At 42.9% G+C, this 142,918-nt stretch overlaps 6 protein-coding genes and 16 non-coding genes across 24 annotated transcripts; 10 read left to right on the forward strand and 12 right to left on the reverse strand.

The window, feature by feature from the left end:
* TRNAP-AGG lies at positions 3,625-3,696 on the reverse strand. Its single transcript has one exon. It is a non-coding gene; the product is annotated as a tRNA-Pro (tRNA).
* Positions 4,597-4,678, forward strand: TRNAL-AAG. The gene has a single exon. It is a non-coding gene; the product is annotated as a tRNA-Leu (tRNA).
* On the reverse strand, positions 8,225-8,296 carry TRNAP-AGG. The gene has a single exon. It is a non-coding gene; the product is annotated as a tRNA-Pro (tRNA).
* On the reverse strand, positions 8,625-8,697 carry TRNAT-UGU. Its single transcript has one exon. It is a non-coding gene; the product is annotated as a tRNA-Thr (tRNA).
* On the forward strand, positions 14,942-15,023 carry TRNAL-UAG. The gene has a single exon. It is a non-coding gene; the product is annotated as a tRNA-Leu (tRNA).
* On the reverse strand, positions 18,723-18,795 carry TRNAT-UGU. The gene has a single exon. It is a non-coding gene; the product is annotated as a tRNA-Thr (tRNA).
* Positions 20,351-20,422, forward strand: TRNAP-UGG. Its single transcript has one exon. It is a non-coding gene; the product is annotated as a tRNA-Pro (tRNA).
* On the reverse strand, positions 25,743-26,738 carry LOC102175300 (olfactory receptor 6S1). Its single transcript, XM_005685558.2, has one exon. The coding sequence runs from the start codon at positions 26,736-26,738 to the stop codon at positions 25,743-25,745; it is 996 nt and encodes a 331-aa protein (XP_005685615.2).
* TRNAY-GUA lies at positions 37,516-37,605 on the reverse strand. Its single transcript is given in 2 exon segments — positions 37,516-37,551; positions 37,569-37,605. It is a non-coding gene; the product is annotated as a tRNA-Tyr (tRNA).
* TRNAY-GUA lies at positions 39,331-39,421 on the reverse strand. The gene is given in 2 exon segments: positions 39,331-39,366; positions 39,385-39,421. It is a non-coding gene; the product is annotated as a tRNA-Tyr (tRNA).
* TRNAY-GUA lies at positions 42,103-42,192 on the reverse strand. The gene is given in 2 exon segments: positions 42,103-42,138; positions 42,156-42,192. It is a non-coding gene; the product is annotated as a tRNA-Tyr (tRNA).
* TRNAY-GUA lies at positions 42,770-42,859 on the reverse strand. Its single transcript is given in 2 exon segments — positions 42,770-42,805; positions 42,823-42,859. It is a non-coding gene; the product is annotated as a tRNA-Tyr (tRNA).
* On the reverse strand, positions 46,043-46,124 carry TRNAL-AAG. Its single transcript has one exon. It is a non-coding gene; the product is annotated as a tRNA-Leu (tRNA).
* TRNAL-UAG lies at positions 47,669-47,750 on the reverse strand. Its single transcript has one exon. It is a non-coding gene; the product is annotated as a tRNA-Leu (tRNA).
* TRNAT-UGU lies at positions 68,368-68,440 on the forward strand. The gene has a single exon. It is a non-coding gene; the product is annotated as a tRNA-Thr (tRNA).
* On the forward strand, positions 69,547-69,636 carry TRNAY-GUA. The gene is given in 2 exon segments: positions 69,547-69,583; positions 69,601-69,636. It is a non-coding gene; the product is annotated as a tRNA-Tyr (tRNA).
* TRNAP-UGG lies at positions 70,752-70,823 on the forward strand. Its single transcript has one exon. It is a non-coding gene; the product is annotated as a tRNA-Pro (tRNA).
* On the forward strand, positions 71,012-85,033 carry LOC106502530 (angiogenin-1-like). Its single transcript, XM_018054516.1, has 2 exons — positions 71,012-71,378; positions 84,423-85,033. Exon 2 carries the CDS (start codon positions 84,441-84,443, stop codon positions 84,885-84,887), a length of 447 nt encoding a protein of 148 aa, XP_017910005.1. The 5' UTR covers positions 71,012-71,378; positions 84,423-84,440; the 3' UTR covers positions 84,888-85,033.
* On the forward strand, positions 71,012-89,911 carry LOC102176126 (ribonuclease 4). The gene is made up of 2 exons (XM_005685399.3): positions 71,012-71,378; positions 88,678-89,911. The coding sequence occupies exon 2, from the start codon at positions 88,695-88,697 to the stop codon at positions 89,136-89,138; it is 444 nt and encodes a 147-aa protein (XP_005685456.1). The 5' UTR covers positions 71,012-71,378; positions 88,678-88,694; the 3' UTR covers positions 89,139-89,911.
* RNASE6 (ribonuclease A family member k6) lies at positions 71,350-109,218 on the forward strand. 3 transcript variants are annotated; one of them, XM_013966940.2, is made up of 3 exons: positions 94,310-94,332; positions 107,730-107,845; positions 108,432-109,218. In XM_013966940.2, the coding sequence occupies exon 3, from the start codon at positions 108,437-108,439 to the stop codon at positions 108,899-108,901; it is 465 nt and encodes a 154-aa protein (XP_013822394.1). In that variant the 5' UTR covers positions 94,310-94,332; positions 107,730-107,845; positions 108,432-108,436; the 3' UTR covers positions 108,902-109,218. The 3 variants fall into 3 exon arrangements, with proteins under 3 accessions (XP_017910004.1, XP_013822394.1, XP_005685452.1); XM_018054515.1 differs by lacking the exons at positions 94,310-94,332; positions 107,730-107,845 and adding an exon at positions 71,350-71,378; XM_005685395.3 differs by lacking the exon at positions 94,310-94,332 and having other exon boundaries at positions 107,564-107,845.
* On the forward strand, positions 96,174-96,616 carry EDDM3B (epididymal protein 3B). Its single transcript, XM_018054517.1, has one exon. It carries the CDS (start codon positions 96,174-96,176, stop codon positions 96,612-96,614), a length of 441 nt encoding a protein of 146 aa, XP_017910006.1. The 3' UTR covers positions 96,615-96,616.
* On the reverse strand, positions 117,932-119,565 carry LOC102174664 (ribonuclease pancreatic-like). Its single transcript, XM_005685393.3, has 2 exons — positions 119,473-119,565; positions 117,932-118,739 (listed from the first exon to the last, which is right to left on the reverse strand). The coding sequence occupies exon 2, from the start codon at positions 118,712-118,714 to the stop codon at positions 118,274-118,276; it is 441 nt and encodes a 146-aa protein (XP_005685450.1). The 5' UTR covers positions 118,715-118,739; positions 119,473-119,565; the 3' UTR covers positions 117,932-118,273.

Here is a 142,918-nt window from a genome sequence, read left to right on the forward strand (position 1 = left end):
AGGTGATAAAGTCTTATTGGATTATACAGCTCCTTTTCTTTCTTTCTCCTCTTCCTCTGCAGTCTCCCTTTTATGGACTTTTGTTCCTCATCTTATTAAGTCCATTATTTTACAGGCTCTAACAGAATAGGCCTGCTAAATGCAACCCTACAGTGTGACCTCAAAACACCACATGGTTCAGAATTTGCCCAAGCAACTCTGTACTTCAGCAGCTCTGCCTGGGGAGAGCTTGCTACAGAAGTCAGTGGCACTGAGGCACAATTTACAACTGCGAGAGCCCACCTTGTGCCTTCCTTTATGTCCAGTTGGGAGAACCTTTCAATGCTTCTGTAAAGCATTTGCAGGTCCATACTGTGACCGAGGAGAGCTGCCAAAGAATATATTGCACACATGGCCCCGCTCTCAGGTTTTCTTAGAAGATGGCACACCCATAGGATACCTGACCCTGCAAGAGCCCTCTGTTCAAACTCCAATACCTCCATGCTCCTTATTCCCTTCAGCATCCAGAATCAGGGATTCCTTTTTCTTTTTTAAATTATTTTTAAATGTGGACCATTTTTAAAGTTTTTATTGAATTTGTTATATTATCGCTTCTGTTTTATGTTTTGGGTTCTTTTTTTTTGGCCCCGAGGCATGTGGGATCTTTGCTACCTGACCACGGATTGGACCACCATCCCTTGCATTGGGGCAGCAAGGTCTTAACCAGGGACTGCCAGGGAAATCCCCAGGGATTCCTTTTTGATTTAAAATAATTAACACAGGGAATTCCCTGGTGATCTGGCAGTTAGGACCTTGCTCTGTGGTTAAAAATAAATAAAACAATCCACACAGTTTATTAAACAAATATTTCTTGAGTATCTATTAGGTGCTAAGAACTGTTCCAGCCTCTGAAATAGACTTTGGCAGTGAAAACAACAATTACAATGCCCTGTCCTCACGGAGCTTCCGTTCTAGTGGCTGAGGAGGGAGAATTAAACAACAGCAGGAGCGCCAGCAAAAGTTAGGTGCTGGTCCATGCAAAGAATGTAATTAAAGTAGAGACAGAGGAGCAGAGAGCAAAGGGGGTGGGTGCTATTTCATACAGAGCTCACTCTGATAACATCTGAGCAGGGATCTTAAAAGCAGGATTGGCTCAATAAGATTGTCTCAGATATGATTCAAAGCAGAGAGAAGAGCATGTGCAAAGGCACTGAGGTGGGCATTTCTGAGAACGACCATAGGCTAATGTAGTTGGAACACAGCTGACAATGGGAGAGACATAAGAGATGAGGTCAAAAAAGTGAGAGGAGTCTAAGAAATGGCAGAGTCATGCAGAGATTTTTGAAGTCATGGCAAGAAGTTTGATAAAATGTGAAATGAAACAGAGATGTATCAAAGGATTTTAAGCAGAGCAATGATTTGCTCTCTCCTAGGGTTTAATCCCCTCCATGGATCACAGCCATCTCATGGTGAAGGGGCTTGCATAACTTGCTAAAGCTAGGAACCATGCCGTGCAGGACCACCCAAGATGGACGGGTCATAGTGAAGAGTTTCAACAAATCATGGTCCACTGGGGGAGGAAATGGCAACCCACTCCAGTATGCTTGCCTGGAGATCTACATGAACAGTTTGAAAAGGCAAAAAGATATGACAGCAGAAGATGAGCCCCCCAGGTTGGAAGGTGTCCAATATGCTACTGGGATGAAATGGTTAAATAGCATCACCAACTCAATGGATATGAATTGGAGCAAACTCCAGGGGATAGTGGAGGACAGAGGAGCCTGGCTTGCTGCAGTCCAGGGGGTCACAAAGAGTCAGACATAACATAGCAACTGAACAACAACAAAGGTTTTAATAAGATCGTTCTCTCTGTTAACAAAAGTTTGTGTGCCTGACTCACCATGAGGTGAAACAAACTGAAATGTTGGAGTTTGGAGCAAGTAAAAAGTTTATTGGAGGGCCATGGAAGGAGACAAGGTGGCTCATACTCTAAATTGTCTAAGCTCCCGAAGGGTTTCAGGAAAGCATTTTTGTTTTTGTCCGCATAGTGCAGTATATGGGATCTTAGTTCCCTGACCAGGGACTGAACCGTGTCCCCTGAGTGGAAGCATGCAATGTTAACTACTGGACCATGAGGGAAGTTCCTAAACAAAGCATTTTAAAAAGCCAGGTGAGGGAAAGGGTCACAGGGTATGCGATCAGCTCATGCACACTTCTCTGACTGGCTGATGGTGAGGGAACAGGCACTGTCACAGGGGTTAACAGTATCAGTCCTTAGGCTCTGGAGGCTGGGGACTATGTGCTCATGGTCATCAAGTAGTTAACATCTTCCATTTGGTGGGGGGTTTTAATATCTCTAAAACAACTCTGAAAATACTATGCATCAAATACTGTTATCTAGGTACTTCAGCGGAGAAGGCAATGGCACCCTACTCCAGTACTCTTGCCTGGAAAATCCCATGGGCAGAGGAGCCTGGTGGGCTGTAGTCCATGGGGTTGAGAAGAGTCGGATGTGACTGAGCGACTGAACTGAACTGATTGAACTGAAAAATTACTTGTGGTTTCTAGGCCTTGTTCATCAGGTGGGTCAGAGTGCATCTGACTGAAATAAGGGGGTGTGAACACTGCCTATCCAGCAGGTAGGGAGCAAGTAGGGTGAAGGTCACGAACTGAGAGTCTAGCCCTTGTGTAGAGGATGAGAGTTACCACTCCTCCCACCCCATATCCCAGAGAAAAGATTGTACTCAGAACTAAACTTAAGGAGTGAAGAGGAAGTACCAGCTGGAAGAGGGTGATTCTGAGGCAGGTGGAATGGGATGCAGGATGTCTAGTTGCTGGGATGCTGGGCGTGGTCTCCAGCTGCGGCCTGTAGAGCAACTAGGTAGCATCTGTAACTCCCAGGCCAACCTGAATTACATTTGAAGATCTGTTATGAAATGACCATCCTCAAAGACTTTGGTTTAATGGGTTTGGGGTTGGACCCCCAGGGAATGGTTAAACAGATTTACAGGTTGAGGCTAATTTGCAGGCATGTATGAGCACCCCTGTTAAGAAGTTCTTTCCCAGGGTGCTACTCTACAAGAAACTCCCGCACCCCTACTAACACACCCAAGGGCCCTGGAATGTTAGGTTTGAATGAGGGAGGGAGTCCAGGCTTTCTGTGACAAGACATGTGGTCACACTTGTTGACTTGTGGAGGTCCCAGTAACCCAGTGTGGGCCACAGGCTTACTGCAGAGGAAAATTTCCACCTCCCTAAGTTCTGAAGGAACACTTCCTGATTAATAACAAGAAACTACAAAAGAGAAATAATACTTGACTTTAGAAATAATGATTTTGTAGAAGAAATTTTATATGAAATATGCTTAATAACATCTGGCATTTATCCTCGTGATTTAAGAATACAACAAGGAGTATTTGTCTAAAGATATGTTTAAATCTGTAATAGTGGAGTATAAAATGGTGCTCCTTACTGTACTATTAGCTACATAGGGTGCTTATTTAACGTGATGGTGTTTAACATCAACAAATCAGAGGTTTTATGGGAGGCAGGCAAGGGAAAGACAGCTGACTAAGAAACATCAACAAGTCACAGGCTTTATGGAAGGCAAGGGAAAGACAGCTGACTAGAAAAGGAAAAGAAATAGGGCTCGTCCGGGATTTGAACCCGGGACCTCTCGCACCCTAAGCGAGAATCATACCCCTAGACCAACGAGCCACACAAGTCACTCTTTATTTTCAAACTTTAGTAAAGAAACTTTCAGCCACGTCTACAGTTGGTTGTAAAATTTTTTGCTATGTATGTGGGTGACACCTAGTGGAAGAATAAATCACTGCACTCTCGTCCACATTACGGATTGCTATTCCACCGATCTTTTTTAAGAAAAAAATTCAGGATCAACAAAAAATAATTGCGCCGCATGTTTTCGCTTCTAAATGAGCCAAAGACGCTGCGGGAACGAAGGCAGGCAGTTGCATTAGGGACAGTCACACGCCGAGGGGTGATCCTGTGATACTGGGGAGGGGAGTGGACCCGTGTTGCTGACAGAGCATCTGTTTTCGGTCCGCTGCGGGCTGGACACTGGGGCCCAAGTGGGAGGCTTCTTCAGGCTTCGGCACATTACTGACTGGTTCCTGGGCTCGGTCAGGCTGGAACTTTTCTGGCTCTCCCTTGAAAGCTAAAGAACTCATCGCCTGGCGAGGTTCTGCGTCTCCTTTAGGAAGATCCAGGCGCTTTCTCGCCGCAGGACTCCAGACTCAGCTTCTCAAGAACCAAAGGCTCTTGCCATGTGGCGCCTTCCATGGAAAGCAACCCCAAGACCCGGGAGGGCCGATTCTCCCGGGCAACCAGACTGCGCCGGGCCCAGGCAGGCGCTCGGTGCCCGTTAGAGCTAACAAAGATTGTCCAGCCTCTCGAGACGCTCTTGTGCACTAAGACTGTTCCCATAAATCTCAAGCACTGTCGCTTCAAAGAAGAAAGAGAGCAAATCATATCAGGAAGAAGGAGGGGTTAGATACGAAGAGCCTCCCCCAAGCGATAAATATATAAACTACCGGGTGTGGAGGGACTGAGAGGAGAGAGGATCATATACAGTATGTTTCCGACCTGCCTTCAATGGGTAGCGTGGCCGAGCGGTCTAAGGCGCTGGATTAAGGCTCCAGTCTCTTCGGGGGCGTGGGTTCGAATCCCACCGCTGCCAGGTGGTTTTTGAAACTATGCGGATCAAACATCGTTGACTCCGCTGATCCTGCCACTTTAATACAGTTTCTTGACTTTGCTCTCGCGATAGACAATCTGGACTTGCCCAGTTTTGCGACTTCCGCTGTTTCTGTTCCTTGGAAAAGACCCTGCTGCTGGGATTGAAGGAAGAATGAGATGGTTAAATGGCATCATGCAAGCTCCGAGAGAGTGTGAAGGACAGGGAAACCCGGCGTGCCACTGTCCACGGGGTCGCAGAGTCGGACACGGCTGAGCGCCTGACAACAATCATTCTAATTCCTCCGCTAGAGATGACCTTACTCTACATGAGTGTTTTGTTTTTTTTTAATTTTGGTTTTTGTTTGTTTGCTTGCTTGTTTTTTAACAGGCAGTGTGGAGTAGGAGAAAGAGAAAAAAATAAAGACACCACAGTATATGATACTGCATAAAAACTCTTTTAAAGGATAATATATCACACACGCTTAAAATGGTGATTATGTTAGTACATTTCAGACCCGCGTTCCTTCAAGGGCGGGAAAAGCAGTTTGTATTTAGCTCTATTTGAAGGTTCCAGGCAGTTTTGTTACAGCCAAACGCTCTGGGAAGCAAACTCACTCAGAAGAACAGCCTGGATAGTGGAGTGCAGTTTATTACACAGCCGGTCCCAAGGCAGAGTTTCCTCCTTAGTCCAGGACCCCTATCGACTTGGTGACAACCTTTTCTACAAAGTGTACATGCCCAAGCCCACACCTCCAAATTCTCTAAAGTCCACTCTGGACAATGTTAGTAACAGAGACAATCAGGTTACAGCCATAAATTTACATTCTAAAGCTATCTGGACATAGAGTTTCAGTTCAGTTCAGTTCAGTCGCTCAGTCCTGTCAGACTCTTTGTGACCCCGTGAATCGCAGCACGCCAGGCCTCCCTGTCCATCACCAACTCCCAGAGTTCACTCAGACTCATGTCCATCGAGGCAGTGATGCCATCCCTTTAGTCCACATCAATAAGTATTATTAAGATTACATAGTGGACATTGCATTCCTTCTGGCTCCAGGAGGTAGAGGTACCGGGTTTGCCTGGTCTGGTTTTTACTCTCCAGGGAGGCCTGCTTGGCTGTTGGTATTTTATCTCTATGGCTTCCCAGGTATGCAGTCCAAAGTTCACTGAGAGTGTAACATGGAGTTCCTCTTCTTTTAAAAAATGGAGTCACTCATTTGGTATGTTAAAAGTACAGGGGAAAGAAGTCAAAGTGTTAGTCGCTCAGTCGTGCCTGACTTTTTGCAACCCCATGGATTCTAGTTCCCCAGGTTCCTCTATCCATGGAATTCTCCAGTCAAGAATATTGATGTTGAAGCTTGGGTTTCCTGCTTGGCAGCAGATTCTTTGCCATCTGAACCAGCAGGGAAGTCAAAGTCTTTCATGTAGATGCTCACAGTGTTCCAAATTCTACGGGACGATGGTATAACTCTGTTATTCAGGCCTGAATCCAAGCAGTAGAAGTCTATCCAGATTCCAGTGACTTAAAAGGTTTGACTCTGTGGGCACACCAGAAATGTGGCTATCTGAGAGAAAAAGCAACATACAGACTATTCTTCAACTAAGCCTGTAATGAGGATTGTCATTCACACCTCAACCTTTAAGGATAGGCTACAATTAAAAGACAAATATGAAGGAAGCTATTGGGGAATCTTCAGGCTGGAGAAACATGAGCCAGACACAAACTCAGGATAACTTCTCCTGCCCTGCCAACAAGGTCTGTCCTTTCTTAACTTTGACTGTCTATGGACAAAATTTACCTGTTTTCTAGATTATAAAGCACTGCTAAAGATACAGCTCAAGCCTTGAATACAAGAATTATGTGCCAATTTCATGTGCTACTTTAATAACTGTACCCACTTACTGATAGACTGTGCCAAAGCTACTTAAGGACTGCTACGGGGACCAACTTCTCACATTTGAGGAATCATGCTTATTGGAGTACTCCACCAACTATTGTGAATGGACTATCTTCCCTAAATCCTTTAATATGTTTTTTGAAATAGACCCTCAGTTTATATGTATTGTAACCAATGATGTAGAAACTACTTCTATGTATCAGTTAGGAACCCCTTTTTCCAGAAGCCTAACACATGTTGATCATTTATATTGGAAAAGGACCACCTATTATTTTCCTCCTATGAGAACTTTTTATTAAGGACTCAGATGTTATTTCCTACTTTGTCTATTCCTAATATTATATTTTCCTTAGAACCTTTATGTAAAATTTTGCAAGGAACCAAAGAGTTACAAAATTTCACAGATAACTGCAATTGTGCCTTGATAGAACATTCTATCATTACCACTATTGCTGCCAATAAGATAATGGAAGTAAGAGCTGATGTATGAAAGCATACTTCTCATTTATGTTGAAACTTCTTTACTAAATCCTCTACTGCTCAAAAATTGTTCTCTGCAGTGTTTAACCCATTACTTGTGTCTTTGGTCACTTTATTTCTGTTGACTATCTGCAATTGTTAGTTGACTTATAGAATTAAGAAGACTTGTATTCTTTTGCCTTATTTCTATGCTCTCCAACCTAAATAATCCTGAGGTCAACTTTTAGGGAAATTAAAATGGAAGAAGTCTTGTTCAGGCTTCAGAAGCAGGAGAACAAGCCTCCGACCTTGTTTCTGACCTGCCTGGACACTGCCCAGATTCTGTACCTTCCCTCAAGCACAGGAAGTAGGCAGTACTTTAGATAAGAAAGAGAGTAGATCTTGGAATCCTTGAGCCCCTGAGAGTACGGCCAAACCTCTGAGGTCTAACGAATTCCTGTGACTCACAAGGTGAAACAAACAGCATTGCAAAAAGGTGAAAGTCAAACCAGAGCTGCATTTGGGGACACAAACCGATGATGATATCACTTTGCGGCCTGGGATTATAAGTAGGAACCCCCAAAATAACAATTTGAAGTCTCACCTGTGGCATGGACACGCTGCCTGAGACCTTTTCCCATTTGGGACTCCCGATTGCAGTTACTCAGGACTTCCCAGCACACTGTTTAAGTCTAGGTGTTGGCTGGCCCAGTTTGTTGATGTATATGTATTGTTCCTATTTCTCTTTTCTTTTAATGATTGCATATTGAAATTAAGTTAAAGAATCCTCTAATAAATATTGAAATGGTTGTGTGTAGAAAAAAAAAAAAAGGAGTCAGTCCAGTCAGGGCAAACCTGTTCCTTTCTTTCTTCAGTTTCCCATACACTGTTTTATTTTACTGAACGGGATCCCTGGCGCTAGGCAGGGAAAGGGAACGGGCAACCATTTCCATTTCACAGCAGATGCACTGAGAGGTCTAGAGACAAGCGCTCGGAGCTGCCACGTCAGCCTGCCAGCCAGGAGAGTGAGGAATGGATCATCAGACAGAATTCAAAACTAACTCGTAGTTCTCCGTAACTTTACCGTTTATCATCCCTAGGGGTCCTCTGCCGCAACTTTCCAAAGCAGAGTGGAGAGAACAAAACGCGACAGCACATGTGTTTTAAATAAATTACCGGAAGCAAAGAAAGAAGGGCTCGTCCGGGATTTGAACCCGGGACCTCTCGCACCCTAAGCGAGAATCATACCCCTAGACCAACGAGCCACAGTAAAACAGCCTTTTATTTCCGCCTCAAGGCTCACGCACGTCACTAGGCCACGTCACCAGGCGTTTCTCAAAGAAATACGAGTTTGAGTGCCTTCTACCGGCAGAAATGCGTGTGTTTCCCCAGCGAGCGCGTGCCTGACGCAGCGGAGGATTTATCAGCTGTGATCCAGACCAGGACAGCAGCAGGGGAACTACGTCCACTTGGCCTGAAAGTCTTATCACGCTCTGCCAAAGACAAGGGAGATCTGCCGGAACAGCCGCCTGGGTACCCTAGTCCTGCAGCCACTGCTTTAATGCTTAGGAAGGGGGAAAAAAAGCGAGTGCTAGGCCCCAGCGAGATTTGAACTCGCGACCCCTGGTTTACAAGACCAGTGCTCTAACCCCTGAGCTATGGAGCCCTCGTGTGTATGCTGGTTCTCTATCTTCCCTGTTATAGGTGTTTTCAGTAAGTTTACTGTGTTAAATGGGATTTTGACCCAAGCAAAAATCCAAGGTATGCTGCAAAATTGAAAACTTTCTGCGTCGTGTCAACCACTCGAAAAGACTCTGCTTTGAGCAGAGTCGCTACTAGACTGTCTTCTAGTCCCTTACCTTGATAGTCGGCTGAGACATTGCCTTCTGTTCCTCTGCTGCCCAGAAAGGATGCATATGACAGAACTCCAGATACCTGGGCACTCGAGAGACCCACCTGAGAATTAAAAGGCGCATATAGAGGGTATCCGACAGGCAGGGAGGTTATGGTTCCTTATGTGGCGGTGAAATCCACAGAGGTGAGAAGATGTTTACGCGGTGTTTTGTCTTTTCTGAAGCAAGAGCCCCTAACTCTTGCTTGTATGTTGGAATTATTGACTCTCAAAGGTCCAGGGTTAGGAGCAAGCAGGGAAAAGAGGTGCTAGAGAGGAAAATTTTAATATTTCCTTAAAGACATACGGATTTGCATGTATCCTTGGTATGAATAATACAATTTTTTAAAAAGGATTTTGTTTTCACTTTTTAGATATCCTGTTTTTCTAAGCTAGTAAACAGGAACTAAAATTGTATTTAACTACAAAAAATCTTGTACTTATTTCTTACTGCAAATATAGCCATAGACTAGAACTTTGGGGAGGAAAAGGACTGATTCATGCAAGCCCAAGAAGTGAACCACTTTTATTTAGTAAGGTTTAGATTCTCTCACTATAGGCCTGCTCGTGTACTCACTAATTTTTAATGTCATTTGCCCAAGATCATTAAATCTGCAAGAAATCTGAAAGTTACTGTAACCTTTAAATTCCATACCTAAATACTTCAGACATCTCCTAAAAATAAGAACTAAGAATAAAAGCATAACTTCAGTACCATGTTAGACCTAACAACATTTAGAATAACTCTGTAATTTAATAGTCCATATTTTCAAATTTCCCCAACTGGCTCCCTCCAATGTTTTTTTTAAACTAGATTCAAACAATGTTTCTCGCTGCTTTTAATTTTAATGTTTCTTTCAATTCTTTCTTTTCAATTTGAAAATTCCCCTCCTTTCAGCCTTTCTTTTTTCATAGCAGCTCTCGGAAGTCTCACATTCTGCACGCTAAGTCGTTCCAGTCGTGTCCAACTCTTTTCGATCCCATGGACTGTAGCCCACCAAGCTCCTCTGTCCATGGGATTCTCCAGGCAAGAATACAGGAGGGGATTCAGTACTCCAACTGGATTCAGCCTATATATTTTTGTCAGGAACACTACCTCACAGCTTTTTAATACCCTAAGGAACCAAATAATTTTCCAGAACATATTGTCTAGGCTGTAGACAAAAATAAATTTCTAAGTGCCCAAGTAGAAAAAATGAGCTCAAATAAGACCATTTTATCTACTTGCATGAAAATGCATTGTGTGCCATTCAAGGAGCTTTTTTTTCTCCCACAAAAGAGACTTCCTTGATATCCTTGGCTGAAGACCCTGCATTTTCACTGACCTTAAAGTACCTTAAAAGGTCAAGAATTTATATAGAAAAGTAAGCACAATTAAGAGAATCCAATCAATTATTCATCTTAGTAGCATCCAAGTACATCTATGGATAGATAAGACTTGTTTCTAAGGTACACAGATTATTCATCCAGAATACCAAGGAGCAAGGCTTTGCAAAATTTTAGCCAAAAAAAAAAAAGTTGTACTAGCCTCAACTTATGCTTTCTTAAATTTATTTTCTTTACTTTCCCTAGACTTCTGACCCTTGGGAAATTGAGGCTGCACTCACTCTGGCGTATCAGTTACTACTCATGTTACCACCTGATGGTGGTGCGTATATGGGTATTCATTCTTCTAGATTTATATTGTATGTATGACAGAAAACATCTTCTTTCACTCAACTGCAAGCTTGCTACAACAGGGATAATAACCTTATTTATTTTCTGCACCTCCTCTAACCTGACCAAATGGAGAGCACAGATTTATTTGGTGGATGTGGGGTCCGTTGTAATATACCTTGAAGAATCAAAAGAAGATTCTGTTTCTCAATTTCATAGTGCTTCTTGGTTCATGTTCCCCATTACCTAATCTTAAGTGCCTAAATCCATTATAATTACTCTTGTGTGTTCATCAAGAAGTGCCCTCTGAGTGCTTGGATGCTCTGGAACTGGAGTCAGAAGCTAGACAAGGTAGTAGAGAAATCAAAGAAGAAAATCAAATGTACATCAGATTTTATCTTCTTAAACCCAAAGCATGCTTGCCAAGTCTCTTCAGTTGTGTTCAACTCTTTGCAACCCTATGGACTGTATTCCACCCAGCTCCTCTGTCCATGGAATTCTCCAGGCAAGAATACTGGAATGGGTTGCCATGACTTCCTCCAGGGGATCTTCCCAAAACCCAAAGTAGCCAGACTATTACAATATTTTGTAGTGACTGAATTTGGGTGGGGGGGGGGGGCGGTGTGGAGGAGAAGGAGGTTATTGCTACCAGCTGGATGAATACAAACAAAAAAGAATGTCCCATAAGTTTCCTCTTTCCCTTTGGCTGAGCATGTTCAGGGTTACATTTCTTTTCACCTGAAGCTTGCAGAGGCAATCAGCCTGGTGAGATTGTTCCCTTTTGTCCCACTTCTTCCATAAACTTCAGTAAACATTATAAAGACAAATACAAATTTAAAATAAGAGGCTTAATTCTTCCTATTGAAAATAAGGGGAAAGATTTCCCTTTCCCTTCTCTCCTTTTTCTTCAAATGGTTATTTTAGAAAAGTTGTAAGTATAAATACATCACAGTATTTTGTATTACTCTGATGGTCAATGTACTAAACACACGAGACTATGAAAAAGCTACTAAATATTTAAGTAGGGACTCAATAAATGCTGAAAAGACTATCTGATACATTCATCAAAAGGAACATACTATTTACCAGTATTTAATTTTTAGTAAGATTTTTGTGGGCTTTCCTGGTGGCTCAGATGGTAAAGGATCTGCCTGCAGTGCAGGAGACCAGGGTTTGATCTCCTGGAGAAGAGAATGGCTATCCACTCCAGTATTCTTGTTTGGAGAATTCTATGGACAGAGGAGCTTGGTGGGCTACAGTCCGTGGGGTCATAAAGAACTTTTAGTGAGATTTTTATAGCGCATGCAGATGGGAGCCAAGCCAGTAATTTGATGGCTCTCTACTGGAGCTAGAGTGAGCGACTTACATTGCAATGTAGTGCAAGTCTGGTGGGAACTTTAAAATGCCCTAAATAGAGAATAGAACAGTTGAAGCATAGATTGGAAAATAGAGTACTTGTAACAATTCTCTAACTTTGGAGGAATTTATTAGGATTCCAATTCATGGGCCTGAGATTGTGCATTCCTAATAAATTACCAGGAGATGCTGATGCTGCTGGTTCTTAGACTATACCTTGAGCATCAAGGCCTTAAAGTAAATTTCCCACTTGTGTATAAATTTTCATCATTTACACTATTGACAAGGTATGGATAGCAGGAAATCCAAGGTTAAATTCTCCTGTGATGTTGCAGAATGTTAGAGCCTAAAATACTAGTACCCAACACTGAAAACGGAAAGAATAGGCATGTGCCAGACAAACATCACACTTATCTCTATCAGGCATTTTTCCAAAGGGCTTCAGATGTTGGTCAGTTAAGTATTTGGCAAGGCTGGCATTCCACTAGGAAAGCTAAGACTTCTGATTTCAGGTCTCTATCAGTCTAACAGATGATCCACTTCGGTGATGAACAGATCAAAATACTTTCTCCATTGAAGAATCCTGTGAGTTTAAGGAGACAATGAGTGCTCGAGCGATAACAGGTGATTGAATAGGGGAGGCCAGGCACACTGGTTAGTAAAGGAAATTCAGAATGGCAGGTGAGACTGTGGTACTTTGTCCTGATAAGAAAATGCTTTGAAGCTTGTCAATTTGTGGAGCCTGAACATGCAGTCCCTTAGAATCAAAGGGACCTCTGCTGTAATGATCAAGTGTTTTCTTGTCAGCTGGTTCCTTTCACTGCCCTGACCTAGAACTAAAAAAAAAAATAAACAATCAAGGGTTCAGGTCACTTCCATCTTACCAGAATCTCTGTACTTTTTTTTGGAATCCATATTTGTAAAAAAAAAAAAAAGTCAAAACATTTACAGAAGCTGCAGTTTATTTAAATGTGTATGTTTACCAAATTAGCACTGAGACCTAAATATGATCTCACTTAATCTTCTAATCAGAAGCCTCCATGTGAGATTTCCCAGGATCAATCCATAGACCCTGAGTTTCTCACCTGGTTCACTACTAGACAAAATAATTTGATAAATATGTTCAACACTTGTTCTCTCTCCTCGCATCCATCCCTACATCCTTTTGGTAGTAAAGAACCCCAGGCCTTTTCTGTCTTTCAATCTGATGCTTCCTAGTCTTATGCACAAAGTTTATTGCACACGATCTCTAGGTTCTCTCCAATTTGAGATTAGCATCAGTCTTCCCACTGCTTATGACCTGTTGCAAAGAAGCGTGTACTGCTCAAGGCAATAAGCTCACACACACTTTTTTTCTCAGGGTCCTCAAAAAGCGTGGAAACACAAACTGAAGTTTCTTGTAAGTTGTCCACTTCCGCCAAAGGGGCTGAAGACAGGTACTTGAGCTCCTCCATCTCCAGTGATGTGGGGCATAGAAGCCATACCTTCCGCTAGATTCGCTGGCCTTTGCTGCTGACCATCTCCGAGAGACGGCCACGCTCGTGACTCCGGTACCTTCTGGAGAGAAAGAACTAGGTGGGAGCCCACAGGTTGACACCCAGTTCCACCCTGGGAGCTCAGAGTGCCTGTCAACTGGGAGCAGAGGGAGGGAACGAGAGAGCGAAAAAGAACGATCAGGAAGCATCTAACCCAGTGTGGGAGAGGGGTGAGACGAGGTGGGGGGTGGAGGGGACTTGACCCAGAGGGCACCGGGATTGGCGGCAGTAGGGAGCTGATGGGGAGTGCGAGGAGAGCCCGCCTCTGGCCTTGAACTCTTCCTAAATGGCCCCAGCTTTTCCCATTTCCTGCTTCCCCGTCTTGGTTCTACGTTCATCCGGTGCTTCCTGAGCCCTATTTCCAATCAGCTTTTTTAGAAGTTCTTTCGTGTTCCTCGCTCCGCACCCCACCCCGCTTCCTGGCATCGAAGATGGGAACCAGCAAGACCTTCGTCCCAAGAAAATACAGAGAAGCAAGCTTGACCCTGACCGCGAACCCTCAGGCCGCCGAGAAAGGACCTCCGAGGCTCTGGGGCAAGGGCAGGCAAGAGCAGGGTGTGGTTTTTTGGAGTGATGGAGGCGGGGAGTAAGAGGAAGTTAGGAAACTTTAATGAGACTCCTAGGAGTTTCTGCATCCAGAGACCCAGAAATGGCCAATCAGAAAGAGCAATGAATAAGGTGGCTTGTAATCCAGGGTTCACCGCGGAGCACAGATCGACAGGTATGCGATTCCACTTGGGTGCTGAAGATGCCTGGCTGGGAGCACTCCTGAAACTTTTCCTTTCCCTCTACTCCATTCGAAAGAAAAGATCTGAAGCTTCGCGGCTCGGTAACCCATGGAAACTCGGACACACCCCTCCCCGGTGTGGGAAAGTTCTTGGATGTAACCACCCTCTGGGAGTCAGTCACACTGGTCCCTCTGTAAGGGAAATTGTTCAGAGGCTACAGCAGTGCGCGTGTGCGTGGGTCTATCCCAGAGTGCTACTTTCAGGAAAAGTAGACCAATCTCTCTCTCTGACCGAGCCCGCAGGGAATGCGACCAAGGATTTTCCTGTCTATCGGCGACAGGCTTGCCAGATCTGTCAACCGAAGCGAACCTGTTGCTTGATCTGATCTCCGACCTGATTCTCTCTGTGAGTTTCACAGCCATAGACCAACGACCCAACAGAGGGGAGTTTCTTAGTCTTCTGAAACCACTTGCAATAAGTCTCCAGTGAGATTTTTCCCCCTCCTTTCTGCGTGGAATTGCCTCGGTTAAAGAAAAGGTCTTTCAAGGAAATTTGCGCTAATAATCATTGACAACTTTCTCAGGCCTGTGAGAATACGATGGGTTCTCCTCTCTCCGAGTTTGCTCAGGTCCTTAGGGATAAATGAAAACACTGAGGGAAATTCCACCTACTCAAGAAAATTCAAAATTATGAGCACGGGTACTGTAGTAAACAGCTCAGGGATGAGGTATCTGCGCCATCCGTGGTAGTGTGGCCGAGCGGTCTAAGGCGCTGGATTTAGGCTCCAGTCTCTTCGGAGGCGTGGGTTCGAATCCCACCACTGCCAACGGTGTGTTTTAGTATAGCTGTAAATCAGAAGTAGTATAATTCAAGCTGAATCCATGAAAACCTCTCTCTCTCGCAAGAATTTCCAGGAAACCTTTCAATCCTGCTCTGAAATACTTACTTCAAACCAGGTTAGCTCGGTTTCTTCTCAATAACTTGTGCTCAAACTAGTTGTTCGCACCTCACTTTGCTTGTATCTAAACTTTTGCATTCTCACAAGGGGGAATTCTTTCTGTCCTCCTCTAATAAAATCCACACTCACACTGAATCATTCTCATGACCTGGCTTAGGCACCATCCAGTAGGAAAGACTTCCTAGATAGTGCCCCATAGCCCCCATCAGCCCTGGTTTGGGAGCCAACACTGGTTTAGGAGCTGCAGCTCTGTGCTCTGGAAATAACCTGCACAGACTTGATTTGGTTTTAATCACATTACTCTTGTAACTGAAGATGATGAATGAATGAATGCATCCATGCAGAAAGCCATTTCCTTCCAGGCTTCCAGCTCTCACTCAGGCATTATTGCCTTAAGGGTTGGGGCAGGGCAGGTAAATGGTTCTTTTGAATTTGACTTTGCAGGTGGGTTTGTGATTCCAAAACCCTTAAAAGCTGATTTTTGGCTGACTCCAGATGTCAAGCCCAGTGGAGTGTTCTGTGAATGTTGGCTTAGCCACTGCTTTGCCCCTTCTAAGTGAATTCACTTACCTTGGAGACTGTCTCGGTCTCTGAATCACCCAGTTGCAATGCCTGTTGAGAACCTAACTCAGTGTGGGAAAGAGGAAGGGATACACTCAGGGTCTATTTAGTAGTGCCCTATCAGAATGGTTGTCCCATTGCCCTTCTCAGCCGTTTCAGCCCCTGTTATCCCACAGGCTGTACAGCTCTCTCAAAGAGGTAGAATATTTCCCTGCAGCGCCTTGAAGAAAGAAAAGTACAGAGCAGACAACGAGGATTCTGCATAGGAACCAAAGTGTTGGGATTTTTGGTGACACATTGATTCTGCCTTCCTTTTTATGTCATTCCCTCTCCTCAATCAAAATTATCTTCTGTGTCCTCACAGGTCATCTCCTGTTTCACTTTGATGACTCCTCCAGATCAGTGCCTTTCCTTTCTATCCACCTCTCACTAAGAAAAATCTTGAGACACCGATGTTCTTCACACACACATACACACAATGATCATATTTTTGTGCTTTGTGAAGAGGGGGAAAATCCTCTAAAATCTTTAGTCTACACTACAGTTTACTCTTAGTGCGGCACATTCTATGGGTTTTGACAAAATGTACAATGATATATATCTACCATCATTAAAGTATCATACAGAATAATTTCACTGCCCTAAAAATACTCAGGGCTTCCCCAATGCATTCCTCCCTCCCCTATAACCTCTGACAACCACTGACCCTTTTATCATCTCCATAGTTTTGCATTTTCCAGAATGTTGAGTATTTGTGGTTGTTGTTTAGTCGCTAAGTCATGTCGGACTGTTTGTGACCCCGATGGACTGTAGCCTGCCAGGCTCCTCCGTTAATGGGCTTCTCCGGGCATGAATATTGGAGTGGGTTGCCATTTCCTCCTCCAGCTGAATATTTGGAATCATACAGTATGTAGCCTTTTCAGATTGGCTTCTTTCACTTATACACGTTTAAAGTTCTTCCATACCATTTTATGGCTTGCTATCTCATTTCTTCCCGGTGCTGAATAGTATTCCATTGTATGGATGTACCACAGTTTTGTTTATTTACTTATTGAAGGACATCTTTACCATTTCCCAGTTTTGAAGATAATACACATATAAGCTGGTTCATGGGCAGGTTTTTGTGTGGATATCAGTTTTCAACTCATTTGAGTAAGTACCTAGGAATGTGATTGCTGGATTGTATGGAAAGAATATATTTAGTTTCGTATTCTTCCACTGTGGCATGGTGTATTTTTAAACATCATTTGTAAGGTTAAAGCTCTGGTTTTTTAAAAAAATGTCCTTTGCATTATGTAGCATATTTTTAAAAAATACTTAAATTATACAGAACACAATTTACCCACAGATAAATATCTTTTGCTGTATTTCCTTTTTTCCAAAAATGAATGATACATTTCTAGGAGTAGGAAAAGAACACTTGATGAAACATGATGTCCACTTTTTTTTTCTAAAACACAATGTCTTTTTAAGATTCCTGATTTATATCACCCAATTGTACCACTCCAGAAAGTAGCGACAATTTTACGAGAAAGTCTTTGTCACTGTATCCTGGCCAGTATTAAACAGTAAACACTGTGTAATTTGGTGGTGAAACAAAAGCCTCTAGTTTGAATTAGTATTTATGTCTTATTATTGAAAGAACATTCCCACATGAATATTTTGCTTTTTTACATTGCTTATTCTCTGCATTGTTTGTTCACACTCTTTTGAAGGACAGATATTTCTACAGTATTTCTCTTTAAACTCTGAATTGCTTAGTATAAATTATTCATGGTAAGGGAATATTGTAGGGCTGGGGGAAGGGGTTGAGGGATATTGCCCACTATTCAGTTAAGACTAGCTGGTCTTCAAGATTAGGAGATACCATTCAAATCTTAAAAGGGTACTGTTATTCCATGCTGCTGCTGCTGCTAAATCGCTTCAGTCGTGCCCAACTCTGTGCGACCCCATAGACGGCAGCCCACCAGGCTCCTCCATCCCTGGGATTCTTCAGGCAAGAATACTGGAGTGGGTTGCCATTTCATTCTCCAATGCATGCATGCATGCTAAGTCTCTTCAGTCGTGTCCGACTCTGTGCGACCCCATGGACAGCAGCCCACCAGGCTCCTCTGTCCACGGAATTCTCTAGGCAAGAATACTGGGGTGGGTTGCCATTTCCTTCTCCAACCGTTATTTCATATCTTCTCAGTAAACCGAATCATCTATAATGCATGATCACAGAGAGGACATATAACATTAAGTTTTATGGTCGGCAAAAAGTTGTTCTTTTGTTGCCTGAAAATCAAATTAAACATTCCACAGTACTGATTTAGGAGATAAAACCTAGTTGAATAGGAGGAAAAATTAAACACTTCCTCTTGGCGGAACCGAACCGGTGATCTAAGGATAACAGAAGCTTTATCACCAATACAGTCCTCCCCTCTGCCAGCTGAGCTACCAAAGGGTACGTCTAGTACGATAAAGTGTCGACTACTGAGCATTATAGTAACAGCCAGTGAGTGGCCTAGCTTCTTTGTATTTGAAGTTCGGGCTTAAACTGGAGGTCAAGAAATCTCCAGAGTTGAATCTAGGGTAGACTGAATCCTGGAGTAGCCTGGGGCAGGACACAGAGGCTGAGTCTGAGGAAGTAAAAGAGCAGAAACCGTCCGGATTCGGGTGTATCTGCATAGCTTCTGGGCTGAGCTGTTCCAGAGTAATCGGCAAATCAGTTCTCGCTCCAGAAACAAAGGAAAAACTGGGAAGTCAGGCAGGTTGCAAGTGGGAAAATGCGCAGGACTCCACGCTCCGGTGGCAGCCGGAGGATCAACCTGTTGGCCGAGGTTGATTTATTCTTGACCTCAAACGCAGTTATGTGGACTCCGCCAATCCTATTATCTTTCCTCTCAAATCTTCAGAAGATAATTTTCCCTGAAACTTCACACACTGCTTCCTTTACTTTCAAGAGTCAGTGTAAGAAAGAAAAGCGCAGGAAGCACCACCCTCGTTAGGAAGGGTACTCTCTCTAGGCCCCAGCGAGATTTGAACTCGCGACCCCTGGTTTACAAGACCAGTGCTCTAACCCCTGAGCTATGGAGCCAACGCGCAATGCGTCTTTTACCATCGACTTCCCTAAGTTTTGAAACCTGCAACTAGATGACATTTAAATAAAATGTAATAGATATTTTAAAATTAAAAGGAATTTCTTTGGAAGGAAGCGCTTCTTTATATACGAAGAATAAATATGTTCTTGACTAGGCCCAAATGGGAATGTAAGTCACTGGAAGAGCACTGGTAGCGCCCACACTGCGTGCTCCTCAGGCTCAGGCCTGACAAGCCCCTGAACTTGGGCAACACCAGGGCCACCAGCGCAGCCCTGGGATAAAGTGGGGTAGGTGAGGGTGCGAGACACGGCATCACGTCATTGTCTCCTATCTGCTTGGATTCTTGTAAAAGTAACTGCTACAGCTCTCGTAGACTAAGACTAGGCTTTGTTCTTGTTTAAAGAAAGGCGGACTTCTCAAAGCCCAGAGCGTGCTCGAGGTGAAGACATTCAGGGGTCTAGGCCGTCCTCACCACGATCTATCAGTGGAACCAGGTTCAGTCTTAGTCAACCTGGGTCTGAGATGCCTCCAGGATCCCTGAAGCAGAAATAGACTAGAAGAGGAGTAACCTTTCCCTCGGTCCCTTAACACTCTTTGCCAACAGCTCGGAGTCTGAGCGGCAGCTGCTTCTCTCTCGGTCTCAGAGCTCTTCTAAATAACCAACCTGAATTCCAGAATCAACAGAAAGTGGCGATGCAGAGAATGGTTGGGAAGGGGGCGGTCCCCTTCTTTTCTCTCACATCTTAGCCCGCCCAGCAATCTGGCGCGGATATTGAGCCCTGCGTTCGTTGTTTATCAAGTTTGTGCCCTGAGCCAGGAATATGCCCGGTGCGCGGTGCACCGTGTGACCAAGGCAGACAAGCTAGAGCCCAGCAGCTTCGTTCCCCAAGTAGAAGAGACTGCGGAGTAAGGACAACGCTCTCCCTTCCCATTACACCCACCACCTTCTGGGTGCTGGAGAAGCGGGCGAGGGCAGGCTTCTAAAGAAGACGCTATTGGAAATGGTCGACTCTTCCCGACGTTTGCCGCCTTCCGCGCTCCCTTGAAGCGTGCCTTAAATCTAGATTTATAGTACAAAGTTCATTAAATTAAGCTGAAAGAAAACAGCAAGAGCATGATACAGGGTGTTGACACAGTGGGCAGGCTGAGGCAGTGGTTCCAGTATTTGACCTCCGCAGAGGCGTGGTATCGAGTTCCTCAGCTCTAGACCCTGGGCGGGAGGGCTTTCGATGAAATCAATGTGGTTTTTTGTCTTTACCTGTTCTCTAACTCCAGGCCACCTGCAGGGAAGTTTGTCCTAACTCTGTAAGAACTCAGACCCTCGCAAGAGGGTCCACAGGTGGACTAGTAGCTCAACCTGAGTCCCTTACTGAACAGTTCTGCCTCTGGAACGCTGTGGCTCAGGTTTCGCTGAATCCGCACGCTGATGCTCCTGAAGTCTAGAGAAAATTGCTGGGCTTAGGAGAGGAATCAAAAATGGTCTTCATACAACGTGATGCAGCGAACAGAATAAATGAATATTCTTAAAAAGGAAGACACACCGGAGAGCTTGGCTCGTTGGTCTAGTGGTATGATTCTCGCTTTGGGTGCGAGAGGTCCCGGGTTCAAATCCCGGACGAGCCCCAGTGCTTTTTTTTTTTTTTTTTTTTTTTCTTTTCCCCCTCTTTAAAGCTAAATGAAGCCAACACCACTAAGCCTAGATCCACTTAGGCGAAGTCCCTTTCAACCTTGACCTGACTCAAGGACTTCGTTGTAGACAGAGGCCCCTCTAGATATTTTGTCACGAATGTCTTGCTCAGGCAGATGTTACGTCGGCACTTCGAGCGGGAAAGAAAACTAGTGCGCTTCTCATTCGGCATTCACACGGAGTAGAGTGGTACCTGGAGGTGTGCTGGGGCTGCAACGCCTGACAGAACTCTCTTCCTGAGGCCCTAGTCTGTCTTCCCAAGAGTTGCAAGTGCTGTACGCGGTCTTCCCAATGCTAAATAAGGGCTCCGGGAACCCTTGGGCTCAAGGGGTTCAGGCATCCACGCCGTCCAAAGGGAGTACAATTGAATCATTTTAAGGCATTATTTTCCAAAACACAGTATAACATAGTGACAATTGTCTTGCCATTTCTGGCAAGAATCCACCAGACTCCACCAGACTCTTCACTTTGATTGCTCACTTGGAAAACCAGTGTCTACTTGTGACCTTAGGGTATGGTTAATCCCGATTTGTGGAAGTCGCTCAGACTTAGAAACCACTGGTATGATAGGCCTTCAGACTTGCCTGTCTTCCTAAACTGCGTATACAAGGGGGATCTTTGACAAGATTTCTGTCTGACTTGATCGTATTTGTCCTTCGCAAGTTTCTTCTCTTAGAAAGGTTTTGTGACCAGGCAAGAATAAAGAGTTTTGTGATTGGTGATTGGAGGGAGGGGAGAAAGTAGAATCTGCCAGGACGTCCTGACAGATTGACCCTCCATGGAGAAAGGTGACTGTCTAGCCTGGGCTTTAATGTGTTTGCTGAATGACTACCGGTGGAGATGCACAGTGAGAATTTGGATATAAAGTCCTTAGATTCAAGAGAAAGATCCGGAAAGGAATTTTACAAATAAAAAACATAGAGCAGTTAACAGTGATGTGGGTAAGAACCAACAGGGAAGAGCAATTATATAGAGAAGGAGAATTTAAGGACAGGCCCTGGTGATCATTAATGCTTAAAAATTTGAAAACAAAATACCCATGAGTGAAGCAACTAGAGAAGGAAGGCTCATGACAGTCACTTGCTCCGATGGCTTCTTCATTTGCTTAGGGCCCACTGACAGTCTTTACCAGCATTTAAAGCAAAAAGTTTAGGGAAGATGACTGTGCTGCGTGGAATGAAGAATGAGGGGAAGGTGTGGACAGAGAAGTAAATCTTTCTTCTCAGTATCTTGAGTGAGAAGGGGAGGACCTAGACAGTTCACACATTTAGCTTGGAGGTCTTGGGATAGCTTCACAATTATTTAATTGTCCACTCAAGGACAATCAGTGGATCTTTTGCTGCCCTGACCTGAAACCTGGGCAAAGGTATCTTGGGGTTGCCAAAAGTGCACTCCTTGACCTTGGTATGTTCTGACTCTTAAGGGTTTTTATCAGTAGCACAGATGAAAGTGGCATCTGTGCCACTTTCCTTCCATTGTCCTCCTTCCATCCTCCTTCCATTATCATGGTAAGAAGCAGAAGTACTGGCTACAATCAAGACAAGGAACTCTTTAGCACTTGAAAAAAAGGCTCGAAGGAGCAAATTAAAGAATACCCAGGCAGCTTGAGGGGGGAGATAAAGGAAAATTAGTTCTGAAAAGCAGAAATAGTTTAAGATGATCTTATGTGGGAGAGATGTGGGGATTTCTTATCTCAAATAAGATCTTTTGATCTTTGAAAAAGTAATGTCCATTGGGAATCAGAAACAGAGCACCTGGCTAAAGATTCAGTAGGTACTTTTTTCTATAGTGGTGGAAATTGGGACCTTATCTTCTGGCTTCTACTTGAGAGGAGCAGCACCAGCTTCTACAGCTAAGAGTCTGAGTTCAGAGTTTATTTTACTGATGACACTTCCAACAAGTAATTTTGTTGCTTGTTGGTGTTGAGACCCACTATGTCATCCTCACTGCTTGGGGAATGTTAGGAGTCACAGAGAACATCTAGAAAACTTGTCAAAGTCTTTACTGCTAAAATCTTTTCTGTGTTGGCAGATCTTGAAATACTTCCTATAGCTGCAATGCTTTTTTTTTTTTTTAAGATGGGGAATCCAGGGGAAATATCCATATGCAAAACTTCACAAAATCATGATTTTCCTGGAATGAGGATCTTTAAGAAAGGTCTTGACTATGTATGTATAGCTACTGAACTCATCTGCTCCAAGGCCCACTCAGGAGCTCAGCCATAGACTCAGGGCCTGTACAATCTTAGAGCTGCTAAACTGTCTTCCTCACCTCCTATGGTGCCTATAACTATGTTACTCCTATGCCAGTATGGGCCTTTAATAAGCTATTGTCAACATGATCCCCTTTGAATTATACAAAAGTGTCCCCAGCAAATCACTATTGAGCATACTTATTTGACACTTTTTCATTCCTTATGTAATTTTTCCCTACAAGAAACAAAAAAGTAATGAGACTTTGCTATGTTCCAAATTAACCAGGTACTCTTCTGGATGGCATGGAAACAAATTCAGATATGATCCAGTCTCTGTCTTTAAGAAGTTTGAAAAATAATGGGAAACAGGAGAAATGCTTCAGCTTATTGCAAAAAAAATTGTATCATTTAGGATTCAATCAAAGTGGAAGCACTGTAAGTAGTGATGAATAAGAGATTTATTATAATTCTGGGAACTGATGAAAAAGTTTATGTCAAGCTCTTGCTTCTGTGACTAGTGTTGGGCCTGAATCTGTAACCCTGGGGGTGAACAGGTAAGGACAAATGGCCATTGAAGTGAGGGGAGAATGATTCAAATTTACACCATGAAATCCATAAAGACAAAATGAAATAAAAAGGGAAAACTGGGACCTACATCTGTCTCTCACTGTCTCCAACCTTGTTGATATGGGAGATCTGCAGGAGAAGCTGGCTCCCTTCATCATAGAACTACGCATGCACTTGGCCCAAGAGATGGAGGAGGAGATCCATTTGTGCTAGAGGAGTTGTGGGCCCAACAGAAATCCATACCAAGGAGTAAAAAGCAGACTAGCAGAATAGCATCTCTGTTGCATCGATAAGTGCAAGCTGCAACAAAGCCTGGCATTCTATGCCAAACTTTAGAACACAGAGGTTGTTGTGTGACATTTTCACCTTCTAAATCTCACTACAAATTTCACCACATCCATATAGAAATTTAGATCCATATAGAAAGGAAAATTCCAGATAATGTAGTTCCTGCTTAGACAGACACAGTACAAAGTCAACTTTCTTGGGCCCCTCCTAGGTACCAGGCTGTGTTCTGTGTGTTTGGAACACATTCTTATTTTTAGCTTCCTCTTATTTTGTGATCTCTGGGATTGACTTCCCGTTTTCATGCTCCATGAAATTAGGTAGCTTTTAAGGCAATATCTCTTCTGCTCTCTGGGCAACATTTCTAGATCATTCCAGCAGAATTCTTTTTCCCTCTCAAATTAGTGCTTATTCTTATTCCTTCCACTCGTCTAGTTCTCAATCAGGAATCTTTCAGGATCGAAATATTTAGTGTGTGTGTTTGTGTATTACTAATAGAACCAGATAAAAGCATCACTATTTCTAGTGGCCATTGAAACTCTATGGCTATTTCTTTGCATATTAATGCTCAGTTTGCCAATTTTGCAACATTATTTTGAGGTTGATGTCCTGTCCATATTTTGATACTTATTTTTTCTAAGCATTATGTCTATGTATACAAATGCACTCCAACATGGAGTTAATTCCCACGTAGTGAACGATAGCTTCCGAAAGCTTCTGTAACAAGAAAATACTTAACAGGATAAATCAATTTTCATATGACCTCCAATGTTATTTTGTAAACCTCCTTATCATCCCCTTTGAATTATTATTTGTCTCTTAGTCTTCCCCTTTAAGATCAAAGTCGCTTGAGGTTAGGAACCATTGCTTATTCTTCTTATTATATATAATAAAGACATTATATATAATAACATGTATTACTGTATCACAGTATCCAACAAAGATGCTTAAAAAACCTTTGTTGAATGATTGAATGCATACATACATATATACATACATAAACATTTGTCCAAGATTTCAAGGTCACCACAAATAAGAACCTCCATTTCCTTTCAAATATACAATGAAGTAGATAAAATGTAACACAAAATCTGATTCTTGGTAGGTACAACAGTAGTTGATATTCTTAATTTTTTTATATTGAAAGTCCTCATTCCATCCGCATTTTACTAAAAATAAAAGATGAATGAGGACAACAGATATTCAAATGTAATAAAAAGATGGACAAATGAAAGCAACATAATCTACTGATACAGGAGATCTTTCCAACCCAGGGATCAAACCCAGGTCTCCTGCATTGTAGGCAGACGCTTTACCATCTGAGCCACCAGGGAAGTCCACAGCTGATATTTCTTAATAGTTTTATATTGAAAGTCCTCATTCCATCCCCATTTTACTAAAAATAAAAGATGAATGAGGACAACAGATATTCAAATGTAATAAAAAGATGGACAAATGAAAGCAACATAATCCACTGATAAAATGAATGAATATATCTTTAATTCACCTTTATAATACAGTGTAAATTAGAAAACCACATTAAATGCTACTATGCATAAGCTTCCTTTTTGATCTGCTTTTCCAAAGGCATCTGAAATTGCCATGAAGAAAATAAGTCCCTTATTAAATTTGTTTTACCTCTTTTCCACCTAACAGTGAATGCAATTTTTTTCAGAAAGTATGTACAAAAATATACAGTTAATCTATTTATTTCTATGATTATAGGGCATTTTTCTTAAGAGTCTTGATTTTCATAAATAATTTAAAGACTCTAATGAGAATTAGTTTTTAACTTTTGGTGACAATCCTACACGAACTCTTTAGGAATTGAATTAAAGCTATATATCCTCTTCCCAGACAAGCGCATATAGGCTCAGATATATACGTTTACATAATAATAGTGCTTATACACTTTCTGAAGCTCATTCTTAGATTCTCTGGTGACTATGGACCCATAGGTTAAGATTGCACAGGTTGGAGGTTCTTATAATGGTATTGAGTACGATACGTCAATAATAATGTGAATTTATATGAGATAGAATCAAGGAATTTTGCCTGAAAGAAAAGAAGGATGGATTTGATGCCTTTGTAGTTCTTTGGTGGTTCCAAAATTTGGTCGTGTGGTGATATCCATGATGAGGAGACAATGAGGAGATAACAAAGAAGGCTTGGACTTAGGACATCCCTTAAGTGATGACGTCCCTTCACTTTCACCTCACTGTTTTCTTGTTGAAACTCCTAGCAAGTGAAAGATGCCACCAAAATCCTGCTATTACCTTCTTAAACACGGCCTTCAAAGCTTGTCTCACTCGCTCGTTCCGTAAGGCATAGATGAACGGGTTCAGCAGCGGTGTCACCAAGGCTGTTACCGCTGTCACTGCCCAGTTGGTATCCACAGAGCCACTCTGTGACGGCCGCACGTGCAGGAAAATGGCACTTCCATAGAAGAGGGTCACCACCATCAAGTGGGAGGTACAGGTAGAGAAAGCCTTCTGCCGGCCTGAAACTGAGGGGATGCGCAGGACAGCCAGGACTCTGTGACCATAGGACACGGCAGTAATCATCAGTGAGGCTATGATGACAAGAGAAGCTAAGACAAAGTCCGTTTCCTCCAGCTCCTTGGTGTTGGTGCATGCCAGGCGAAGCAGAGGGCCACTGTCACAGAAGAAGTGCTGCACCACAGCATCCTGTTCACAGAAAGGAAGCAAGGCCACAGCCACTGCGGGGCCAAGCACTGCAAGGAGCCCCCCGACCCAGCAGGCCAAGGCCACTCGTAAGCACACAGCCCCGTTCATGAGCAAGGGGTAGTGCAGAGGATGACAGACGGCCAGGTAGCGATCCACTGACATGACAGCCAACAGTAGGAACTCAGAGGCCCCAGGAAAGAAGTAGAGATAGAACTGGGTAATACATGCAGCAAAGGAAATAGTGTTTTGCCCTGAGAGGAAATTGCTCAGCATCTTGGGAATAATGACAGAAGTGAGCAGAATCTCTAGGCAGGACAAGTTACCTAGAAAGAAGTACATGGGAGTCTGCAGGCGAGTATCAGCTCCTATCACCCCGACGATCAACACATTACCTGTTAGAGTCAGCAGATAAACAAGAAGGAAGACGGAAAACAGTTCTGCTTTCGTGCTATTGAGATTTGGGAAACCTGCCAGGATGAACTCGGTTATACCACTGCTCTGGTTTCCACCAGGAGCCATTATCTTTCCCATCTGTGCAATAGCATGAACACAGTCCTGGTGAGGATTCTCCAAACAATCCTAAAATTTATTTTATCATGATATGGCACACGAAGCTCCACTTTCTCTAGTCACAGATCCTGTTAATACTTGAAGAACCTAAATGTCCATCAACAGACAAATGGATAAAGAAGATGTGACTCATATATGCAATGCAATATTACTCAGTCACAAAGAAGAATGAAATGATGCCATTTGCAGCGACGCGGGTGGACCTAGAGAGCGTCATACTGGTGAAGCAAACCAGAGAAAGAGAAGCGTTGTATGCTATGACTTAAATGTGCATTCTAAAAAAAAATGGGTATGATGAATGAATTTATCTATAAAACAGAACTAGAGTTACAGATGTAAAACAAAAAACCTTATGGTTATGAAGGAGTCGGGGGAGGGATAAATTGGGAGATTGGGATTGACATATACACACTGCTGTTCATAAAATAGATAACTAATAAGGACCTACTATATAGCACAGGGAACTCTACTCAATACTCTGTAATGGCCTAAATGGGAAAAGAATCTAAAAGGAGTGGATATATGTACATGTATAACTGATTCAGTTTGCTGTACAGCTGAAACTAACACAGCATTGTAAATCAACTATACTCCAATAAAAAAATTTTTAAATGATTTGAAGGACCTGAGGTCCTCATCTAATTGATTTTTAGAGCTGAGGAAGATTTCCTATAAATGGTAGCTAAAACTAAGGTGTGAAGATGACAGGAGGTTCCATCTTCACATCTACTATTCTAAGATCCCAAATGGTGATCTCTCATTATTATAACAACAATATCCAATGAGCTGGACAAAAATTAAGAAAAATGATTTTGTGAAGAATGTGATTCCCATTCAACCAGAACTTGAGCCAGACTGCCTGGCTTTGAATCCCAGCATCTACACTTACTAGCAGAGTAGCCTTGGAAAAGTTACTTAACATTTCTGCGCAACTCAATTGTAAAATGCTGTAAGGAGCAAATGAATTCATAATGCAAAGAGTTGCCAGCACTTAGCTGACAAATGATGTGATAGAGAAAGCTCTGGACTCTAAATTAGGGCACCAGAGTCTACGTTTGTCTTGCCACTTCCCTTGGAAGACACTCAATTAATCCAGCCTTGTTTGTCTTTCATCTGCTCAGCTGTAGAATGAGTCATAGGAATCTAGGCCATTAGTACATTTATTATACAATATTACCTTTTCATGGAGACTTTCTCCTGCAACCCAACGGTCTAACAGAACTCAGTTTGTCACGAAGTGCTTGCCTATTTAAAGCAAGTTATATTTAAAAGGGAAAATAGGGATAAAACACACTGATTCAATCAGTCAGTTATCCGCATATTTTAATTTAGTGCCAACTTCAAGCCAAATATTCTGGGGAATGTTAAGATGATTTTCTCAAGCTTTTACAGTCCATAATACCAAGCTAAGTCTCTTCAAACTTGGGCCCTATTAGATGACTTGCCAGAGACAAAATTAGGAATTCCTGAATTTCTACTAAATTCAGAAATTAAGTCCTTACCAATTGATTCTCGTAATTCCAATTCTGAAGACTAACACCAATTATAAGAACAAATCAATGATATTCTGAAATTTGTTTTTAAAGCCTCAGTTACTAGGAGAAAACTGATCACCATTAGCCATGCAAAGCATGAGAAATGACCTTAAGTCCTTGGTTCTCTGTCAGCCCTACAGTCCTCTAGCACACCCAGCAGTCTTCATTTGCAATAAAGTTTGTGTGTTAAGTTGCTTCAGTCGAGTATGAGTCTTTGTGACCCCATGGACTAAAGCCCACCAGGCTCCTCTGTCCACGAGCTGGAGTAGATTGCCATTTCCTTCTCCAGGGTATCTTTCCGACCCAGGGATCAAACTCATATTTCTTACGTCTCCTGCATTTGCAGGCAGGTTCTTTACCACTAGTGCCACCTCTCTACTTACAATCTCTCACCTGTGGCTCCCACCCAAGTAGGAAAACTTTTGTACGTTTTGTTTAGGGTAAAGCAATTCTGTGGTCTTTTCCCCTAGAGACTTCATTCGACATCTCATCTCCCTGTAGCCTCTATAGAGATTACCTTATTAGCAGCAAAACCATTCAGCTTTTGTTCTAGGTTGATTATGTCTCAGGTGCTAGGTTCGTTGATCCGAAGGTAAGGCAGTATTGTCACTACCCTCATGCAGCTCACTGCCTGATGAGAATGACAGAAAAGGTAAAATGTGTCACACGTGAAGTGTCCCAGGCAAGCCCAGGGGACTTGAGGGGGCACATGGGAAGGAATCCGAGCTGAAACTTAGACAGCAACTATTCTGGAGAAAGGTGATACCTCAAATAAAAACTAAAAATAAGTATAGATTTGATAGGAGAGACAGGAGGTTTTTAATGGAAAATGTGAGCATAGTACGTGGCAGTTGAAGCACAGAAAATAAGTAACGGAGTGAAATGCAATAGGACTGGTCCCCTCATAGAGGATTCTTTGTGTCTGTCTGAAATACTGAAACTGATTATCCCTTAAGTGAGAAGAAGATGAGCCCCAAACCAAAATATAGAAAGGATTCTTCCTACCTGCCCCTAAAAGTCTTGATATCTCCATGAAGGTGAGGATCACCCTGAAAGAATTTTCTTTCCCTTTTTACGACTGAAATGTCCTGCTCCATCCTGGAGTCCTTCCCATGACTTCTACTGTGAGGCTGACAATAGCCTGGCACACTTGGAGTTCCTGAGGATGGGCAAAGCACTTGGGAAAAGAGGCTGCAGGTGGATAATCTGCTTCTTCTTTTGTGCGTTCCTCTTGGGTATAATTCTTCCAAGCTTTTCTTCTGCCTTGTAAATAAAGGGACTTTCTGATCCTAAGGAGGCCGCATCACATTGTCCCTTCTTGTGGCCGTGGCCAGGTCAACCATTAGGGTCCACCCTCTCCTCCCTGTATAAGGAGTTTCTTCCACAATCTGATCACTGCCTTAGGTTTGAACAGGTACACTTCAAGTGAAATACAATGATCTCATAGTGCTCCAAGGTATGTCACTAAAAAAATAGCATGAGGCTTGAAGGCAAGGAGTGGATATGGAGGGTTTAAACCACTCATCTATCTATGAAAAGACTTCATGCGCTTACCTATAGCTCCTTTTGTCTCTAATGGTTGAAAAATGTTCCATTTAAATCCAGATATTCACCTTTTTTGCTGGTGAGTTTTATGTACAAACTATCAGTTTTTCTGTTTGAGACCCTGTCCTCCCTGGCTCCTGGCATGAGCCTGAGTGCAGGGAAGGAGAAGACTGAAGAAGCGGTTGATTTCTAACCAGTCCATCTATTGACAAGTAGGATCCTTCATGCAAAACTTGAGTTTTAGCGCGGGAAGGAGAAAGTGAAAGAAAAGTGAAATTGCTCAGTTGTGGCCGACTGTTTGCCACCCCATGGACTATAACCTACCAGAGGAACCTGGTATGGGATTTTCCAGGCAGGAGTACTGGAGTGGATTGCCGTTTCCTTCTCCAGCAGGAAGGAGAGGTTAGGACAAATGCAGAAAGTAGCAATGACACCTATACATGATCATGTGTAAAATAGATAATTGGCGGGAAGCTGTTGTATAACACATGGAGCCCAGCATGGAACTCTGACAACCTAGAAGGGTGGAATGGGTAACAGAGGGAGGGGATATATGTAATATATGTATAATATATTATATATACTGTATATAATTATGACTAATTCACATACAGCGGAGACCACCATAACACTATAAAGCAGTTATCCTCCAATTGAAAAAACTTGAGTTTCCAGTGGTGATGCCCCAAAATGAGGATTTACTGAACCAAACATTAGGAGCCCAACTAGCAGCAGTGCCTGCTAAAGAAAAGAGATCCAATTGGTGAGGAAATAAAGCCATAAGAAAGAGAGAAAATAATTCCTTGAAGACACAAGAGAGATTTGCAATTCAACAGAAGTTTCTCAGACTTCATGCTTGATGAAAAGGAGGCTGACCCTTAACAAAGGTTGAGTGGGAATGCTTCTGCTTTCGTCTGTCACTCATCCCAAACCAGCAGCTGCGAAAGTACTGGGCAATACAGTATAGTAATGAGAGAAGGAATGGAGTTTGACCAGCTGTGGAGGACCATAGCCAACATCCGTCTTTCTCTTGCACAGCACTCATGGGAAATATTTATATCCCAATAACAGAAGCATTGTGTTTTCTCCCTGAGGATTTACACTGGTATTGAGAATCCCTCCCCTGGCCTTTGGGTTGGGAAGCAATAGTAGCCCCAGGGGTGGGATAAGAGAAACTTTCCTGCATCATCCCTAGCTTTTACTGCTTCTCCCAGCCTTGGACCTTATCTTCTAATAAATAACACACATACCTAAAACACTATTCAGAATTCTGAACCACTCTTCACATTTTTCTATGTGTCCACTTTATGTCCTTGAATAAAGACTCGACTAATTCCTGTTCATGTTCTAGAACTCAGTTTACTCTGACACACATCAGCTTCTTTTCTGAGAAGCTTAATCCCACCTCCTGCCCACTCTCCAACCTGATCCATGGCTGGTTCTGCTAAACTAAGTCTCAATACCTAATTGGAACTCTACTTTCTCATTTGTGTCTCATGCCAGATTCTGAACTTGTAGGACAGGAATTATATTTTAGTATAATAACAACCACCAAACATAGTGCCTGGAACACATTAGGTGCTCAATAAATAAGTGAATTAAACTACTCTGACCCCTAGACTTGAGGAGCAGCTGGTATTGTGAGATGAAAACCAGTTAAGTCAAGCTGAGAGGAAGAAGAGTAGAGTTGTCTCCTATTATCTCCATCAGATCGGTTCCAGAACCCCCTGGGGATATAAAAAAAACTATGAGTGTTCAAGCCCCTTGATTAGAATGGAATAGTATTTGAATATAACCTGCACATATCTTCCATATAAAGTTGACTCTTGAAAAATGCAGTGGGAGGGAGGTTTAGGAATGCCAATTCCTGTGTAGTTGAAAACCCACATACTGATATTTCTGCCTCAAAAACAGAGGAATTCATAAATGACTTACCCAAGAGCAGAAACCTGAAACAGTTTGGTCAGAATTAGTACTCAAATCCTTTTGATTTATTTTGATTCCACATATTGTGATCTTTAAGAGAAAAGAAACTTACTCTCATAGCTAGTTAATTTAAGGATATGTAAAATGAAAAAGTAGGTACTATATTTATTGGAAAAATCCACAAGTGGACTCATTCAGTTCAGACCCATATTGTTCAAGGGTAAGCTATACTTTAAATCATTTCTAGATTACTTATAATACCTAATGCAATGCAATGCAGTAGGAAATGGCAACCCTCTCCAGTATTCTTGCCTGGAGAAATGCCATGGATGGAGGAGCCTGACGGGCTATAGTCCATAGGATTGCAAGAAGTTAGACACGACTGAGTGGCTAACACACACACACACACACACACACACACACACACACATCACAATGTAAATGCTATGTAAATAGTTGTTGGTATAGCAAATTTGCTTTGCATTTTGAAACTTTCTGGATATTTTTTTCCTGATTATTTTAAATCCACGGTTGGTTGAGTTCCCAGATGCAGAACCCATGAGTATGGAGGATTGGTTGTACAGAGGTCCCCCTGAGACTCAGTTTGACTGAATTCCATTCTTCTGGACATATTCTTTTTTAGAGAAAAGAAAATACCTAACTGGAAACATGAATGAGGCATGGGAAGTTTCCTCGCTTTAGATTCTGAGGAAATAGTGAGATCACAAACAGGTAGACCTGGTTGAGGTAAGTTGAACAAAACTAAACGAGAAACTGAGGCTCTTGTTTGTTGAGCTGCAAGGAAGACAGGTCGAAGTGAAGAGAGACGCATGAAATCTGAGTGCTAGTAAAGCACACTTAAGCCATATATGTTTTTAACATTTAATTAAACTATAAAACTTAAGGCTCTAACTATAAATTCAGGCAATTTTTAAAAAAACGACATAGCTATCTGTCCAATTAACAATGATCTTGGTATTGTTATAATACTTTCAAACTGACTTGATCATAGGAATATCCTAGTTTTTGCTTGAGATAGTACATTCTAGAAGAAAAGATCATATTTATTTTAAAAATATAAAACATACTCAAATGACTTAAAAATACAACAATGTATAGATTTTTAAAGTTCTAATTCTCCTCCTCCCTCCATCCACCCTATATCCCTTCCCTAATTAACCATTTTCATTATTTTATTGCACAACTTTCTAGTGTTGTTTTGTGTATATGTAAGCAAATGTCAAAATGCTTAATTCTTTACCTGTGACTTTCTTACTCTGTTCTGTACCTTATTACTCACTTTTAAGATACCCTGGAAAACTTTCCCTGTCATTATATGGAGAACAGAAGGAAAATATTTAAACTAAGGAGACTACTAACTTGACAACTCTGTTGAATGATGGAATTTCAATATTCTCGAATTATACTTCTATTTTAATCATCTTTTAATATCGCTTTGACTTTAGTTTTCCTCATCAGTAAAATTCCTGTTGTGGTAACTGTATAGAAAATAATTTATAGCAAAATGATATGATACTTGGGATTTGCTTCCCAAAAAATGAGTGGAGGTATAGATGAAATTAGCATGGCCATGATTCGGTAATTCATGGAACTATGAGTTTGTTACACCATTATTCATTATACCATTTTCTCTATTTTTAGAATGTTTGAAATTTTTCATAATGAAAAAGTGTCAGAAATATGTAGCAACAATCAGGTATATATTTCGAGAAAACTCAAAGTTTTTAGATTAAATACAAAATGTCTGCAGTTAAAAATTAATGAATGTCAGAAATATTTCCCTAAAGATGGCAACTCAATTTCCACAAAATTAGCCAACCAACCACTGGGGAATGTCAGATACCATGTGGCCTACTCTGAGCCAGGAAATGTAAAACTCTAATGAACTATCAACTCCAGGAGGAATTCAAGCTTCCCAGAAACAACTTGCTTTCTGACCCAAAAGTAGTGGAGGCAATATAGAAACACAGCTATTCACATGGAATCACAGTTCAGAATGGGGAGATAGGATTTAAAGAAAATATTGAATACAGAAGATTGTCTTTTTCATTATGATAAAATTTCTTAAAATAAAGATTGCTTTTCTCTCCCTTCTTCTTTCCCCTTTTCATATTTTAAAAGGTAAGTAAATAACATAGGAAAACAAGATTGAGTTCCATTATCAAATTTTACATAAGAGGAACTTACAGGAGAAAAAATAGCACATAGAATTGAATAAAAAGGACAAGAAATACGATACAAGTCTAAAATATGAATGGGAGATTATTCCGTAGTCCTTAATTCATATATGTTAACTCATACCTATGTATAATCTGGCCTTGAGTATAATAACCACAGTGTGAAAAGAAGGATAAAACAGGACAAGCAACCTTAGAGAAAACAGGTACTTCAGGATTGGCTGAAGCCTATCTTAAAGAACATAGAACTAAGAGACAAAATATATGAGAGAAATGTTAAGTGACATAAAGGCAGACAAATATCTGTGAAACAGAATGGTGCAGAAATAGACCCACATATTTATGGCCACTTGATTTTCAATGAGAAAAGGAAATTCAGCGGAAAAAGTATAGTCTTTTCAACAAATATCGAAAGAACAGTTGGATATTCATATGATAAAATGGACTTTAATCTACATCTTAGACTTATAAAAACTAAGTAAAAAAAGATTCATAGACTTAAATGTAAAACTAAAATAATTTTAATTTCTAAAAGTACAAAATAAGATATAACCTCTGTGACTTTGATTTAGGCAGATTTAATAGAAACAAAATCAAAAGCACAGTCCATAAAAGAAAAATTGATAAATTGAACTTCATCAAAATTACAAGTTTTCTTTCTCAAAAAAAAAAAAAAAGCTATTAAGACAACACATAAACAAATTATAAGTTGGGAAAATTATATATATTAAAGTCACATATCTAACAAAGGTAAAATAGTATCCAGCTATATTAAGAACTTGCAAAACTTGTTAATAAGAAAACCTACCTCTAATTTTTTAAATGAAAAAAAGATTTGAACAGCCCTACAATGATAGTTGGAGACTTCAACACCCCAGTGTAAATAATGGAGACTAGACAAAAGATAAATAAGGAAATAGAAGACTTCAACACGGTAAGCTAACCTAACAGTGCAGATCTCAGAGACCACACATAGAACATTCCACCCAATGACAACAGAATACATCTCCCTCAGAAATACAGATGGAACATTCTCCAAGACAGACTTTGGGCCACGAAACTAGTCACAATAAAATTAAACTGTTGAAATTACACAAGTGCCTTTTCTGATCTCCATATAATGAAACTACAAATCAATAGCAGAAATAACTTAAACCACACAGTTTTGAGCAACAAATGTGTCAAATTAGCTAACACAAGAGAAATTAGAAAATACTAAGAGATTAGTGAAAACAAAGTCACAACATACCAAAACTTAAAGGATGCAGCAAAAGCAATGTTCAGAAGGAAATTTAGCGCCATGCTGCTGCTGCTGCTGCTAAGTCGCTTCAGTCGTGTCCGACTCTGTGCGACCCCATAGACGGCAGCCCACCAGGCTCCCCCATCCCTGGGATTCTCCATTGCCATTTCCTTCTCCAATGCATGAAAGTGAAAAGTGAAAGTGAAGTCACTGAGTCGTGTCTAACTCTCAGCGACCCCAAGGACTGCAGCTTACCAAGCTCCTCCGTCCATGGGATTTTCCAGGCAAGAGTACTGGAGTGGGGTGCCATTGCCTTCTCCATAAATGCACATTAAAAAAAAATCTCAAATCAATAACGTAACCTTCAATCTGAAGGTTGAAAAAAATGTTTAAGAAGAAAAGTTTTAAGAAAAAAGAAGAGCAAACTAAACACAAACAAAGCAAGCAGATGGAAGGAATAATAAAGATTAGAGGAGCGATAATGAAAAATAATTTTAAAAAACAAAATCAACAAAACCAAAAGTTGATTTTTGAAAACGTGAAAAAAAACTGACAAATCTTTAGCTTGACTGACAAAGGAAAAAAACAAAAGATAACAAAAAAACCATCAGATTACTGAAATCAGGAATTAAAGTGGAGATGTTACTACTGACCTTATAGAAATAAAAAATACTGTAAGAGAATACTATTAACACCTATATGCCAACAAATTAGATAACCGAGATGAAATGGAAGAATTTCTAGAAACATGCAAACTATCAAAACTCACTCAAAAGTTTCTTTGAAGAATGGAAAATCTGAACAGATCTATAGCGAATAAAGAAATTAAATAAATAATTAAAAACCTATCGAAGAAAAATTCAGGATCAGATGGCTTTATTAGTGAATTTTACCAAACATTTAAAGAAAAATTAACTCCAATCCTTCTCAAACTCTTCCAAAAGGCAGAGGAGGGAATGCTTCCAAACTTGTTCTCTGAGGCCAGTACTAGCCTCACATGAAATTTAGAAGAAAAATAATAATAAGAAAAGAAAATGATACACCATTGTACCACATGAATGCAAATACAAAAATCCTCAACCAAATACCAGCAAACCTAATCTAGTAAAAAGATTATACACTAAAACCAATTGGGATATACCCCAAGAATGTAAGAGTGGTTCAACATATGAAAATGAATATAATACGCCATGTTAACAAAATAGAGGGGGAAAACACATGATCATTCCAATTGATAAAGAAAAAGCATTAGACAAACTTGATATCCTTTCCTGATGAGAATACTCAGCAAACTAGGAATACAAGGGAACGTCTTCAATACGATAAAGGACACCTATGAAAAATCTGCAGCTAATATCAGTCTTAGTGGTGAAACATTGAAAAAGTTCTCCCTAAATTCAGGAACAAGAGTGGACAACCACTATTCAACATTGTACAGGAAGTTCTAGCTAAGGAATTCAGGCAAATAGAATGGAATGGAATAAAACAAAATGAAACATAACAAAATGATATATAGTATATACCATACTATACAATATAATCAGAGAAGGCCATGGCACCCCACTCCAGTACTCTTGCCTGGAAAATCCCATGGACGGAGGAGCCTGGTAGGCTGCAGTCCTTGGGGTCGCTGAGGGTCGGACACGACTGAGCGACTTCACTTTCACTTTTCACTTTCATGCATTGGAGAAGGAAATGGCAACCCACTCCAGTGTTCTTGCCTGGAGAATCCCAGGGATGGTGGAGCCTGGTGGGCTGCTGTCTATGGGGTCGCACAGAGTCGGACACGACTGAAGCGACTTAGCAGCAGTAGCAGCAGCATACAATATAATGCATCCAAATTGGAAAGGAAGAAATAAAACTATCTCTGCTAGGAGATTTTATGATTTTTATATGTAGAAAATCCTAAAGAATCCATCCGCCCTAAAAAACTATTGTAGCAAACGAATCCAGAAATGTGGGTATCAAAGACAGCGCTGTGCTAGGCAGAAGATGCAAAAGCAAAAGGGCTCGAGGGTTGGGGTACTGTCCCCTTAAGTGGGAGCGGTGGTTGGGGGACCAGGAGCTGTTGTTTTGCGCTGAAAGCCGTGGACTTGAGAAGAAGCAAATGTATTCCTTGGTGCCAGTTCACAGGACGCCGTGAGGGTGGCTCCAGAAGGGCTTTCCTGCCCCTATTCTGTGAGAGTTCAGATGTTAACCTGCTTTGCAAGGGTAAATTTGCGCAGCTGGGCTCCCGGGGGTGGCGGCGGCCTTCACGACGGAGCAAAATCACCAACTGCACTTCCTTCGAGCCGGAATCGAACCAGCGACCTAAGGATGTCTACATGCTTTGTATCTACAGTCCTCCGCTCTACCAGCTGAGCTATCGAAGGGCGCACACGCGTTCGTGCTGGGTCCTTCCTTTTTGGAGAAATGGCAAAAGCCAAAAGGCTTTAAGAGGCTCCGGGTACAACATACTCTGGGGTGGCTGGAAGTCCGTTGGCAAAGAGCCGTGCACACGCCGGGGATCCGTGGTGGCCAGGCATCCCAGAGAAGCGATTTTCAGAATCTGAGCCCAGCCCGCCACTTGTTGACTCATTTTCTCTCCCTTGGGCTCTCTCTTCAGAGAGAACAGGACAGCAGCCCTCTGTGGCCAGAAAACTGGAAAGAGGGTGAGGAGAAAGGGGCGTTACTGAAACCCAAATGGATGCGTAGGTGAGGTGGGAGCCGGCTCGCGGAGGAAAGCAGAGGATCCTACCACCCAGGTAGGAACCGCTGAGGGGCCCTCGAGGAGTGTCTGAGCGTCTCCCCCAGCCCTTACCCAAACCCAGACCTGCCCTCTGGTGCTGACCTGACCCTGTTGCCACCACGAGCTGGGCTCACTTTTCCTCACGGTGAGGCTTCCTGGGAAGTGATGGGGAAGGATGTCGGGCTAGACGGGGAGACCACACCGTTAGGCACCCAGAAGCCTGGTTATGCTGCTGCCAGTCTGGGGACTTGGCTCCCCTTCTCTGCCCACAGACCCAGATCTCTTTGGCAAGAGCCGGCGGCTCCCTTATGTAGCTCCAGATTCTGAGGGCTTCCTGGACAGGCACAGGAGATGAAGGGAGGACCAGAGCACCCCGCTGTCAGGCTTGGACCTCTTGCCTTTGCTCCGCGTCTTGGACAAATGTTTAAGATCCCATCTGGTGTGAGCCTGCCACCCCGACAGTGCTTGGTCACCCACCCAGCTCATGTCGCACAGAAGTATGGCAAGCCACACCCAAGTGCGGCCTCCAGGGCCAGTGTGGCCTCTCCTGATCCAGATGCCCGCAGGTTTTCACCTGCAAGGACGAGGTCCATGTTCTCGAAGGTCTGCTACTGCTCGTTGTAAGTTCCCAGACAGGAGGATGGGGTCATGGCGGGGCTCACTCCGGAGTATCCAAGTCACCAGAGTCCACCTCCCAACCATGGTCACACTCTCATTCTGTTATATCCCCAAATATCAAAGCTAGTTCCCCCAAACCTGGTAACCTTCTCTCCCTCTCTGGAGAGTGAGGAAGAGAGACAGCTAGAGAGAGAAAGAGAAAGTTGGAAAGAGAGAGATGGACAGAGAAACAGAGACAGTCGTTGGGCTAGACAGAAGAGAAAAGCTATGGACCATTCTAGGACTAGGCCAAGTAGGAAAGGGAAATTGAATGGGAGGATTTTCAAGAAGAACGCCTTGGTTGTCCCTGACCCATGTGATGGCAGGGGTGCTTGTCCAGCTCCAGGGCTTGCGGTGGGTAGCTCCTCTGTGGCCACTTATCTGTCACGGACCTGTCCATGTTGAGTAAGTGGTAGCGGCAGAGCAAGTGCAGCTTTCCCTGGGGAGAGATATATGAATAAAGTTTAAAGGGTTTGGGAGGTTGAGAGGGTGGCTAACTCGCCTGCTAAGGCAGGAGCAAAGGGGTGTTGTTAGACTGAGGGGCATTTGTCCGTGGATTTCAGGAAGGAGAGGTAGGTAATTGGCTTCAGAAGGGCTCTGTCCTGTGAAAGTGGGGGTGATCTACTGATGAAAGGGCCAAGGCCAATATACAGGGCAGAGGTAGAGGGCGCTAGCGGTCTTCGTGATGGATAAAAAAAGAAACCCAAGCACTTCCTTCGAGCTGGAATCGAACCAGCGACCTAAGGGTGTCTATGTTCATGAAATACTACAGTCCTCCGCTCTACCAGCTGAGCTATCGAAGGGTGCACAGCCAGGTACTTCTACTGACAAGTACTGGGGCTTTCCTTTTGCAGAAATGAAGGTGGTCAAGAAAATGGAGCCTCATTGCTTCTTAAAGAGGAGCATGGGCCTCCATGGGTGTTCCTTCCCCCTTTCCATCTGTCTCATCCCCAACCCCCATTCCTGGTTCTTATCTCCTTTACCTGTTACTCACTCCAGAGAGGGGCCTCGGTGCCCACCTAGACCTAGTCTTGCTTTTCCGTGCAGTGAGGCTTCCTGGGAAGTGATGCAGAAAGATGTTGATTGGGCTAGCCCAGTCTGGGGCCTTGGTGACCCTCCTTTGCCCACAGACCCGGATTCCTTTGGCAGAGGCGACTGCTCCCTGAAGTAGCTCAAGATTCTGTGGGCTTCCTGGGCGGGAGACGAAGGGAGGAGCCAGAGCACCCTGCTGTCCGACTTGGACCTCTTGCCCTCACTTGGAGTCTTTGAAAACCTTTCAGATCCTATCTGGTGTGGGCTCGCCACCCCAGCAGTGCATGGTCACCCACGCAGCACAGGTAGAACAGAGGTGTTGCAAGCCACACCCAAGCCACCTGCCCTCCAATGCCTGTGTCACCACCCCTGATCAAAAGACCCACAGGTCTGCTCCTCTGAGGATGAGGGCCATGTCCATCGAGGTCCCCTACTGCCCACTGTAAGGCTCCAGATAGGAGGATTTGACCGTGCTAGGGCTCACCCTAGAGTATCCAAGTCATTAGAGTCCCTCTCCCAGCTATGGGTACTCCCCTGCCCCTGCCACATCCCCCAAACATCAAAGTTAGTTCCCCCAAACCTGGGAACCTCCAATTCCCATGGAGAGGGGGAGGAAGAGGAGGTAGGGGTGTCTGTGGGCATATCCAACGAGAGCCTTAGCATCTCTTTTTGGTCCCTGCCCTCTGGACTCTGCAGAAGGTCACATTCGAGGCTGGGGACTCTTTGTGGCCACAGAGCAATAAAACCTTTCTCCTGAAGGTCTTTCACTGCTGAAGGTGGGACAGCAGTGGCACCACCCCCATGGAGACACCACAGCCCTGGGCTCAGCCCCTTTTAATCAGCAGTGGGACATGGGAAGACCTGGGGCAGCTCTTCTGGAGAGGAAAATGTGTGGGGAAACGCAGTCTGAATGCAGAGGCAGAACCTGAACTGAAAAGGAGTTTGTGGGCTTAGGGGTCAGGAGAGGCCAGCAGCTGGGCCCCAGGACAGCAGAGAGTCACAAGCCCATCACCGTTGTACTCTTTCCCACGACAGTTCTCTTTCCCATGCTTTCCAAACATATCTCCCACCTTCAGAAGTTTCCCTCCCACAGAGGGGTAAGAGCAAGGGCCACACCTTGGCTTTCCTCTCTGCACCCACAAGCCTTGACAACCCTCCCCCAGCCACCACCGCCTCTTCAGCCTGGCTCAGTGGGGATGGATGGAGGTTGGTGGGAAGGCCCAGCCCATGTAGCCTTAGGGCCCAGCCCTTAAGTAAGCCAGCTGGTCAGAAAGCACAGGCCACTGATCTGTGTAAGGAGAACAGTTGGTGTATCCCTCCAGATCACACATCCAGCCATCAAACCCTGGCCCCTTCTGCTCGCTGCCTTCAGCCACCACTGTCTGCCCTCCCCTCCACCCCCACTTTTCCTACTCTCGGGGCTCTCTCGACTCTAAATCTTTCCTTTTGCTCACAAACTCTGCTCCTGTCTCTTTATCTCCCCCTCCGCTTGCAGTCAATCACCCTTGGTCTCTCTCTGTCTCTGTCTTTATCTCCATCTCTATTTCTATGTCTTCCATCAGAAGCAGCAGGGGAGTCCGTGCACGTGTTTTTCCCACCACTGTACAGAGTAGGAGCAATCATTAGTCTTTCAGAAGGAACTCAAAGCTTCCTATAGCAACCAGAAAAGCTGTGAAGTTTCAAGGAATTTGAAGGTTCCCCGTGGCCTCAGCCTCGTTCTCTGACAGGAGACGTGAATCGGGCCTCTGAAGTTTTCAGTATGACTTCAAGCCTTCTCCCCCATCCTGAGAGCCCTGGTGTCTTTTGTTGCTGCCAATGCCAGTGGCTCTCAATGCAGGTGTACAGTTGGCAGTGGCTTGGTAAATCTGAGTGGCAGTCCTGTCCCACAGTATATAAAACGAATAGTGATGGAGGTTTTCAGTCTCCCTATGTCTATATATTTATGGATTATTCGAAAGAAACACAGAAAGAGAGAATAAATGTGAGAATGAGGGAGAAAGAGAGAGAGTCAGAGAGAAAGTTGGAGAAATGGACAAGGACACACAGAGATCGCCGTTGGGCTAGACAGAAGAGAGAAGCAAGGGACCACCCTAGGACTAGGCCGAGTAGGAGAGAGAAATTGAATGGGAGGATTTTCAAGAAGAATGCCTTCACTGTCCATGACCCATTTCATGGCCCAGTGCTTGTCTGGCTCCAGGGCTTTGTGGCGGGCAGGTACTGTGTGGCTGGGTCTATCCATGTTGAGTAAGTGGTACTAGCAGAGCAGGTGCCGCTGTCCCTGGGGAGAGGTGGATGAATAAAAGTTTAAAGGGCTTGGGGGGGTCAACAGGGTGCCTTGTTGGGGCAGCCTCCTAAGGCAGGAGAAAAGGGGTATTTGGGGCTTGGGGGGCATATGTCAGTGGACACATTTCACTAGTGGCCCTTATGATGGGGCAAAAGTAACCAGTGCACCTCCTTCGAGCTGGAATCGAACCAGCGACCTAAGGATGTCCACATTTATCAAGTCTACAGTCCTCCGCTCTACCAGCTGAGCTATCAAAGGGTGCATGTCTATGTTTTCCACTGACAAGCACTAGGTCCTTTGTTTTTGCAAAAATGAGAGGGGCTAATGAACAGGAACCTCACTGCTCCTCAAAGGAACACCACCTCTAAGTGCCTCCTTCCATCCCACCCACTAGGAAACTGAGTGGGAGGATTTTCAAGAAGAATGCCTTGGTTTTCCATGAACTATGAGATGACCCAAGTGCTTGTTGGGCTCCAGGGCTTTCCGTGGGCAGCTCCTGTGCGGACACGTGTTTGTCAGGAATCTGTCCCTGTTGAGCAAAGCGGTAGTGGGAGAGGGGGCACTTGTCTCCCCAGGAAGAGGTGCATGAATAAAAGCTTACAGGACTTGGGATGCTGAAGGAGTTGGGGCAGTCTACTTAGGTTGCTTTTGGATGAAGGGCATGTGTCCTTGGATTTGGGGAAGGGACAAGTGACTCTGGAAGGGCTTTATTGGCTTTGTCCAGTGAGAATGAAGATGCTCTTGTAGTGCACTGACAAGGCCAGTTTGCAGGGCAGAGGCACTAGGTGCCAGGAGGTGGTGGCACTTATGATGAGGCAAAAGCAAGTGAGGCACTTCCTTCGAGCCGGAGTCGAACCAGCGACCTAAGGATGACCACATGCAGTAGACCTACAGTCCTCCGCTCTACCAGCTGAGCTATCGAAGGGTGCGCATGGACGCATGCTGGGTCCTTCCTTTTTGCAGGAAGGACAGAGGCCAACACACTGGATGACCCTGGGTATATCAAGCCTCTGGTTAGTTGCAAGCCCTCTTGTCAAAGAAAGATATACATGCCAGCTCCGTGATTGTCAGGCACCCAGGGTGGCTATTTTCAGAATGTCTGGGCCTGGACAGTCACTCATTTTCTTTCCCCTGCTCCTTTCTACAAGGAGTGGTGGGATACCGGCCATCCTAGGTCCGAAACTCTGTAAGTGGTGAGGGTAAAGGGGGCGTCAGCCAAACGGAAGCGTGGGTTGGTTGGTGGCGGGCTTGCGGAGGAGTGGAGAGCAGAAGAAAGCATCCTGCAGGGTCGATGAAGACCTTTTGAGGAGAATCACTGCCTCTAACCGCCTCTCCCCATCCCACTCAACTGCCGCCCCAGGTTCTGTACTCACCTCGCCTCAACACTCACTCCAGACCGGGACTGCGCTGCTCTCCTAGACCTAGTCTGACTTTCTGCGCTCATGACTCTTCCTGGGAAGGGATGGAGAAAGTGACGTTCGGTTCTGCGGGGACGACCACGCCCGTCGATACTCCTGCCCTGCTCGCTGAGGCCAGTCTAGGGACTTGGATCTTCTTTTCTGCCCACAGACCCGAAATTTTTGTCAGTAGCTGTTTCTCCAGCGTCTATCTCTCACTCCCTGCACCTTTCAGTTCCCTTGCTTCAGTCCTCTTTATTTTCCCCACCACCTTCCTACTACCAGATGTATTTCTGATCCCTTTCTGATCCCTAAGTTCGTGCTTTTCTCTTAAACTTTCCCCCTTCTTGAATTGCTGTATTTGTTTCTCTTTTTCTTTCTGTCTTGCAGACTGTCTAGCCCTCTTGGTCTGATTTTTCTCTGTAACTTTTTTGTTCACTGTTTTCTTCCTTGTTTCTATGTCTCTTTCTCTTGCTTTTGGTCTCTCTCTCTCTTTTTTTTTTCTTTTTCTGTCTTTCTCTATTTCTATTTCTATATCTCTATGTCAGAACTTGCAGTATATTTGTTCCTAATTCTCCAAGTTTCAGCACTCATTGCTCTTACAGATGAAACTAACACTTTCTGGGTGCAAGGAGAGCAGCGTATAGGGTAACAGATATTTGTCTAAAATACAGGCTGAGACAAGCCAGTGGGAAAATAAAGGAAGAGTTCCGAAAGTTAAGGATAGTTATCCAGGGTGTGTTTATAATCAGGCATGCTCAGATTCTCTTGGACTTTCAATGCAAGACTCTTTTACTCTCCAGGTTTGAAGAAATCTTTAATGGCAAACAAAGAAATTTTGCTAGGATGATGCCTGGATTTAATTATTAACAAAATGGTACAATTGGTTCACCAAATGTAACAAAATGTATGATACCAATGCAATTTGTCATTAGAAGGAAAAATATTGGAAGAGGAGCAGTGAGAGCATATATATGAGAACTTTCTTTACATCGTGCTCAGTTTTCTTTTAAATAAAACTGCCTCCAAACAGAAAAAAAGTATTAATTGAAAAATTCATGAATTGATTTTTTCCATGTATATCCATTTACATGTATACAGCTACTAGAAAGAATGTTCTTGGGTAAGCAATAAAGGATGGCTTCTAGGGTGCAGTTAGAGCGGATGGTCTTAGCTAGCATCTTAGCTAGGTCATCCACAGTAACAGGAGGAGTGAAAGTCCTCAGATGCCTGTGGATGGGTACCTTGCAGTACCGTGCATGCTGACATTCTCCTGTGAATGCTTCTGTCTCCTTAGTGAAATAGAAAGCTGAGAGTGAGAATGGATGCTGAGGTATTGCTATTTTAAAGACACTATAGAAGGAAGGAAAGATTAGCCTTTAAGAATGGTACAGTTAAGCGACTGAGAAAAATAGTAAGATTATTATGCAGATGCACTTGAGATCATTGTCATGAATTTAAATCGAGACCGTTTGAACTTTACTGGGTTTCTCTTCATTCTAGTTCAGCTCGGTGAGTGCAGGGGTGCAATGTTTTATGTTAAATAAAGACTGCAATTTTGTTATGTGAGTTTTCTAAGCAAAAGAGGAATAATCATATGCAGACCCTTAGACTGAGAATTCAGCCAGGAACTGGAAACTTCTCTTGATGTTTCTTTTAAGGACATGGGCCATCTTTGTCCCTTCACCACCTCCTGAAGGTGTTCTCTCCTTTGCCTAAGGGTGCTCTCTCCTGCAAAATGGGTCTCTCCAAAGACAGTGAGAAAGGTGTAACATTTTAATTCAACCTGGATTGCAGTGGACACCAAATTCCATCCATACACTCTCCTGGACCCCTGAAATGTGGGCAAAGATTCAAAGTTCACTGTATTCACAATTCAGGAGGTGAAAATGTCTAACAGGCGTTCAGATTATGGGTTAAAACATTTTCAGACTTTTTGAAAGCAAGCTGTAGGGGCAGTGAGATAATTTTCCAAGTTAGTTGTCCAGGATCCTTGATTCAAGTCTACAAGAATTTAAACACCTCCCTCCTCCGGTGGACATTGCCTTTTTGTTGAGTCACACTCCAGACAGTCTCCCTCAGACCCTCCCTGTTCTTCTCGCTTCCTGGTAGAGAAAGATGCAGAGTCTGCATCAGGAGACCAGAAATGGGGCTTGGGCTTGGGGAGGCAGATGCGTCCCAGAGCAAACAGACCAACGGAGAGCTCAGGACCTGAGGAAATGACTCTAAAGTCACCGCTGTACTCTGACTACAGTATGGACCCAACGGCTACAACCTGCACTTTTGCCAAAAGAGTTGCCTCTTGAATTTCGGTTTTACACTGCCCGCGAAGCCTCGGTGAATTTCCCTCTGTGAAAATGTGGGAGGGCGGGGGGAGAAGGCGGAGGACACCACTTCCCCTTTCCCCTGCCCTTTTATCAGTCCCTTGTCGAATGTGATAGCTTCCTCCTCCGGAGTTGCGTTTGAATCTAAAGCTTCCGTTTTAAGGTTTTAAAACTTGTTTCTGATGACCCCTATGCCCTTGGTGAAATCAATTTTTGAAGACTAATCAAAACGTTACTAATTAGCAAAACGTTCTCTCCAGAAAACGGGTTTGACTAGTCTTAACTGGCCCTCGCTGCCACTAGTTCCGTTTCTCGCCTCTAACCTAGTAGGTGCAGTGTCTGTCTCATTTTAGATCTGAGTCTTCTGCAACTGGCAAAAACCTTCGTTGGCAGCGGTGGGATTTGAACCCACGCCCCCGAAGAGACTGGAGCCTTAATCCAGCGCCTTAGACCGCTCGGCCACGCTACCGGACACTGGACATATATTCACTACTCTTTCTGAGAATACTTTCTTTACATCTCAATTTTGCTTTATACAAAGCGTTCTTGAAGTCCTAACTTCAAACGTCAAGAGCAAGGGGTTCAGGGCACAGGGCACTTATCGCAAAAGTTTACTCGCCTCGTTGACTCTGAATTTTTCATCTTCCACCCAGGAAGGGGAAGAATTTAGTGAATAAATAAATGAGTAATGAATGAATTAAATCTGTACCACACACTAGGCTGTGGGCCTTCTGCAGTGTTACTATGTTTTATTCCTTGCGGCTTCCTCAGTCTGCCATAAATCTCTTACAAAGATAAAGGAAGGCTGTTGCTAATTAAAGCTACGAAAATCTTATCTTCAAAGGAACATGACATCCAGTGGCGTTTTTAGAGCATTTGCAAATGCTCCAGCGCCTATTTGGAATCTAACCAACAACCCAAAGATGTCAACAGAATTCTATAACTCCCCCTATTTCCACCAGCTGAGACATCAAAGAATGCACACATGTGGCTCTGCGGAATTATTTCTTTAGAAAAGAAGCTTCTTATATTTGCTTCTCTAGAAAACAGTCAGCTGATTGATTCATGTGGAAATTTCATATGGAATTGTCCAAACTATCACTTGTCTGGAGAATTCCACGGACAGAGGAGCCTGGTGGGCTCCAGTCCATGGGGTCTCAAATAGACAGGACTGAGCAACTAGCACTTTCACTTCACTTTCAGAAGCTGACTAGTGACAAGTCAGATGAGTCCAGTCAGGACCATCACCACCTACTAAAATGAACCAATGATTCCTCAAGGGCTTAAGGAAGAGAAGATGCCTGGATTCAAATCTGAGTGCAGTAGGTGCCAAACCACACCCAATGCACCCTTTGGGAACCGAAGGTGGTGCACATTCGGCAGAAAAGGCACTGCCCTCTAGGGTCAGAAAGTGAGTGTTCCTTAAAGAGCTCAAATTCTGACTTTGAACTCATCCTAGGACACTATGTGCTAAGTAGGGTCAGAGTACTCTTCCTTGGCTGACTCAAGCCTAGGAACTAAATCACTTCCCTGAGCTGATGGGGCTTCCCTGGTGGCACAGATGGTAAACTGAGGAGCAGTTGCCTCCCTCGATGATTCTCTTCCAGCTTAACCCATCTTCTTTACTGGCCTGACTTTATCACCCTTGCCTGGAAGGGAAGGAAAGAGAAAGGGTGAGTGAGGGAGGGGGTGCCGTTTAAGTGAGGAGAGCCCCAGATAAATAGAGATCATCCTGTAGGAAACAGTAGGGATCCCGGAGGCAGTCAGCAGCAGAAAGTGCGCACGGGGACATTCTGCAACTGCCCGAAGTTTGCTGGCTTAACAGCAAATGATGAGACCATCTGACTTCACTCCCTGCTCCCCTCGCTTGGGCAGCCCGCTGTGGGGCATGTGCACTTTCAAGGCTCTCCAGCTCTCTTCTCTCAACTTGAAAAAGCCCCAGCTTAAATGCTATCCCTTTGGCAAGTCCTTATCCGGGTCCTGTAGTGAGGACGTGATCAAGAAACAAAACCTTGGCAGCGGTGGGATTCGAACCCACGCCTCCAGAGAGACTGGAGCCTAAATCCAGCGCCTTAGACCGCTCGGCCACGCTACCGTACCCACACCAAGAATTTCCCTACACTTGCTAGTTATACCTTTCTGCCTTGTTTTTCAGCGTTGTCCTCTACTCTGTGATCCCAAACCTTGATTCTAGATATCACCAGAGGACACTAAGAAAGTTCTTCTCTGCTCTACTAGAACTCGAACCTGTATCCACCCAACCCAAATAGCTTTTCTCACTCGAGGAACTAAAAGGGAAATAACTTCAAAGCCAAGTATCGCTCCGGAAGCGCAGCTCTTAGGGTGTAGAATGAAACAGCTTCCCGAAGGTGGGTCACATCAGCTTCTGCTTTGCGTCCAGTAAGCGCTCAAAAACTACTTGTTGATTGGACAAAAAGTGATTAGTATCCATATCGCTTGGGGATACTGATGGTGGTGGAGTAAAAATGAGCAAAGCTGCCTTTCCCTGTCAGCTCCGCGTGACAGGGACTTCAATTTTTTGCTAAATTTTGAGTTCGATACTTTTTTATTCTGAAGCTAGGAGAGCAGTCTTGAGTCTCCAGGAGGCATGGATAGGGTGTGCGTTAAAGGATTAACATAAATAAATAAACAAAAACCAAAACGAAACAAAACTTGTATCCTAGTTCCCTTTTGCTCTTAGTGGCCTAGAGCCCAAAAAGCCGACGCCAATCAATGCCCGCTGCCTAGTTGTCAGCCCAAGCAGAATCTTCCCAACTCAGCCTGTTGCAAGAGAAGGCTGTCTTTTAGGTTGGATCGGTTCCTGCTTCCAGGGAGCCTTCAGTCCCTTTCTTTGGAACATATATTTCTGCGTCTCCCAGAGAGGTCCTGTCTCCCATGCGCAGTTGTAGCCATGCCGCGGTTATTACCACTGGCGACTGCGGAAGGAGAAGCCAGAGAAGCCCTTCTCCAGGGACTGAGGCAGGATTCTGAGCCCATGCTGGTACTCTGCGTGCTCCCGCGCCTCATCCTACCCAGAACCCCGAGCCTGCAGGCCTACGGAGAGGAGCCTGGGAACGGAGTCGGAAAGAGAGAAAGTTAGCATTACACTGTCACTCCTCGTGACACAGAGAAGAGTAGCCACACACATCAGTTTTCCAAACTCTTGAGCATCTGTTTAGAGTCCACACACTTGAGTCTCCGTGTTCCCTATGCGGAAAGGAAATCTTGCTTCTTTTCCTTACAACGAATTGGAAATTACAGAACGACCAGATGCTGCTATCTCTTTCGCTAGTGTGGCTGTAGCAGAATTATTTCACAACTACTGCCTAGACTTGTTGGAGGTGGTGGTGGGGTCGGGGAACAGGTGGCAGCAAAAGGCTGGGTGGTGGGACTGGGGGATATTTGGGCCAATTTTCTGCCTTCTAAGAAAGTAGAAATTGTGGCTCCTTGATGACATCGGATCACACTCTCCATTTAATAACATTAAAGCTATTTGGGGAGCACATTTCCACGAAGAGCTTTAAATAGGGAGATTGTATATGTTCATGGTCTGTGCACCCTTCTCTCTTGCAAATATACAGTCTATGTTAGGGAAGAAGCACCCAGACCTGGCTTACTTCCTTAAGAACAGACACTTGTCACTGTCTCTTAATTTCCCCCAAGAGAAGAGAAAATTAATCCTATGGTGGTGTTGGGGGTTCCCTGGACATATAAAGGGGATTTTCCCAGAGCCTCCTGTAAAATTCTGTGGTCTTTGTTCTAGGTGGAATTGTGTCCCTCCAAAAAGTTATATAGAAGTCCTAATCCCCAGTGCCCCAATATGTGACCTTATTTGGAAACAAGATATTTACAGAAGTAACCAAGTTAAAATGAAGTTATTAATGTGAGCAGTAATCCAAAATGGCTAGTGTCCTTATACGAAGGGGAAATTTGGGCATAGAGACAGAGATCTCTTCTTGAAATCCAGTAAGTTTTAACATAAAAGTGAAGGGAGCAGGGATTGGAGCAAGACTGCTAACTCAGATCCTCTGTGGGATCTCTGTCAATGAACCACAATGCATTTTCAAGGGTTAAAGAGGTAGGCATATTGGGGCCAGAGCTCCCTGCTGCTGTGGAGAGAGACATCACTGGAGAGGGGCATCTCTCCAGCGGTAGAGCACTGACTCTCAAATGTCAGCAGGCATCATAGTCACCTGAGAGCTTATTAAAAAGACAAATCGTTGGACTCAGCTCTTGGAATTGCTGATTTAGAAGACCAAGGGCCTAAGAATTTATATTTCTAACAGGTTTTTAGGTGATGCAAATGCTACTGATCCAGGGACCATGCTTTGAGAACCAATGACTGCAGCAGAGATCAGTTTTGTAGAATTTTTGAATTCTAGCAGAAATGAGGAAGGTGAACTAAAGAAGTTAAAGATCTGCAGATGTCTTGAAAGCAGTGTGCAGGGAAGAGATAGTGCTCACTGTGGTGGCAGTGGGGGAAAAAATGAGAAGCCTTAGATATAAAGATCTGGAGATGTCTTGAAAGCAATGTGCAGGGAAGAGATGGTGCTCAGTGTGGTGGCAGTGGGGGAAAAATGAGAAGCCTTAGATATAAAGATCTGCAGATGTCTTGAAAGCAGTTTGCAAGGAAGAGATGTGTGCTCAGTGTGGTGGCAGTGGGGGAAAAAATGAGAAGTCTTAGATATAAACGAGAGGGAAAAGCAGAAAACCTTGGCAAAATAGTAAAGACAACTGTTAGGGACAAGGAGAAGTTCTTTCCAATACTAGGAAAGACCACTTTATGACCCTTAAGACATGAATAGACTGTGAACCCAAGGATGCCCAGGACTAGAAACGCTGGTGATCTCAGATGAACTACACAAAAATGGAACCAAATTGTGCTATCTTCTGAGGTCTCTGGGCAAGTGTGTTTGTTTTGCTGGGCATGACAGGTGAGTATGCAGGCGAAACGAGGAGAAATGCTTGCACCGTTACCCTCTCTTGGGCCACATGGACAGCTCTTCACATGTTCAAATTAATCAAATGAGATCATCCTGGAAACGCAGTACCAGGGGTCTTTCTCATCTGTGGAAGAACCTCAGAGATTTGAAATCTAGAAGGTCTGAAGTCCATGAACAATGAACCTGCAAGATCTTGGTGCAAGAGCAGGGAATCTCAACTACCTTGATCTTCTAAGTCCAAATGTGCTTTTTATTATGCCAGTTTCACAGGCTTCAACAAGGTGGCGTGCACACCCTTGCCAGTGGTGTGCAAAATACCTGTGTTCTTCTTTGAATCATACAGACCTAAGAATGTCTGCCAGGACACGAAACCTACACTCCTCCATTCTGTCAGCAGAGTGATTGAAGTTTGTGTGGACTGACAAAATGTACAACTTGGGAGTTGTGAGTTAAGTTTTATCTAGGGAGACTACAGCTTAGGAGACAGTGTCTCAGAGAGCTCTGAGGAACTCTCTGCTCTGAAGACGGAGGGAAGTGTGAAGTGTGCAGTGTCGCTCAGCTGTGTCTGACTCTTTGTGATCCCATGGACTATAACCCGCCAGTCTTCTCTGCCCATGGGATTCTCCAGGCAAGAATACTGGAGTGGGTTGCCATTCCCTTCACCAGGGGATAGGGGAAGTCAGTATTCTATATGATTTGAGTGAAGGGGGATATGTTCAGCCAAGCACACATTTCGGCAGAGGCCTACTGCTAATCACAAGGAGAAAATGTTTCTGTTAATGATTTCAGTGCTTTTCCAGCTGTGAGAAGATCCAAGAATTTGAGCTCATAAAATCTTCTCCTGAAAATAACTACCTGAATACCCTGTTCTACCAGTTTTTCCTAGAGCACAGAGTGCCTCATTCCTGATCCCCACCCTGAGCTCCTTTCAGGATGTGTTGAAGGTCAGTGACTGCAGCAGCTAGTGACTTAATCCTTGTAGAGACAGAGGGCAAGTGGCAATTTTTAGTTGACATATGCATAGTAAACTTTATTTAAAATTTGTTTTTTAGGAATCTATCCAGTTACCTCTCAATACCACATATTGGTTACTGTGTTTATGAAATTTTCAATGATCTCACTGAATATTTTGTCTACTTGTTTAACACTTACTAAGAGAGATTTGTTCAAATATCCAGTCATGATTGTGTGTTTTTCTATTTCTTCTCTCAGTTCTGTCTACTTTTGTTTCTTACCTCTGACTATCTGTTATAAGACTATTGTGGGAGAGCTTAAACAGAATTCATTTTTAAGGAAGTTTTAAGTCCACAGCAAAAGTGAATAAGTGCATAGAGTTCCCCTATACCTCCTGCCCCTACACACGCACAGCCTTCTCCACCATCACCATTCTACACTAGGGTGGTGTCAAATGGTACATTTGTTACAAGCAATGAATCACACTGATACATCATTGTCACCCCCAGCCATGGTTTACATTTGGGGTCACTCTATTTTTTTAAATTTTTTATTTTGTATTGGGTATAGTAGGTTAGCAATGTTGTGATAGTTTCAGGTGAACAGTGAAGGGACTCAACCATATACATTTGCATGGAGCCTTTCTCCCCTAAACTCTACATTAGGGATCACTCTTGGTGTTATAAGTTCTATGGTTTCTGACAAATGTATGGCGTATATCCACCATATCAAATAGAACAGTTTCACTGCCCTAAAAGTCTTCTGTGCTCTAACTATTCATCCCTCTCTCCCCACAACCCTTAGCAACCAATGATCATTTTGTCGTGTCCATAGTTTTGCCTTTTTCTCAGAACATCATGTAGTTGGAATTATGTAATATGCAGCCTTTCCGATGGACTTCTTTCACTTAGTAAAATGCATTTGAGCTTTTTGTCTTAGCTCAGGCTGCCATTCAGAATACCACAGATTGGGTGACTTGAACAACAGAATTTTATTTACTCACAGTTATGGAGGCTAGAAGTCTAGAGTGCTAGGATGGTTGGATTCTGATGCAAGCTATCTTCCTGGCTTGCAGTCAAGCATTTTGTCCTCACATGGTACAGAGAGAGAAAGAGAAAGTTAGCTTTTTGGCATCTCTTCTAAGAAGGGCACTAATCCCAGCATGAGGGCTCCATCTTCATGATGTCATCTAACCCTACGTACCCCCAAAAGACCTGTCTCCAAATACCATTACATTGGAGGTTAGTGTTTCAACATATGAATTTGGGGGAAACGTAGGCATTCAGTTCATACTATTTCTGCCGTGTCTTTTCATGACTTGATAGCTCATGCCTATAGGTCTTAGTGCTAAATAATAGTCCAGTCTATGGATGTACCAAAAGGTACCAAAAGGAATATTGTGCTTTGTATAGAATTGACCCTTTAATAATAAAATATTCCTCAATATCTCATATAGTATTTCTCACTGTAAAGAATCTATTATCTTTGACTTAAAGCTCAACATTCAGAAAACAAAGATCATGGCATCTGGTCCCATCACTTCATGGGAAATAGATGGGGAAACAATGGAAAGTGTCAGACTTTATTTTTTTGGGCTCCAAAATCACTGCAGATGGTGACTACAGCCATGAAATTAAAAGATGCTTACTCCTTGGAAGAAAAGTTATGACCAACCTAGATAGCATATTCAAAAGCAGAGACATTACTTTGCCGACTAAGGTCCGTCTAGTCAAGGCTATGGTTTCTCCTGTGGTCATGTATGGATGTGAGAGTTGGACTGTGAAGAAGGCTGAGCACCGAAGAATTGATGTGTTTGAATTGTGGTATTGGAGACGACTCTTGAGAGTCCCTTGGACTGCAAGGAGATCCAACCAGTCCATTCTGAAGGAGATCAGTCCTGGGATTTCTTTGGAAGGAATGATACTAAAGCTGAAACTCCAGTACTTTGGCCACCTCATGCAAAGAGTTGACTCACTGGAAAAGACTCTGATGCTGGGAGGGATTGGGGGCAGGAGGAGAAGGGGACGACAGAGGATGAGATGGCTGGATGGCATTACTGACTCGATGGACGTAAGTCTGAGTGAACTCTGGGAGTTGGTGATGGACAGGGAGGCCTGGCGTGCTGCGATTCATGAGCTCTCAAAGAGTCAGACACGACTGAGCGACTGAACTGAACTGAACTGAACTGAGGTAGCTACATCAGCTTTTTTTGTTGTTAATTTTTATAGTATGTCTTTTCCATTTTTTACTTTTAACATATCTGTATGATGGAAAAAAATTTCATATATTGAGGTATAGACACATTATTCTAGCTTATACACAATTTGGCTTGAACTTTATGCTAACTAGAACAGTCTGTCTTGTGACCTGTCAAACATGGGTTGTACATCTGCTTTAACCATTAAAGAAAAGAATTGATTTTTAAGTCAAAATGGAGTAACTGTGGTTTAGGCATTCCAAATGGAGCTGGGTGGCCATTGTGGATATGGTTTCAGACATGTTCCTGAATCTAAGAATTAGAATTTTGTTGTTGTTGTTGTTTGCTTGTTTTAACTGTATGGGACTCAAAGACACCGCCAGCTGTTCTCAAAATAGCATCTGCTAGCAGCAATCAGCCTGTAACGGAAGAACTGCAACCATGCACTTGTAGGTGGATTGGTAAACATTTACTACACATGATACTGGGAGTGAATGTTCCCCCTTAACACAGAGACACACACACACTCATTGGTGTTAGTTACACATTTTGTCTATATTATATGAATATTTGTATACTATGTGTAATTATTTAGAAATATTTTTTGACAAAGTAATAAAATAATATGATTCTAACTCTACAATAGTCCTTCATAAGATATTAATAGCATGAATAAAATTACTTTATTAAAATAAAACTCATAGTATTTTACTTTTTTGTGAAGTATGACTTTCATAGTTCACTGATTTTAAGAAGAAATTAGTTGACAAAAAACTGACAGTTTCAGAGTTCTAAGAGTTACAGGTTTTTCGAATTACAAAAATTTCAAGTAATACTTGGTTTAAAATTACAGGGAGCAGTAAAAGGATTTGGAGGAATATGGATTTTCAATGAGTTTTTCACACTGTAACTGATTCTTTTAATTTTTCCTTAGTGAGCTAATTTCAGAATTTGGATTGGAACTAGATACTGAATTTATTTTAGCAACTTTAAAGTTTTACTTTAGAATGTATCATATATTCTATCAGAATTGTGAATTAGGAGGATTGATTAATTGGGGATTTGAGATAAGATTCCTGGAAACTGAGAAAACCCCAGAAGTGTAATCTAGATTACTATCCATCTTGCTGTCCTATACTCAAACTTAACAGTCAAGGTAAAATATTGTACATTGAGAAGTGTTGATTTTTATAGTTTTTGCTTTAATTGTCATAAAATTTATAGAATGACTGAGCTTGTCATCAGCTTCTAGCAGCTGACCTCACAAGCACAGGTGAAGAAAAAGATATACGGAGTTCACTATCCATTTTATTTTATTCTTGTTTTAGGTGGTGATACTTCTTTACATCAAAACATTGATTTACAATAAAATGACTTTCAGTGTTTTAAACTTACTTAAGTATGCTAATAGCTCTGATTAGCCATTTTGGAATCTTTTTTCAAGTGAAATATTTCTAAGGTGATTTAACCTCCTTGTGTATATTTGTGTATATTTGACTTGAGTTACACTTTTCAGCGTTTTCTCTGGTTTGTCCCCAAACCACCACCATTTAGAATGATTTGATCAAGTAGTCAAATCAGTATTATAAAAATAAGTCTTCACAAATTTTTGCTAAAATTACAAAACTTTCAAACGTGTATTCTGTCTACTGTAGTTTCATTTATCAGACTTTATGATGATTTTGAGATTTAGTTTTTAATATCATCTAGCAACTTAAGAAACAAGTACATATGGTTGTTTATGCCTTTTTTTTCAGGTTTTCAGAGTGTTTTATTTTACCCTTAATGTTAATAACAGACATAAACATTTTGCTCTGAATTATGGTTTAGTCATGATACAGAGTTTCTCAAGTTTTTTCCCTTTTTCTGCAGCTAGCTTCCGACCACACCTTCTGTACTCTTCATAATAACTTATTTAACTTTGGAACCCAGTAGTTTAACAGTCAAGTGTAGCATTCAACTTCTTATAATTAAACAATTGGTTTGTAACATTTAAAGCATAGTTTGTCAGTTTAAAGCTTTTATGATTTAATAAGTGTAATGGTAAACTTATGTGAAAACGGATTCAGAGTTTTCTTCTGGAGTATGTTGAAATATCAAGATTATGTTTATTGGCTTTAAATTGATCTCTTGAAAATTAAAGATCTTAAAGTTTAGAGACATAATACTAGTTGGAATATGTGCTTTGCATCCTTTTGAACAAAAGATCTGTTAAAACATGGTCTGAGGTTTAGAGGAGAGAGAAACATTGGAAGACTTCTATTTAATATTAAGGAACTTGTCTCGCTTTGAGAGATGGGACCAATTACTGGTAGTCATTTTGGAAGGGTCAGACCTGTGTCTGTCTGGCTCTGTTTTTAATCTCTGTAGAATGACCTTCACTTCAAAATAGGTGGTAAGTGAAAAGTGCATTTGTATAAAAACATGAAAAGCCTTTTCATGGAAAACTTGTCACAGTTTTCAATGACAAACTTGGTTATGTCATTAGGTATAATTGAATTTGTGATATAAGAAAAAAGCCAGGTGTATAGATTCTGTTTGATAAGTAGTACATACCTGAGAGGTAGGTTTGATAAATTTGTGACGTTCTGAAGTATTTCAAAGCATTTTTGAAAGCTTGAGAGTAATGTATAATGGCATTTTATGTATAATGTTGGCATTAATGTATAATGGCATCTAATGTATTATGTTACTGAGAGTAATGTATAATGGCATTTTCTTGATGTAGGTATGTATAAGTGTACTCCTAACCTTGAAAAGGGATGGTTAATAGATATTCTTATGAGTAGGAGAATCTAAGAGTGTTCATATAACTCATAGGTGCTTAAACTTGTCTTGGCAAAGAGTTTTTCCTTCTTCAGATTAAAACAGTACTTGAGTTAACGAACTGGCGTTATCTGTTGAACACAGATGGCCCTTCTTGGTCTCTTACAAAGAGGAAATAAACTCAAAGTGACTCTAAAAAGATAGAATGTAAGGGAGATAAAATTTAGATATGAGGAGCTTCCTGTTACTTTTACTTACTTTAGGTTACCAACCCAGTGAGAAGTAAAAAAATTGGTAGAACTTAAAAGTATTTAGTCTGTAGGCTGCCCCGCTCTTGTGGGTGTGCTTAGTGCTCAGTGCCGTCTGACTCTATGTGACCCCGTGGACTGCAGCCTGCCAGACTGCTCTGTCCATGGAGATTTCCAGGCAAGAATACTGGAGTGGGTTGCCATTTTCTACTTTCCAGGCAGGAGGCCCAACAAAATAGACAAAATCCTTGCCCGCAGAGATCTTATGTTCTGATAACAAACTCTTCCTTAGGTTACAGCTGTGCTCCCTTCATGGATGACTTGAATTAAGAGTGGGATTTGGCATGTGTGATGTTTTCTACACTTTGCTTAGAAGCTGTGATTAGAGCTTTACTATTTTTAACAAGAAAGAAAGAAGAGGAGGTTTTCTATGACTGGACAAAAACTGGAATATGAAAAGAGGAAATAGGACGAGGGAAATAATGTTGTATCTAAGGTTAAAATGTGAGCCAAAGATTAAAAAAAAGAGAGATTCCTACATTAGGCATGTGGGAAGCTGGGGAAAACACCATTTACTGTCTAATCTTGGATAGAGGAGCTCTTGGACAGGAGAATGGGAGAAAAGATGGAATAGTGGGAGAAGAGTAAACAGGGCTTTTAACAAGTCTGGTTTAAGTAACTTGGGATGTTCCTATAAAACATATGTTATTTATGTTTAGAAAAGATCCTTTTCCTTTTTTTTTGTGAACAAAGTTGAAAGATTTGTGGTTGGCCAGTAGTGTCTGACGGAGAAGGCAATGGCACCCTACTCCAGTACTCTTGCCTGGAAAATCCCATGGATGGAGGAGCCTGGAAGGCTGCAGTCCATGGGGTTGCTGAGGGTCAGGCACGACTGAGCGACTTCACTTTCACTTTTCACTTTCATGCATTGGAGAAGGAAATGGCAACCCACTCCAGTGTTCTTGCCTAGAGAATCCCAAGGACAGGGGAGCCTGGTGGGCTGCCGTCTATGGGGTCGCACAGAGTCGGACACGACTGAAGTGACTTAGCAGTAGCAGCAGCAATCCTTGTTTAACAAACACCGTTATTTCTTGCCAGATCTAATCCTAAACCTTGACAAACAACTTACATAACTTTGCAGTTTTTGCCAATGTAAGCTTCTCCCATTTTGTAGGCCACTGCAACACAGTTCAAGAGCTTATTGAATCTGTGTCTCCTGGGTTATAGTCTTTGGTTTGGCACAGATCAAACTCTTTTTTATTTCTGTTGTTTATTGATTATTTCTGTTAACACATGTATTTACATTTAAAATATGTTTTCTATAAACAGCATAGAGTTAGACCTAATTTTACTCAATCTAGCAATTTTTGCTTTTAACAACAGTATTTGTTTCACTTATGTTAAATGTAATTTCTGAAACAAAGGAGATTAAGTCTCCTGATAGCTATTTTCTTTCTATTATTCCCATCAATACTTTTTAAAAACAACTTTATTGAGATATGGTCTATATACCTAAATTCATCCTTGTAAGTGTACAATTCAATGACTCTTTCAGCAAATTTATCAAGTTGTACAACCATCACTATAATCAAGGTTTAAAACATTTGTATCATCCGACAATAAGATTCCTCTTTATCTTTTCTTTGTTTCTCATTCCTTATTAACCAAGAATTCCAGGAACAGAGACCTGGTTGAGACCAAAAAAAATGCTTTTTTGAGGGTTTGTTAAGACAGCAGCCCAGGAGGCACGAATTCAAAGAAGCGCTTGAATTGTGCCCACTGGATTACAAAACGAGGAAAGCTTACAGAGGCAAAAAGCGTGGGGTTACATAGGTTGTTTGTCAAGAATTAGAAGAAGTAAGGGTGCTTATTTCATAAAGATTGATTGGGGTTTGAAATGATAACACAGTTGTGAAATGGGTGGGGGACACTTTGAAACTACAAGCTTGTAGCTAGAACTTGCTATCAGATGTTGTTTTGAACTTGACTAGTGATGTCCTCGAGTTTGATACAGGTCAGAAAGTTCAAGCTCTCACCTCTTTAGTTTATTCTTAAGTATTTTGTTGTTGTTATTGCTGTTGTGCATGGGATTGTTTTCTTAATTTCCTATTTGCATAGTTATTTGTATAGCAATGCAACTGATTTTTGCATGTTGACTTTATATCCTGAAACTATACTGAGTTCACTTATTAGTTCTAACAGGTTTTTTTGGTTGTTGCTCAGTAGTTAGGATTTTTGGCATATATGACCATGTCATCTCTAAACAGAGATAATTTTACTTCTTTCCAATTTGGATGCTTTTTATTTCTTTTTCTTGTCTAATTGCTCTGACTAGGACTTCCTGTACTATGTTGAATAGAAGCGGTGAGAGTGGGCATCCTTGCCTCGTATCAGATCTCTGAGGGAAAGATTTCAGGTTTATTATGGTGTTAGCTGTGGAATTTTCATATATGACCTTTGTTGTGTCAAGATAAGTCCTTTCTATACCTATTTTAGTGAGAGTATTTTTTTTTTTTTATCATGAATGGATGTTGAGTTTTGGCAAATGCTTTTTTTGCATCTAGAGATGGTCATGGAGAAGGGAATGGCAACCCACTCCAGTATTATTGCCTAGAAAATTCCATGAACAGAGTAGCCTGGAGGGCTACAGTCTATGGTGTCCTAAAGAGTTGGACTGGAGGAGGAAATGGCACCCCACTCCAGTATTCTTGCCTGGAGAATCCCATGGACAGAGGAGCCTGGCAGGCTACAGTCTATGGGGTCGCAAGAGTCGGACATGACTGAGTGACTAAGCATAGCACAGAGGTGGTCATGTGGCTCTCTTCTTTTTCTGTTAATATAGGTTATCACATTGATTGATTTGCACATGTTGAATCATCTCTGCATCCCAGAGATAAATCCTACCCGGTCATTTTGATGATCCTTCTAATATACTGTTAAATTCAATTTGCTAGCATTTTGCATTGGTAGTGGCCTGTAATATTCCTTTCTTGTAGTGTCTTTGTCTGCTGTTGGTATCTGCATGATACTGGCTCCATAAAATGAGATTGAAAGTGTTCCTTGTTTTCCTGACATATGTATTCAACCCTGCGGCTGCTGCTGCTAAGTCACTTCAGTCGTGTCCGACTCTGTGCGACCCCATAGATGGCAGCCCACCAGGCTCCTCCATCCATGGGGTTTTCCGGAGAGTACTGGAGTGGGTTGCCATTGCCTTCTCCGGTATTCAACCCTACTAGGGCAAATTTCCTTTGAGAAATGCCTGACTTTCCTTCACAGTCCTAATGTGTGATGCCAGACCCTCAGGAAGACATACTTTCCACTGAACAAATGTGTAAGAAACAAAGGTTGCCCTGTTCGGCAAATGAGTTTTTTAGGTAGGGCTTCTCTCACTGAAAAGTGCATCTGCTTGAGGCTCTGAAATTATGAATTAGCCTGAGAAAGAAGATCAGACATTTTTCAAAGGAAATCTGCCCCAGCAGGGCTAAATGCACATGCCACGTTAAACGGATTTCACCCAGTCTTTTGTTATAAACATTATCTTATATATTCTCAGTCTCAATAGGTAGCCATGTGTTTATTTTTAGGTAACTTCTCCTCTTTCCTGTAAGGATGCTCTGTGTGTGTTGGGTGGGGGGGCATTCATCTCTGTTAGTGTTAGGTACACTGTTTAGTGACCATATAAAATGAGAACTGGCCCCTGAATTCAGACTAGTATCCTGGAATTTAAGTTAGATGAGAGCTGGAAGTCCCTTAGAGATTTTCAGTGCTTGTTTTACCAACAATTTTGGGAAGAGGAAACTAAAAGAATCTATTGGGTTCCAGATTTCTGGGGGCAATAATATCCTTTACTCTGAACATATCTGTGTAGTAGTTTGCTCTCCATTTCAAGTATTTATTAATACCACTGTGTGCTGGTCACTTTGTTAGGTATTTTGGAAACCCATACAACCTTCCCCTCAAGGAGCTGAGAATACAATGCATAAAACTGCTTGTTGTTGTTCAGTCGCCAAGTATTGTCCGACTCTTTGCGACCCCATGAACTGCAGCACACCAGGCTTCCCTGTCCTTCACTATCTCCCTGAGTTTGCACAATATCCATTGAGTTTGCACAATATCCATTGAGTTTGCACAATATCCATTGAGTTTGCACATATCCATTGAGTCAGTGTTGCCATCCAACCATTTCATCCTCTGTTGCCTCCTTCTCTTCCTGCTCTCAATCTTTCCCAGCATCAGGGTCTTTTCCAATGAGTGTTAAAATATTGGAGCTTCAGCTTCAGCACCAGCCCTTCCAATGAATATTCAGGTTTCATTTCTTTAGGATTGACTGGTTTGATTTCCTTGCAGTCCAAAGGACTCTCAAGAGTCTTCCCTAGCACCAGTTTGAAAGCATCAGTTCTTCGGCGGTCAGCCTTCTTAATGGTACAACTCTCACATCCATACATGACTACTGGAAAAACCATAGCTTTCACTGTACAGACCTTTGTTGGCAAAGTGTGTCTCTGCTTTTTAATACACTTTCTAAGTTTGTCATAGCTCTTCTTCCAAGCAAATGTCTTTTAATTTCATGGCTGCAGTCACCATCCACATTGATTTTGGAGACCAAGAAAACGAAATCTGACAGTTTCCACATTTTCCCCATCTACCTGCCTTGAAGTAATAGGATCAGATGCTATGACCTTCATTTTTTGAATGTTGAGTTTTAAGCCAGCTTTTTCACTCTCCTTTTTCACATTCATCAAGAGGCTCTTTACTTCCTCTTTGCTTTCTGCTATTAGAGTGGAGTCATCTGCATATCTGAGGTTGTTCATATTTCTCCCAGCAATCCTGATTACAGCTTGTGATTCATCCAGCCCAGCATTTTGCCTGATGTGCTCTGCATATAAGTTAAATAAACAGGATGACAATATACAACCTTGACATACTCCTTTCCCAGTTTGGAACCAGTCTGTTATTCCATGTCCAGTTCTAACAGTTGCATTTTGGCTTGCATACAGGTTTCTCAGAAGGCAGGTCTGGTATTCCCATCTCATTAAGAATATTCCACATTTTGTTGTGATCTACACAGTCAAAGGCTTTAGAGTAGTCAATGAAGCAGAAGTACATGTTTTGTGTGTTGTGTGTTTTTTTTTTTTTTTTAATTCCCTTGCTTTTTATGTGATACAGCTTATGTTAGCAATTTGATTTCTGGTTCCTCTGCCTTTTCTAAATCCAGCTTGTACATCTGAAAGTTCTTGGTTCACATACTGCTGATAGTGTACTAAAACTGCAGATGGTATATTAACACACTGAATTCTAAAAACAAGATAAAGCAGTTTATAACTAAGTGTAGTAGAATCTCCTTCCCTTTTTCTTTTCCATCTCATTCAGTTCTTTCTTTGTATCTTTTGTAGCATTTCCAAAAGGTGGACATAGACATAGACAGGAACACAGAATTTAGAAGTAATTCTGGAAGATTAAAAAAATAAAAGGGTGCATTCTTTCAACAATATATCATATAAGATGAAGAAATTTGGGAGGGAGAGAACAGTCTGATAATTCCATAACTGACTGAGTGTAGTTGAATGAGTAATGGCACTCTGGATGCTTACTTCTGGGTGCTAGGGAACACCTCTATTACATGTGTCCTGTTCAAAATCCTGAGAGAGAGAGAGTGAAGAAGAAGGAATAGCAAAGATGAAAAAGGTTCATAGGTTTCAGAGGGGAAATGAGATGAAATCTACTTGGTAAAAAAACAAAGATATTGTGAATTAGAACACTGAGATAATCTTTCCAGGATAAGTAGTGTTTGACGGGTATGGAGAAATTAAAAATCATTCTAGTTGAAGAAATAATAAACAAATGATCATAACTGGAAAAGGTGTGAGTTATATTTGGGGAATTATAAGTGGACCAAATGGACTGGAGCACAGATCTGTATATGTGGCCAACATAAAACTGCCATTTGATAAATATTGATCCAAATATTAGATGATAAAAGCTATAATGTAGAGACATGTATTAATACCTTCAGTGTTATTTAGGAGTATTTTATGTTGAAAATAATTTTTCCTAAAATAGAAGGGAAAATTGCTGTAAAAATTCAGGGAAGTCTCATAGATTCTAAGAGGGAACACAGTGAGGCCTCTGGAGTGAGTCATAACTAGGGACTTGGAAGGTACACAGGCTTCCTTTTTTACTATCACTGCTTTCTTTTTTGTGCCTTCTCTCCCTTAGGCCCTTTCTAGAGTAATGCATTCTGCTTCTCAGTCCATGTGGTAGAATATGATTGATGTTATAGCTCCTACCACTCTAATCTCCTTTCTAGTAATTGTGGGCTAATTAAATTGGACCAACCTCCTTGAGGAAAAATGATAAAAATATTGGATAAGATTTTACCAAATCTTCGTAAGGGCATCAAAGTTCTAATATGATAACAAGAAACTAATAGGCCAGAATCTAAGGAAAAAATGAAATCTGAGAGGTAAGGAAAGCATTAATCTTTGCAGCTCTTAAGACATTTGCTAATTACTGCAAAATTGGGTTATAGTTTTGGCAGCATCTTTGGGTGGGAGAAAAAGGAAGGGCAGATGCCAAGTTTCAGCACCCACCAAAAGTGGAAATTCACTAAGATACTCTTCCAAATATTAAGTTGGGACCCCAAAGAGCTATGCCCACAGGATAAGAATGAATAAGAAGTTAACCTTTCACTTACAGTAATTGTTGTGGAGCTCAACAGAAATCAGCTGAGCTTAGAAAGGGAAAATAAAAAGAAGAGCTTTCAACTTTTACTGGGAAGCTAGGACCACAGGTATGCTTTTTCTCTGATTTGCAGTTTGGCCTTACATCATCTTGGGGGCACAAGGAATGTCTGACCATGAACTTTTTTTGGAGTCCTTTCGGGCTAATAATGGTTCAGGAACATATGAGAAACAAAAGCTATGTAATTTTTTTTGTTCCAGGAAGAAACTTTCATCTTGACCTCAAAATTCACTGCTTATAATTTTGCAAAGATATTGAGCAGTTTACATTCAAAGATGAACAGTTACACAGGAAACAATTCGACATGAGTAAGAATCAACTATAAGCAACAGATAGCATAATACAGATTATCATAGATATTAAAACAATATAATTGCTATGTTTAAAGAGATTTTTAAAAAGCTGGCAGATATCTGCAAATAATATGAAGTTATAGAATTTGGCTCAGTAGTTTTGAAAAAGAAGCAAAACATCTAAAATTGAAAATTACAATTTATAATTACAGTTGACTCAGTGGGTAGATTTAACAGCTGGTTAAATACAGCAGTAGTTGATTGTGAGTATGGAGACAAAAAGACAGTAAATATGAAAGAGAGGTTAAGCGATGAAGGACATGGTGTGAAGGTCTAATATATATTTAATTCATTTCATGAATGGAGAAAGAAAAGTAGAGAGAAAAAAACTTAAAAAGATAATGGATGAGAATTTTCCAGAATGGAAGAAAGGCAACAATCTATAGATTTAAGAAATCCCAAACCCAAGAACCTGACACCTTCATCACTGGACAAATATGGGATTTCCCTGTGGAATTATTAACTCCTGGATTAGAGGAGTAAAGAAGATTATTTACACCTCTAAACTGAAATCTTCTCTGCATGCATCTGATTGGTGGAGCTAGGTCACATCCTCACTCTCAGCTGCCAGGTGGGAAAGCAAGTTTTCTAGGATAATCTTACTAATAATATTGAAATTACAAAAAAGTAAGGAAAATGTTTTTAAAATGTTGAATGGAAAAAAAAATGTTGGACACACTCATATGACAAAGACCTGCTGCTGCTGCTGCTAAGTCACTTCAGTCGTGTCCGACTCTGTGCGACCCCATAGACGGCAGCCCACCAGGCTCCGCTGTCCCTGGGATTCTCCAGGCAAGAACACTGGAGTGGGTTGCCATTTCCTTCTCCAATGTAGGAAAGTGAAAAGTGAAAGTGAAATCACTCAGTCGTGTAGAACCCTCAGCGACCCCATGGACTTCAGCCTTCCAGGTTCTTCCATCCATGGGATTTTCCAGGCAAGAGTACTGGAGTGGGGTGCCATTGCCTTCTCTGGACAAAGGCCTGCAACGGGGATATTCAGAAAGCTTATTTTCAGGTGTCTGCTGTTTTCTCTTTGTACTCTCTTCCTTCAAGAGCACATAATTCTTACAGGCTCTGACTCAATGAATGACCTCTGTAATTTGATCTAACCTTGACTTAACAATCTACAGAACTCTAGACACAAGAGTCCCCTAGCTGTCATAAATTCCTATATCCTCCATCTCCACTTCAAATCCAGCCTGCCGAAATTCTAACATTTCTTCACCCCTCTGCCCTCTCCAGATACCCATCTCTCCTTTAGATTTTCTTTTTTCAGTATCATTTTGCTTCTTCAAAGTATGATATTTGAGAATCATCCTTCTTTCCTCTTTATTGTCTCTTATTTCTTCTTCATTCATATCTAGCTTCAGCAGACTTTCCCTTGCCTGTATCTCTCTCATTTATTCCTTCCTTTCCAATCCCATAACTATTATTCTCCTACATTTTATGTTTGACAGTATGTACCATGGCCAGTCTCTGGTGTCCCCCTGACTTTGGTTTCTCTCCCCTTCAATCCAATCTTCATATTCATGCCTTGTGAATTTCCCTGTTCAATTTTTAAAGGGGTACAACTTCATTCCAGAATTTTCTAAGTCTCCTGCTAACCTACAATACCTCACTTCCACAAGGCTGGCATCTGCCCCAGCCAGTGTTCTGCCTTGGCACTTTAAATGCCAAGGTCTTTCTCTCCAACTTTGCTCATAATTTTTTTCTCTACCAAGGATTACTCAGTCCCCAAACTTGTGTAAGTCTTAACTAGCCCTCAAAGTGCAGTTCAAGTTCCATCCCCTCCTGAAGGCCTGCCTCTGTGATGGCTCACTCTGCAGGTCTGTGAACCTTAGCACTGTTACCACTCTCTCACAGTCGGCACAGCTACTTCTCATTGTTCTCTTTCATGAAAACGAACATTCTTTTATACCACAAGACTGTGCCACTGGCTTCAAAGTAAAGACCAAATCTAGATGTCTCATTCCGCCTGGCACAGAATTGGAGTTCAGTGTTTATCCAATAAAGGGATGAACGAACTAACGAATGCCTGTTCTGGCACTAAGACTTGAGCTGTGGAGAAATCGCTAATTTAATGAATTTGGGGCAAGTGGTTGGTTGGTGCATGTCCTAAGTCAAACAGAAAACCAAATGTGGATGTCGAAATTTAGTCTGAGAGATCTGTGGTCGACAATTTCCTCTATGTAGAATTTCCCTTCTTGGTTTTCACAATCTGCAGAGGGTGGAGGGTGGAAAACTTTCACTGCATTAGACTATGTTGGATTGGGCAAATTTCTGCATTCTTAAGCTAGTGGTAGTTCCTGTCACTGACCCCATAGTGTGCTGTCCCCAGCAAGAGACTACAGAGTTCCAATAGTGACCTAAATCAAATCCCTTATGATTATACAGTGGAAGTGACAAATAGATTCAAGGGATTAGATCTTATATAGACACAGCTCCTGAAGAACTATGGACAGAGGTTTGTAACATTGTACAGGGGGTGGTGATCAAAATCATCCCCAAGAAAAAGAAAAGCAAAAAGGCAAAATGGTTGTCTGAGGAGGCCTTACATATAGCTGAGAAAAGAAGAGAAGTAAAAGGCAAAGGTGAAAAGGAAAGATATATCCATCTGAATGCAAATTTCCAAATAATAGCAAGGAGAGATAAGAAAGCCTTCCTACGTGAGCAATGCAAAGAAATAGAGAGAAACAATAGAATGGGAAAGGCCAGAGATCTCTTCAAGAAAATTAGAGATACCAAGGGAACATTTCATGCAAAGATGGGCACAATAAAGGACAGAAGTGGTGTGGACCTAACAGAAGCAGAAGAGATTAAGAAGAAGTGGCAAGAATACAGATAAGAACTATACAAAAAAGATCTGCATGACCCAGATAACCATGATGGTGTGATCACTCACCTAGAGTCAGACATCCTGGAGTGGGAAGTTAAGTGGGCCTTTAGGAAGCATCACTACAAACAAAGCTAGTGGAGGGCATGGAATTTCAGCTGAGCTATTTCAAATCCTAGCATATGATGCTGTTAAAGTGCTATATTCAATATGTCAGCAAATTTGGAAAAGTCAGCAGTGGCCACAGGACAAGAAAAGGTCAGTTTACATTCCAGTACCAAAGAAGGGCAACACCAAAGAATGTTCAAACTACTGCACAATTGCACTCATTTTACATGCTAGTAAGGTAATGCTCAAAATCCTTCAAGCTAGGCTTCAACTGAGAACTTCCGGATGTACCAGCTGGATTTAGAAAAGGCAGAGGAACCAGAGATCAAATTGCCAACATTCACTGGATCATAGAAAAAACAACAGAACTCCAGAAAAATATCTATTTCTGCTTCTTTGACTACACTAAAGCCTTTGACTGTGTGGATCACAACAAACTGGGGAAATTCTTAAAGGAGATACCAGACCATCTTACCTGCCTCCTGAGAAACCTGTATGCAGGTCAAGAAGCAACAGTTAGAACCATACATAGAACAAGGGACTAGTTCCAAACTGGGAAAATGGTATGTCAAGAGTATGTATATTGTCACCCTGCTTATTTAACTTCTATGAAGAGTACATCACGTGAAATGCCGGACTGGCTGAAGCACAAGCTGGAATCAAGATTTCCAGGAAAAATATCAACAACCTCAGATATGCAGATGACACCACCCTAAAAGCAGAAAGTGAAGAGGAAGTAAAGAGCCACTTGATGAAGGTGAAAAAGGAGAGTGAAAAAGCTGGCTTAAAACTAAACATTCTGAAAAATAAGATTATGGCATCTGTTCCCATCACTTCATGGCAAATAAGTGGGGAGACAATGGAAACAGTGAGAGACTATTTTCTTAGGCTCCAAAATCACCATGGATGGTGACTGCACAGCCATGAAATTAAAAGACTCTTGAACATTGGAAGAAAAGCTCTGACAAACCTAGACAGCGTATTAAAAAGCAGAGACATCACTTTGCTGGCAAAGGAACACATAGGCAAAGGTACGGATTTTCCCACTATTCATGCAAGGATGTGAGAGTTGGACCATAAGGAGCACTGAAGAACTGATGCTTTCGAACTGTGCTGGAGAACACTCTTGAGAGTCCCTTGGACTCCAAGGAGATCAAATCAGTCAATCCTAAAGGAAATCAACCCTGAATATTCATTGGAAGGACTGATGCTGAAGTTGAAGCTCCAATACTTTGGCCACCAGATCCAAAGAGCCGATTCACTGGAAAAGACCCTGATGCTGGGAAAGATTGAGGGCAGGAGGAGAAGGGGAGAGATGGTTGGATGGCATCACCAATGGACCATTACTCAATGGACATGAGTTTGGCTGAACTCAGGGAGATGATGAAGGACAGGAAAGCCTGGCCTGCTGCATTCCATGGGGTTGCAAAGAATCGGAAACAACTGAGCGGCTGAGCAACAACAGATTGAAACGACATCTAGGTTTTTTTGCCCAGTACACACAGACACCTTAATAAAGGTCCAGCATAAAAGCCGTTTTAGAGAGCAAGGGATGGCAGTCACTCGCAGGGCCCTATAGCTCAGGGGTTAGAGCACTGGTCTTGTAAACCAGGGGTCGCGAGTTCAAATCTCGCTGGGGCCTACTGGGCAATCCTTTCACTCTTTTTAAAATCTCCTTCACCAGCTACCCACCTCTCTCGCGTAACTTGAACTCCAGCGGAAATTCCGCTGATTATAATTTCCCACCACTTTCCAGATGTCCCAAATAAACACCCGAGCAAACACTTACTTTTAGCTTCCAGTAGTAGGGGGCAAGGGCTGCTTTGCCGCCCTGATTGTGGCAGTCTGTTACAAACTGCGGCAAGTGCGGCCAGGCTCCGAGGACGCCCTGGCTTTGCGGGACCACAGCAAGAGCCGCGGGGGCGGCCGGTGCCGTGGCGGGACACAAGGGCGGTGAGGCTCGAAGCCTTACACCCGCTCTGAGCAGGTCTGGAGTCCTGCTCCAAGTCCTCTCCCCAGCGTCCACTGTCCCGATTAAGCGTTTGGGAGAATATAGGCTGTCCGACAAGGTTCCATGTTTCACTGGGTTTTCGAACACTTCAGTATCTCAGCGGGAAAATTAGGGTCGAGACTCGTGTCACTAAATTTATTATTGACTCAAAGAATCTGTGACTACCTCTTTGAAAACCTTAAAATAGTTTCTCCAAGAGTCAATTCTCATAGTAACCCTGGGCTTAGCCATGCGTTATACGTCACAGCCTCTCCCTCCGCTAGTCTGTGGACGTGTGAGCGGAAGGGAGAAGCAGCTCTCTTGTGCAAACGCTCCTGGATTATGGAGGCGAGCATGGGAAGTGAGGAAAAGGGAGGCCCAGGCCGGAGCTCTAACGCCCGCCCTTCTTGGTTCGCAGTTGCGCGATCAGAATTGTGTGTTACACCACCTCAGCCCTTAGTTTTCCAATGCCCGTATGTCAGCGCGTGAAGTGAAGACACCAGGCCAGCAGATCGCCACGGCTTGGGGTGGCCTGGAGATCCACAGGCTCTAGGTACGCCAGTGAAAAGCTCACAGATTAGGCCTGCTTGAAAGCCCCTCTCTGAAGCAGGAGAATCCAGCTCTAGAGGGGTTGTCCGTACAAGTGTGGATGAAGGGCTTTCTCCTAAGATGGTCGGCTACGTGGTATCCACACACTGGCAGCTAGTAGGCTATTGTGCCAGAACCTCTGTTTATCAATGTGCTTTTCACTCGTGCTTCCTTCGATAGCTCAGCTGGTAGAGCGGAGGACTGTAGTGCTTTCAAGTATGGACATCCTTAGGTCGCTGGTTCGACTCCGGCTCGAAGGAAAAGAGGAATATTTTGGGGGTTGCAACCATTTGGTGAGCCTTGCTCTCCCAATTTCTCACATCGTTTTAAGTGTTCTAGGGCATTTTTCTCCAGACCTTACCCCGTTACAAAGATGGTTTTGTTATCTTGAGAATGGTCCTGTTGGGTACGGTTTTCAGAAAAGGGGAAGTGAGCACTAACTCTTCCAACCATCTGAAGAACTTGTGAGTTAGATGGTCTAACTGAATTTAGGTTGCCGCCTGAGGTTCAAAAATTGAAGATCCAACACCACTCGTTGGTACTGAATATGTATTATATTCTGCGGTCCTTAGAGCTCTAATTTGCGGGACAACCCCCTAAGACCGTCATTCACTCTACACGCACATATCCACTCAGTGAGGAGAGCCTTTTAATTTATTCAGCTGTTAACAGATTTTTAGTTCCAACAACAACAACCAAAAAAATTTTTTTTGAGCTGGAGCAGGAAGGAGGACTAGGCTTAGACGTAAATTGGGATGTGACTGGGAAAGAGAATTTCAAACTGTGGAAATAACTTAAGCAAAGGTGGGGAAATGGAACATTTGATTCTCATTCAAGGAAACGTCGGGAGTCTGATCTTTAAGAGCACGCCCCAGACTGGTTCACCTCCAACAGATCAAAATGCTGGCTACCCGTATTTTGATGCCCGTCATTCCTGCCCCCAGGATTTTACACTCTTGCGAAGTAGAAGCAGCCGGACAGATACACATCCTGGGCATCTGTCCTGGTGTTTAGGACCCTACAGTCTTGCAATCGACCCCAGCTCAGGCCCTCAGGCTGCAACTCGGTTCTCTCCAGGTTCCCTCCAGTCTGGAACTCAAAGAGACTCCTCAGGGAGGGTCTTGGAGTTCAGACACGGGGACTGACGTCTTGAAAAGCTGCCTCTCCTCACCCCATCTGGCATCTGAAGGGGTCCAGGACGCGGATGGAGGAGGATAAGTGAGGTCAGAGTCAGACGTGATACTTCATAATGAACAGCAAAGCAAAATCAAAGGTAAACGTCTACACAGAAAATAGAAGTTCAGAGCAACCAGGCAGCCAATTGCTGACGGAGAAGTAAGATGCAGAGACAACCTCTGCATCTTTTTCTTACGGTGGCTCGTTGGTCTAGGGGTATGATTCTCGCTTTGGGTGCGAGAGGTCCCGGGTTCAAATCCCGGACGAGCCCAATTCCTTTTTTCCCCTCTCCACCCCACCTTTGCTAATTGCTGAAAAAAGCTCTGTTCTGTGCAAATTTTCCCGCGTTCCGAACTGTTTTACAAAAGATGTACACTGATCGAACATATGGTAGCTGGACCTGGTTATGTGTGCGGGGTCAAACTGCCTGGCTTACTGGACTCTCGCCAGCAGACGCCTCGGAGAGGCAGCCTTGCTCCCTGGAGCAGAGGCCAGGGGTCTGCAGGCCCCCTCAGCCCGTGTCCTCTTGGCCAGTGAGCGTCGGGCTCGGACCTCCAAGCTCAACCTCAGCCCAGGCAGAAAACCACCAGTTCCGCCTAGAACGGGGGTTGCTCTGACGCCTGCTTTGGAGGCGGGTCCTGGCGGGAAGCGCCTCGTGGAAGTGGGGCGCTGTCCCAACTACAAAAAGCCTCGCACCCCGACCCTTCTCCACCTGTCTGCATCTTCTCCCGACTCGACGTCGTCCTTGCAGGGAAGAAGAAGCGGGTGAGAAAAACTTCAGTTTCCACCGTCTTGCCCATTTCTGCAGACTTGTTCCGAGGCCGAGGTAGGCTCACACTCCCGCTCCTTCATCTCCTCCTCTTCTCCTCCTTTTTTGGTAGCTTTATCCGGGAATTTGGGCGAGGGAGTCCCTTTTCAGCAGGGACAGTACGGAGTTCTGTGGGGAGGCGTTTGCGGCCTGGAGGGGCTGAGGAATGGGAAGGAAGGTAAACGTTCCGTTCTTCTACAGTTAGGGGTCCCACTGTCCTGTGCTTAGCCTCTCCGTCGTGTCCGACTCTGCCACCCCACGGACTGTGACCCACCCCGCTCCTCTGACTGGGATTCTCCAGGCAAGAATACTGGAGTGGGTTGCCTTGCCCTCTTCCAGCCCACATTCCTACTCCGCTGCTTATTCTCTGCAGCTGAGTAGAGCCGCCAGCATGAAATGCCTGTTGCCTAGAACATAGGCTCTAAGCGTGACCGCAGAATTGGTGACTGGAAGGGAAATCCGAGGAGGGCTACACTTCCTCAGGAAAACTGGATGATCGCCAGATTTACGAACCATAACTTGTCAAGATTTTGCAACCATAACTGACATTTGGGAACTCGTGTTTTCCTTTCCTCCTCTGTCTTCTCCCCCTTAACCCACCTTCAGCCTGAGTTGTGAAATTCTTTGAGACACTTCGCCAGCAACCTCTTATCTAAACTTTCTTAGTGGAACCTTGGGATCCTCAGCTTTCTTACTCTGTGACAGCACACCAAATGATAACGACACAGGCTTATTTAGGAAGGACAGTAAAAGCGATTTTCAGCAGTGTTTGGGGGCCTGGGGAAATCTCAAGTGAGCTGTAGGGGAGCAGAATTTGCCACCCCAAAATGTCTCTTTGGCATATTATTTTAACTTGGTTGTTTTCTAAAAAACAGTAGACAAGGAGAAAATCCTGAAAACCTAGTAGGAGTTACCTTTTTGTAACAAGAAACATTTACATTTATAAGGGAAACCTCCATTTCTAAGAATGTCTCCCTTGCTGTACCCAGAAGATGATGACCAAATCTCTACAAACTCTTGCCAACTGGAGAAGGCAAAGACTTAAGTTGCATAACAACCCTACTTTTGTTTATCGTGCTTTTCCTGGTAACTTTCCATAACTGACCCTCCCTACCCTCAACATCCTCTTTTGAGCCAAACTAGTTTGGCCTGGGAAAATCATTCTAGAAAAAGAGGAATGGCTCTGGCTATTGTTAAAAGAGCAGATGTGAGTGTATAAGCAGTCAAAGCTAAGAGGTTTACCCAGTTACTGTTAGAAGCATTTGCCAGCATGATTCATAAACTAGATGGCTGAGAAAGTGGACCCCAGCAGGCTGGTGAAACCCCTCTTTAGTGTTTACTGAATCTGTATTTGAGCAAACAGTCTCTGTCAGCTATTCTCAGAACACATTGAAATACCTGGGAAAGAGCTGCTGCTGCTGCTAAGTCGCTTCAGTCATGTCTGACTCTGTGCAACCCCATAGATGGCAGCCCACCAGGCTCCCCCATCCCTGGGATTCTCCAGGCAAGAACACTGGAGTGGGTTGCCATTTCCTTCTCCAACTGGGAAAGAGCAAATGGGCACAACACCCAGAGTCTGTTGAAAACTGAATGTTTGACGTTTGTTTTTATTTGGAAATACAGGTAGGCCAGTAGGACTTTGTCCCCATTCTCCCTCAGTCAATAGTGTTTTCTGCTTCCTGGAGGTAGAAGAGTGATCCTTATTTCCATGTGGGCTTCATCCTCCTTTAACCATTGACTTCTGTTACTAAAGAAGTTTCACACTTCTAGACCTAAAATTTTTTGTTATGAAGGGATTGATAGATTAATCCCTTCCCTCCATCACCTGCTTTTATAATTAGCCTTGGGGACAGAACTAAACCTGTGTGCTCTGTCTGAAGGGAAAAGTACACTAGCACTAAGTCCACAGAAGGAGAACCCGTGCTTCCTGTGTCTTTGTGCAGGGGAACTATTGGTTTGAAGGAGAGAGTGAAAAGCATTTCAAAATAAGGGGATGGCTTTAAGTGCAAGCTGTCGGAACATTTTTTAAATATACGAGCATGTTTCTCAATTGGCAGTGCAATTGCTTCCCATCTGTTGAAGGTAAGGTAAGTGAAGTCACTTAGTCGTGTCCGACTCTTTGCGACCCCGTGAACTGTAGCCTACCAGGCTCCCCCATCCATGGGATTTTCCAGGCAAGAGTACTGGAGTGGATTGCCATTTCCCTCTCCAGGGGAATCTTGCCAACACGGGGATCGAACCGGGTCTCACACATTGCAGGCAGACACTTTGCGGTTTGAGCCACCATGGCGCTTCCCATTTGTTGAAGTTACTGACAAAAAGATATAGCATTCATTAATCATAGATTATGGGTAGTCCTTCGGTATTCAACAGGAATTAGTTCCAAGACTTGCCAAGGAACCTAAACCCGATGCTCAAGCCCCTTATATAAAATGACATAGTATTTGTACTAATATATAATCTGCACACATCCTCCCTATACTTTAAATGATCTCTGCTGCTGCTAAGTCACGTCAGTCGTATCCAACTCTAGGCGACCCCACAGACAGCAGCTCACCAGGCTCCCGTGTCCCTGGGATTCTCCAGGCAAGAACACTGGAGTGGGTTGCCATTTCCTTCTCCAATGCATGAAAGTGAAAAGTGAAAGTGAAGTCACTAAGTCGTGTCCGACTCTTAGCAACCCCATGGACTGCAGCCTTCCAGGCTCCTCCATCCATGGGATTTTCCAGGCAAGAGTACTGGAGTGGGGTGCCATTGCCTTCTCCTAAATGATCTCTAGATTACTTATAATACTTAATACAATGTAAATACTATGTAAACAGTTGCTGGGACACAGTGAATTTAAAATTTTGCTTTTTAGAACTCTCTAGAATTTTTTTTTTTCAAATATTTTCAGTCCATAGTTGGTTGAGTCTGAGGATGGGGAAACTGGATATGGAAGGTTAACTGTAGCTTCTCATTGTAGGTATCTTGAGTAAGCATTTCAGTTCAGTTGCTCGGTTGTGTCCGACTCTTTGAGACCCCATGGCCTGCAGCACACCAGGCTTCCCTGTCCGTCACCAATTCCTGAAGCTTACTCAAACTCATATCCATCGTGTCGGTGATGCCATCCAACCATCTCATCCTCTGTCATCCCCTTCACCTCCTGCCTTCAATCTTTCCCAGATTCGGGGTCTTTTCAAATGAGTCAGTTCTTCCCATCAAGTGGCTAAAGTACTGGAGTTTTAGCTTCAGCATCAGTCCTTCCAAAGAATATTCAAGCCTGATTTCCTTTAGGATGGACTGGTTTGATGTCCTTGCAGTCCAAGGGACCCTCAAGAATCTTCTCCAACACTACAGTTCAAAAGGATCAATTCTTTGGCACTCAACTTTTTTCACAGTCCAACTCTCACATCCATGCATGACTACTGGAAAAACCATAGCTTTGACTAGATGGACCTTTGTTGGCAAAGTAATGTCTCTGCTTTTTAATATGCTATCTAGATTGGTCATAGCTTTTCTTCCAAGGAGCAAGCGTCTTTTAATTTCGTGGCTACAGTCACCATCTGCAGTGATTTTGGAGCCCAAGAAAATAAAGTTTCTCACTGCTTCCTTTGTTTCTCCACCTATTTGCTATGAAGTGATGGGACTGGATGCCATATCTTAGTTTTCTGAATATTGAGTTTTAAGCCAGCTTTTTCACTCTCCTCTTTCACTTTCATCAGGAGACTCTTTAGTTCCTCCTCATTTTCTGCTATTAGGTGGTGTCTTCTGCATATCTGAGGTTATTGATATTTCTCCCAGCAATCTTGATTCCAGCTTGTGCTTCATCAAGCGTGGCATTTCACATGATGTACTCTGCATAGAAGTTAATTAAGCAGGGTGACAATATACAGCCTTGACATACTCTTTTCCCGATTTGGAACCAGTCTGTTGTTCCATGTCCAGTTCTAACTGTTGCTTCTTGACCTGCAAACAGATTTCTCAGGAGGCAGGTCAGGTGGTCTGGTATTCCCATCTCTTTCAGAATTTTCCACAGTTTGTTGTGATCCACACAGTCAAAGGCTTTGACATAGTCAATAAAGCAGAAGTAGATGTTTTTCTGGAACTCTCTTGCTTTTTCAATGATCCAGCGGATGTTGGCAATTTGATCTCTGGTTCCTCTGCCTTTTGCAAATCCAGCTTGAACATCTGGAAGTTCACAGTTCACCTTCTGTGAAGCCTGGCTTGGAGAATGTTGAGCATTACTTTGCTAGCCTGTGAGATGAGTGCAATTGTGCAGTAGTTTGAACATTCTTTGGCATTGCCTTTTTTGGGGATTGGAATGAAAACTGACCTTTTCCAGTCCAGTGGCCACTGCTGAGTTTTCCAAATTTGCTGGCATACTGAGCAAGCATTTAGATGCATTTTAATGAAACAGTAAAATTTTCTTTTTGTTTCAAAATCTTATTTTCTGTTTTCATCACCTCATTGTACCAAGGTGAAAAGAGAAACAATTAGAATAAAAGTTGCTACTGCTAAGTCACTTCAGTCGTGTCCGACTCTGTGTAACCCCATAGACGGCAGCCCACCAGGCTCCGCAGTCCCTGGGATTCTCCAGGCAAGAACACTAGAGTGGGTTGCCATTTCCTTCTCCAGTACATGAAAGTGAAGTCGCTCAGTCGTGTCCTACTCTTAGCAACCCCATGGACTGCAGCCTACCAGGCTACTCCATCCATGGGATTTGCCAGGCAAGTGTACTGGAGTGGGGTGCCAGAATAAAAGTAATCACTCATTATTCACCAACTCACTTTTGGCATTGTCAGTTCTATGGACGGATTGCTGCTGCTGCTAAGTTGCATCCAACTCTGTGCGACCCTATGGACTGCAGCCTGCTAGGCTCCTCTGTCCATGGGATTCTCCAGGCAAGAGTACTGGAGTGGGTTGCCATTGTCTTCTCCTGCATTGATGGTGGAGTTATTCAATTTTACAGTGGAAGATTGGACACTCACAGTCTTTTGTGGATAGGTAAAGATGAAAGGAAAGAGAAGCCCAGGAATATGATAAGGATATTTCTGAAGGTTAATAGATGGGAGGTTGAGGCCAGGTGCAGGGTGCTGACAGCTGTCACATAACCTTCTCTGGAAGTGCTTTCCCGGTTCTATAAAACCTACTTAGCACCTGTTCATGAGACCAAATTCTGTGGGTAAACAGAAAGTACAGTGGAGCAGCATCCTCCTGAGGGACCCCATCTTCTCTGCAGGCTTCTACAAGGCAGTTTTTGGAGCTGGCCCAAGAAACAACATCTTTGGGATCCAGATATTGCATGGGAACAATGAAACCTCAGTCCTGTCTTGTGCAGGAGTAAGAACCAGGGATGTCAGAAAAAGCCAACTCAGGGACAAAAGGCCACATTTGTCAAACTTTGCCTCCTAGAACAAATCTGTAATCCAAATGTGGGTTAATAGTTGACCGAATCATGCCCAGGGAAGAGCTGAGTGACTCTCACTGTTTGTTCAAACTCGGTGTCCTTGGGCTGTGTGTCACTGTCAGGGTTGGGAATTTTCAGACCTGGTCTCTCCACCCTATTCATCTGATCACTGTGTGATCAGAACCAGGAGGGACCTCCAGATTCACTTGGCTGGAACCCGTCTCAAGGAACAAATAGCTGGAACCCCTCTGAAGTTGGAGGGAAACTTCCAGATTTTTGTAAGATTCTTCCATCTGGGTCATCCATTGTTTTATTTCTTTGTCTGTTTTTTGTTTATATACTATACCCATCCACCTATTTTAATGAAACTATTTTTCCCTATTTTAAAGCCTCTGGGCCCAAGCTCAGAAGAAAATGAATTGGATTCCAAAGTTTAAAATGAAAACAGATTTCTTTGGGGGATGTCCTATATGTAGACAAAGGCAAATTAGTGCCACTGGGCGCAAGCGGAGGGCTAGGACAGATTTCTAAATTGTGATAAAATCCCCAAAGCCTGGGGAAAGCTGTTTGCTGAAGGGTATCTGGAGCCCCATCTCACCTCTACCTCCCCAATATAGGTTTTGTATGACGCTGAACAAGAAAAGAAACAGAAAGCATATTTTCAGCTCTTAGTTTTCTTTTCTTAAATATCTATTTACTTATTTGGCTGCACCAGCTGTTAGCTGTGGCACAGGGATCTTCAATCCTTGTTGCAGCATACAGGATCTTTAGCTGCGGCACTGGTACTCTTAGCTGTGGCCTGAGGGATCTAGTTCCCTGACCTGGGATCAAGCCCCAGCCCCATGCATGGGAGTGTAGAGCTTTGGCCACTGCATCACCAGGGAAGTCCAATCTCTGTTTACTTGTAAACTTCCCTGCTAACTTCTTTAAGAAAATTTTGGAGGCTTTCCCTAGCAGTCCAAGCAGGACTATGCTGTGTTTTCACTGCCAAAGGCATGGGTTCAATTCCTTGTCAGGGAACTAGGATCCCACAAGCTGTGTGGTACAGCAAAAAAGGAAGAAAGAAAGTTTTGGGTGCTCTTTGAAAGCGAAGTGGAACGCATCCCAAGATCAAAAGAAGGTGCACTGACCATAATTACTCATCATCAAAGGTTGGGGGTAATTCTCTGGTACATGAAGTTTGATGGCTCCCTTGAATACAAAATATTGCCTGTTGGAGAGGACGAGAATGTTAATTTTTATGAAGACCAAGGGATTGGTTTGAGACACAGGATAAAAATCTAAAGAACATTTGAAATAAATTCCACTGCTAATTACGTGCTTGGGTCTAGAAGGATCTATGTAAATGAGTCTGACTATCCTTGACCAAATGTGAGGCTCTGTACCATTTGCCTAGGCAGATTCACTTCTGTGCCACAAACATTCTGTCTCTTATTTGTTTTTTTCCCAATTCCATTTTACCTCTCGTTTCCAGAAGTTTAGAATTGCAAACATGTGAGAACTGAAAACAATGCGTGAAGTGGGGGAGCAGATGTTAGACAGAGGTGGCCATAGTGTGTTTGTTGGGGTTTCGTTTCTGGATGTCTCAGAGAGTCAAAATTACAATAAGTCTAAGCAAACTTCAGCTGAATTGTTACAGGATGAATTTTGCAAATTTTGTAAATCAGAAATAAAGATATTCCTTTACCTCCCCAGACTGGAACATGAAAGCCTTAACCTCCCAACAAACAAGTACCTTTTTAGGGTGCCAAGCCCTGAGGTAGGGTCAGCACCTTAACTAGAGGTGAAGAGGGCTGGGCTTATACCCTGAGCCTTAAGGGAAGACACATACCAGTGAGACTGGGCTCACATCTTCCTATCATCTCTTTCTTTCAGCTGATGGCTGTGCCACCAACTAAATCCATACAAACTTATCTTTATAATTCCATGGTCACTGGACATTTGCTATGAAACTAGAAACATTCCCTGATGCCTTAATGAGAACTGCAGAATTTCAGACTTTTACAGTGAGCAACTCTCATTTTATAGATAAGCAAATTTAGGTTTGGAGAGGAAAATGAAATCAGTCATTAAAAAAAATACATATTGCGGGTGTGCTGTGAGGCATGTAGTATGATTCAAAGTGGGTAATATGCTGTCTGCCCTGTTGTAGATTATGCGCCAGTAGGAAACACTTATTCTGGAGGAGGGCATGGCAACCTACTCCAGTATTCTTGCCGAAATAATGCTGTGGACAGAAGATCCTGTTGGGCTGCTGTCCATGCGGTCACAGAGAGTCGGTAACGACTGAGTGGTGATGCAAGAAACATTTATAAGTGAATAGGTAATTGTTTGCTTAAGATCTCATGAATAATGGTTTGGGAATGGCAGGCATGAAACCTGATGACAGCTAAATCTTTATTTGTGATATCCTGAGCTTTGTGAGTTTTGCTTTGACACTCATATCTAGTGAGGTGTCCTTGGTCTTAATATCTAAGGCATAGACTGTTTGGACAGAGACTGTGGCCAGGCCTGCCAGCTCACACCCTCTTCTGTGATCAGCAATATTCTCTGTACAATACTGATTCTGCCTACAGGGACCCACTGTTACCGCCAAGCAAGGGAGACAACATTCCTATCCATCACTGCCACCTAATGACTCTTTCAGGTACTACCAGCTCAGGTTCTACTAAATTTTTGAACTCTGGGATTCTGATCTCTGTTCACAGTGAAGGATACTTCCAACCTTGACAGCCTGCCATTCTACAACTCCTTTTGACATTAAAAGGCAATATTTGTCCATTGCAAAGCAGGAGACTTAACTGATTACAATTCAAGAAAAGTGTCTTCCAAAAAAGCAGAAAAAGAAAACACACCCAGGAGACTGAAACACCATGAAAAGGTAGAGAGCTTGGTGCGTGGGGAGCAGGCAGCCCAGCAGCTGTGGCAGAGCAGTGGCCCTGTAGGACGGCGTGTCATTCTTTTAGGCTTGACTCTCCCAGCCATCTACCACTTTCTTGTTAACCTCCTCAAACTACTTTTGCTGATTCTATTACAAATGATACTCTTATGTGCCTAATGGAAACCATTTCAGAGGCTATTTCTATCTTTCAGTATTGAGGAGTGACCAAAGAATCTTAGGGTATAATTTGGTAATTCTTTGGTAGTATACCAAATTTGTCTATAGATAAGATAAAACAGACAAAGATAGATCAATGCCCGATGCTGATCAGAAAGAGAGATCATTTCGCTCAACCTTCCTATGTAGGCTAACATGCCTTCCTATGTAACCAGCGGAACCCTGAATCCTTTGTCTTTCTAGAGTCACAGTTGTGCTCCCAGGACTGTTTAGCATCACTACAGGTTTGGTGTTATAATTGGTGGTCTCTTTAAGGGCTATGAAAATATTTAACATGAAAATATGTTTATTGATTTACACATAAGAAAAGCACAATATTAAAATAATTTAATATCCATGACTCTATACTATTTATTTTTAAATTTAGAATTCATAAAGATTATAGTACAGTTAAAAATAAATTGAAGGTCAAATCTTTGTCCCATTTAAGAATTTCTCAGCATGTGTGATAATTGCCAAGAAATCATAGCCAATTATAAAATGAATGCGTTACTCATGGAAAAACAATTTGAAAAACAAAAATTATAAAAATCAGTTTTCAATTTACAGTGGAAAGTTATTTTTGTTGTTGGATGTGAGGGCATTCGCATATATTTGGCGAGATGTGGAGCAGAACGATGGTGGTTTATAAAAAGGCCCTGTTTGTCACATTTTTTCCCAAAGAACTGAAGGTAGAGCAGAAACTAACTGCTACAAACAACAAATATCTTTCAGTTCTCACGTTTCAGAAGACATAAAGTCTTAGTGACTTGTAAGAAATTTGTGATCTATTTTATTATATTCTATCCAGTGTTCTTGCCTGGAGAATCCCAGGAACGGTGGAGCCTGGTGGGCTGCCGTCTATGGGGTCGCACAGAGTTGGACACGACTGAAGCGACTTAGCAGCAGCAGCAGCAGCATGCCTATTTAATTCTATTTTTAATTATCTGTCATTGAGTTAAAATTGTGCCCCAGAAAGAAACACAGTATTTGCTCTCTGGGTGTGTTGAGTGTCTGTGACACACCATTCCTAAAATGTTTGAGTTTTACATTTTGGGTTGACTGCTCTTGAGAGGTGATAGCAGCTTTCTTCTTTTGAAGAAGATATTAAGAAATCAATACAGGAAATTATAAAGCCTTTGATTTGATGAAGAGATCTAAGGTATTTTGTTTGCTTGTTTTACCACATGGTAATACCATTTGCCTATGGTTTATCAGCATAGGTATGTATTCAGGGAAACTAAAAAATGTCCTCTGAGAATAATCCTATTTGTTCCCAGTGCAAGAAGCTCCTAAGAATAAGCTTGAGTTCCTCTTCCTCCAGTCCTCCGTAAGAGCTAGAGGATGAAGCAAGTGTCTTTTAATTTCATGGCTGCAGTCACTGTCTGCAGTGATTTTGGAGTTCAAGAAAATTAAAATTTGTCACTTACTTCCATGTTTTCCCCTTCTATTTGGCGTAAAGTGATGAGACCAGTTGCCATGATCATAGTCTTTTTAACACTGAGTTTTAAGCTAGCTTTTTCACGTTCAATAAGAGGCTCTTTAGTTCCTCTTCACTTTCTGTCATTAGAGTGTTATGATCTCTGGTTCATCTGCTTCTTTGAAACCCAGCTTGTACATCTGGAAGTTCTAGGACCACATTCTGCTGAAGCCTAGCTTGAAAGATTTTGAGCATAACTTGCTAGAATGTGAAATGAGCACAACTGTATGGTAGTTTATATAATAATTCCACCTTTGGCCATGAACCACCTATTTCTTGGGGAATTAGGTCTGCTTCCCTTCACCTCAGTACCTCAGGGTGCAGCTGCTCTCCTCACAGTCAACTGATGGATTGATCTGAGCACCTGGGATCTGTCTTCAACAATCCTCTGATCGCCCCTGCCCTGGGATTCGAGGTTCCATAGAAGTCCCTCTCCTTCATAGCTTTCAGCATCTATCTTACTGTCTCATCTCAGTAAACTGGTGCTCCCATCCCCTCCCCATGGATGCTATATCCTGCATTAGGGAGGCACTTGGTGTGTCTTAATGGTCTTTGTCTTCCAGGACCTAGCATGGTATCTGGTATCCAGTAGGGACTTATATGGTGTTTGTTATTAAATTAGCTAATAACTGAATTAAAGAGTGTGAATGGATTTTGTAATGTTACAACTGATAGAAAGGTACATTTTCAGTGATCCTCAGGGATAGAAAAGATCAGCTGAGGCTGGAGTTGTGTTCAGAAGACTTAAAATGGAAACAGTGACAGACTTTATTTACTTGGGCTCAAAATCACTGTGTGTGATGACTGCAGCCATGAAATTAAAACACACTTGCTCCTTGGAAGAAAAGCTCTGACAAACCTAGATAGCATATTAAAAAGCAGAGATATCACATTGGTGAAAAAGGTCTGTACAGTCAAAGCTGTGGTTTTTCCAGCAGTCATGTATGGATGTGAGCTCGGGACCATAAAGAAGGCTGAGCACCAGTGAATTGATTCTTTTGAACTGTGATGTTGGAGAAGACTCTTGAGAGTCCCTTGGACTGCAAGGAGATTGAAGGCAGGAGGAGAAGGAGACGACAGAAGATGAGACAGTTGGATGGCATCACCAACTCAATGGACATGAATTTGAGCAAGCTCCAGGAGATGGTAAAGGACAGGGAAGCCTGGCATGCTGCAGTCCATGGGGCTGCAAAGAGTTAGACATGACTGAGTGACTGAACAGCGATTAAACAGACGAGGTAGATCAGTGTCAGATGCTGATTAGAAAGCTCACCCTATGACGTGCCTTCCCATGTAAGCAGCAGAATCCCGAATCCTTTTGTCTTTCTAGATCTACAGTTGTACTCCCAGGATTGTTTAGCATCACTGCAGGTTTAGTGGCCTCTTTAAGGGCTACAAAAATATTTAATGTGAAAATATGTTTATTGACTTACAACAAGAAAAGCACAGTATAAAAATTAATAATTTAATATCCATGACACTATACCACTTCTATTTAAGTTTAGGATTCATAAAGATTATAGCACATTTAAAAATAAATTGAAGATCAGATTTTTATCCCAGTCTAAGAATTTCCAGCATGTGTGATGATTGACGAGAAAACATAGCCAATTATAAATTGGATGAGTTACTCATTGGAAAACAATTTGAAAAACCAAGTTATAAAAATCAGTTTCCAATTAACATTGGAAAGTTCTTTTTATTGTTAGACATGAGGATATTCACATATCTTTGGTAAAATGTGAAGTAGGACCATGGTGGTTTTTTAAAAAGGCCCTATTCTTTCAATTTTCCTCCAAAGAACTGATGGTATAGTCAGAAACTACCTGCTATAAACAATAGGCACCTTGCAATGCTCCAGTTCTCAACTTTCAGAAGAAATAAAATCTTAGTGGCTCATAAGAAGGTTGTTTTCTATTTTGTTATAAATTATGCCTGTCTGATTCTATTTTTAATTTTCTATCATTGAGTTAAAATCATGTCCCAGCCAGAAGCACAGTATTTACTCTCTGGCTGTGCTGAGTGTCTGTGCCACACCATTCTCGGGATGTGTGAGCTTTACAGTTTTAGTTGACTGCTCCTGAGTGATGATGGCAGCTCTCCCTTCTTTTGAGGAAGATGTTAAGAAATCAGTACAGCAAATTATAAAGCCTTTTATTGAATGAAAAGGTCTGAAGTGTTTTGTTGTTTATTTGTTGAACCACATGATAATACCATTTGCCTGCTGTGTAACTGTCCACATAGGCCTTCAGGGAAAATATTCTCTGAGAATAATCCAAACTGTTCCCAGTGCAAGAAGCTCTCAAGAGTAAGCTTGAATTCCTCTTCTGCCAGTTCTCTGTAACAGCTGACCCCAGACCCACTCCCAAGTACGACACAGATTCTTCCATACTTGTCCCTGTTCTTTCTAAACAGTAATAACTCCACATTTGGCCATGAAACACTTACTTCTTGGGGAATCAGTTCTTCTACTTCTGCTTCCATTCACTATCTGGTGAAACTGCTTTCACTGCTCTCCTCATAATCGACTGATGGATTGACTTGCCCTGGGATCCATCGTCAACAATCCTCTCTGATCGCCCTTCCCTGGGCTCAAGGTTCCCTGAAAGTCCCTCATCTTCATAGCTCTCAGCGTATATCTTATTGTCTCATCTTTGTATATTGGTGCTCTGATCCCTTCCCTCTGGCTGATCTCCCCGTGGGTGCTGCACCCTGTTTTAGGGAGGCACTTGGTATGTCTTAACAGTCTTTGTGTTCCAGGACCTAGCACGGTGTCTGGTACCCAGTCAATAAATGAATTAAATGGATTTTTTTAATGTTACCACTGATAGAAATGTAAATTTTCAGTGATCTTCAGGGATAGGAAACAGTGTTTGCATTTGAAAGTTGTGTTCAGGAAACTTTTAAATTGACTTTCCAAAGAAATCGATTGACAAGACAGATGAGACCACTGAGGAAAGGAAAAGAAAAAGATATACCTAGTGACAGAGGATGCCTGATTCATGGCACCCCATCATAAAAACAAATCCCTGTCCTTTTAGCCTAGTTTGGCAATGCTCTTCCGTGCCCTACTGCATCTCCTTTTGCCCTTGGCAGGAGCCTTTGTTGGAAGAGATGGTGATGGTCCTGAGCCCTCTGTTTTTGGTCTTCATGCTGGGTCTGGGTCTGACCCCACTGGCCCTGGCTCAAGATGACTACAGATACAGAGACTTCCTGAACAAGCACTTCGATGCCAACCCAAGGGGCCGGAATGACAGATACTGTAATAGCATGATGGAAAATCAACACCTGATCAGACCTTGCAAAGATACCAACACCTTTATTCATGGCAACAGTAATAACATCAAGGCCATCTGTGACGACAGGAATGGACAACCTTACAGAGACAATCTCAGAATAAGCAAGTCTAAATTCCAGGTCACCACCTGCAAGCATATAGGAGGTTCCCCCTGGCCTCCATGCCGGTACAGAGCCACAGCAGGCTACAGAGTCATTGTTATCGGCTGTGCAAATGGCTTGCCTGTCCACTTTGATGAGTCCTTTATCGCTCCACGCCAGTAGCCCAGAGCTGGCTCTGCTCTTCCTTCCTTGCATTTTCCCCTTACACTGCAGCAACATTCATTGATAAGAATCCAGAAAATGAGCTGCTGATCTTTTCAGCTTTACAATATGCTTCATAAATAAAAAGTCTCTCAAATCAGTAAGAATCAAAGTCTTCTCACTGATTCTTGGTCTATTGATCTTTCTGCATTTCCTCTGTTCACCTGAGAGAGTTGGATGGTAGAGCAATGCCTGTTTCCTTATCAGTCAGCTCCTTTTCAGGCATTCAGGGGATGGAATTTACCTTTCTGTGAAGGGGTGTGTGTGTTAGTCATCCAGTCATATTCCATTCTTTGGGATCCTGTGAACTATAGCCCACCAGTCTCCTTTGTCCATGAAATTTTCCAGGCAAGAATACTGGAGTGGGTTGCCATTTCCTCCTCCAGGGGATCTTCCCAGTCCAGGAATTGAACCCACATCTCTTGTGTCTTCTGCATTGGCAGGCAGATTCTTTACACTGCACCACCTGGGAAGCCCTTTGGGACTAAATACCAATAGATTAATTACATTTTCTTTCCCTCTCTCTCTCTCACACACAGATGCACATATTTGAAATCCTGCATAAATAACAAAACCCATTCAGGGTAGCCACCTCTTCCCTTAAGCAGGAAGAAATTTGATACTGCTTTGAATGGAACACTCCCAGGATATTCTCATGGTTATTTCATACAAAGATCAAAAAATTGATTACTACATTATTTTCTCTTTAATCTTTTCCTTTATCAACTGATGCCTGGCAACTCTGAGGTCTTGGGGAGGTCATAGAAAAATTCCAAGCTTATCCTTTATTCTTCAATTTGATATGGTTTCAAGAAGTAAATGGCAACCCACTCTGGTACTCTTGCCTTGAAAATCCCATGGATGGAAGAGCCTGGTAGGCTACAGTCCATGGGGTCACAAAGAGTTGGACATGACTGAGCCACTTCACTTCACTTCAAGTAAATACAAGCTTAAGTTAACAGACAGTCTTTGTAAAATATGCTAATTAATCTGTGAGTTTGGTGTTACCTAATTTCATCAACAGATACCTGGATATCTTATTTAGAGTGTAGTTAATAAACTACAATTATGCATCATTATTTTTGCCATCTTATGAATGACTATCATGGTCACAGTATTCCCCATGGTGGCCTCCCCTGATGCCTGCATGTCCTGAAATGGACCAAAAGCCCTGTTTCCTCAACACCTGGGTTAGAGGCCAGTGTCCTGGTACCGCACAGAGCCCTCACAGAAAGTATTCAATTTCTGGAGGAAGGGATGGAAGAGTAGGTCATGGTTTCATCTATTTCAAAATCGAAAACATTGTCATTTCTCTCCAAAGTAGGGAGAAGAATTTTCCACAACTCTTTTGTAAAATTTGTCTTACTATTATAAAGTAAAAAAAAGCCGTTAGGAAGCAAGAAATTTCCAGTGCTTAGTAGACTGCTAGAACTCTTTCTCAGTACCATCTGTTGAGGTGAAGGGGGCTTCCAAGCAGACTCTTGCCCACTTATGGTCTTTTTTAATTTTGACTTTATTTTGCTTACAATGCTGTCCACTTATGGTCTTGATTGTTGTTGTTTAGTCGCTAAGTGGTGTTCGACTTTTCTGCAACCCCATGGACTATAGCCTTCCAGGCTCCTCTGTCCATAGGATTTCCGGGGAATCCTATGAATTCTGGAAGAATTCTGGAATGCATAGCCATTTCCTTCTCCAGGGGATCTTCCCCATCCAGGGACTGAACCAGCATCTCCTGCATTATAGGCGGATTCTTTACCACTGAGCCACCAGGGAAATCCTATGGTCTCGATGGGGAAAGTCAAAGGCTTGGACCATTACTACACTGATCACATCATAGTTGTGAAAACTCACATCTCCAGGGACTTCCCTGGTGGTCCAGTGGTTAATAGATTCACCTTGCAATGCAACAGATGGGGATTTGATCCTTGATCAGGTAACTAAGATCCCACGTGGCCCAGAGCATCTAAGCCCACAAGCTACAGCTACTAATTAGTGGGCTCTGGAACTGCACCACAACTACAGCTAAATAAATAAATAAAATTTTTTTTTAAACCTCACATCTCCGAGCATCTGCTTAGAGCATTATTATCGCGTACTCAGCCCTGGTGTTAGAACAAATGACACTTTCCAAGGAAATCATGTGGCAATGAGACAGGGCACTTCTCCACTTGCTGATGGAGGTAGCAGCTGAGTAGCCAGCCCTTCCTAGTATTTTTTGCTCTTGATCTCCTGTTCTCTCACAACCAAAAAGCTATTTAGAATGAAGTGTTAATCACAGGCAAGTCATTTTATCTTAGGTCAATCATTTGTGAAATTGAAATCCTATTCCACTATGTTTTGCTGACTTTGCAAGGATAAGAGAAAAAGAACTCAAAATTGTCCAGTCCTTTGAAAAAGGGTGACATGCAAGGAAGAAAATTCCATGCACTTTGGAGAGGAAACATTTGTGTAGGTACACAGCATAAATCCTAGTAGCTGAGATATTTCAGCTGCAAAAAAGCCTTCAAATGTCTTGGGAATATAGGTTCTCTACAGTATAAGAGGGAGGATGTCTATATATGTGCAATTCAGTATAGTTGTTATTTTAGCAGAATGAAGAGAACAAAGGAAACCAAGAAAAAATGGAAATGCTAAAAATAATCATTGCTGACCCCTACTGAACATTTAGCATAGGCTAGGCATTATAAGCACTTTACATTGATTTTATCATTCCTTCTTCACAACATTCTTAGAGGTAGGTATTACCTTTATGCTTATTTTACTTTTGAGGAAATATACTGACAGAGGTTAAGTAATTTTCCCAAGGTCATACAGTTAATGTGGCAGAACTAGGTCCTTGGGACCGCTGTATCAAAAGAGGTTCTTACTGAGATCGTCGTGTTCAGTGGAGAAAGACTTTGGGGCAAGCTGTAACCAAAAAGTGTGTGTTGGAAGGATTTGGAGATCATTTCATTTTCTGTTGTAGGTAGAACTTTGAGAAGCACCCATTGATGTCTGCATTGAACTCTGTTCATAGTATTTTTCCTTGCTTACTGTATCAGTCGGTTACCGTGACTGAGGCCATCCATGCTCTTGTTTGAAAAGTAAAATCTTCTCTGTAGCTAGTCGTGTTGTTAAACCATGTTGTTGGTCACAAAGAAGCAAAATGAGAGAAAGGAGACAGAATTGTGCACAATTCGTTTTGGGACAGACAACACAAAGTACATTGTGGTGATGAAGCTCTTACCCAAGTGCTAAGTATATCTTCAGAAGTTGTATGCAGTGGTCCTGGGGTGAGGAGTAAATCGAGCATCATTTCTTCCTTCCACCCTGCTTCCCACAACTCCTTCACTTCCCTCTCCTCCTAACTCCATATCGCGTATCTGCAGCAGCAGACACAGCAATGTGACACAGAGCTTTGGGTCTTTCTGTGCACAGGCAAAACGTGGTTGTGAACTAAGAAGGTGGCATTTAAATGAATGATAGTTATGTTTAATCCTGATCATTATTGTTAAGGGGAGGCTGTAGGTGGAATAAGATGCAAGTCCTTCATCAGCATTATAATCACACACAGTGTGATCCACCATCATGAAGCAGCATCTTTGAAAACAAAGGACAGTAGTAACCGTATGTATCAAATTAGGAACTCAGCTGGGTCTAACCCTTAGAAAAATGGCCTGTCTGTTGCTCCAAAAATTGTCCTTGCTGCTTTGGGTTTGCTCACTTCCTATTGAATCTGGGATGATTTTTCTTGCCCCTTGGTCTTCTCTAGGCATCTCCAAGGCAGTGATGGCTCTCCAGAGGACCCAGGCCTTTCTTCTGCTCTTGCTGCTGACCCTGCTGGGGCTGGGGCTGGTACAGCCCTCCTATGGCCAGGATCGCATGTACCAACGATTCCTGAGGCAACACGTGGACCCTGATACAACAGGAGGCAATGACGGCTACTGCAACTTGATGATGCAAAGACGGAAGATGACTTCACATCAGTGCAAGCGTTTCAACACTTTCATTCATGAAGATCTTTGGAACATCCGTAGTATCTGCAGCACCACCAACATTCAGTGCAAGAATGGCCAGATGAACTGCCATGAGGGTGTAGTGAAGGTCACAGACTGCAGAGAGACCGGAAGTTCCAGGGCTCCCAACTGCAGATACCGGGCCAAGGCCAGCACCAGACGTGTTGTCATTGCCTGTGAGGGTAACCCGGAAGTGCCTGTGCACTTTGACAAATAGATACCACTCAACAGGGGTTATGACCCAGCAGCTGGCCCTTAACTTACTCCTTAAATAGTAATGAGTAAGAATTTGAGCTGTCCCAGGCCAGCTCCCCTGATTCTTTTTTTCATCTTTATACACATTGCATGACAGAGAAAGATGAGACACAAACTTATAATGAATCTAGGCTCTTCTGTAATATGCTTTCTTTTATAATATTGGTCAGCTTTGCTATCTTTGATCTTATCATCTGAAATTTAGTCATTACATAGCACTTCAAAAATTTCAAGGTCCTTTCATCTAGGCTATCTCTTTCTAATACCATGGAACCCTTGGGATGCTGGTCCTAGTGTTACAGTATACAAAAGCTCAAAGTTAAGGGATTTGCTAAGACCAAAAAGTTAGTAGAAAAGCTAAGACAAAAGTCTAGTTTAACTAGCTACTCATCCCACTTGCTTTTCCCACTTCAGCACAAGGAGTTTTGAAAGTTTTAATACATGGCTTTTGTTATTCCTAAAAGTCAGCTCTTGGGAGAAGCATTAAAAAGTTGGAAATATATACTTGCAACGTGAGAGCTCTATCTGTATTATGTGGCAAACTAGCTGTATTTGAATCTAATAAGATCAAGAAATGATACAAGGCATTTTCTTTTCCCCTTCCCAAACCTGAGTCACCCTAGTAAGTCAGAGTATTAAAATGTACTAGATCATTAAGACTCCTTCACTCTTCCTGACTGAAAGATTTTTCATATGTTCCTTATAATAAAGAAAATAAGATAATTTCAATTCCAGATATTTAAGACTGTGTTCTTGTGTGTGAGATTATTTTTCCTCCTATCCTCTTTTAATTCTTCTCTAATTTACAAACATGCACATACTTTAATATCTTCATAAACTCTGGTCAAGACTAAAGCCCATCATATTAGTGACTGTGACACAGAAAGCTTTGTTTCATCCGCTTCAGAGAGAATGATTCCTCTTAAGGTAATTCTCACGCATTCTCCCTTTGAATATTTAGAAACAAATTGGGGAACAGAGATGTATAAAGACATTAGCTACTTAAGAAGGAGAGTGTGTGTGTGTGTGTGAAAGGACTGAACTGAAAGCATTTGAATTGTAGCTGACATATATTGTTTATATTTCAGATGTACACCGTGATTTGGTTTACATATATATCCTGAGATGATCACTATAATCAAGTTAACAAATTTACCACTTCACGTGGTTACCCTTTCGTGTGTGTGTGTGTGTGTGTGTGTGTGTGTGTGTGTGGTGAGAATCCATAGGATTTACTCTGTTAGCACATTTTATGTATACACTGCTATATTGCCCACCTGTTTAAAAAACTAGGGGTTCAGAAGAGTCCTTCATAAGACATGCTGCTTTGGCATGTGGGTTATTTTGAGCTTCCCTGGTGGCTCAGACTGTAAAGCGTCTGCCTGCAATGCAGGAGACCTGGGTTCAATCCCTGGGTCAGGAAGATCCCCTGGAGAAGGAAATGGCAACCCACTCCAGTACTCTTGCCTGGAAAATTCCATGGACGGAGGAGCCTGGTAGGCTACAGTCCATGAGGTCGCAAAGAGTCGGACACGACTGAGCGACTTCACTTTCATTCACTTTATTTCGAGCTAACGGTAGTGAAGCAACTGCAAACTGAAGAGAAGCTGCTGCTGGTGCTGCTAAGTCGCGTCAGTCGTGTCCGACTTGTGCGACCCCATAGACGGCAGCCCACCAGCTCCGCCGCCCCTGGGATTCTCCAGGCACGAACACTGGAGTGGGTTGCCATTTCCTTCTCCAATGCATGAAAGTGAAAAGTGAAAGTGAAGTTGCTCAGTCGCATCCGACTCTTAGCAACCCCATGGACTGCAGCCCACCAGGCTCCTCTGTCCATGGGATTTTCCAGGCAAGAGTACTGGAGTGGGTTGCCATTGCCTTCTCCGGAAGAGAAACTACTGCCCCTCATTTAACTTCTTAGAATAATTTAATTTGGGATTTTTCCCAGAAAAAGAGCTATTAGAAGACATAAAATGGGTCTTTTGTAGTTTGCAGCATCACACATGAGCCCTTGTAGTGTCTCCCTCCAGCTCCTACACTCCTTGAGCCACTGCTTGATTTAGGGCATCAGTGCTGGGAACTCTTGAAATGAATGGGAACATGATGGCCATTTTATCTTTTCTTAGAATCATCTCTCAAGTCCTCTATACCCAGGTGCCCAGAATTCTTGTCTTTTTACTCCCCCTCTTCATTCACCCAAAGAACTAGAGAGTAGTTGGATTTACAATGTTCCCTGAGACAACCCCTATCCAATCTATTGGTGCCCAATTCCCCATTATTCAGGCGAATAATGAGCTAGGGCTTAAACTGCACCAGGGTTTCTGTAAATACCAGCATGTTCCCATCTAACCCTGATGACTTATTTCCCATTTGAAGAGAAGAAACAAGGGGATTCCCTGGTAGTCCGGTGGTTGGGATTCTGAGTTTTCATTGTGGGGAGGATGGGTTAGATCCTTGGTGGAGGAATCGGGATCCTGCAAGTCAACCCTTCTTGGAAGAAAAGTTATGACAAACCTAAACAGCATATTAAAAAGCAGAGACATTACTTTGCAAACAAAGGTCCGTCTAGTCAAAGCTATGGTTTTTCTAGTAGTCATGTATGGATGTGAGAGTTGGACTATAAAGAAAGCTGAGCACTGAAGAATTGATGCTTTTGAACTGTGGTGTTGCAGAAGACTCTTGAGAGTCCCTTGGACCACAAGGTGATCCAACCAGTCCATCCTAGAGGAAATCAGTCCTGAATATTCATTGGAAGAACTGATGCTGAAGCTGAAACTCCAATACTTTGGCCACCTGATGTGAAGAACTGACTCATTTGAAAAGACCCTGATGCTGGGGAAGATTGAAGGCAGAAGGAAAAGGGGATGACAGAGGATGAGATGGTTGGGTGGCATCACCAACTCAATGGACATGAGTTTGAGTAAACTTTGGGAGTTGTTGATGGACAGGAAAGCCTCGTGTGCTACAGTCCATGGGGTCGCAAAGAATCAGACATGACTGAACAACTGAACTGAACGGAACTGAACTGAAGTCAACCCACATTGCCAAAAAGAGAGAAGAAAGAAGATGGCATTGCTGCTAACAAGTTTTGAAGGTAAGTTCTGGATATAACTAAATATTCTAACTCTAGGACAAGAAAAATCATTTTTCCTCTACCTTCTATGTTCCGTCTGTGTTCCCTCTGTAATAAAAAATAAATTAACAAGGGCAAGTGTTGCCCTAAGACAATCAGACCACCAGGCTTTTTTCCAGCAAAAAAAAAAAAAAAAAAAAAAAAAGTTTATTGGGGATCAGCAAAGAATTGCAAGTTTGGGTAAGCAACCATGGTAAGCCACATGCAAATCCTCAGCAAAAATGGAGAGGAGAACTCTTTTATAGAGGGGAAAAGGAAGTTGAGAGGGCTACAGTAAGCAAAGAGCATGTGACTTTTCTTTGGCCGAATCGCAACAGTCTCTTAAGATCTGAGCCAGAAGAGGCAATCTTTCTTCTTCCCATTGGCTCTGCTATCCTTGTAGAGTGTGAAAGCTTCCCCTTCTGGTCTCCTGACTCCATTTAAATGAGATTTCTATTTATTAATTTTTTTTAACAAAAAACAAACAGAAGCTTAACAACATGGATATTTCCCATATGCATAGGAGGTACCCAGGAAAGATGAGTAAAAATTGACAAATGGACCAAGCTGCTACCTCAAATAGCATTTTTAGCTAGAGGCAAAAGTTGGGGATAGTATTTGGGGACTACAAAGGGAAGGGAGCAATTCAGCAGAATTTGAAAGGAGCAAACATTTGGTCAATAAATATTTGTTAAGCCTTGCAGAGACCATGGGAACAGAGAAAAAAATTAACAGACTTTAACAGACCTCCCTGTCTACACATCTAGTTCATATTATACTGTAATTATCCATGGTGATAGCTCTCTTCCTGAAATAAGTCCTCTACATTGTGTTGACTGAAAAAAATTCACAATCTAAAAGTTGAGAATTATGTTTTATTCAGTGGATTTACTGAGGACTTAAGCTTGGGAGACGGCCTCTCAGCTCTGAGGGACTGTTTTGAAGAAGTAAGGGAAGAACCAGGATATATAGGAACTTTTCCTCAAAAAAGCCACAACTAGTTGGAACATCAAGAGATTACCGTTAACTAAAGAAAAACCAGGCAACTCAAGTTTAACAAATTTAGCACTTTCCCTGTACAGAAAGATGCAACAGTCTAGACTCACCAAAATCTTTCCCTGATATACACCTTAACTATCTAGGCCTGTTTATCTCCATCCTGAATTCAACTACTGCAATGACTGCTGGCTTGATGGCCTCAACATCCTTTGTTTCCTGGAATGGTAGGTGATATTCTTTGTCCATAACTCTTTTAGGTAGTTAGGAAGAAGGTCAAATGTTCTTTCAAAATCTGTTGGACCTTGATTGTTTCCAGCTCAAAATAATCCACCTGCAAAAGAGACATATTTTGGGGAGGCAAATGTTACTCCCCTCAGAGGCATACTTTGGGGGTTATATTCTGCTACACTTCGTGATACTCTGATAACAAGGTGGCCCAGTGAGAAATTCAGCCAAGGAGACTTAGCTAGAAACAGCCCTTGAAGAAAAATATTAATAGAAAACACATTTGAGGATCTCACTTTATCTGCAAAATGTGCCTTTGACTAGACACTTTTCAATTCTCAATGAAAGTCCAGAAGTTTACAATTTCAGGTGTAGTTTCCCTCACTTAAATTCCCCTGGAATATAAGCATCCAGGGAATTTCTCCTAGAATTTTGTTGGGAAACCAGTTTAGGAGCCGAATCTCTGGTTGTCTCCTGATAATCCCCCTCTGGGGTTATCCAGAGCCTTATAAGTTCTTAATGCCCACAGGTCAGTCTTTGAAGTTTGACTCATTTGCTCCAGGCTATTCTCAGAGTGAACCCAAGTGTGCTAGATGAGAAGATGCAGGAACTGGTTCTCATGGGAAGTCTGTCTTATCCCCTCCCCACAACTACTGCCAAGCAGTCGGCGTGCAGTACCTCCCACTGCTATTCCTTCCATCCTTCCTTCACTTTTGGGACTTCTTGGCTCTAAGGAAAGGGGAAAGACACACACTCTCTGCTCTTCAGATCCATAAACTGATCCCCACTTCGACCAGTGACAGGAGTGTTGGATCTAAATAGGGTGAGTTATGGTTAGAAGGGCTGGTGCTGAGGATGCTTAGAGGGAAAGGCCCGGGTATGCTGGAAGGGGAAATTAAGAAGGTGGGATTAAGAACAGACAGTGATCCGACTTGTAAGTACCAACGACCTGAATTCAATTCCGTATTAATCTCACTGATACAATTCTTAGAGCCTCTCCCCACTCTTCTACCCATCCCGCTCCTCCTCAATCTTCCTGAGCATAATATCATTGTCTCTTGATATCTATGGAGTATTGGTCCAGGACCCCCATGCCCAGGGTCCCAAAATCCAGGCATCAAGTCCCTTATATAAAATGGCATAGCATTTGCATTTAATCTATATATTTTAATCATCTCTACATTACTTATCATACCTAATACAATTTAAATTTTATGTAAATAGCTGTAAATACAATATAAATGCTATGGAATTAGCTGGCAGCACAAAGCAAATTCAAGTGTTACTTTTTAGAACTTTCAGGATTTTTTTTCTGTATATATTTTTAATTTATGGTTGTGGTTTATTGAATCCCTGGGTGCAGAACAGGTGGATACAGAGGGCTAACTATACACTGAAGCAGCTTGAATCCTGGTCTTCTCATCCTATTTAGGCCTTTTGAGCCAGGGATAGGGTATCACAAAAGAGAAGGCACCTATCCCTTATGGTGTGTTTGATGTAGCGCTTGACATTCTCACAAATGCTCTCAATGCATGTATCTCATAGACTCTCACAAGTCTGAGGGACGGATGATTAGTCCCATTTTGGGGCATCATGCTCAGAGTTGGGAACTAGGATAGACATTCCACAGGGCCAGGTATAGTCCTCATGGTAAATGAGGGCAGAGAGCTAGTTTAAGGGGGAGACTTTTTCAAGCAACTCTCTGCCCTAATTTTGAACAGAGTAGCTCTTGTGAGGGCAATTTCAATCTTGGTACCTGATTCATTAGAACAATATTTCAAAATTGGAGCTCAGTGATGACGTTCTTAACAACAGATCAAGATCATTTATAATGACAATAATTAGGGAAATGTCTTCTGAGAAGGGGTGTGTGTAGTCAGGAGTGATAGCCTGTTTCACAAGCTTTGGGGAAGTGTCATAAGGAAGACAAGATCCTGGAAGCAACATCTTTCAGAGTCAGTGTAGCTGCAGCCTAGGATTTCAGGGAACCAAAGCCTCCTGCTGAGAAAATATCTCCCAAGTCTCTATTCATCTTCTGCATACCCTTTAAAGGTGACAACCTTTTGCAATTCACAAACATAAAGCTTAAAATCCCGTTTTCTTAAGGATATACACTCCTCTATGAATTGATCTGGATGCAAAACAGTTAGGTAAAGGGAAATAAGTTCCTTAGTTCAGGTAGAAGAGAGGGCAGACAAGAGGTATTTGGAAGTGTCAAAATAAACTTCATTAATTTTTTACAACTTTGCTCTTGTCTCAGACAGGCTGTAGCATATTGTCATTTCTTGTAAACTTTATTATCTAATGAGACTTATCTTCCAGCCTGGAAACCAAATGGTAAAATTGGGTCCAGGTGCAGTCCATGGGGTCGCTGAGGGTTGGACACGACTAAGCGACTTCACTTTCACTTTTCACTTCCACACATTGGAGAAGGAAATGGCAACCCACTCCAGTGTTCTTGCCTGGACAATCCCAGGGACAGCGGAGCCTGGTGGGCTGACCTCTATGGGGTCGCACAGAGTCGGACACGACTGAAGCGACTTAGCAGCAGCCTACACTGACAGAGAAAGGAATTTTAAGGTGGAGCTCAGCTCTTAGGGCAGTGGTGAGATAACGCTTTCCTCTCTCTTCCCTGTGGATCCACAGGTGGTCCTGGTGACTGAAATGGCACCCACTCTAAAGGTCCTAGGCTCTCTGTTGGCTCTGCTGTTTCCTCTATGTGGGCTCCTTGTACACAGCCAGAACCTTTCCTGGAGGGAATTTATGAAACAGCACCACCTGAGCACAAATTGGGAATTCAGCAAGTACAAATGCAATGATCTGATGAGGGAAAGAGGCATTCCAAAAGACAAGAACTATCACATCTTCATCTATATCTTATGGCATAAAATTGAGCGTATATGCCTGAGGAACTGGAGAGACAGCTACAGAAATGTATATATATGGGCCCCATATCCCTTCGAGGTACTCAAGTGCATCCGGAAGAACAGCAAAGGCAATTACAAAGATTACAAGAGCTACAGCTACATTGAATTCCATTGCAGCATGGATGGGTTTGTTGACGGCATAGAGGACATGCGGTTATTAAAGGATATCAGCAACTAGAAAGTCCACCCACACCCACAGCTTTCAGTGTTCAGTGCTCCCAAGTGGTGGCCCCGCCTACATCAAGAGCCCTTAAATTTATGGGCCAACATTTTTCAACTACTTAGCATTTTTCACACGGTTTCTTGCTCTCATAACTGCCTGTGTTGTTTCTCTGTCTGGAATACCCTTCAGCTCTCATCTATCTAATTTTCTTCTTCTTCTTCTTTTTTTTTTTTTTTTAAGATTCTGCACATATGGAGTCTCTGTTTTTACTATCCCAGGAATTTTCCTGATATTGATTCTCCTTATACCTTTGCAAACTGAATGATCTTCCATACCTAAATAAATTATATCATTCCAATGTGTATGACATGTATTCATGTATACAGAGTATGTGTTGTGTGATTAGTACAGGTGTTCTAAGTGTGTGTTATATAGCTTATGCTTTAATGTGATTTGTACCGTTTATAGGTTTAAAGTATATGTGTGTGTCTACTGTGTGTAATAGGTTTCTGTGTGTGATGAATGTATAACTATTTATGCTCTAAGTAGGGGATAAGACATGACCTAGGCATTAATGGTGGGGACATGTTGAGTTCCACGCAGATTGGTGGGTGTAGCCGAAGCTGATTAGGTATAAAATAAGTAGCATGTTCCTGGCACATAGCAGGTGCTCAGTCAACAATGATTTTCTTCCATCCTCATCCTTTGATTGGTATTTTAACTTTGAGAAAACAAACATGACAAGTGCCCAGCAATTGTCTGCTCTCTCTGCTGCTGCTAAGTCACTTCAGTCGTGTCCGACTCTGTGCGACCCCATAGACGGTAGCCCACGAGGCTCCGCCGTCCCTGGGACTGTCCAGGCAAGAACACTGGAGTGGGTTGCCATTGTAAGGTTAGAGGACTTTAAAATGAAACTCTGTTCAAGAGTGAGACTTAAGACTTACACTCTGTTGAAGGAAAGAGGAAGTATATGGGAGAAGGAAATGTTGAAGACAGAAGTAAGTAATGTCCATGGTAGTTCTGTTTGCTAAATAGGGGACAGAGACACAGGGTAAGAGAGATGTTCATGTCATATAATTCTGCCCAGGGCAGGTATGTGAAGGAGAAATACTAAACACTATTATTCAGTCTCCAGCATCAACAAATGACTCAAACCTTGAAACAACTAGAAAAAAGACCAAGGTATAAACGTTTTATACCTTGACAAACCTAGACAGCGTATTAAAAAGCAGAGACATTACTTTGCTGGCAAAGGTCTGTCTAGTTAAAGCTATAGTTTTTCTAGTAGGCGCATATGAATGTGAGAGTTGAACCACAAAGAAGGCTGAATGCTGAAGAATTGATGCTTTTAAACTGTGGTGTTGGAGAAAACTCTTGAAAGTCCCTTGGACTACAAGAAGTTCAAACCAGTCAATTCTAAAGGAAATCAACTCTGAATATTCATTAGAAGTACTGATGCTGCAGCTGCAGCTCCAATACTTTGGCCACCTGATGTGAAGAGCCATCTCATTAGGAAAGACCCTGATGCTGAGAAAGATTGAAGGCAGGAGGAGAAGGGGATGACTGAGGATGAGATGGTTGGATGGCATCACTGACTCAACGGACATGAGTTTGAGCAAGCTCTGGGAGATGGTGAAGGACAGGGAAGCCTGGAGTGCTGCAGTCCATGGGGTCACAAAGAGCTGGACATGACTGAGTGACAGAACAACTATAATATAAAAATTTTAAATTAGCTGATATTTTAAATTAGTTTGCACACAGTAAGGAAGCAGAATTGTCCACCCTGAAATACGCCTCTTTGGCATAGGGGTCATTTTAGCCTGGTTATTTTTGAAGAATCAGCAGATATGAGAGACATTCTGAAAACCAAATAGAAGTTACTTTTATAACTCTTCTGTAGGAGACATTTGGGCTTCCTAGGTGGAGCTAGTGGTAAAAGACCCGCCTGCCAATGCAGGAAACAGAAGAGACATGGGTTCGATCCCTGGGTCAGGAAGGTCCCCTGGAGGAGGGTATGGTAACCCACTCCAGTATTCTAGCCTGGAGAATCCCATGGACAGAGGAGCCGGGTGGACTATGGTCCATAGGGTTGCAGAGAGTCAGACACAACTGAAGCAACTTAGAATGCACACAAGAGACAATTACAGGTAAAAGGGAAATCTCCATTTGTAAGAGTGTCTTCCTGCTGTACCAGGAAGGTGGGTGGGGGTGACTCATATTCTAGAAACTTACTGACGGAGAAGGCAATAATAAGCAACCTTATCCTTGTTTACTGTGTTTTTATTGATCATCTTCCATAGATTCCTCACCCTCAACATCTCCTTTTGTCTTTAGCTAAAGATGGTGTTTAAGCCATCTTGGTGAGTTACTCAGCTTTCCGGGTCTCTGCTATGTACTATACGTGTTATTAAACATTTGTTTGTTCTCCTCTTGATATCTCATATAATATAATTATTGTACCAGTTAAGTTACAAGGGAAAAAGGAAACAAATTTTCCTCTCAACAACACCTTTCTAGAACTCCGGCCTCAGTGAGTGGCCAATGAATCTAGATGGGTCATCATGTTCCAAATAGCTCCTCAGCTTTGCAGTTTTTTCAGTGTACTTGGGAATGAGCAGAACCCTGGGAGATAAAGAACTTTACCAACCAAACTCACAAGAGATTAGTATTAAACAGTAGTTCTATAAGCAGATAGGATAGGGAGTCCCCAGAGAAAGAGAACTAGGAAGGGCTTTCTTAACATAAGAGAAGCCATTTTAGCCATAGGCATTTTGTTGTCTAGACCTGGCCACAAGATCTTAAGGGAAGTAAGGGATCAAAGGGAAAGCAGTCAAGAAGTAATTGTTCAGCAATAAAACAGTGTCTCAGTTCCTCTTCAAAGGACAAACATAACAATCTGATAAAGCTGAGTTCCAGATGCAGGACAGAAAGATGCTGTGGACCCTCCTGATTTCAGTCAACTAAAGCTTGGACTCTGTCAACATTTCCCCAGTTCTACACCGAATTCTCTGCTCAAGCCGCTTCATAATATGCAAGTACCCTTAGCTTAAAACTTCCCCTTTTTTGCTGTTTGCGGAGACTGCTTTGGGAAAAATCTCTGGTGTGCTCCTAACTTGCTGTGTGCGTGCTAAGTTGCTTCAGTTGTGTCCAACTCTTTACTACCCTATGGACTGTAGCCCACCAGGCTCCTTGCTGCAAGTAATAAATCTTTCCTGCTCCTGATCTTTGCCTTTGGCTTGACATCCATGTTAGGTCATTAGAACGGGAAACAGGAGTCCAGAATGGCGGTGGCTAAAATACAAGGAAGGGAAAAGCTTGTGAAAATGGAACAAAGGAAGGTCCGAGGATGGGAGTGAGGACCTCAGGTAGAACAAACAGCAGCCTGGCTAGCCCAACTTACATATAAAACATGTAAAAAGTGGAGCCGGAGGGCCGGGGCTCTCTCTTCGTGTCTTTGGGTCGGCATGCCCTCATGCCTCGAGGATGTATTTTCCTTTTATTTTCTAAATGAAACTGTGTTCTAAATAAAACACAGAGCGGTAACACTGATCTCTCCGAGGGCTATAACACCATCTATCCTAGAGCTGAGAGCTGTACCATGGTCTGTCTGAGAGCTGTGACACGCTGAGGGCTTTAACGCCCGTCGCTACAAATTTTTGTTGTGACAAGACAGAACTGAGGAGATTACACTCACCTGACATCCGCCAAGAGGCGAATTCAGTTTTCTGGGGGTGATAGGTCTTCATCAATGATCAATTTACATGTGGGAAACATGTTGTTTTTCTTACTTGATAAATACTGCTTTAAAATGTACTGGTCTATTCTGGTTTCCTAGAGTCATACTTTAGGATGGTCTTTTCAGCTCTCCTACAATAATTTTTCACAAATACCTCACTTTTAAAATTCTTTAAGATTTGTTTTTATTACAATGGTAAATGATGATGGTTCAAAACAGTATAGGAGGAAAATGAATTTAAAAGAAATTATTAACAGTTGTAAAAAATTAATAAACAGTATAGGAGGGCTTGGCAACCCACTCCAGTATTTTGCCTGGAGAATCCCATGGACAGAGGAACCTGGCAGGCGTTGGTCCGTAGGATTGCACAGAGTTGGACCAACTGAAGCGACTTAGTGTGCACACACAGACACACACACACAGACACACAGACACAGACACAGACACACACACACACACACACACACACACACACACACAGAATCTCAATTAAATAGTACTGGAAGACCAGAAGAGGGAGCTCTCACACCCTGTGAGCATAGCAGAGTCTAGTCAGGACTTTCCTGGTAAGGATTCTGCCAATGAACAGCCATAGACTCTTCGTTTATTATAGCCCTCCAACTTCCTTTTTTTTCTCTATTAAGGCATTCTCTTTCCCTTGCTGTGCAGGAACTTATTTCTTGACTGCTTTTCCTTCATTTCTCCATTTCCCCACTTCTCTAATTAGTAACTGTCTGCATCTGCTCTTTGCAAAGGGGGAAGTTCTGCAAACAAGAAACGGAAAGACTTCTGTACCCGGAGGATTCTGCAAGGTCTTACTCAGTTTCAAGCACACAGTCTTCATAATCTGACCTGTGCCCACCTTTCTAGGCTCATCTGATACCACTCACTTCACTTGTTCTCTTAGTAGTAGTCATATGTAGCCACTTACAGTTCCAGGAATATGCCGTACACATTCCAGCCACTGAAACTTTGTTCTCACTTCCTGCCACTTGGTGACGATCTGCCCTATGTTCATGTCCCAGTTCAGTTCATGGCCACTGAGAAGCTGCTAGGCTCCAATCCGTGACGACCTCTTCCTCTTAACCTATTTACATCATACATTTGGCATTTAGCATATGCTGCTTTATATGGTTGAAATTTTTCTCATATTTTATTCATTCATTCATGTATTCATCTATTCAATAGCATTTATAGAATGCCTACTGTGTGATAAATGCTGTGCTAAGCAATTATGGTAGAAGGTGGAAAAGCCAGCTTCCATGCAGTCAAGGGAGTCAAGTTCTCTAGAACAGCTTCTTACAACCTGGGGACTTAAAGAAGTCCATGAACCATGTTCCCAAGTCCAAGGTCTATCTGCTTGCTGCACAATAGGCCAAAGAATCAGAGATGAGGTGTTGAGGCAAGGAATACGACTTTATTCAGAAGGCAAGCTGGATGAGAAGATGGCCAACTAATGTCTCAAAATAACCGTCTTGTTGGGGGGATATCTGGTTCTTTTATAGAACAGAGAGGTGTGGAGAAGGTGAGGAAGTAAAGTAAAAAGGTCATAAGTCTCACAAATGTTTCCGGGAATGGCCAGCTTCAGGGTGGGTAAGTGTTAATTTCTTTTCTGCCAGTCACAGGTGGACAGGGTCAGATTGTCTCTCTGTGAATAGTCAAGCAGAAGAGCAGACCATTAAGTATGATTATAATAACAAAAGCAGCAAAAAGCAAAGGTTAAAATGGAAGAAGCAGATCCAACATGGAGCAAAAACTGGCTCTTCCTAGTAACAAACCCACTGAAATTATATGGATTCTTCTTGGTATGTTTCCATTTGGAGACAGCAAATCAATGGCTTTCATCAAATTCTCAGAGACATTTACAGTCATTGGTCTAGCGGCTGTGATATAATTACTACACACATGCACATAACTATCAAAGATGCTATTAATCTACTCAAAACTCATTTTACAAAGTAGGGTTAGTGGTCCCAAAGTAATTTATGTTAAAGATACTCTAACTGGAAAAATTTCAGATTTTGTCTGTCACAAGGGATAGCCCATATTTTAGGAGTCAGCATTTTCTGGGACAAAGTTATTATTCAATGGTCTTGTTCAAAGACAGATATTTTCACAAGATATTACACACATCAAAATTATAATAATCCCATAAACACTCTTATAAAAATTTATTTCTGATCCAACAAAACACTCTAGTTCACATCCATACTGCTGATGGTGAGCAGGTATGAGATGGGAAAAGGGAAAGATGGCTTGCTGTGACATCTTCACCCTTTGTTCTGCATTCTGAGAAAATTTCTATCCCTTCTTGCTTTCATGAACTTTTTGCATTTTATAATCCTCAAATCCTCCCCTCAAATATTGAAGAATCCTAGCAATAAAGTATCTTAAGACACTCATCAAAAATCCCAAATTTCCATTTGAGAAATGGGAGGCAGGTATTCTTATTTCCCCCCACATAACTTTACGAGCAGCTACAAGCCCAAAGCTAGAAGTCAATTTGCTTCACAGAGAAATTCTAACTCAATTAGAAGGAATGAGGGAAAGCTATTAAGTAAATGTGTGGTTAGCAAAAGCCACCCTGCTTTGAAGACCCGGAGCAAAGAGCAGAAGAGCAAGACAGCAAATTTGATGTTTTCTAACTGAATTTACACTTCAATTATACTTTGGTATAATTATAACATAATTTAACAATGAAAATAGAATCTAATCAGTGCTAATAGAGTCTGAACAATTAGGGCTGGAAGAGTTCTGCGCCTGGAGAGAGGAAAGTTTGGAGGAGAGGATATTTGAGCACAGTCTAGAAAGATGGGTAAGCAACCAAGCAGACTAGGTTGGAAAGGATGTTCCAGGAAAAAGAAGTAACACCTGTAAAACTGTGAAGTGTGAATAATTTTTTTAAAAGTTAAAATTGTGGCTATCAAGAAAGTCTAAATAATAAATTCATGTCATTGAATAAGCTCATAAATAAACCCAATTTATTAAACTCATCAGCAATAAGGAAGTCAGTAACAATCAAAAACCAGTTCAAATGTGACTTTAGTTTACAGAAATGTATATTCTTTGCTGGATAAAATTCATTTGCGTCACCATGAACAGGAATGATGCACTGTTATCATTTTATAAGTTTATGTCTGTTCTGCAAATCAAAGGTATACACCTTCACAGTGTCTGTTCACCCACTGTGGGTCTGCTAGACAAATCCTGGTGCTAAATGAAAAGACTCCCAGTGATCTCTTTTGTCCATTTCCAAGTCTTGGACAACTTTCTCTTCTGTTATTGTTGTTATTCAGTTGCTAAGTTGTATCCAACTCTTTGAGACACCATGGACTGCAGGGTGTCAGGCTTCCCTGTCCTTCAGTATCTCCCAAGTTTGCCCAAGTTCATGTCCATTGAGTTGGTGATGCCATCCAACTGTCTCATCGTCCCCTTCTCCTCCTGCCTTCAATCTTTCCTAGCAATAAGGTCTTGTCTAATGAGTCAGCTCTTTGTATCAGGTGGCCAAAGTATTGGAGCTGCAGCTTCATCATCAGTCCTTCCAATGAATATTCAGGGCTAATTTCCTTTAGAATTGACTGGTTTGATCTTCTTGCTGTCCAAAGGACTCCCAAGAGTCTTCTCCAGCACCACAACTCAAAAGATTCCATTCTTTGGTACTCAACCTTTTTTATGGTCCAACTTTCACATCCATATTATAACTACTGGAAAAACCATAGCTTTGACTATATGGCCCTCTGTGGGCAAAGTGATATCTTTGCTTTTTAATATATCAAGTTTGTCATAGCTTTCCTTCCAAGGAGCAAACATCTTGTTTAGAAAATGTGTAGAGATCGTTATGACTGATGTGAAAAGAAAGAAGGACGTCATAAGAAATAGTCTGATACAGCAATAGGCCAAAGAAGAAACTGTATCATATGCCCAAATTGACCAATGAGCTAAGAGTTGAAGGCCATCTCGAGTGTCAGGAATTCAATTCCACAGAAACAATAAAACTAAACCTCACAAAGGAACCTGGAACTCATCACCTAGCATCAGCCTCTGACTCGTTGTTCTGGCCATCACTGGCTGGATGCCTGACACAGAAATACATCAGCAACCATGAAAGAAGGAGCGTTCTGAAGGTCTGAATATGGTTGATAATTGTTATAATAAGTAACTATTAGATTGAAGACTGATCTGTTATTTTAGGACAGGGCTTCGAGACTGTTACTTTTGCAGTCAGCAATCAAATAAAGGTCTAGAGAATAGAATATACAAAATAACAGGCCATGGACCTAATCCCTTCTCAGTGAGGCATGGGTATGGAGAAAACATAGATAACAGAGACCCTATCAGATGCCCTGAACTTGCTTTAGAATTTTAGGGCCAGCAGAAGGGCCCAGCCAATCACCGGGGTCCATTTCCTGCACAGGGAGCATCTGATGAGATTCAGGACATGTCACTACTGAATATGGCACCCTGGCATATTAAGGGCTTCCCAGGTGTGCAGTGGTAAAGAATATGCCTGCCACTGAAGGAGACGTAGGAGACGCAGATTCTGTTCCCAGGTGGGGAAGATCCCTGGAAGAGGAAAAGGCACCCACTCTAATATTCTTGCCTGGGAAATTCCATGGACAGAGGAGCCTGGTGGACTACAGTTTATAGGGTCACAAAGAGTCAGACATGACTGGGCGTGCACACAATAGCTTATGGAATATTTCAAGCTGAAGGAATTTGAGAGATGGAAGATAATGCAGGAAGGATTTTCTGACCTTCTGAAGCAGATCATGAAATCTTCATGTGAGAGGAGCCCTCCCTATGCCTAAGGGGAAAAGAGCATCTTTATCTCTGATCTAGATGGATAGGTCTTGGAAGTTTCTCCTTTCTTACTACACTTAGCTTGTACCTCTTTTCTTTCACATCTATCCATGTCTTCCCCCTTTTTGTCAAACCTACCATTAAAATGCTTAGGTTTAATCACTTCTTAGGGTCTTCATTTCCTTAGAAGTCTCCCTATGTTCCTTATACTAAATAAATTTGTATGCTTTTATCTTATTAATCTGTCTTTTGTTACAGGGACCCCAGGTGAGAATTTAGAAGCGTAGAAGGAAAAGATATTTCTCACAAATGTTAAAATTATTAACATTTTATTTTACTGTAGTGCTTATGTAACAATTGATGAATCGTATTAATACATTAATACTGGGACTTCCTTGATGACCTAGTGATTAAGAATCCACCTTGTCATGCAGTGGACCCAGGTTCAATCCCTGGTCCAGGAACTGAGATCCCACATACCACTGAGCAACCAAGCCTACACCTGAGCCTGGGCACTCCAGAGTCTGGGCGCAGCAACTACAGAACCCACACGCGACAACTAGAAAGTCTGTATGTACAACAAAACAGTTCACATGATGCAACTAAGACCAGATGCAGCAAATAAATAAATAAAATTATTTTTTAAAAAATACATTATTATTGACTGAAGTCCACAATTTACACTAGGATTTGTTCTTGCTGTACACATTTTTGGCAAGTGCATAATGTCATTGTACGGGAAGAAAGTTTTCCTTAGCACGCTTAGGTTCCTTGGCTGGGTCTGAAAATTCAGCTGACAAAGACCAATAGAAGAAAAGCATACAAATTTTATTAAATATTCACATGCTCATGGGATCATTCACAAGAAAATGAAAATCCAAATAAGTGAACACAGCAGGAAGCTTTTATACCCTTTGGACAAAGAAACAATACCTCTGTAAAGAATTGACAGGACAAAGGGGTTTGGTCTCTGGATAGTATACCAGGGACCAGAGATAGTATACCCCTTCACCATACTATCACTGGATAGTAAATGGTGAAGAAGTAACTAAAAAGATAGTTTTTGAGATTCATTTGCAGGTTCCACTGGTGTCCTCACTGGGATGATGGCAGTCTCTCTCCAGTAAAAGGAAAATTTATTTTCTGCCTTTGGACAGAAAGGGGGAAGCTTGTTTTGCACTTCATGATTCTTAATTGCCTTCAATGCAAAATAATTTTTATGTCAAAGAGCCGTATTTGGGGATGACATGTTCTGATTTCTTTCAGTATGGACATGGAATATCTCTCCATTTATTTATATCCTCTTTTGATTTATTTCATCAGAGTTTTATGAAGTGAAGTGAAGTGAAATGAAGTCGCTCAGTCATTTCCGACTCTTTGCGGCCCCATGGATTGTAGCCTATCAGGCTCCTCCGTCCATGGGATTTTCCAGGCAAGAGTGCTGGAGTGGATTGCCATTTCCTTCTCCAGGGGATCTTCCCGACCCAGGAATCGAACCTGGGTCTCCCACATTGCAGGCAGATGCTTTACCGTCTGAGCCACCAGGGAGAGTTTTATAGTTTTCTTCATATTGATCCTGTGCATATTTTACTAGATTTACACCTAAGTCTTTCATTTTTCTTTGGTGTTAATGGAAATGTTAGTGTCTTTGTTTCAAATCCCAATTGTTCATTGCTGGTATATAAAAAAGCAATCAATTTTTGTATATTAACCTTGTATCCTGTAACTTTGCTATAAACAGACTAAATTTTACCCTGAAGATTATTTGAGCCATTAAAAGTATTGGGCAAGAGTGTTTCACTGTTATATTTATGTTCAAGAAAGGTTAATCTGGAAGTAATGTGTAGAATGGATTGGAAGCAAAAGAGACTAAAGGCAAAGAGTCCATGTAGGAAACATTTATGTGAGTCCTCTATGAGACAATAGGTTCTGAATAAGGATATTGCAGCCCCAAGGAAAAGGTACGAAAAGGTTTAACAAGCAAATACCCTAAATGTGCCCTGCATCATATGTATGGGTCTCTTCTCACAGTTTCCTCTTTGGGATGCCCTTGCAATCTTCTTTATCTAACTTCTAATTAATCCTCGAAACTCAGAGCAGGTGTTGTGCCTTCCAAAATTACCTCCTTTCTACTGTCTCCAGACAGTTACCTTGATCACAGCTGTAAGTGCTACTTATATTTATTAATATATTATGTATTAGTCCATTAACCTATCTCTATCATGAGCTTATGAATCAGAGTAGCCCAGTAGCTGGCCTAAAAAGCATACACATAAATGAATAATTCATTCAAGTCTGTTGTTGAAATTCACATACCAAGTATGTGGCAGTTATTACATCAGATTTTCATGTATATTTTCTCCTAAGGAACTGAAATCATAAAAAAAAAAATGAAGTTCAAGTAAGGAAGGAAACACCATTTCATATCAGGAAGTGATCAGTTCCTCATGTTTTGAGTCTCACTGTTTTTAAAATAAGCTTACTCTCCCTATGTCTACAGTGTAATTGATACTATTTTAAACAGCAGGTTTGAAAATCTAAGTGTTTCATCCACAAGAAATTCATCTTCCAAGCTCTAGGTTTCTCTTTCTTAGGGTTCAGAATCCTTCCCCACGCAGGCAGACCTAGCATGCCTGGGAGGAGAACAACTGACAAAAGCTTCTGGTCCTGGGACTAACTACTGCTGCTGGAGCCCCATCGTGGAGACCTGGTAAGCCCCACAGCTGGGGAGAGAGTGGGCAGTGAAGATAACTGGGAGATCCAGGTCAAATAGAAGGAGCATAAATGTTTCAGGAAGCAAGAGAAAAGGTTTCTTTTCCTTTATAAAAATTATTTATGTATTTGGTTGCGTTGCGTCTTTGTTGCCGCATGCAGGATCTTTGATCTTCATTGCGGCATGCTGGATCTTTAGTTGTGGCATGTGGGATCTAGTTTCCAGACCAAGGATTGAACCTGGGCCCCCTGCACTGGGAGCTCAGAGTCTTAGCTACTGGGCCACCAGGGAAGTCCTGGGAAGAGACAAGGTTTCTGACATGGGCAGCATCAAACACACAAGGGCAGGTCAAAGAGAACAAGATCTACCAGAGTAAAAGTTGTCTTACCTCAAATTCCTCCTCACTGGGCTTTAGTTTCTTCAAAATTGTGAGACTCAAGTGAAAAAGAAGATGGTTATAAAAAAAAAAAACAAACAAGAGCTATGAAATCTTAAAAGGCAGAGTAAAAATCTGAATGGTTATGAGCAATAATTTCTCTCATTGTTTCTACTGCTACGATCTATTTTCTTTCTCCTTGCACAGAAAAGATGGGGCCACATCTTCTGGGATGTTCTTCTCTCCTCTTATTGCTGCTGGGAATGTGGTGGTCAGTGTGCCCACTTTGTGCTGTGCCAAAAGGTCTCACCAAGGCTCGCTGGTTTGAAATTCAGCACATACAGCCAAGGCTTCTCCAATGCAACACAGCAATGAGTGGTGTCAATAACTACACTCGGCATTGTAAACCTGAAAACACCTTTCTGCACAACTTCTTCCAGGATGTGACTGCTGTCTGTAATTTGCCCAACATCATCTGTAAGAATGGCCGGCACAACTGTCACCAGAGTCCAAAGCCTGTCAACCTGACTCAGTGCAATTTAATTGCGGGAAGGTATCCTGACTGCCGCTACCATGACGACGCCCAATACAAGTTCTTCGTTGTCGCCTGTGACCCTCCTCAGAAGACCGACCCCCCTTATCATTTGGTTCCTGTACACTTAGATAAGGTTGTTTAAAGATCACTTTGCTTCTCGCTCAGCACAAATTCTCTTATGATCTCCTCTGATTTTTTTGTCTCTTATTGATTTTCCTGGTTCCCATAGAAGGCAAAAGGAGAGTATTGGAAAAATTAGAGTGATGAGGATACCAGACCAGAGTTGGAACAAAAAAAAAGTCAGATTCTTTTCTGCTTTGGAGCTCTGTATTTTGAAGGAAGGTAGTAGATAAAAGGGTAAAGGAGGGTTCAGACCTCCATATTTTTAACCTTAGGAATTTGGCCAACTTTTGCTCTATTGTGTTCAGAGCAATAAAACCATTTTTGGTTGCATTATAATGAGTGTGTGTATAAGTATGTTTGAGATCCCTTTCATGTCATGCCAGCCTGGAGCTATCTAGGCCTGCATTTGCCAACATTCTAAGAACTACTTTGGCTCTAGGCAAACTTTGAGGTTATTTAGCAAACTGGGGCCTCTGCCATGTCCCTCTTCCTTGTGTTTCGGGGATTAAAGAGCAAGAAAATTCAACATGCCTTCAAACTCTGCTCATAGCTTTGCATATTTCCCCTGAAATAATTGTCTGTGTTTGTTGGAGGTGGCACTGATACAGAGTGCTAATGACATTTCATACACAGGTTCTAACACTGGTGACTGAGGCACCCTAGATCTTAACTATTTATTTCTATATTTAATCAGATAATGTTTTAAATATAAATAGTTGAAGGGGCCTTCCCTGGTGGTACAGAGGATACGGGTTCAATCCCTGGTTAGGGAATATTCCACATGCCGAAGAGCAACTCACCCCATGCACCCCAACTACCGAAGCCCCTGTGCCTAGAGCGTGTGCTACTAAACCAGAGAAGCCCCTGCAATGGAAAACCCGCTCCCCGCAACAAGGAGTAGCCCCCACTCACCACAGCTAGAAAAAGCTGGTGAGCAACAATAAAGACCCAGCTCAACCAAAAATAATAATAATAAACAAATAATAGTGATAATAATCCACAGTAACCTTAGAGTCAAGTCTTCCATTCTCTACTAGAATGAACAGAGAGAAAGTATCGATCACGGAGGAGAGGGGGTGCGAGGGGGGAAGCACTGGGAAACTGAACACGTTTTTGTTCTACCCGTTGGGGTTTTGGAACAGATTTTTTTTTTCAATCATATACATCTTTGTTTACTGTAACAAGAGGTTTAATCAGCCTAAGGGAGTTGTGACATTCATTCAGCTGTCCCTTTGTGGGGTCAGACTCATTGATACCCTTTAGACTCTGGCTCCTGACACACTGCTCACTCCAGTGGGTGCCTGATCTTTTGCCTCAGTTCCTGCTATGATATCATGTGTCATAGGGTTTCTTTCCCTTTGTACCTCGGCTTCCAGCGCCTGGTAAGAGAAAGTGAGTGTGGTTCACCCTAATGACATCTGTACCTCGTTTTCGACTTGTGTGTCTTATTTCCTAATCACCCATCACGAAGGGCGTGGCTGTCGGGGAGCAGGAGGAAGCCGTGTCTGGAGGCGTTCCTGGTGGTCGCAGTCGGTGCTGCGCTGCTCCTGGCAGCTGGGAGGCAGGGTCCAGGGAGGCTCCAACAGCCTTCAGTACAGGATGCCCCCGGCAGAGGATGCGTGGGTGCCAGAGGCAGGAGTGCTGCGAGGAGGAAGTGCTGCGAGGAGGAAGTGCTGTGACGGACAGGCCCTGGACCAGGTCCTCTGGGAGGGCCCATTCAGTCTGTCACTGGTGAGTCTGACCTGCCCACACCCTTGTTTGAGTGGAAGCTGTGTCCTGGAATAGGTATTTGATTTAGAAACTGAAGGACTGGGATTAAGAATTTAGGTCTTAGGAGTAAGGGAGAAAAAATAATTTTCCACAAACCCTTCTAGGTTCTTGGCCTAGACCCCTCTGTAATAAAAAGACAGATTAGCAGAAGAAAACAATTTTAGTTACACATGTACATATGCGAGCCCCACAAAGATATGAGGCTCAAAAGACAGGAAGCCCCGAGGGGTTTTAGAGTCCATGTCTCTAGTGGCATCCCAGGGCCAAGCCTGGTTCCAGGACCAAATTTTTTTTTCTTTTGTTAAAGATAGCAGTTGATGAAAGTTGAATATAGTCTGCAGGTTAGATAATAGTATAGTTTCAGTGCAAATTTCCTGATTTTGATAAGTATACTTATATTCAACCTTGTAAAAAGAATGTTCTTGTTTTTAGGAAATGTATAGTGTATGTAGGAAAAAGGGCAACAAGTCCATAACTTATTCTCAAACATTCAGGAAAAATTGTATATCTGTACATAAATATGTGACTAATACAGCAAATGAGGCTCCCTGGTGGCTCAGTGGTAAAGCTAAAGCGCCTGCCAATGCAGGAGACGCAAGGATCTTCCCTGGGTTGGGAAGATCCCCTGGAGAAGGAAAAGGCAGCTCACTCCAGCACTCCTGCCTGGGAAATCCCACTGACAGAGGAGGCTGGCGGGCTACAGTCTATGGGGTCTCAAAAGCGCTGGACACAACTTAGCAACTAAACAACAACAGTAAAGCAAATAGGAAAGATGTTGCTGCTTAGAGAATATAGACAAGTGGTATACAGGTATTCTTTGTATCATTTTTGCAGCCATTCTGTACATCTGAAATTATTTCAAAATAAAAATTTAAAAAACAACTTCAGCACAAACATTTACTACCTGTGCAAGTTACTTACCTGTGCAGATAATCAACGCCTCATTTACTAACATGAAATCAAATATTTCCTGCCATGTGGTGGGCAAGAAGTGCCACAGCTATCTGAGATTCTGGCCCCTAGATGTGAATTTATGAGTCATGCCAACAAGCAGCACCACTCCCTACATGAGGAACTTAAGGATGTCATAGTTATCAGTGATTATAGCTCTCCAGTGTGATCTAAGGGAATTCAAGAAGAGAACATTTCTGTAAAAATGCAGGATGTTGGCCCCAGATAACTGAGATGCATATGCAAGGAATGACTTCAATAATCTCAGAATCTTGCATACATACGTAGGTTGCTGCTGCTGCTAAGTCATGTTCGACTCTGTGCAACCCTATAGACTGCAGCCCGCTAGGCTCCTCTGTCCTTGGGATTCTGCAGGCAAGAATACTGGAGTGGGGTGCCATTTACTTCTCCAGGGATCTTCCAGACCCAGAGATCAAACCCAGGTCTCTTACATCTTAACGTCATTGGCAGGCAGGTTCTTTACCACTAGCACCACCTTGGAAGCCCTCCCACACGTAGAACACTAAACCCCTTAACTTGATATCTGCTTTTCCTTATTTAACAATCATCTTTGATGTTCCGACTGCCTGTCTGCTTTGTTGCAAACTTGCGTATAGCTTGACTCCCTCTCCTGCCTCCTCCAAGCAGTCTCGCAGGGCTACTGAGATGCTGTCTCCCAGGCTGGGGGTCCTAAACATTCTCATCAAGTAAAACACTCTCTACTTTCAGGCTGTGGCTAATTTTTAAGTCAACACTAAGATAAGATATTATGTCTACTTACTTTCATTTATAGAATCTACCAAACTCCACTCTGTCTGATACCCTGAAAATCACCAGGTACAGAAATGTGAAGAAGACCCAGTCAATAGCATCTTTAAGCCAAGTGGAAAAAACCAAGAACACTGCAATGTTTAACAGAAAGTGATTATTACTAGTTCTTGGAGTGGTTCTGAAGGAGGAAACAGAGCTGGACTCCGTCTTAGGCCAGGCTGCGAACATGAGGCCACACTCATGGTCACCCTCCCAGTGGACTCTGAACTTTGTGCCTGGTGTCTATAGAAATGGCACACCAGTGGGAAACCAGACGCCCTCCCCTACCCCCTGGATAAAAGAGCCTCAGGACTTGTACTTGGACTCTCCGTTCCCTAAAAGAATATGAGAATTATCTCTGTAACAGAACAAAGTGGTAAATTCCATTATGTTTATCGAGATACGACCACAGGCCTTTTGATAAATATCCACTGTTCATCTAGTCTTGTGACACACGAATCATGGGTTAACTTTGATTGTATCTTTCTTTTACCTTGTCCTGACTAGTTTCAAGGAATTAGGGGAGGTGGGTTTGAGCAAGTACACTTAGGGTATATAAGGTTTCCACAAAAACTGGTCAGGGTCCTTGGCTAAGAGGAGACTCTGCCTTGGGACCGCCGGTGTAATCGACTGCACTCCACTATCTGCATTGTCCTTCTGAGTGAGTGTGTTTCCCGGAACGCGTGGCTACAACAGTTTCAAGACCTGAATGACCTAATGCAGACACAAGCATCCATATAAAAGAGGTTTAATGAAATTCCTGGTATATCATAAAAGTAGTTCCATCTTCCTTTTGGATGATTACAAGCTTCAAGGAAAGTTTTTTTAGCCCTCTTTAAAAAAATCCTCAAATAGCCCCCTTTCTCACCATCTGTCAACTTCCTGTCTTGCTCTCCCCACCCCACCACAGTGACTTGCCACAGCAGTCTGGCACCCATGGTGTCTCTCTGCGTTCAAATTTCCTCTTATTATAAGGACACCAGTCACACTCGATCAGGGCCCACCTAAGGGCTCATTTTAATTTATTCACTTCTTTAAAGCGCTTCACTTCAAATGCATCTCACATTTTCAACAAGGTAGGGCTTTAAACATATAAATTCGGGGGAAACACAATTCAAGCTGTAAAAGAGATTATAAAAAGAAGTTTCCTAAGCATCCCAAGGAACTGAGCGATGGTGGAGATGGTTAGTCACCAAGTTGTATCTGTTAAGGCATCCTTATGTTTAGGTCTTTAAATGCAGTTTGACAGCTTTTCTGAAGTGAGGATACAATGCATAAAGTTAACCTGTTCCCTGCTCTTAGGACAACTGTTTTGTGGCGTCTACCAGTGGTTTGGGGGATTTCACAGACAGCAGCTTCTAAGTTCTATACTCACCACGTGGGTCTGCTCTCAGTCAGACCTTGGGTAGGTGGAAGCCTTGAAGCTGGGACAGTACAGGCGATGAAGAAGGCACAGGAGATTAGAAGAAAGACAGAGGGGATTATAATGTGGTATCAGGAAGTATAGACGAGCCTCAGAGGTAAAATAGGATGAGAAAATAAGATCAGAAATGATGGCACACTTGCGTGCCTAGTTCCCTGGGTTCTGTTGACTACCTGGAGGGTTATAACCAAATCAGGTCACTCAGGAGTAGGAGAAACATCTGTTTTGTTTTGTTTTTCTCGCAAGAAATAGAGCTCTGCTTTTCCAGAATCCCATCTTCTTTTTTGGGCTTTTGGGATTGGTGGGCAGCCTCTATGGCAAGCGTAGTATTTTACCTAAACTCAGTAGTATGGTGCCCAGTACTTACTGTTTTTACAGTCTCCATGTACTCTTGCAATTCCTTCAAAAATTAATATAACACAGGATATTTTTTTAAAAATCAGTTCTTTCCTCAACATGTTTCTTTACAAGCTGCTGCCTGTGCGCCACAACTACTGAGCCCCTGCTTTATAGCCTGTGAGCCACAACTACTGAGCCCCTGCTTAATAGCCTGTGAGCCACAACTGCTGAACCCCTGCTTTATAGCCTATGCGCCACAACTACTGAGCCCCTGCTTTATAGCCTGTGAGCCGCAACTACTGAGCCCCTGCTTTATAGCCTATGAGCCGCAACTGCTGAGCCCCTGCTTTATAGCCTATGAGCTGCAACTGCTGAGCCCCTGCTTTATAGCCTGTGAGCTGCAACTGCTGGGCCCGAGTGCTGCAGCTACTGAGGGCCGGCACCTTAGAGCCAGCGGTCTGTAACAAGAGAAGCCCCACAGCTGGGAGCCCTCACACTGCAACTAGCGAGAGAGTGGCCTCCACTCACCTGCACGCAGTCGTAAAGACCCAGCACCGCCAAAGACAAATGTTAAAAAATCATTTGACTGTATTTGTGTGGGTATGTCTCTGGTCTCTCTATGCTGTCCCATTGATTGATGTGTTTATTCTTCCACCAATTCACACAGAAATATGTACTTCGATGTTCAAAGCAGCTATCTTCATAATCACCCAGAATGGAAACAGTGCAAATGTCCAGTAGGTGAATGGATAAATAAGCTGTGGAACATCCACAGCAATAAAAAGAAATGAACCATTGATTCACACAACAACTTGAATAAATTTCAAAGGCACTGAGGAAGTGAGATGAAACTATCCTACCTACACTTGTTACAGCCACAGAGAAACCCAAAGTACGTGGGAATTTACTGAATGCTTTGCAGACGTGCTTGCGATTTGTCCCCCAGAAAGTAGCTCCTGGGACAGTTCTGAAGTGCTTGCAGGAGTGTCACGGTCTAGGCCACAGGAAGTTCACTCTCATTCTGTACCTTCTCCAGGACCTCCACCATGCATCACGAATCACGCACATGGAGGGCTGTCTCACATTCGTGATCAATTCCCCAAACCAGTACTGAAGTGCCTTTCATCACAGACAGGAAGATGAGCACCCCCTAGTGCTCCCACTTGCTCTGCGAATAGTGGGAAGGCTGAATCAGGCTAAGGAGACAAGAGTGGGGACTGGGAGCAGCCTTTCATTTTCCAATTAGAGAGAAAGCTCAAAGTGCAAAATACTGACGAGACAGCGCTTGGAAAGAAAGAACCTGACGTGCTGGTCCTGTACTCTGTTCATTGAAGGACTCAGTTAAGGTGTGGATGACTGATCTGTTTCAGGCTGGAAGACTATTGGCTGCTGGAATTGAAGGGAAATTTACCACAGAGAGAGGCAGGAGAAAATCAGCCTGTGGAAAGAGGCAGAAGACACTGTGGTTCTGTCGGTACAGGTAAGACTGCAGGAGCAAGGAGTGTGCTGGGAGGCATTTTACCTGTCCACCAAGAATGCAGAACTCCTGGAGCTTGTTTGGTTTGAAGAATCTTCAGAAAATTAACACTATCCTTCTCAGAGGTTAAAGCGTCTGCCTCTAATGCGGGAGACCTGGGTTCGATCCCTGGGTCAGGAAGATCCCCTGGAGAAGGAAATGGCAACCCACTCCAGTACTCTTGCCTGGAGAATCCCATGGACCGAGGAGCCTGGTGGGCTACAGTCCACCGGGACGCAAAAGAGTCGGACACGACTGAGTAACTTAACTAACTTAACTTTTCTTAGAAGAATCACTAAATATGGTCATTTCTGTCATGATGCAGATACCCATCCATCTTCACATGTTAACACCTCAGTTTTCAGATTAATCTGCCTGGCTTAGTCTTCTGGAAGAGGTTTGTACCCCTTTATTTATGGGGTAGCAAGACTCCCCCACAGAAGGGAAACCTTTTTCTTTGGCTGCACCACCTGGCATGCGGGATCTTAGTTCCTAGACCAGGGATAGAATCTAGGCTTCTGCAGCAGAAGCCTGGAGTCTTAACTGATGACTGCCAGGGAGGTCCCCCACAAAGAGATCTCTGATTTTTTCTCAACAACTGCTGTTTCTCCTTGACTCTGCCTGATGTCTCTAGGACAAGACTTGATCTCTTCCCTTTCGGTGTCCTGTTCAGAGCACTTCCCAACCCACCCCCACCCACACCTTCTGTTTCCCTGGCTGTGCAGGGCTGCACCCAGACCATCTGTTACCACCTATCACTTTATTCCCCAGATGGAGGCTCACATGGTCCACTGGCCCAGAACCTGCAGGGAAGCAGTAGTCAGAGCTGGTGACCGTGCTGAATAGATGCAGCAAATCTCCAAGTGAATGTTCGAACCTCCACTAAAGTCTTCTCTCAGCTCTAGGAGGAGGGAAAAAGAGGAACTGCTGTTTTGGAAACAATAGAAGAACTTAAGAAAAATTCTATCTAAAGAAAACAGATCTAGAAACAAAGTTTCCTTTTTATTTCCTCCTCCATCCTCTCTGTAAGGAGTGAGATCCCTACTGCCACTGAATCAGCTATCTGCCCTTATCCCCCAGAGACCCCAAGGTTAAGCATTCATTTTACCTAAAAACACATGATCAACTCCACCATTTATAAATGTAGTACACGTGATGACAGAACTGCTCAAACTGGTTGGCAGAAGGATCTTTCTCTAGTTCTATGACCTTGTCTAGAGCCAGATGCAAGCATAAACAGGAAGTCAGATGAAATGATTAAGCGGTGACAAAAGCCGAGTCTAATCTTTTCAATGGATATAATAAAGGGTTGTTGAGAAGGGAGCAGGCTCGCAGCCAAGTGCACTGGGAACCTGTGAGAGCCCCCAGCAGCTCAGGCAGGGAAAGCTGCAACTCCACAGCTCTCAGTGAAGGAGGGAGACTGGGGGATTTCACCTTGAGGAGACTCCAGTAGCAGAAACGGCAACGACAGGAAGGCCAGGACACCCAGGGTTTGGTCTCAATCTGACAGTAACTAGCAGCCGCCAGGAGCAGGTCACTTAACCTTCCTAAGACTCAGGTTTCCCTCTGTAAAAGGCAGGGCTTTCTTTAGGTAAGGATGGTCAGTGGGTGGCACATATACACTCACCTCCGTGGAGCCTTTGGTAGAGAACCACTGTTCCATCATATCACTGTTTAGGCATTTTTGTACACCTTCTAGGCAGGCACTTCTAATTAGAGTTGGTCCACAAGCTGAAATCTACTTATTTGAAATCCTCCCCACATTTGGTGATCCCTGAGGTCCTTTCCAGCTTCTGAATGAAGGATTCCATGTTTGCAAGTAAGAGACGACCATCTTTTTGATTTAGTAATAGCTCCCTCAAAAAAAGGAAAATGGAAATCTTAGGTCAAAATTTCATAGTCTTCCTCTGCTCCTGAGGCCAAACAGGGTCTCCCCCTGGGTCACATGCTCTTTCCTTCTGTGCCAGAGATTTTTGTATGAGAGCTTCACCCTCTTGTCAGCTCACCCAGCATGACAGTGTCCCAGACTATAGATCCTAAAATCGCCCACACGTTTATACTGGGTGTCAAGGAAACTACAAGGAGAGGAATTATCTTAGGGCAGTAAAAACCAAAAGTCAAAAGAGGTGGCATTTAAGGATTCCATTCCCCTCTCACCACAGATAACCAGATTCACACTTCTCACCCCTGGCAAGAGAGCAATCACACAAAAAATACCCAGGTGAGGACAGCATCAGGAATTCAGGTGGTTGCAAGTATGTTTTATTGAAAGAAGCAGTGATTTGGTTAACACAGGTCCCTTCTCACAACCCACTCCTCACCCCCCAAACCACCAGGGGCAAGACGCAGGCCAGGGGAGCAAGTGTGGGTTAGATAGAAGACTCAACTAGCTTGAGTTATTGCCCTCATGCCAGGGAATCCTGTATGTGTGTTTCGGGTAAGGTGCACAGAGATAAGAGCCCTAACTAACTTGAGCTATTGCCCCCAGGGCAAGGAAACACGGTGGGGTGGGGGCGGGGGGGAGAGGCAGGTGCCTTTGTGGTGAAGCGGTGCATCTTGCTGCTCTGGCCTCAGATGGAGACCTACACTGAAGCATCGAAGTGGACTGGTACGTATGGGTTCCCCTCACAAGCCACTATGATGTGTTTCTCTGCCTGGGTGGTCTTGTAGGCACAGTTGGGGTACTTGGAGCTGCCGGTCTCACGGCAGTCTGTGATGCTCATGGTGGAGTAGCTCTGGTAGCAATTGGTCTGCCCATTCTTGCAGGCAACATTTTTCTGGGAGCACACGGCCTGGACATCGGCCAGGGACTCATGCACGAAGGTGTTCACTGGCTTGCATCGATCTTGGGTCAGGTTCCGGCTCTTCATCATCTGGTTGCAATAGTTGGAGCTGCTGGCAGAGGAAGTGCTGGAATCCATGTGCTGCCGCTCAAACTTGGCGGCTGCAGATTCCTTGCCCAGGGAAGGCTGGACCTCGACCAGGACCAACAGTGACAACAGGACCAGGAACTTCAGAGCCATGATGACCGCCCTCCGCTGGAGAAAACTGCCAGGGAAAAAGGGCAGAGGAGGAAAAGCATCGCCTTAGAAAGAGAACCCCAGCTCCCACCTGCAGCCTCCCTGGCTTACACTCTCCCTGCCGGTCGACCAGAAAGATGTCCCTGTTCCTAACAGCTTTTCTAGGTAAGGAGACACTCGCGTATACTCTTCCCACAAACATTTGACTCCCACTCCCTACAGAGGTGTTGTCCTCCCCTTTGGGCGGTGACCCCTAAAATGTTCTAAAATCCTAACAGTCCTGTCTTTGACTACAGAAAGTCTTTTGATATGAAATATATTTGGAAATTAAAATACTTTTGTACCCAGCACTCATGCAGCTCATTAGGGGATCCTTTTGAATAAACCACTAAATAAATAAGTCAGATTTTGAATAAGCCAAGTTGTACCCCCAAAATAACCACCAGTATTCATCCGGACCACAGTTGACAGAGCCCTGTTGTTCTCTAGCACAAGGGAAACTCAGTCTCTGTCCTGTGTCTGACCCCACACCATGAAGGACACCATTATATTCCTACAAGAGAGTCAAGCCTCACCCAACCTGGAGGCTTCTCCTCCAACCCCGTGGGCTCTGCAGTTGCATGCTCCATTCCTGACCCCAACTCTGCTCGCTGCCCCTGTCTGCCCAGCCCAATTCTCAGGCTAGTCTCACTCACCCTGGGTCCTCCCTCTCAAACCCTCAGGCAGAAGCAGCTCCTGAGACCACTTCTTGGGCTGCTTACCTGGGTCTGTAGTTTGATGTCTGAGAGTGAGAAGGCAGTTTCTGCAATCCTCCTCTTCCAGAGGTGTGGACCTTATACCAGTGAAAGGGGGCTTGGCTTCCAAGAAGGGTGGGAGGAGCATCTTGGTCTCATGCCACAGGAGACAAGGTCATGTGAGGAAAGGTTGGGGAATTGCCCAGGGCACCTGGCCCAGTAGTAAGCAATCCGCCTGCCTATCAGCAGACTCTGGTTCTGTCCTGAGGTGGGAAGATCCTTTAGAGAAGGAAATACCAACCCACTCCAGATCTTGCCTAGGAAAGTCCATCGACAGAGAAGCCTGGTAGGCTACAGTCCAGACACAATTGAGCATGCACGCACACCCTCTTTGGGGGGCTGCTGGGGATAGTGAGCCTTTGCCGATAAGAACTTTTCTCTCTATAAAGCAGCAGAGAAAGCCACGATAGCACTGATGCTCAAGCTCCAACCAAGTCCGTGTTCCACACTAAATAGCCTATGCATGTGTCCTAAGTCACTTCAGTTGTATCTGACTCTTTGTGACCCTGATAGCTCAGTTGGTAAAGAATCCACCTGTAATGCAAGAGACCCCGGTTCAATTCCTGGGTCAGGAAGATCCTCTGGAGAAGTGATAGGCTACCCACTCCAGTATTCTTGGGCTTCCCTTGTGGCTCAGCTGGTAAAGAATCTACCTGCAATGTGGGAGACCTGGGTTGGGAAGATGCCTGGAGAAGGGAAATGCTATCCACTCCAGTATTCTGGCCTGGAGAATTCCAGGGTCACAAAGAGTCGAACATGACTGAATGACTTTCACTTCACTTTTCACTTTGCAACCCTATGGGCTATAGCCTGCCAGGCTCCTCAGTCCATGGGATTCTCCAGGCTAGAATACTAGAATGGGTTGCTATGCCCTCCTCCAGGGTATATTCCCAACCCAGGGATCAAACTCATGTCTCATACCTCCTGCACTGGCAGCTGGGTTCTTTTACTACTAGCATCACCTGGGAAGCATGAGGAGGTTAGCAAAAGTCACATAACAAGTAATCATGGGAAGGGGAAGGCATGAGATGTCTTCTCTCTCCCCGGGAATCCTGAAGCCGCTTTGGCCAGAATTTCATGACTCCCATCAGCATCTGCAGGGGAAGAGGTGGCGAGAAGGGGGTGGTGAGGAGATGAGAGGTGTCCAGCTGCCCCTAGCTGGAAGGCTCCCTAGATCTGGACAAGATGACAGTACCTGAACACAGAGGAGGAAAAGGAAGCCTCTGTGTGACCTCACCCAGTTCTGGCCTCATCTACATTTCTGGGCCATTGAAAGAGAGTGTGTGACTGTTCTTATCTACAGTGATCTCTCCTCCTGTAGGCCAGAGTGGAGGAGAGGAATTTGAGATAAGCCAAATGCAAAATCCCCTTTAGAGAAGAAACAGAGAACATCATATTTCTTAGCAGTAGAATTTCCTCCCAGAAAGAAACCTGTATTTGCTGAGAGACAATTTTGTTTTTATTTCTTTACTTTTAAAGTATGGACTTCCCTGGTGGCTCAGATGATAAACTGTCTGCCTACAATGCAGGAGACCTGGGTTCAATCCCTGGGTCAGGAAGATCCCCTGGAGAAGGAAATGGCAACCCACTCCAGTATTCTTGCCTGGAAAATCTCATGGATGGAGGAGTCTGGTAGACTATAGTCCATGGGGTCGCAAAAAGTCAGACACCACTGAGCGACTTCACTTTTTACTCGCATTAAAGTATAGTTGATTTACAATATTGTGTTAGTTTTAGGTGTACAGCAAAGCGACTCAGATATATATACACATATACAGTTATTACTTTTTTATGGAGGATAATTTTACTACCTCTGGAGCATGAATTATCAAAATATCTCTAGGTTCTAGGTTTACACTGTCTCGGTCTGTAACCAAGAAGGGTTAATTTTGACTCCATACTGGACTGGATCTGTTTCTGTAACTTTAATCCTTGTTTTTTTTTTGCTGCTTTTGTTATTATAGCATACATAAAGGCCTGCCTCAGAGAATCCTGCCCACCCCCACACCCTTAAACTAAAGTGAAGTCGCTCAGTCATTTCCGACTCTTTGTGACCCCATGGACTGTAGTCTACCAGGCTCCTCCATCCATGGGATTTTCCAGGCAAGAATACTGGAGTGGGTTGCCATTTCCTTCTCCAGGAGATCCTCCCAACCTAGGGATTGAACCTAGGTCTCTCGCATTGTAGGCAGATGCTTTACTGTCTGAGCCACCAGGGAAGTCATACCCTTTAAAGTGCCTTTGTTTAGCTCACAGGAAGATAACCTGGCCCTGACCACCTGTGAAGGACTGTGACATTCTTAAGTTCCTTGTGTAGATAATGGTGCCACTTGCCTGCTGCTTGCCTGGGGTGGCTCAGAAATTCATATTTGGGGAGAGGGGGTGGCTGGAATTGCACATACCTGTGGCATCCTTGCTTATTGATATGGCAGGAGATATTCCATTTCACACCACCTGTGAAAAGACTGTGTCTCTGTGTTAAGTCACTTCAGTCACGTCAAATTCTTTATGACCTATGGACTGTAGCCCACCAGGCTCCTCTGTCCATGGGACTCTCCAGGCAAGAATACTGGAGTGGGTTGCCATGCCTTTGTCCAGGGGATCTTCCCAACCCAAGGATTGAACCTGTGTCTCTTATGTCTCTTGCATTGGCAGGTGGGTTCTTTAACACTCTTGTCTATAAGGAAGTGAAACTCGCATATCCCCATCTGGAACTTGCCATTCTAGAAGGTATTTGCAAGAAATCAATGGTCTTTCTACTTTAGCTTCCCTGGTGGCTCAGACAGTAAAGAATCTTCCAGCAATGTGGGAGACCCAGGTTCCATCCCTGCGTAGGGAAGATCCCCTGGAGAAAGGAATAGCAACCCACTCCAGTATTCTTGCCAGGAAAATTGCACAGACAGAAGAGCCTTGTGGGCTATAGTCTATGGGGTCACAAAGAGTCAGACATGACTGAGCAACTAACACTTTCACTTTCAACTTTGTTTCCTCACCTCACCCCCCCATCTCTGATCCATAAAAGAACCTGGCATCCAGGCCCCAACAAAATGGTTATTTTGAGATGTTAGCCTGCCATCTTCTTGGTCAGCTGACTATCTGAATAAAGTTGTTAGGTAGTTAGAATAGGAAAAAGGAGTCAAAACTGATGGTGGCTAAAAGATAAAGAAAGGGAAAAGCCCATAAAAATGAAACAAAAGAAAACCTGCAGACTGGAGTGAGAACTGGTGAAACAAACACACCCCCTTCTTGGCCAGCCCAGTTTACATGGGGCAGGCTCAGCGGGGAGGAGACAAATGAATGAAAGGAGGAAGCCAAGACAGATTGAGGCCTCTCCTTTGGGGTCTGCCTGCCCTCACACCTCGAGGATGTACTGTCCTTTGCTTGCTGAATAAAACTAAGCTGTAACCGAGCTGTAACACTGGTCTGTCATTTCAGATCTTTGCTGCAGTGAGACATAACCAAGGAAATTACACACTCCCCTAACAAAGTTGTATTCTGTGTCTCAACACCTAGTCTCTCAGATTTATTGTCCTATCATATGGTGAACAGAGCAAGCTTGGACTCAGTAACAAGTCCAAATCCTGGTTTATCACCTTAAGCACTGGGAAAGTTTTCTCATCTCTAAAATGGGGTGATAATAACATATTTCTCTTAGACTTGTTTTTAAGACAAAATAAGGTAAGAAGCAGTGTTCCCTGATAGCTCAGTGGTAAAGAACCTGCCTGCCAATGCAGGAGACATAGGAGATGCATGTTCAGTCCCTGGATCAGGAAGATCCCTAGGGGAGGAAATGGCAACCCACTTCAGTATTCTTGCCTGGGAAATCCCATGGACAGAGGAGCCTGGCAGGCTACAGTCATAGAGTCACAGAGTCAGACAAGATTGCGCTACGGAGTACACAGTCCAGGTAAGATGCAGACAGTGCTTAGAAAGCCTGTTATTATTCACAGAGAGTGGGGTTAAAACCTCCCACAAGGAATCTGTTTAAATAAAACTAGGTGATCTTGAAATTGCTTTCTACAGGGGGTGGAGTCAATAACTGCCTGGCTTTTGCTTTGCTGAAATCCAGAGCTGAAAACAGCAGGAAGTTTCAAATCCATGGGGAGGGAAAGGTAGGAGGAAGAGAGGAGAGGAAACTTGATGGAAAGGACAGAATTTTTTTTTTTAAGAGATTTTAAAGAAAATAAATAAATAAATAAACAGTTTTTTACTACCCTGGGTCTTCATCGCTGTGTGAGGGCTTTCTCTAGTTGCAGTGAGTGGGGCTACTCTTCATTGCAGTGCATGGGTTCCTCATTTCAGTGGCTTCTCTTGTGATGGAGCACAGACTCTGTGCAAGGTCTTCAGCAGTAGTGGCTTAGGGGCCTAGTTGCTCACAGACATGTGTGTTCTTCCTGGCCCAGGGATTGAACTCACGTCCTCTGCACTGGCAGTCGAATTCTTAACCCCTGGACCACCAGAATTCTTTAAGGGAAAAATTTTAAATTGTTTTGCCACATGAAATCCAAGAAATTTTTGGTAAAGTAAACCTTCTTTTCTAATGTGTTTAAATTTGGAAGGGAAAGTAGGGCCAAAGAAGATGTGGTAAAGTGTGAGCTTTTAGTTTCCGGTTCCGTAATTCACTCACCACCCAGGTTTTGTTTGTCTCTTAGTCTTTAGATTGTACTCATACCATCTTGAGGGGTATTGGAAGGAAAACTTTTCCTGTACTCATTTATGTACAGTTAGGAACCCTGTGAATGAACTGACAAAATGACTTAAGATTAACAGGAGAAATGACAAAGTTTGTACATATGCATATGGAAGAACATAGACGTGGCTCCTGAACTGCTAGGGAAAAGGTTTATACTTTACATCAGCTTAATGGGGCAGAGGGGAGCAAACAGGGACTCTACAGGAAATAAATGGATTTTTAAAAGGAAAGATAAATGAGCTTTTATGGGAATAAATGGGACGGGAAATAACTTGTTTTAATGTTTGTCTAATGCAAGTGTGAGTGATCTGTTTTCTTCCTGGGTGTAACTACCCCCTAAAGGGATGTATAGCAGCTTTACTATCAGAAGATTCTGCCTTTATTCAGAAAGGGAAGCTCAGAAAAAGCTTCTTTCTGCATCTGCTGGGTCTCAAATATCTTCAGTTTAAAATAACCTTCATATCAACTCTACAGATCTTCATTGGTTACTCACAGTAACCAGTTTAGAATTTGCTCATTCATTCATTCAACCTCAGTGAAGTACAGAAATAAGTTATAGGGCCTGCCCCAAAGGTGCCCAACAGGATGGTTTGTATTTGCCAGGGGAGTCCCACTAAGGTGTTGGGCATAGCTGCATGAAAAGTCATTCTTGTTTCACTTTTCCAGCGTAAGAAGAATTTCAGGGAGTTGGTCCAACAAGAAGATTTCAGAATTGCAGAAATATGAACAGGCTTTCAGTGACCCAAATAAGATTCTTCAATAGGCTACCCCCTAGGCATCCCAAAGTAAGATTTCATTTTGCCTGTTTGTGTATGGCAATCTGGACAAACCCTTGGATTTTTTTTTTTAATTTGTTTGTTTGTTTTTGTTTTCGTTTTGTTTTGTTCTTTGCCTATGTGGAGTTACTTGTGGTATCCCAGTTCCTTGACTAGGGATTGAACCTGGGCCCCTGCATTGAAAATATCAAGGGAATTCCCACCCTTAAGCTTTTAGTTAAGTTATGGAAACCATCAAAAACCATTAATAGAGCTGCCAGGCTTGTGCTTGTGCTTAGTCACTCCATTGGGTCTGACTCTTTGTAACCCCATGCACTGTAACTCACCAGGCTCCTCTGTCCATGGGGATTCTCCAGGCAAGAATACTGGAGTGGGTTGCCATGCCCTTCTCCAGCGATCTGCCCAAACCAGGGATCAAACCCAGGTCTCCCAAATTGCAGGTGGATCCTTTACCATCTGATCTACCAGAGAAGTCTGGAGCTACTATATGACCCTGCAATCCCACCCCAGGGCATATATCCAGAGAAAAACATGATCCAAAAATATATATACACCCCAATGCTCACTGAAGCACTGTTTACAATAACCAAGACACGGAAGCAACCTAAATGTCCATCAACAGAGGAATGGATAAAGAAGATGTAGTATGTATACACAATGGAATATTTCTTAGTCATTAAAAATAATGAAATAATGCCATTTGCAGCAACACAGATGGACCTAGAGAGTGTCATACTGAGTTCAGTTCAGTTCAGTCGCTCAGTTGTGTCCGACTCTTTGCAACCCCATGAATCGCAGCACGCCAGGCCTCCATGTTCATCACCATCTCCCAGAGTTCACTCAGACTCACATCCATCGAGTCTGTGATGCCATCCAGCCATCTCATCCTTGGTCGTCCCCTTCTCCTACTGCCCCCAATCCCTCCCAGCATCAGAGTCTTTTCCAATGAGTCAACTCTTTGCATGAGGTGGCCAAAGTACTGGAGCCTCAGCTTTAGCATCATTCCCTCCAAAGAAATCCCAGGGTTGATCTCCTTCAGAATGGACTGGTTGGATCTCCTTACAGTCCAAGGGACTCTCAAGAGTCTTCTCCAACACCACAGTTCAAACACATCAATTCTTCAGCACTCAGCCTTCTTCACAGTCCAACTCTCACATCCATACATGACCACAGGAAAAACCATAGCCTTGACTAGACGGACCTTAGTCGGCAAAGTAATGTCCCTGTTTTTGAATATGCTATCCAGGTTGGTCATAACTTTTCTTCCAAGGAGTAATTCATCTTTTAATTTCATGGCTGCAGTCACCATCTGTGGTGATTTTGGAGCCCCCCCAAAATAAAGTCTGACACTGTTTCCACTGTTTCCCCATCTATTTCCCATGAAGTGATGGGACCGGATGCCATGATCTTCATTTTCTGAATGTTGAGCTTTAAGCCAACTTTTTCACTCTCCTCTTGCACTTTCATCAAGAGGCTTTTTAGTTCCTCTTCACTTTCTGCCATAAGGGTGGTGTCATCTGCATATCTGAGGTTATTGATATTTCTCCCGGCAATGTTGATTCCACCTTGTGTTTCTTCCAGTCCAGCGTTTCTCATGATGTACTCTGCCTATAAGTTAAATAAGCAGAGTGACAATATACAGCCTTGACGTACTCCTTTTCCTATTTGGAACCAGTCTGTTGTTCCATGTCCAGTTCTAACTGTTGCTTCCTGACCTGCATACAGATTTCTCAAGAGGCAGGTTAGGTGGTCTGGTATTCCCATCTCTTTCAGAATTTTCCAGAGTTATTGTGATCCACACAATCAAAGGCTTTGGCATAGTCAATAAAGCAGAAATAGGTGTTTTTCTGGAACTCTCTTGCTTTTTCCATGATCCAGCGGATGTTGGCAATTTGATCTCTGGTTCCTCTGCCTTTTCTAAAACCAGCTTGAACATCAGGGAGTTCACGGTTCACGTATTGCTGAAGCCTGGCTTGGAGAATATTGAGCATTACTTTACTAGCATGTGAGATGAGTGCAATTGTGCAGTAGTTTGAGCATTCTTTAGTGCTGCCTTTCTTTGGGATTGGAATGAAAACTGACCTTTTCCAGTTCTGTGGCCACTGCTGAGTTTTCCAAATTCTCTGGCCCAAGGCCAGGGGCCGTGACCCTGAGGAGCCACCCTGAGCCCGAGGCCAGGGGCGGTGACCCTGAGGAGCCACCCCAAGCCCAAGGCCAGGGGCGGCAACTGGGGGGAGCCACCCACACCCGAGGCCAGGGCTGGCAGCTGGGAGGAGCAACCAAGGAGCAGTGGCTGCACAGGTGCGGGAAGGCCTAGAGGAGCTATCCCACATTGAAGGTCAGGAAGGGCAGCGGTAAGGAGATACCCCTCGTCCAAGATAAGGAGCAGCGGCTGTGCTTTGCTGGAGCAGCCATGAAGAGATACCCCACACCCAAGGTAAGAGAAACCCAAGTAAGATGGTAGGTGTTGCAAGAGGGCATCAGAGGGCAGACACACTGAAATCATACTCACGGAAATCTAGTCAATCTAATCACACTAGGAACACAGCCTTGTCTAACTCAATGAAACCAAGCCATGCCTGCGGGGCAACCCAAGAGAGACTCAGAGCCAGGCAAAGCAAGATGATTGGCCAGAGGAAACCAGGAAGAAATACTCCCTGTAAGTGATTTAAACCACCAAAGGGTGAGACTGTCTCTCTGAGCCACCCCACCCCTATCCCACCCCACCGGTGTATATCTATGCACATGTACCTTTTTTCCTAATAAACATTTCACTGTTTCACTATCTTCCATCTCTTTGTTGAAATTCATTTCTATAAAGCAGATAAGCCAGGGACTTCTCACTATCTGCTGGCACTTGTAGTCTCATGATTAGGGTTCAGTGCTCTCACTGCTGAGACCTGGTTTCAGTCTTTGGTTGAGAATCTGAGATCTTGCTTCAAGCCACTGCTGGCCAAGGCCACCCAAGTTCAGAAACAGAATTAGAAGTAGAGCTTGAAGATGTGACTTCATTGCTGCATTTTCATCAGAAAATTTTAACGAACGAGGAGTTCCTTTCTGATGAGTGAGCAAAAGAAGTGGTTTCTTGAAATGGAATCTACTCCTGGGGTAGATATTGTGAAGATTATTGAAATGACAACAAAGGATTTAGACTATAATACAAATATAGTTTCCCTGGTGGCTCAGATGGTAAAGAAACTGCCTGCAATCCAGTAGACCCAGGTTCAATTCCTTGGTTGAGAAGATCTCCTGGAGAAGGAAATGGCAACCCACTCCAGTATTCTTGCCTGGAGAATTCCATGGACAAAGGACCCTGGTGGGCTACAGTCCATGGGGTCACAAAGAATTGGACACAATTGAACGACTAACATATACACACACACACACACACACACACACCAACATAGTTGATAAAGCAGTGGTTTGAGAGGACTGACTCCAATTTTTAAAGAAATTCAACTGTGGGTTAAGTGCTATCAAACAACACTGCATGCTAGAGAAATTGTTCATGAAGGGAAGAGTCATTTGATGCTGAAAACTTCATTGTTGTCTTATTTTAAGAAATTGCTGAAGACACATCAAACTTCAGCAGCCACCACCCTAGTCAGCTATCAAGGCAAGATCCTCCATCAGCAAAAATATTATGACTTGCTGAAGGCTCAAATGATGGTTAGCATCTTTTAGCAGTAACGTATTTTTATTAAGGTATACACCTTTTTTTTTTTAGAAATAATGCTTCATACACTTAATAGACAACAGTACAGTATAAACATAACTTCTATATGTACTGGGAAACAAAAAAAAATCGTGTGACAGTGTATTCCAATATTCACGTTATTGGAATAATCTGGAAACAAAACCATAATATCTTCAAGGTAAGCCAGTATATATTTTTTTGCTTGTGTTTTATCCACTTTTAAAATTTGGTTTTAGAAAGAGTGTTCGCTAAAACAATTTTTTTTCTCTTAAATATAGCCAATTCAAAGGATCCATTATCTGGTCATCGAAGAATAAGATCTTCATCTTAAATAGCAACTCAAATCAATGCATTTCCATGGCTTACCAAAAGCATATGCCTCATCTCAAAATAGAGTATGCAGCCTTCACAAGACCCAGAAAGTTCGCTCCTAGAGTTAGTCTAAGAAAGTAAAAGCCTTCAGTGCTACAGGCGGTAGCACCTGGTGTAGTGAAAACGGTGTCTCTAGTTTCCCAGGAGAATGTGAAATGCCTCCAGTGACAGACCCACTAATCTGTGATACCAGGTACTGGTGCTACTGGAATGGCATGTTCTGAACACTGAAAAAGCAACAAAAATTAAGATGACAGAACTTAAGATGACAGAAACCCCTTATAGACTTGGACTCCTGAAAAATTCCCCTGAGAGCTGGCTATGGGGTTGACCCACGAAGTTGCACCCTGGTAAGTGTACTCTCTGGATGGTGGAGACCACAGAGAATATTCTTGTTGGTTACAAAGCCAAGCTCTCAGGATATAGAAAAAGATGAAAGGAAAAATTTCAGCTTGTCTTTACATAGGAGACCCACAGCAAAGTTTGTCCAAACAAATGCCAGTCTGATGAGAAACATTAACTTCCCAGCCTGTGAGGCCAGTATGAACACCAGGCTATAGGGCTATGCCAGCATTCTGCCCCATAGTTTTTCCTCCTTATGACAATGACGAAAGACAAAGACAAACTGTGACCATCTCTGAGAAGAAAAGGCTCAATGCCAGAGTCGCTATGTCCAGGGAACTAATCCTGAAAGCATTTTTTCCAGGTAATTTAAATTTAGAAAGGGAGAAAGGTGCTCTCACTACTTCCCTTCCACTTAATCCTGCAGGCAGATATCCAGGAGGTTGCTGTGATAAGAAATCCCACTTTCTGCCAGCTTTTGTCAGATGTCCCAGGATCTCTCAGCTGCAGCAGCCTCCGGGGAAGAGGAGTCTGGAAAGTATCATGTTGATTGTGCCCATTGCCAGGGATGGGAACATGTCCCTCCTACCTCTCTTGAGTTCTTTTGGCTATTCTAATAAGTAGGTTAAATGCAGATTAATAGGATAGGGGGACAGATTTACTTTGTATATATAGAGGTCTCATAGAAGAAGGAGCTGATAAGTATCCACCTTGCAATGCAGGGGACACCAGTTCAATTCCTCATCTGGAAGACCCCACATGCTTCCTGGCAATTGAGCCTGTGCCCTACCCAATGCTGAGAGAGAGTGAAGGCAAAAGGAGAAGGGGGCAGCAGAGGATGAGATGATTACATAGCATCACCAACTCAGTGGACATGAATTTGAGCAACCTTTGGGAGATAGTGAAGGACGGAGGAGCCTGATGCGCCACAGTCCATAGGGTTGCAAAGTGTCAGACTCGCCTTAGCAAAAACCACAACCTACAACTACTGAAGCCCTGTGAACCTAGAGCCCGTGCTCCGCAGTAAGAGAAACCCCCACAGTGAGATGCTCTAGCACTGCTGCTAAAGGGCAGCCGCCCCACCCGCTCTGCAGCTAGAGGAAGCCTGTGCGTAGCCATTAAGACCCAACTCAGCCAAAAATAAACATTAATTGATTGATAATAGAAGAAGTAGGATCTACGAAGAGTCCAAGGCAGGTAGCTTTTATACTTTTGAGATTAAAAAAACACAATAAATTGGTGAGGAATGGACAGAGCTAAGAAACTTAGTTTTAGTGAAGAATCTGAACAGAGTTTGGACTTGGGGCAGTTGGTTAGTAAAGAAATAACAAGGGTAGTTTTACAGCCTTCTCAGCCCTGGTTTCCTTATCTCTGGGGATAAAGATGTCTCTCTGCCTCCTAGACAGCGAGGGATATTTATTTACTGCTTTCTGGGAAACAAAGAAGAGGATCAGAGTTTCTTTTTTGCACTGGCTGTTTCTTTGTAATTTTAATTCAAAATAATCAATATTTCACCTTGATCTATTCTGTGCCGGCCTGCCCTGAGTCCCAACAGGGTCACTGTTACCTGTCAACAACAGAATTCTGGGAAAATTGTAAAGGTTGGACATGGTCATGAACCAAAGCCTCAGGTGCCCTTTGGATACCTTTAGATACTCACCTAACTTCTACACTTCATGGGATTTAAATGTTTTAGTTATTTTATGTAGATTTTCAGGATGAGTTGTATCTAATAGCATTATATCTTTGCCAAAGGGACTTCCCTGGTAGCTCAGCTGGTAAAGAATCTGCCTGCAATGCAGGGGACCCCAGTTTTGATTCCTGGGGCATGAAAATCCCCTGGAGAAGGGAATGACTACCCACTCCAATATTCTGGCCTGGAGAATTCCATGGACAGAGGAGCCTGGCTGGCTATGGTCCGTGGGGTTGCAAAGAGTCGGACACGATTGAGCCACTTTCACTTTGCCCAAGAGCTACAGCTTTACAGTTGCTAAAAAAGCTGCTTGATTTAGAGTCTTCTTCTAGGTGCATCCCAACTTTAATATCAAGTGATTGAGGCACAAGCTTTATGGGAACAATTATAAAGGAACTCTCCATGGTGTTACCTCTTACTCAAAAACGGAAGGCAACAAAAAACCAGAATAATAAATAATAGCAAAAACAGAAATAAAGAAAGCTGTCCTTTTTTCATGCACAATCTTCTGGAAATTCTGTAAAGGACTAACAGCATCCTTAAGTTATAATTAGCAATATTGGTGGATGGACCTAGAGATTGTCATACTGAGTGAAATAAGTCAAAGAAAAACAAATATCATATGATATATCTCTTATATGTGGAATCTTAAAAAAAGGTATGAAAGAATTTATTTATAAAACAGTAACAGATGCAATGGATATAAACTTGGGCACACTCTGGGAGATGGTGAGGGACAGGGAAGCCAGGCATGCTGCAATCCATGGGGTCACGAAGAGTTGGACAGGACTTGGCGACTGAACAACAGCAGAGTTACAGACTTTAAATATATATATATTTAATAAATATAAATACTCCCTGGTAACCATATATATATATGGTTACCAGGGAGTAAGGTGGGGAGGACATAAGTTGGAAGGTTGGTATTGACTTGTACACCCTGCTATATATAAAACAGATAACAAGGACCAACTGTATGTTCTTCCCTTGTGGCTCTGCTGGTAAAGAATCTGCCTGCAATGCAGGAGACCTGGGTTTGATCCCTGGATTGGGAAGATCCCCTGGAGAAGGGAAAGGCTACCCACTCCAGTATTCTAGCCTAGAGAATTCCATGGACTGTAAAGGCCATGGGGTCACAAAGCGTTGGACATGACTGAGTAACTTTCACACTCACAGGGACCTACTGTATAGCATAGGGAACTCTACTCGATGCTCTGTAATGGCTTATATGGGAAAAGAGTCTAAAAGGGAGTGGATATATTTATATGTGTAACTGACTCATTTTGTTGTACACATGAAGCTAGCACAACACTGTAAATCATCTATACCCCAATAAAAAGATTTTTTAATAAAATAAAATTGGCACATTGGGAATTCTCTGGCGGTGCAATGGTTAGGACCCAGGACTTTCACTGTGGTGGCCCAGGTTCAGTCCCTGATTTGGGAGCTAAGATTCCGTAAGCCACAAGGTGTGGCCAAAAAAAACTAGCAATATTTTCAGAAACCCTTGAGCTTTCTTGACCACAGCTTCTCCTGGCCACTGTCTCTACGGCCTAACAGACCACTCTCTTAGGATACATAGGTTATCCCCCTATGAATTGATAACTGGAAGGCACATGCACTGGGACTTCCCTGTAGCTCAAACAGTAAAGAACCTGCCTGCAATGCAGCAGACCTAGGTTTGATCCCTGGGTCGGGAAGATCCTCTGGAGAAGGGAATGGCAATCCACTCTGGTATTCTTGCCTGGAGAATCCCACGGACAGAGGAGCCCCGCAGGCCACAGTCCATAGATCCTATAAAGTTGGACATGACTGAGCGACTAACACACACAGGCACATGCATTTGAAATTTCACCTCCAGTTCTAGACTCATCCCTAGCATATGCAGACATGGCAAAATATTGTGAGGGACTCCTGTGCTATACACCCAGTCCTGTCACCAACAGATTAAGGCCACACTCCCACAACATCTTTCTAAACAAGTTCTTCATTATTTTCAATCAGAGGATTTTATCTATTAAAAGACACATCAGAGAAAAATTATTCTTGAACCTCATAGGAAGGGACCTTATCAAAATACTGTTAACAACAAATACAGCAGTAAAACTATAGGAAATCAATTACTAGGTTCACAATTCACAACTAAAGCAATTTAGAATTCCATGTAAGTAGAGGGCTATTTCAGTACAAGTCTCAAACCGAGGATTCTAGGAGATCCTTCAGAAACCACTGATCTTCAGAAGTAGACAGCTAGCCTAAGACCTTTGGAACAGATGATCACAGATAGTGGACAGCCTCTAGCCAGTATGTTGGACCAACTTCTATCCAATTCTTGTTTGTGGTTTTTTTTACCTGCTTGCTTATAATTCATATTATTTTCTATAGATCGCTTATTGTCATTCACCTATAAAGAGCCTTTTTCTCTTTTCTTCCTGACATTATAATTGTTAGGTCAGAATAGACTCATTCTAAAATGATAAATGCATCAGGTGATTCATGTCAATTCATTCAATGGAAGGAATTCTTTCTCAATGCTTGCATAGAGCAAATTGTCACAATGTAAACTTTAAATATCTTACAATTTTATTTGTTAATTATATCTCAATGAAGTTAAAAAGAAAAGGAAATACTCATTCAACTGCCATTTTCAGATGATCCCAAGTGGTAGCCACAAGACTGTTCTCAGTCTTACTGACTGCTGAATATACCAACAATCACCAGATTCCCATGATAAAGCCCTCTGAGCAACTCCAGTTTCATCAAATAAGGCCACAGGTGATCACAGTCAACGGCATTTCTACCTGCACCCCCTTGAACAATTGATTCCAAACAAGTCAACCGGTGACTCTGCTAGTGTCCTTCACACAACTGAAGTGACCCAGCATGCACTCTCTCCCAGAAAAAGACCCTCAGTTAATAAAATCTATTGTTCAGACCCTAGAAAATTCTAAATTTGAACTCGACAATCTTTGTAGGGTGGTGAGCCAAACCTGAAAGAGAGTAGTAGAAATCCAAACATGTTATGTAAGGCCTTGGTTCCAACCTCATGTCATAAACAGCACTTTTTCCCCTGGATCTCTGCATACCTCTCCTGGATACTACTTCCTGGTCTTGTTTGCCTCAGACTAACACCTTATGATCATTAGGAATAGTATTACAAGGCTTGTCAGTAATTCTATAAGTATAAGTCACCAAGACTGATTTATAGTCTTCAAATTCCTACTTAGATACAAAGCCAAGATGATGCCATTCTGGATTATTAATACTTGGGTGAGTTACTGGCTCATTTTTATTTGAATAATCAGAACAGTGTTCCCATCAGTGGGAATCATACAAACAGAAAACCTTTAAGAAACCTACTACTGGGGGAAGGGATAAATTAGGAGGTTGGGATTAAAAAATCCACTACTATACATAAATAAAATAGGTAATCAACCAGGACTTATTGTATAGCCTGGAAACCATATTCAATACTCTGTAATAACCTATATGGGAAAAGAATCTGAAAAAGAATAGATATATGTGGAGAAGGAAATGACAACCCACTCCAGTATTCTTGCCTGGAGAATCCCATGGACAGAGGAGCCTGGTGGGCTACAGTCCATGGGGTCGCAAAGAGTCGGACATGACTGAGCGAAAAAAAAAAAAAAAAAGAATAGATATATGTGTATGTATAACTGAATAACTTTGCTGTACACTTGAAACTTTCACAACATTATAAATTAACTACACCTTAATATAAAATCTTAAAAAATAATAAGCCTATTACTAACTCTAGCAGCCGCTGTTAATGACACTAACCTTTGCCTTAGATGGATTAGAGGTTAGTCTCAACTCATTGGCATGAGTAGTGACGGACAATCACATTGCTTAAGATTTCTTGTTGGCTAGTCATGGTGATGCCTGGGACAGTACTAATACTTCCTGTTGTACTTGTCAATGAAATAGGCAAATTTAACAGGCCTTCCATTGTCTTTAAAGAAAAGCTATTTGGATGTCTAAGATTGAGCTTCGTGACCTATGGAATATGTCTCTTGGCCTGGGTTGGACAGCTGGACTTTCTGGTTTCGAAGCTCCTCAGAGAGACTATTGTTGCAGCCCCTCTCTCATCAGATGATCACCATGATGATCATCTACAAAAACAGAAAGATCAAGAAGATCTTACAATACAGTTGACTAGGAAGGTAACAGAACTGTTCCTGAGCAATGAAGATCTGGAATTCTTGCTTTTTACAAGTTGACCAACCTCTTAGAAGTGAGAGAATGAACACAAAGAGGGACTGAGAGACCAAAATACATGAACAGACAACAGCCAGACTGTATTTAAGATAAACTTCTGATCCACAATCAGCATCTGTAAATCCAGGAAACCTACTCTACATCGTAAACCAGTCCAGGAAGCCAAACAATAATATTCCATCCAGGGCAAAGGTAGTGTCATTAAGAGCAGCTGCTAGAGTTAGCAAAATAGATGGTCTATTGGCCTCAAACAGCTGTGTCTAGATTCCTAAGTTAAAGCTTCCTAATTTTTGTCTCTGCTTCCCCATATTAGGACTGATTGGAAAAAAACAAATATTTATCTCTAACTGTAGGTTGTCCTGCTTCTAGTTAACCCACTTCCAGCTCCATGCCAGCAGCCTCCAACTAGGGCACATCTGAAAACTTCTTTTTCCACCATAAAGGTTTCCCATTTCCCTGCTCTTGAGTCTTTGACAAATAAAAGGGATAGTGGCTGATTTCCGACTCAGTTCAGTCACTCAGTCGTGTCCAGCTCTTTGCGACCCCATGAATTGCAGCATGCCAGGCCTCCCTGTCCATCACCAACTCCCGGAGTTCACTCAAACTCACGTCCATCAAGTCTGTGATGCCATCCAGCCATCTCATCCTCTGTCGTCCCCCTCTCCTCCTACCCCCAATCCCTCCCAGCATCAGAGTCTTTTCCAATGAATCAACACTTTGCATGAGGTGGTCAAAGTATTGGAGTTTCAGCTTTAGCATCAGTCCCTCCAAAGAACACCCAGGACTGATCTCCTTTAGAATGGACTGGTTGGGTCTCCTTGCAGTCCAAGGGACTCTCAAGATTTCTGACTACAATAAACTAAATAAATTGGCTCTTCTTGTTCCCATCTGAGTGGTTTTGTTCATTTCCACATGATCTTTAAAACTGCAAAGAAGGGAGTATGTAGAGGGTGAGGGTTTTATTTTAAGGAAGGTTTGTAAAACCTCAAGGACAGCCCCCCAAACACACACACGCTCATTAATATTTCAGAGTTCCTTGTCACATGCAGAAAGTAAGGAAGCAGAGAATAATTAGACGGAGAAAAGATGGAAAAGTGGAGGCAGGCAAAGAGGTGACCAGTGATTGGAAGGAGAGGGCACTGAGGAGAAAAGAAGGAAGGAAGACCCAAAAATATATCTGAAGTCAGTGCTGCCCCTGACCTTGCCCACCCTGCTTCCCTCTACAATCCAGATGCCCAATTTCCCCCAGAGGGAAACTGGCTAACCTCACCAAGATGACATCTTTTAATTCATTTTCTTCCATCCAGAAATTCCACGTGCGATTCTAGGCCTGAGATAAAAGGCAAGATTTTTGTTGGTTGGTTTGGCTAGGTTGCTTTTAACTGCACTGGATCTGCATTACTGTGTGCAGACTCTCTCACTGTGGCCCACAGGCTTCTCTTGTTGCAGTGTACAAGCCTCTCTAGTTTTGGAGCGCTGCCTCTAGAGCACGTGGGCGCAGGAGATGAAAGACTAGCTTTTAGCGATTATGTGGAGAATGGAAAGGACGGGGTGGAGGCTAAACTGAGATAATGTGCAGCACTTCTCCCAGTGCTGGCCCTTCCTGTCTTTTACAGAGCTCCATCCTGCTGCGGGATCCTCTTCCCGGAAACTCTGTATTTAGGCCGTGCATGCTGTTCAGTCGCTCGGTCGACTCTGACTCCTTGAGACTCCACAGACTGTCTAAAACTGACCAACGAGTGGTGACAGGTCATAAGCAGAACTGGGCAAGAGGCTGCAGGGAGGGAAGCAGAGTCAGGGATCTCCAGCTGAAGATTCCTTCATCTGGGGACTCTTCCTTTCCTGTCCCTCACTTTGGCTTCAGACACCGAAAGTGTTTGAACATAAATGTCTAAGAACTGATGCTCAAACAATCAGGTGAGAATAGGTTTGCTAGGTCTGAGGGGCACAGGAGGGGCATGGATGCATCTTTCTCAAAGCTATGCTCTGTCTCCTGGTCTCAGCCTCCCTCCCTGAGCTTCCTCCCCTGCTCATTTCTTCTACATCTCTGTGCAGAAGCTCCCTGCTTCATCTATTCTTTTGTCTTCCTCCCTAAGAACCCAAAACCATTTAGAAAGCATACTGAGCACATACTTTAAGCCTTATTTCCAAACATAGAATACAATTTTTATCTTCTTATTAAAGAACCTCATTTGATGAAGGTGGATATAGAGGGACTTTTTTGCAACAGAGGAATGAAGTTCCTGACATCCTGAAACCGCTCCAAGAAGACTGTTGAAAAGCCTGAGTGTGAAGGGGATGGTGTTGGGAAGGACATCAAGCTGTAGGCAAATGAGAAAAAAGAGGATAGTGTCTTGAGTCCCAGAAGATATGAACGTGACTGACATACTCAAGCCCTTGGGATTCCAAGCTCAGGGATCCTGTCACCAAGCATGACTGAGCTATCTATCTCCCTGGTCTGCGTTCTCCTGAGGGGTGATGGGAGGACCAACTCGAGTGTTCAAGGAAGGCTCCCAAGACTACATCAGTAACTAGTGGATCCTAGGCCTGGATGGGAAAGTGAAAGGAAGTGCACATTTGTCCCTTTCACAGAATGCTTGGAAATTAACCCCTAAAATCCCCTTAAATTCAAAGGCAGTTCAGGAAGGTTAGAACTACTTTACCACATCACTGGGCTCCAGGCCCCAAGGAACCCTTAGAGAGGCTGTGGCCAGGCCCACTCACAGCTCCCACACTCTCCTCTCAGGTAGGGCACTTGCCCCTCTCCCAGCTTATGCAGTTTTCCTGGCGCCTCTTCAGGAGTGGGGCTCTGGATTCTGGGTCCTCTGAAGCCAACTCCATGGAGACAGAGGTCACCATGGATGGAGGTAATTTGGGAGTTCCCTAGGAGTCAAACAGCCCAAGTGACCCATCAAGCCTGTCACAAAGCTTTGCATTTATCAACCTTTACTGAGCAGCCCCTTCCCAGGGAAACATTGTTCAGTCTTCTCCTAATTTCCGCCTCCTGCTGACACCCCAACACTTTACCTCTCAAGACAAATCAACTGCAAAAAGGTAAAAAGCTTTCGAGGCTGTGCAGGTCCCTGTTGATGATCCCCACTTTACAGGACTTCCCATGTCTCTTCCTGTCCATCCCACCCTCATACACCCAGCAGCACAAACTGGGAAAGAAAGGGGATCCCAGAATTCCCTGGTGGACCAATGTCCTTTCACTGCCAAGAGTCAAGCTGCCATTCTTGGTCAGGGAACTAAGACTCCACAAGACACGAGGTGCAGCCAAAAGATAAAAGGGCACACTGAGCACAGGCTGCCTTTCCCAGAGGGTGGCCCTGACTCCCCTGTGAGCCGCCAGGCGCAGCCCATAGTCTGGACACCAGTGCACACAGGGCTGGGCCCCCATCTTTCACCTCCACATCCCAGCCTCCGCATTATCACTGTTTCCTCAGCCCAAGGACACACACATTCGCCACATGTCCTTTCCCACTCCAGTTCCCAGCCCTGGTTCTTCTTAAAGCAAGGTCAGACATTGCCTAGGGTGCCTGAGGAAAGAAAGATTTGGGTGTCTGTGGTTTCTGATTGGAAGAGACTTAATTAACTAATTAGTGTGGGTTGTTCAGTGGTCTCTCCATTTCAATCATTTTAAGAGACCACCACCATCCCCGTCCCTGACCCTTCCTCCTGCTTAGAGCAAGCCCCAGTCCTCTCCCCTCACATCAGGGATAGCCACTTGTGCCAGCTCTTCTCACCAGAAGAAGGCTTAATACGGGGGCATTAACTGTTGACCAGGATGCCTGTGTGAAAGAAAACAGCTGGTAAGAGAGGAGGGCAGGGCACCTGAGGGCTCTAGGAATGTCAGATCTGCAGTCTCCCCTGGAGCCAGATACTTGTTTTCTCCTGAGGGGCTAAGCAACTAAATCACAGACTTTTATTTAAGACCCAAGTGCTGAGAATTCTCCCCAACAGAAGCAGCCTCTCGAGTCGTAATACAAACCAGACCTTGAGAAGAACTCCAGGAGAGATGAGGGTGGAGTTATCAAAAAGCAACAAGAGGAATAGGGTGGAGTAAAGGGGAATCAGGGAAGGTTCCAGAGCAAAGAGTTCCCTGGGGAACACTTCTAAGCATAAATAGGGTTCTCACCCCATCATTAAGAGTAGAGGAAAGGCAATTCAGAAAAAAGGGCAGAAAAAGATACTAGACACATTCAGCAAAGCACCGTGTGTTTAGAAAAGGGCAAATTTCTCCATGTGGCCTGGAGAAGGCAGGTGATGGCACAGAAATAAAATGCAGGCCAGGGTAGAAGTCTCTTGATGTCACGGAAAACACTTCAACTCATAAAAGGTATAGACAGTTACCCTGAACTCAAGGATGAACTGCACACAAGCTTCATACACCCGAGTAGGCTGAGGGCCAGAGCGATCCCAAGGTCGGAAGGGTGCGTCTTGGCAGCTGGAACATCAGCTCAGCTCCAGTCTCAGGTCCCCGACTCCCAGGGCAGGGTTCTCACTGCACTGCGCTGCCCGGTGGGCCGTGGGCGGGGAACCCATTCTCGGAATGGACTCCCAGACAGCTACAGTCTCTCATCGTGAAATAATCCCCTTCTTCTAACCTTGGATTTCCCCCTTCCAGCTCTTCCTGCTGTTCCCTGTGGTGGGAGATATTATTCAGGTGGGGGCTATTGTCAAGAGACAAATCACATGGAAACGGAAGACATGCTGGAATCTAAAGTGAAGAGATTCCGTCTTATCAAGCACAGTATAAGCCTCACATTTACTTAAGTGGGGTCTTTCATGGGGTCACTCAGTTCAACCTCTCAGCCTACTGGATGACTTGCTTTGAGCCTTTAATCAAACAGTTCTAATGCTTTCCCTCATTGCAACCTGATCCAGCCAGTGTTCTCACCCCTCAACCCTCCTCACCATGGGTGCTTCACTTCTCCTGAAGGCCTAATCCTTAATCCCTCTCTATTTTCCTGGTTCTGCCCCAAACTCAACTGTTTTATGTTTTACCTCATTCTATCTCTCTTAAATAAGCAGGGTGACAATATACAGCCTTGACGTACCCCTTTCCCAGTTTGGAACCAGTCTGTTGTTCCATGCCCAGTTCTAACTGTTGCTTTCTGACCTGCATACAGATTTCTCAGGAGGCAGGTCAGGTGGTCTGGTATTCCCATCTCTTTCAGAATTTTCCACAGTTAGTTGTAATCCACACCGTCAAAGGCTTTGGCACAGTCAATAAAGAAGTAGATGTTTTTCTGGAACTCTTTTACTTTTTTGATGATCCAATGAATGGATGTTGGCAATTTGATCTCCGGTTCCCATGTCTTTTCTAAATCCAGCTTGAATATCTCGAAGTTCACGGTTCATGTTCTGTTGAAGCCTGGCTTGGAGAATTTTGAGCATTACTTTGCTAGTGTGTGAGATGAGTGCAATTGTGCAGTAGTTTGAGCATTTTTGGCTTTGCCTTTCTTCGGGATTGGAATGAAAACTAACCTTTTCCAGTCTTGTGGCCACTGCTGAGTTTTCCAAATTTGCTGGCATATTGAGTGCAGTACTTTCACAGCATCATCTTTTAGGATTTGAAATAGCTCAACTGGAAATCCATCACCTCCACTAGCTTTGTTCATAGTGATGCTTCCGAAGGCCCACTTGATTTCGCATTCCAGGATGTCTGACTCTAGGTGAGGGATCACAGCATTGTGATTATCTGGATTGCGAAGATCTTTTTGTATATTCTTCTGTGTATTCTTGCCACCTCTTCTTAACATTTTCTGCTTCTGTTAGGCCCATACCATTTCTGTCCTTTATTGTGCCCATCTTTGCATGAAATGTTCCCTTGGGATATCTATTTTTCTTGAAGAGGTTTCTAGTCTTTCCCATTCTGTTGTCTTCCTCTATTTCTTTGCATTGATCACTGAGGAAGGCTTCCTCATCTCTCCTTGCTATTCTTTGGAACTCTGCATTCAAATGGGTATATCATTCTTTTTCTCCTTTGCCTTCAGCTTCTCTTCTTTTCACAGTATTTGTAAGGCCTCCTCAGACAACCATTTAGCCTTTTCGCATTTCCTTTTCTTGAGGAAGGTCTCGATCCCTGCCTCCTATACAATGTCATGAACCTGCATCCATAGCTCTTCAGGCACTCTGTCTATCAGATCTAGTCCCTTAAATCTATTTCTCACTCCCACTGTATAATAGTAAGGGATTTGATTTAGATCATACCTGAATGGTCTAGTGGTTTTCCCTACTGTCTTCAATTTAAGTCTGAATTCAGCAATAAGGAGTTCATATTCTAAGCCATAGTCAGCTCCCAGTCTTGTTTTTACTGACTGTATAGAGCTTCTCCATCTTTGGCTGCCAAGAATATAATCAATCTGATTTTGGTATTGACTGTCTGGTGATGTCCATGTGTAGAGTCTTCTCTTGTGTTGTTGGAAGAGGGTGTTTGCTATGACCAGTGTGTTCTCTTGGCAAAACTCTATTAGCCTTTGCCCTGCTTCATTCTGTACTCCAAGGCCAAATTTGCCTGTTACTCCAGGTATTTCTTGACTTCCTACCTTTGCATTCCAGTCCCCTATAATGAAAAGGACATCTTTTTTGGGTGTTAGTTCTAGAAGGTCTTGTAGGTCTCCATAGAACCATTCTTCAGCATTACTGGTCAGGGCATAGACATGGATTACTCTGATATTGAATGTTTTGGCTTGAAAACGAACAAGAGAACATTCTGTCATTTTTGAGATTGCATCCAAGTACTGCATTTAACTTATATGCTTATTTAGCTTATACGCAGAGTACATCATGATAAATGCTGGGCTGGATGAAGCACTGGCTGGAATCAAAATTTCCCGGAGAAATATCAATAACCTCAGATATGCAAGTGACATCACCCTTATGGCAGAAAGTGAAGTAGAACTAAAGAGCCTCTTGATGAAAGTGAAAGAAGAGAGTGAAAATGTTGGCTTCAAACTCAACATTCAGAAAACGAAGATCATGGCATCTGGTCCCATCACTTCATGGCAAACAGATGGGGAAACAATGGAAACAGTGACAGAATTTATTTTGGGGGGCTCCAAAATCACAGCAGATGGTAACTGCAGTCATGAAATTAAACGATGTTTGCTCCTTGGAAGAAAAGTTATGACCAACCTAGACAGCATATTAAAAAGCTGAGACATTACTTTGCCAACAAAGGTCCGTCTAGTCAATGCTATGGTTTTTCCAGTAGTCATGTATGGATGTGAGAGTTGGACTATAAAGAAAGCTGAGCACCAAAGAATTGATGCTTTAGAATTGTGGTGTTGGAGAAGACTCTTGAGAGTCCCCTAGACTGCAAGGAGATCCATCCAGTCAATCCTAAAGGAAATCAGTCTTGAATATTCATTGGAAGGACTGATGTTGAAGCTGAAACTCCAATTCTTTGGCCACCTGATGTAAAGAACTGACTCATCTGAAAAGACCCTGATGCTGGGAAAGATTAAAGGCAGGAGGAGAAGGGGACAACAGAGGATGAGATGGTTGGATGGCATCACCAACTCATTGGACATGAGTTTGAGTGAATTCCGAGAGTTGGTGATGGACAGGGAGGCCTGGCGTGCTGCAGTCCATGG

This window comes from Capra hircus, chromosome 10 (genome assembly GCF_001704415.2).
Source record: "Capra hircus breed San Clemente chromosome 10, ASM170441v1, whole genome shotgun sequence".
NCBI classification, from domain to species: domain Eukaryota; kingdom Metazoa; phylum Chordata; class Mammalia; order Artiodactyla; family Bovidae; genus Capra; species Capra hircus.

Excerpts from the sequence above, each read along its gene's own strand:
- LOC102175300 (XM_005685558.2), bottom strand. The coding sequence starts at position 26,738 with ATGGCTCCTGGTGGAAACCAGAGCAGTGGTATAACCGAGTTCATCCTG.
- LOC106502530 (XM_018054516.1), top strand. The coding sequence starts at position 84,441 with ATGGTGATGGTCCTGAGCCCTCTGTTTTTGGTCTTCATGCTGGGTCTG.
- LOC102176126 (XM_005685399.3), top strand. The coding sequence starts at position 88,695 with ATGGCTCTCCAGAGGACCCAGGCCTTTCTTCTGCTCTTGCTGCTGACC.
- EDDM3B (XM_018054517.1), top strand. The coding sequence starts at position 96,174 with ATGGCACCCACTCTAAAGGTCCTAGGCTCTCTGTTGGCTCTGCTGTTT.
- RNASE6 (XM_018054515.1), top strand. The coding sequence starts at position 108,437 with ATGGGGCCACATCTTCTGGGATGTTCTTCTCTCCTCTTATTGCTGCTG.
- LOC102174664 (XM_005685393.3), bottom strand. The coding sequence starts at position 118,714 with ATGGCTCTGAAGTTCCTGGTCCTGTTGTCACTGTTGGTCCTGGTCGAG.